The 143,338-nt window shown below is 45.3% G+C and overlaps 5 protein-coding genes across 11 annotated transcripts; 1 reads left to right on the forward strand and 4 right to left on the reverse strand.

The window, feature by feature from the left end:
- Nucleotides 1-1,711: 1,711 nt before the first annotated feature.
- dpysl2b (dihydropyrimidinase like 2b) lies at nt 1,712-32,947 on the reverse strand. Of its 5 annotated transcripts, XM_086186437.1 has the most exons (15): nt 32,824-32,947; nt 32,094-32,522; nt 19,698-19,786; nt 19,388-19,572; nt 17,304-17,468; nt 16,240-16,301; nt 14,564-14,644; nt 12,769-12,837; nt 11,432-11,552; nt 10,688-10,844; nt 10,465-10,606; nt 9,325-9,495; nt 6,349-6,528; nt 6,095-6,260; nt 1,712-5,300 (listed from the first exon to the last, which is right to left on the reverse strand). In XM_086186437.1, the coding sequence occupies exons 2-15, from the start codon at nt 32,358-32,360 to the stop codon at nt 5,209-5,211; spliced, it is 1,947 nt and encodes a 648-aa protein (XP_086042563.1). In that variant the 5' UTR covers nt 32,361-32,522; nt 32,824-32,947; the 3' UTR covers nt 1,712-5,208. The 5 variants fall into 5 exon arrangements, with proteins under 5 accessions (XP_086042563.1, XP_086042564.1, XP_086042566.1 ...); XM_086186438.1 differs by lacking the exons at nt 32,094-32,522; nt 32,824-32,947 and adding an exon at nt 29,953-30,231; XM_086186440.1 differs by lacking the exons at nt 32,094-32,522; nt 32,824-32,947 and adding an exon at nt 29,143-29,255.
- Nucleotides 32,948-39,750: 6,803 nt separating this feature from the next.
- On the reverse strand, nt 39,751-54,901 carry bnip3lb (BCL2 interacting protein 3 like b). The gene is made up of 6 exons (XM_086188515.1): nt 54,610-54,901; nt 49,442-49,673; nt 47,192-47,270; nt 46,746-46,849; nt 45,043-45,192; nt 39,751-42,617 (listed from the first exon to the last, which is right to left on the reverse strand). Exons 1-6 carry the CDS (start codon nt 54,665-54,667, stop codon nt 42,569-42,571), a joined length of 672 nt encoding a protein of 223 aa, XP_086044641.1. The 5' UTR covers nt 54,668-54,901; the 3' UTR covers nt 39,751-42,568.
- Nucleotides 54,902-55,328: 427 nt separating this feature from the next.
- ppp2r2ab (protein phosphatase 2, regulatory subunit B, alpha b) lies at nt 55,329-68,129 on the reverse strand. The gene is made up of 10 exons (XM_086188514.1): nt 67,633-68,129; nt 65,264-65,332; nt 62,911-63,008; nt 62,590-62,755; nt 59,951-60,063; nt 59,234-59,411; nt 58,656-58,820; nt 57,706-57,875; nt 57,149-57,240; nt 55,329-56,796 (listed from the first exon to the last, which is right to left on the reverse strand). Exons 1-10 carry the CDS (start codon nt 67,637-67,639, stop codon nt 56,517-56,519), a joined length of 1,338 nt encoding a protein of 445 aa, XP_086044640.1. The 5' UTR covers nt 67,640-68,129; the 3' UTR covers nt 55,329-56,516.
- Nucleotides 68,130-78,522: 10,393 nt separating this feature from the next.
- Nucleotides 78,523-97,961, forward strand: gsna (gelsolin a). 2 transcript variants are annotated; one of them, XM_086188569.1, is made up of 16 exons: nt 78,523-78,825; nt 86,335-86,535; nt 88,586-88,740; nt 89,059-89,220; nt 90,354-90,503; nt 90,593-90,682; nt 91,054-91,186; nt 91,417-91,721; nt 91,798-91,931; nt 92,050-92,140; nt 94,544-94,714; nt 95,011-95,185; nt 95,722-95,843; nt 96,003-96,080; nt 96,164-96,224; nt 97,156-97,961. In XM_086188569.1, the coding sequence occupies exons 2-16, from the start codon at nt 86,340-86,342 to the stop codon at nt 97,323-97,325; spliced, it is 2,193 nt and encodes a 730-aa protein (XP_086044695.1). In that variant the 5' UTR covers nt 78,523-78,825; nt 86,335-86,339; the 3' UTR covers nt 97,326-97,961. The 2 variants fall into 2 exon arrangements, with proteins under 2 accessions (XP_086044695.1, XP_086044696.1); XM_086188570.1 differs by lacking the exon at nt 78,523-78,825 and adding an exon at nt 82,470-82,587.
- Nucleotides 97,962-98,003: 42 nt separating this feature from the next.
- Nucleotides 98,004-113,221, reverse strand: stom (stomatin). Of its 2 annotated transcripts, none has more exons than XM_086188572.1 (7): nt 112,973-113,221; nt 109,762-109,871; nt 109,319-109,391; nt 103,787-103,869; nt 103,445-103,648; nt 101,411-101,545; nt 98,004-100,757 (listed from the first exon to the last, which is right to left on the reverse strand). In XM_086188572.1, exons 1-7 carry the CDS (start codon nt 113,031-113,033, stop codon nt 100,569-100,571), a joined length of 855 nt encoding a protein of 284 aa, XP_086044698.1. In that variant the 5' UTR covers nt 113,034-113,221; the 3' UTR covers nt 98,004-100,568. The 2 variants fall into 2 exon arrangements, with proteins under 2 accessions (XP_086044698.1, XP_086044699.1); XM_086188573.1 differs by lacking the exon at nt 112,973-113,221 and adding an exon at nt 112,302-112,398.
- Between the last annotated feature and the right edge of the window lie 30,117 nt (nt 113,222-143,338).

The raw sequence follows: 143,338 nt of genomic DNA on the forward strand, positions 1-143,338 counted from the left end.
CACTGATGTCATCGTTTGCTACGCCTCAGTCGTTACATTTCTATTGAATGAGCAATGAGCAGGAAAAAAGCTGTTTGCAGCATGAGGCCACCAGAGGGCGATGCATAACTGAACACAGGAGGAATCCCTGCGCTTACAGGTGAGACAGAATGTTGCCTCACCACTTTCAACACATAACTAAGCTTTTCATTGGATCTCCTTTTGTTGTTGTTGTTTTTTTCTTTTCTTTATGCGGCTTCCTCAGGGCCACTTGTAAAATAATAATACTTTAAAAAAAACAACTTAAGTTCAGGGCATTCATTTCATATCCAAAATTAAATGTTATTCAAGGTGATTAGTGCCCCAACATGTATTTCACCAAGAGAACTGCAGCGAGAGATGTGCCGAGCTTCGACCAACTCACCAAAAACGGAAGAGGAATTCCCACGAGGCCGTTGGCACACAGGAAACCAGGAGTGTGGCTGCACTGCCACCTAGTGTACAAACCTTTATCACACCTTCCTCACAGCGGAGCGGCAGTTCTTGTGATGTTGCCACCTGCTGATGAGCGTCTCCATTTGTTAAGGATTGTGTATTGCATCAGTCCAACTGGGAGGGTGCAGTGAGTATCACAGCATGCACTGGGAAATAAGAGTTCTCTCATCGCCCTGACAGACGCACCACGCCTGAGTGCTTTCCAGCACCTGACATGCAGCGACTGAGGCAGGAAGCATCAAGCAGACATCAGCATGTTTAGTCGTGTTCAACATGAGAAGACGACACCGCAAACATGCAGCTGAATCTACCAGACGCGGCTATGAAGCTGTCTGTCACGCCAGCACTGGAAAAGGTTGGCGTGGTCTCAGGTCAGCGTCACCTCTCATCGACGCCGCCTCTCCATATTTGGCTCGGGCACAAGTTTATAGAGACCTGTAAGTGAACCAGAGCGCGCTGGAGATCCTTCTCCGTCTCTACAGACGTGCAGCGGCTCCACCTCGAGTAGTACGAGAGCACTGCTGCGTCCCAGCTGAAGAGACGCCGGTGTTTTCACTCACCAGTGAGAGGAGCTGCTGCCTCGGTTTGGTTCTCACACCTCCAACCAGGTCTCATGTGACTGAGGCCTAAGGGCTGAGAACCTTTGTCGGATGTAGGACGGGTCCCGCACAGCGAAGGATCTTGTCTTCTTCGTGTGTGACAAATTACAGAGTTACAAAACAAACAAACAAACAAACAAAGAGAGATAGAATTCATTTTTTCGAATTTTTTTTAATTCTTTGAAGTCCTTGTTGTTTTTTTAACATCACCATCCGTGGGATCGGACACTTTTTTTCCATAGTGAGCAAGCATCCCAGAAACCCCACAGCCACCAAGACAAATACCATCACACAGTTTCACTTTCACAAAAGGGGGAGGTGGGGGGGGGGGGGCCTGGGTTGAGGGGCAAGAAGGTGTTAAAGAGCATCAGAACAGAAGCTCCTCTCAGTCTGCAGCACAATGCCTACATACATATCACTCATATATCGTTAGCATAACATGGCATAGATAAGCATTCAAACTGACAGCATTAAAGGAGTATAGTTAGTGTGCCTATCTGTGTAGGTGTGTGTACGTGCGCATGTGTGTGTGTGTGTGTGTGTGTAAGTTGCAGACAGGGCAAGACTACCAGCATTGACAGCTGTTTTTCAATTCTTAGGCATGTTGCTGCTGCATTACAGCAACAGCTTACGGTTTAGTGTGTGTGTGTGTGTGTGTGTGTGTGAGTGTGTGTGTGTGTGTGAGTGTGTGTGTGTGTGTGTGTTACGACTATACAGCCTGTGGTCTACTTTGAACTCCAATCAATTCGTCTTCAAGGATTTTGGATTCCACGCAACGCGGCAAACAGATTATGTGGAAATGTTGCAGCCCCGTCGTGGAATAATTACAAAAATGTGTGCGTGTGCACGCAAAGCTGTTTTAATAGCAGCAGGTCAGGACTGGTTGCCAGTGACAACCACCAACCTGACAAGCATTGCCATGACAAACAAAAAGCAGAAGCCCATGAGAGTGGAGGAGTCTGTCGCCACGGCAACAGGCAGAAACAAGAAAAAATCCAGTGAGCAAGTGAAGAAAAAAGGGAAGGGGAGAAAAAAGTTACACACTCTGCCAAACTGTATTAATGTTCAAGGACTTCACCCTCACTTTGTCGCCCACCTGCCCTCTCGCGTTGTGCAGTTTAAGTGTTGGTGAAAATGAGTGAGTCATTTGATGTCTATCAGACGTGTAAATACAATGTTGGGGTGTAAAAGTTGGGGAGGATACGAGGGAAACGACGAAGGTTGTGAGTGAAAGATGACGAGCCAGACAAACATCTGCTTTGTTTTGTGATGTGCGCGTTGCCGTGGAGATCAAGTTTCCATTTCCCATCTTATCTCATCTTTGAACGCTTCAGCAGAGACATGCAGTCGTTACATTCCCGATACTTAAGTTTCTTTAAATAAATAAACCGTTTGTGACACAATGACTTCTATCCGTCTGATCTGAGGAAGGGAGGGATGAAAGCTGTCACAGACCTACATCATATTTGAATGAGTCAGGGGCCACCTTCAGGGTGATGTATGAGAAATGATACATTTTAACAAATGGATGACACAAATATATATTTGGTGTCAGATTTATCATCATTAGGGGACGATTGGACCTTAGTTCTTACACAGGCCTGCCACACTGGGAACGTGTCGGCCAGTTTAACCAGCAGACGGCCGAACCGGTCGAAGAAAAAGTTGAATCCTAATCTACGTGTGCCTGGCTCCCGGCCACGTCCATGTCAGAGCGAGCATGCTGCATCACGGTGAGTCACAGCCGAGAAAAAAGCTGCAGAGGAGACGGTGAGTGGTGGCCAAGAGCTGGTTGACACAGGAAATCAGTCGCTTAGCTTAATGAAAACCAGATCATGCACAAAAAGGAAGAAGGTGAGAGCTCAGCACGGCTCGGGGCGACGTCTCATCCGCCTCGGTGAAGGAGTGCTATACAGGAGCCTGCTGCACGCGTCCCCATTGCTAACACATCAACACTGCACACTAGTCAGAAGCACATGAACTCGTGTCTACTTTCAAGCGTTAATCAATAGTGCTCAGCCCTCAGGGGCCACCTAGTTACAGAATGACACAAAAAAAGCAGTTCGACAACAAGTTAAAAACTCTAAAACAATAGAACATCTCAAGATATCGAGCATTTGTCGCCTTTACGGGGGCTCTACTGGCACAATAGGCCCAACGAAAGCGCAAAATCTGGCACCTTTGAATCGGTTAATCCTGGCTATTTTACATCTTATCTTACATCCTTCACTACGCTCAATAACTAAACAAAATCAGTACAACTTCTGTGGGTTCAGGCACATAAAGAGTGGAGAGGAAAGAGGGATCTTGATGAGTAGAAAACAGTCACATTTGGAGGAGAAAACATTCTGAATGTAAAAGCACTGCCTGGTGATGGACGGTGAGCAGACGCTTCAGCAGCAGTCTGGCCCTAATCTGGACCCTTCTGATTCAAACGTGTAGCTGCGTAGTGATTGGCCCCCTTCTTCTCCACACTCTTCTCCGCACGGGACAGCGACATTAAGGCAAGGAGAGTGACCGCGAGCGCAACGTCCTCTTTCCTTCGTTTAACCTTTCTCTCGTTAAAAGGTGTTACCCCCCCCCCAAAAAAAGTGTAATTTGCTTTTCAAGTACTCATCATTCGGTGTCACCTTGGCCCAACTCGTATTTTTACTCATGGTTTTGGGGTGGCCCCAGCTCCTACGACTTAGCCCTCAGACCAGTTCTACGAGGGGGAGTCGTTGGAATGATCCTCGGTGAATTGGGCCTAAAGAGCCTGAACATTAGCGTCTAAAATCATCATTTAATGATTAAAATCAGCTGAGAATGTTCAAGGGAGTCGTGATTTCCTGTGTAATTAATCGGGTGAACCCCGCCTCTCGCTCGAAGGCTGCTGGGATAGGCTCCAGCCCCCCCACCCCCCCCCCCCGCGACCCTTAACAGGATGAGCGGAAGAAAATGGATGGATGGATGAATGGATGGATGGAATTAAATCAAACTTGGATGATATGTCATAAAACATTATCATTAACGAGTAAAAGAATTTACATTTATGGGTTCATTTTTTTCCACCATCTTGCCAGGAATTCACAGTCACCCGAAATACATAAACGCTTCGATTTGAGATCAAAAGAAACCGAATAAAACCCATTTGGTTGGGTGCTGCAGTGACCAACCCTTCCACATATGCTCGTTAGCTTCAAGCTAAATATCTGCTGGCGTTTCCTGCATTCTCAGGGAACTAAGAAGTGACGAATGGTGAGTACTTGAAACTCAAATGACGCTGTTTGGTTGAAGTATCTCTGGACCATCGGCCTAACACACAAAGACGAGGCATTAAACTAGTTTCTACCTGCCGAAGCTCCTTCGGGTCCACAGGGCGTTCCTGCCAACTCACAAGCTCGACGGCAGCTGCCAAACACGGAAACTGCAGGTTCTCAAACAGAGACGTGAAAGGTCGCTGTGGTTAATTTCGAAATCTTAAGGCCGCCCTCATGGTAGCAATAATCAATTCAAGACAGGAGCTGCGTGTGACAGATGGAGACACACTGGGACACAAAACGGTTAAAATACAACATAAATCATGAATAATCAACCTGGAAAGTGTTGAATCCTCGTCAGCTGAATTAGCATCCTACAGTTTGGCTGATTTAAATGCAAAAAAGAAGCTAACAACACTGGTTCTGTACCCAAGCTCCATCTGGACTACTCTCATAAGAACAGAAATATCGAAAAATACACGCTGCATTTAAAGTACCCTCATTTCTTCACTGTGTTACATCAGTTTTGTCTCACTTGACCTTCCTATTAAAACAACAAACATCAAAAGGATACATGGAAAAAGAACAGTATAAAAAAAACAAAATAATGCAGTCAAAAGTGCTCAAATAAGGAGTGTTTTCTTTTTTTCATCGTATGAGGCAGACTGTTTTTTTTTTTCTTTTTCTTTTTTTTCTGTGTCCTCTAGGATCTGGTTTTGGGGAAGAGGAGAGTGGGAACGTGAAAAAGCAGCAGAGGAGGAGTGAAAGATTGCGGCCAGGTGGAGGGCCCGGTCAGGAGCCGTGACAGGTTCGGGCTCCCGGTGTTCCTAAACCCCCCCGGCTCCTGTCAGGCGGCCGTCCTCAGATCTTTGTTTCCCCCTCAGCGACAGACGGATCTACCCCAGGCTGGTGATGTTAGCCCTGCCACCTGGTGGCGCCACAATGCGCTGGGTGTTCCTGCGAGGAACGTTGTCATCAATCTGAGCACCTGTGTGGTCAAAAAGACAAGGCTTTGTTCAATGATTTTATTTGTCAAGGACTAATCTTATTATTAGCAAGATGACTTAATCTGGGAGTATCTGTTAGCTCACTGCTAGCACAGCTAAACAACTAAACAACACAATGGGGCACAAGATTCACGTCACTGTTTTTCCACGTATGAACCAGCAGGTAGTTAGCTTAGCATAAATACTGTGGGGCATCTAGTTTTTCCACTTCCTTTCATCCTAAACTTCATTGTGCTAAGCTAATTAGCAGTCAGCAGGTCTGTCAGAGGTGGGAAGGGTATCTAGCTTCTAGGCTGGCTCTGGGGAGGACAGGCAACAAGCATAATGTAAAAAAATGGTGCAGTTCCAAGTTAAGGATTCACACATCTTCACATAACACAAATGAAATAAATTTAGGTATCATCTCATTTGTTTCAACGTCCTGAATGCATAAATTGCAAATTGCAAACCAGCTGTGTATCTTTGGGAAATATAACATTTGTATAAATAATATATTTGGAAAACAATCTATTACCTACTAATTGAATACATCATTTCAAAATCTAAAGTAGCGATCCAAGATGGTGGACATTCACCATGTATGCAGGCTTAGGTGTGCACATCAGTGTTTTAGCTAGAATGCTAACCTGCTCACTGTGACATTGCCGACATGCTAGCAGATAATATATCAGGGTTTTTCAAAGACTGTTAATTGTGCGGTCTGAGGCAGAGGCTTATATCTTTTTAATTGTTTTTTTCATTTTGTTTTACTTCAGTGACGCGTGTCCCAACTAACCGGATAGGCTGAAGCCGGACTGGTGTAGGTTACGGACGGGCTGGTTAGGCTGCTTGGCGGGTGAGGTCTTGGCGGAGGAAGCGGGAGTCATGGTTTTAGGGGTGACAGATACCTCACAAACCGGGCCGTCGTACAGTCCCCGGGGTACACCCCTCAGCTCCGCCAGCTGGACACACACAACAGTCAAGGAAATATGTGATCCCATAAAGACGGTGAATGTGGAACAAGACTGGTGTCAAAGGGACTTGTTGTACCCTGCTGCGGGCTTTTATCCTCTTGTAGACGTAGTCAGGGAACGGTTTGCGGGCCACGTAGCGTCCAGAGCCCTCAGTGGTGTGGAGATTCCCCTCCTCCAAGACGATCTTGCCCTGGCTGATCACCACCAGAGGTCCGCCGCGCACCTCCGTGCCCTCAAAGATGTTATACTCCACAGTCTGAAGAGGAGAGCAACGACGGAGAGTTTAAAATTTTTTTTATGTTTTTTTGTAAACACACAGACATTTAGTCTTCTCATCAGGACTGCAGGATTTTGAGGAAAAAAAAGGAATTCTGATTATTTTGACTTTTAATTATACTGATTTCCATTTAGATGACAATGTGTGATCAACCAAAGAATGAGAATATAGTGTGTGAGGCGAGGACATCTCTGCAGCTCTACGAAATTTAGATATACACAGTATTTGGAGGAACAAGTATACATAAATATATGCTCGTATTTTATATTACTCAACAAATCAAAGTTAGTTTCAGCTCTTATTTTACACTCTTTTGGCTCTTGCACAGACAATTCAGCAACATTATCTCCACAGCCCTGTAGAAAGAAAGCATGACTCACAGTTAGAATTAGTGGTTGCTAGTGTGTGTGGTTGTGTGTGTGTGTGTGTGTGAGAATGTGTGTGTGAGAGAGAAAGTGATGTAAATCCACATCTGAAAGCCCGCAGCTGTGTTTCTGGGATGTTTTATCACAGCTGCATGTCCCTCCTGATTTATGATGTGAATGTCGATGTATTAAATTATCACAAAAATACCTTCAAAGCGGCGACAGAGTGATTCATCTCGTCTACATCACCAGCGTGATGTAAACAGGCTGCAGCTCATAATGTGTTCCCTGATTTATGAAAATCTCACTTAGTGTTGATCTGAGTAACTGCCAGAATATTTATGGAATGAAGTTGTGAAAGCAGCTTAACTGATCAGTTAAAAGTGTTCCCTCCAAAAAGCTCATGATTTTGGGTGGGGGGGGGGGGGGGGCAGAGTCCAGAAGAGGAAGAGGCGGGGTTATTGGAGCAGCTCGGGTGTTTGGGTGTGTACTGGGAGGGTGGGTGGGGGTTATGTTGTGTGACCAATTTGGAAGCTATATGACTGCTCACTCTTGCTACTGCAGCCACGGCTGAGGTCATGGCAATCTGGTTGAACGCCTGAAATGAGCTCACCAGTAGGCTGGAGGGTAATGAATGACACACACACACACACACACACACACACACACACACACACACACACACACACACCAAATGAGCAATTTCTCCCATGAACATTAATCCGTCATCTTCTGACCAAGCGGAATAAATAGAAACCAAAGAACAAGACAAGCTTAAGCAAACAGACTCCACGAACACAGCAACACACACACACACACACACATATAGGCAAACACACACACACATATAGGCACACATGGATCTGCCTGCTAACAATCAAAAACGATGTGTTCCAGTTCTCTGGCAGGTTTAAAGGATGACATCACTCCCTCGACGCTGTGTGAGGCCCACACCCAGCTCAGCAGTCAGACGGCTGTGAAACTTCCTCTCAGATTCAGAATCTAGACCTCGTCGGTGGTTGTATCAGTGAAATAAACACTAGTGATTATTAATAACCATACATCTGACACACTCTAGAGTGCTTTGCATTTTCTGTTAATTTGTATAAATTGATTACACCTGACTGGTGCAGGTTCTTGACAGTCTACACCTTGGTTCTGTCCCCTGAAGTCAAACGCCAAGCACCTTGCTTCTCCCACGCAGAAGCTTGGTGGGCGGAGCCATCAGGGCCGTCAGCGCTCACCTGGGACACCTGGGATGGCAGCGTTTCTTTCTTGTCGCTCCCACCTGACACACACCCGTTTGGTCACCGTTTCTTACTTTTCCCCAAACATTTTCATACCACAACACAACACCGCCACACATCCATCCCTGAAACCTCTGATTATTACACACACACACACACACACACACACACACACACACACACACACTAGCCACATCCTATATTTTAATCCTGATTACTTCATATGATTGACAATAAATCACGGTTTACTTTGACATGTTGTTCTGTGTATGGAGGTATCTGACAGAATGGGGGTTCTTTAGCAAGTGAGCTAATGCTAGCACACAAGGGCTGTTCTGGCCCAGAACACGAGTGTGAAGAGGGCTGCTTGTGTGTATCTGCCTCTCGCAAGGACACTTTCAGGGCTGTGGCTGAAGAGGAAAGTTTGATCAAAGCAGAACCTGTAACTTTTGTCCAGAGACAAGGTAAGAATATGTAAACAGTAAAAACAGAGATAAGTGGTGTACACGGCAAATGAAGAGCACAATAGAAAAACCAGAGTCATTCATTTCATTGGCTCACATGTGGGTGACGCAGTGAGGCAGAGAGAGGAGGAGGGGCAGTGTGAAGTTGTCAGGGTTTGCAAAATAAAGTATTTTTTGGTTCCCACTCCCCATTTGAGCATTTGGAAATGATTCAAAATAAGGTTTGCATATGTCTCAGAACCTGTTTCCAGATCTTTGTCAGGGGGAAAGACGCAACTGTGTGGCTACGTGGGTCAGGGTACTTTTGTGAAAACTGTGGCCTGGGGCAGAGTAGATTCAACAGAATCCTGGAGCCTATCCCAGCTGACATTGGGCCAGAGGCGGGTTCACCCTGGACGGGTCACCAGTCCATCACAGGGCCATCAGGAGCAATTAGGGGTTCAGTATCTTGCTCAAGGACACTTGGACATGGTCACCGGGGGAAGTGAGGATCGAACCAGTGACTCTTCGGTTGCCAGACGGCCACTCTACCTCTGAGACACGCCGCCCCCTAGAATCTTGAAGTCCCTGTTTGCCAAATTATGAAAAGCATCTGTCTAAGCCAAACACAAGAGTTGATACCAAAAAGACTTTGTGGCAGGCTTCACTAGACCAAGGTGTACACAGGATTCATGATGGCGTTCTGGGTGAAGTTTGTACCGAGTTGTGGCTCTTGGCAGAGATGATCTTCGTGACATCTGGATCCCACAGGACCAGATCAGCATCTGAGCCCACAGCAATGCGACCCTTGCGGGGGTACAGGTTGAAGATCTTAGCAGCGTTGGTGCTGGTCACTGCTACAAACTGGTTTTCATCCATCTTGCCCGTCACCTGAAATGAGACAGCGCACACTGAGTGGCCTCCTCTCGCCTGGGTTTGCCTTTTGAAACTCTGACTGGAACAAGAATTGTGAGTCCAGCGTTGCTACGTCATGTTAAATCTGTGAGGTCTGTGCCACAGACACGCTAGCAGCTCTGAGCCTCCATGTAGGGACTTCACTTTATCTGCCGTAACATGCAATGACTTGCTAACTTGCAAAATGCCATGAAAAAATACCAAATGAAATAAAAGAGTAAAAACGGCATCGTGACTCAGAAAGTAGCTATTTAAGCTGGCTGACCTTCACTGGTGCTACTCCACTCATCCAGAGGGCCGAGAAGGATCTTAGCTAAAATGCTATCATGCTACAACATTTCCCAAGATCTGGGTTTAGCCTGTGAACATGTTAGAGTTTGAATCATTCGTTTTTCACTTATTTGGTCAAATTTAACCTTCATTTTTTTTGGTCAAAGGCAGAGGTCGTCAAAGTGATTCATGTTCTGAACCTTCAAATTTACTCTCAATAAGCCACGCGCAAACATTAGGCTCATTGGTTTATGCTTTTATACCAAGATATTTTTGGTTGACGTACAGATGCTTTTCGCGAGACACAGCATGACTGAGCTGACCCTGAACTATTTGTGGAAAATCATCAGAAATTTAGCAAAAAGTTCTCAGAAAATCAGTCATAAAATAATTAAAAAAAAAAAAGAAAACGATACTTCTAATTATTAGAAGAATTATTAGATTTCATGTATTTCAAGCTTGTTGAATGAGGCATAGTTGAACTCATTTTGCAAAGGTGGTCCCCAGATTCTGTTTTGAAAACCTCTCGAAGGACCTCCAGTCTTCATACCCAACATCCAAGCAGTTCATCCAGGATTTGCCAACAGAAAGCGTAAAAATTGCAAATTTATTTAAAAATTACATAACCTCATGCATCGTTAACCACCTAGTTATCACACATCCAAACACACGTACCACACACTTGTCCCAGACAACAGCCATCCTCTCCTCGGTGCCATTGACGCCTTCGGGAATCAAGCTGAAGTCATCTTTGCCCACAGCGCGCTGGGCAGTGTTGAAGGGGCAGTGAGCACTTCCTGTCACCTGCAAGTCACCACTACCAAACACAACAGGAAGGAGCATAAGTGAAGTACTTTTCACCATGTCTCCACTTTGAAGGCTCTGATCGTCCTCTTACCAAGACAGCAGGGAGTTGAGATAGTCTGGTGTGGTGGGGTCAGGACTCAGGGGAGGGGAGGTGACGTAGGCTGCTGCCTTGGCCCAGTTCTTGCTCCAGTAGTGGGAGCCGTCTGTTCCCAGGCTTGCGGTGATTGGCTCTCCGTAAACCACAGTGCCTGCAAGTCCCGTCACAGTTTAGCGGTGAACATTGTCAATGAAATGTGCGTTGGATTGGAGCTGAGCATTCTAAATGATCTGATGTCAGCTGAAGCTCCAGAGTGCTGCAGGGGTGAGTTTTTGGAGGCAGACTCAAAAGCCAGCATCGCCATGGAGACTCCCTCGACCACAAGCTAATGAAAGTCTTACGCTTATTCTTTGGAATAATGCTAAAAAATCAGCCCTGTGGCAAACAAAATTTTTTGGAAGGTTTAAATATTTTGTGTTCATGAGACAATTTTCACTAATAAACACCACGCTTGTGATTTTTTTAAGCTAAAATGCAACCGTTGTAGGTGTGAAGCTGACGTGCTATAAACACACACAGACGCACGACTTCATCATCATCACAACGAGCTCAGTCGGTTCTTCTGGGTTTGCTGTGATGATGTTAACCAAAAATCCACTTTAAGTCCACAACTTTAAGACGCGACACCAGCAATCGTTCACTGATTAACTTAATTGCAGGGTCGAGGACTCAGAACTCAGAACCTTTTTTTTTTCTTTTTAATTACTCTGCTCCGACAAATTCTTTCTCAAGTCTCACCCTTCTTCCTGGCTTGAGCGATGACATCAGCAGCACTCTTGCTCATCACCTTGGTGACGTACAGAGGGCAGTTGGTCTGATTGGCCACGGTCACAGAGCGGTTCACAGCCTCCGCCTCCACCTGGGACAGACAGAAGCTTTATGAGAGAAACCGAAGTGGGACCGGTGAGAGTCTCCTTTGTCCGTGTCAAGAAACTGTGGTGACATGATGACATAAAAGCTAATGGTCTAATTATAATTAACTTTAGTTGATATAAATAAACACTGTAGATACAAGGACTATTTAAAAGATTTATTTGATGATAATTTGCATAACTTTTGCACAACTTTACAACAAGATTTTTAAGGAAAATAGCACACATAAGTTAGTTCAGCTAATAGCTAATAGCATAGCACTGAGCAAAGACTGGGGCTAGCTTGTTGGCGTTCGACGCCAACCAAAAATAATCTACCCGGCCGCTCTCTGAAGCTCATTAACTACCAAAGAGTCCATGTCCTGGTTTGTTAAGTCTAACAATAATTCTGCCAGAAAACCTATTTGAGGGGTTTCTTCAAGTGTTTCATTGTGAGGTTTCATACAAGGACAGGCTAGCTGTTTCCAGTCTCTACGTTTGTATCCATCTTCTCATCTCACACTCACCAGTGGAGGGAAGTGGCTCATTTCCTAAAGTGTCTCACTCTTCCTTTAAGTGTGTCAGAGTTTTATTTGTCTTACTGTTTTCCATCCATGGCAACAAACATATGGTAAAACACTTCGGAGAGCCATGGCAACTTATTTTGACAATTATGGCGGGATTGTGATGTTTCAACAACAAACACTGGCAGGATGTTCCTGGAGAAGAAGACACTGGATTCTTCATCCCAGCCGTCATTTCCTTTGGATCGTATTTACCTTTTTTCACTAGACTTTTGTTTTTTTGGTATTTTATGTGTCCTTTTTGCTGATTTGTAGCCTGCTGTTTTTAATTAAATTCTATTAAATCCTTAAGTAGGGATCGCTGTCTCTCTGGCTGGACAGTCACGCATATTTGACCTTATCTAAGATGATAATAACTGGGAATTTTTTATTTAAGGAGAGAAACAGAAGTTCTGGCAGTGGAACTCAGTATGTTATGGCAGCTGTTCTGAGGCAAAGTCTTTTTAGTTTCCACATCTGGATGTTCACAGGAATCCCCACTGATGATCTATAATAGCCGTCTCTCCTCAGAGGAACATTCGCATTAAACATACTCGAGGTGTGTGAGTGCGTTGGAGTATCTGGCAAACACCAACAGACAGATGTGAAGTCTGGTCAAACATCACGTGGTCTAATAAAGGTGGACGTCTCTGAGACTTGCCTCCTCAGGGCGGCTCAACACGTGTCCTTCAGGTCCGGTGATGCCCTGCTCCAGAATGCGGCGTTGCTCCTGAACACACACACACACACACACACACACACACACACACACACACACACACACACACACACACACACACACAGCACCATGGAAATGTGAGAGTCATGTTCCACAAAGCGTGGATATTCCTCCTCGTGTGTTGACCATTAACAGGAGTGAAAATTTCATTTTGACTGTGGAGAAAACGATGTGTCGCAGTATTCAGGGAAGCCCCGATCCAACCAGTTACTGGTTGGTACTCGTACTTGACAAAATCACTGCATCGGAGATCTGAAATATACTGTATATAAATACCAGTGGTGGTAACATTAAAGTGATACGACCAAAAATAAGTGTACGTCTGATGAAAGAAGATTAAAGTGGACGATGCGCTTGAGAGTTTGTGAACTGACATTTTGGGCAGCATTATTGTTATTAGCCGTCAGTCGCCATGAGCCCCAAGCTAAATACGTGTGGCTGGTTCTTCCTGCATTCTGGAGGGAACAATAAGTGATGCAAAAAAAGTAAAAGAAATATCTTTGTGAGCTGAAGACTATCACCCATTCGTGAGTGCTTGAATGGAAAAAACACACTTTTTAAGGGGAGTACGGCATTAACACCAGCGGCTAATCCAGAGAGCCTAGCATGTAGATTTTAATTTCACACAAATCAAAACTTCCCTCTTCAAGTGGGGATTTTTACCAAAGATGTGAGGAGCAGACATCAGGCCAGAGTGACCCGTGAAGCCACATTACGGTCAATCACACTGTGACTCCGCGGCAGACTGACGGCGCTCCAGGCAAGTGCCATGAGCGGAAAGTTCAGCAAGACTCTCGTGGACAAGCAGAGGAGTCATTGGTCCGGGACAAATCAACACATCCACCCACAAACACACACACACACACACACACACACACACACACTGGCACAAACTCCTTACATGATGTAGTGCTCCCTAAGACTTTTTCACTCCACAAATTAACTGAATCTGATTTAGAGACCATCAAAGGCGGGATATGATTGATAATAATGATCACATGTTTTATCCTCCCTCCAGGAGACAACTAAATACTGGTGTTCCAATACAGTGAATCATCGTCTCAAATCCCAGGATTTCATCATGATTCCCTCAGTTATAATTTTGGTGGCAGCACTCGTATAGAACAAGTCCCTACCAGGGCTGGCTGCCTGTGTCCCAGTAAAACCTACCCCTCCCTCCCTCCCTCCCTCGCTCCTCCTACTCTTCCTCCTCCTCCTTCCCTCCATCCTCTTGGGATCATAACCTCGTAATATAATCACCTGTGGTTGCACCATCCGTAAAGCTGACGAAGAGCTCCAAAGTTACCAAAATGAGCTTCACACTTCTTCTTCTTTGGTTTGGTGTGATGATGTTTCATGTTTGCAACACTTTTTGTCTTGTTTAGCAACTTGTTGGCGAGCGTCACTTCTAATGATATGCACATTCAAGTTCCACAGGTGTGTTACTGACATATCTTGGGCGCAAAACAGAAAAATCCCTTATCAAATCTTGTCTTATCTCTTTTACTGATAAATGACTCAAAGCTGAACTTGCAGCTTGCAGTACTGGATGTGAAAATGTGACAGGACATCTTAAGAATGCAGTGCAGATCATCCTCCTTTCTCGACACGTTCTGAGCGATCAGGGCTTTGAGGAGACTCGGAGGGGCTCGTGTTCTATCGATGACTATTCAAACCAGCAGAAAATCCCCAAGTGTCTTTATCTTAAATGTCGTACCTCAGCCACGATGTCTCCGTTCTCAGCGTGCACCTGAGCGATGGCTCCCAAGTCGCGGATAACACTGAACACCTCGTACACCTGCAGGAAAGACGAAGAGCCTTATTCTATTTTGGTCAGATTGATATTTTTATAGAATATTCTTCCTTTAAATGTCTTTGATCTGGGAGATACTCAACAGAAGTGAAATATCATCGCTAAAACTACGATTTAAGTCTGTCTATTTATTTTTTTTCCAAAGGTTCAGACAAAGATGAGGAGGCAAAGGAAGGAATATGTTTCCCATTTAATGTTGGGAGGTTGAAAAGTCTTGTTGGATTATTGCACATCGACCCAAATGTCAGTCACAAGAGCAGAGTTGAGAATAAAATATTTCATGTAATAATATCATATAAACAAGAGAGAAGAGTTCCCTCACCTCCGAGAGGCCTGAGCCAATAAGGGTTTGGCGTTTCTCCTTTAAAAACTCCTGTCATTCATCCAGTCACTTCATCATTTCAGTATAAATAAACTCTCTCTTCATTGTCAGTCTTGAATAATACACGCAGCAGTCCCAATCAGGCCGACAGTATTTACACTAGTTCTCCAGTTACAACTCTTCCCGCGTAGCAGCGGAGATGTCGAACCCCGAGAAATCACTTTAAATCAACCCGACAACAACAACAACAAAAAAAACCTTAGCGATGGAGCCTGAGTTTCACACTGTTTGATTGTTCAAGAACGGACTTTATGAAGTGGAGGAGGAACGGCGTGCCGAATGAGTCTTCATCCTGCTGCTGCCAAACTTGCAATAATAAACAGCCGTCAGTCTTTGACACGGGAGAGGAAGTGATGAACCCTCGCCGCGCTGCGTTCCTATCACAGGTGCAGGGACCCTCGCAGACCTGCCTCAGACAGCTAACAAGTAGGATGAGCTCCATTTTACTGAGGTAGAGACTCTGGACAGAGATGGAGCTCTCATGATCCTCTGAGCCTCCCAGAGGAAACACACAATCAGTGTGAAACGAGGCCTCGCCAACACAAACACACTCAGGCCGCAGCCCTAGTGTGTGTGAGTCACAGCACTGCGCTTTCGTCTGGTGGATTTGGTTGCTTTGGCAAAACCACATGATACATTTGTGTGTTGTCAATTCTGATCTCAAGCTGATGCGTCAGTATTGTGATTGACGGTTAATTTATCTCACTAAAGCTCTTTATATTGTGATATTAAGTGGATTTATCTCACTTTAACACAATAACAAAGCTCATTATCTTGTGGCAACAAGATATTAGGTCACGATGATAAGGAGTTAACTATGTTGTTGTAGCAGGATGAAGTTTGCCATCTCATGACAACCTGTTCGCTCTCTCTCTCTCTTATCTAACGGTATTTTTTCGTTAGACCGAAAAAGCAAAGTTTATCCAGAGATAAAGAGATAATGACTCATTATAATCAGATATTGTGACAACGAACTTGTTAGCTAACAAGAGGTAACCACAACAAACCTGTCACACTCCCTAGGATGTCTTCGAATCCGAGGTGTTTTATAAATAACCTTAAATAATTTGTGATATTCTTTGGAACCTGCAACAACTAAGAAGAAAAGAAGAAGAAGAAGAAGAAGAAGAACAAGAAGAAGAAGAAGAAGAACAAGAAGAAGAACAAGAACAAGAACAAGAAGAAGAAGAAGTCTCACCTGAGAGTCAGTAAGCTGGAAAACATCCTTATAAGCCAGATAGACCAGGAAAGAGTTGACACCTGAGAGACAAAAGACAGTCAATGGAGGAAAAGACAAGAGGACCCATGAATATTATGAATATATTGGCGATATGATTGAAATGATAAGACTTTAAAGTAGTCATGGTTGTAGTTCTAACCCCAGTTCCTTAACAAGGCTGTTTACTCCACTCACACAATTAACAATTAAAGCAGCGCAAAACTCAGTTATCAACAAAGCCCGAGTGCATCAGTGAGGTATGGAGGACCGAATGGGACAGAATGAAATATACAAATACATCTTTAAATAAATACTTCAATGTGTCATTAATTAATTAAAGTGGGAATTAAATAAATAAAAGTATCATTAAATGCGTCATAATTCATTAAAATACTAGTCCATTTCATGTTAAACAATATATATAATTATTTCACTATTTAATTAATTGTTTCATTGCAGCATTTCATGAATTTATTTTGTCTGTCAAACTCACCCATCAAAGTCAGTGGGCGGGACTAACACCTGATTGGTTACCCGGCACATCAAGCCAAGATGGGTCGACTTCAAATAATCGATTGATGCAGAGCAAGTAAACATATTCTGAAACACTAGGTGGCGCTACTCTGGGTCAGCAGGTCCTGCTTCCACATTCTCTGCAAGGTCTAAAATATCTGAAACCAACTCCCGAGAAAGTTGAAGAATATCCTCCGTAGCGGCCATGTTTTAAAAGACTTCAGACAAAAGCAATCGATTAGACGAGATCAGAGTTAGTCCCGCCCACTGACTTTGAATTTAAAGACACTTCTATTTATTTAATTCCCATTTTAATTAATTAATGACAAATGTAAGTATTTATTTAAAGATGTATTAACATATTTAAAGCTGTCCCATGTGGTCCTCCACAGTGACGATGGTTTACAGAAGCAGTGTAAACTCACGCCACACACCAGCCTCCAGAGGTACTGCAGAGGCATAAACAAGATGAAATGGCGTATACAGCGTCACGAGAGCAGCTGATTGCTGTGGGACCTCTCTAGTCTCACCGTGATCCTTCACCAGGGCCTCCATTTCTTCCTGGATGCCTTTGTGCCACTCAGTCACGTCCACGTGCAGCGAGTAGTCGCAGCACGACTTGCTGTCGGCCCATTCACGCCACTGCTCGAAGGCTGAGATGAGGCTGACGCCCGGCTCAGGGATCACGTGGTCAACTGGAATCACAAACAGAAGAGGTCTTACAGAGGGTCCAGGTCAAGAGAGAGACTGTAACTCACAGGTGGGGGACGAATGTGTTCAGCACCCTGATCTTAATGAGAAGAACCAGCCAGAAGAGGACAAGAGCCATCCATTCATGTTCCCACCAGGCACAGATGTTCACATGGGCTCCACCATGTCAGTATCATGAGCCTCAGCTAAGCCCGCCAGCGTTTAGTACCTGGATCAACAACTGAGAGACCAGATCTGAACCCAGGTTTCGTGCAGCCGTCATCATTGTTAGGAGTACTGAAGGCAACAAATACACCAGGACATTAATTATCTTCATTAATTATTTTCCAAAATATTTTCTTCTCTGGAGGCCCACAAATGTGTGGCCAGGTGATATAATGTGTTACCCCAATTTAGTTATTTTATATTTTTGTTGAATATTGTCACCATGAAGTGTTTCAGCTGAGGGAACGATTCCCTCCAGCGGCCTCCCCCGGACAGTCACTGGTCAACCAGTGTCATTGTCTGATGTGACACAGTCAGCGTGACATCATCATATGCCCCATCATAAAAAAAAAAGATTCAGAGATCCATCAGGTTGCTAAGACTTTCTTTTTCTTTGTTGCCTGAAAGGACAGTGTGCCGCCAACATGGAGGATAGAGAGAAGCCTCTCCGGAGCCAGTGGACACGCAGCGCTCCCTCAGCAGCTCATCACCCCTGATGGAGTCGAGGACGTCCTGTCAGTACCGATCAATCTTCCCTAACACACACGCTACCACATCTTTCCACTTGTTTGCTGCCATACGTGCACGTGTGTGTGTGTGTGTGTGTGTGTGTGTGTGTGTGTGTGAGTGAGTGCAGGAGTCAGCACTAAACCTGAGCACACACAGGGAGTGTGTTTTTCTTTGAAGGAGAGGAGGGTTCGGCTGCTGAGTCAGCAGAGAGGCGGCTGTCTCGTCTTTGTAGTCTTTTATCGATTAGAGCAGCACAGAGAGTTCGAGAGATACTTCACCTAAATATCAGCGACTCACCTTTAGATCTTCTGAATTTACGATTTTTCCCCTGCACGACTTCATTCTGAGTCAAGAATTCAGAAACCACCACCGGCTACTACTGCAGATGGAAGATGAGCAACAGCTTCATACCTCAAACCTTCATTTTATTCATTGAGCACATCTGGCAGTGACCGATGCACGTTTCCAAGCATCACATCAGTTAAATGTTGACATTAACGGTGAAATTTGAAAAAGAAAAATAAGCCTAAGTTTGCCCCCCCCCCCCACCAAAAAAAAGTATTCTCACCTACTTTTTTTCCCGCTGGTCGATGTCTTGACCAGAAACATGGGTGGACCCGGCGGGTCGCAGGGTTCACGACCTCGTCGTCTCCACTGCGTGTTGCGTGTGTAATGTTGCCCATATCAGGATGGAAACAGTTCCTGGTTTATTCACTCAGAACCTCCAGATGGAAACGGCTGCACATCACTTTACACTGTCTTCAGTTTTAAATGGAATCGCTGTTCGTGAGCAACTGATAAACGAATGTTGACAGTGGGGTGAAGCATCTCTTGAAGTTGTTCTCAGAGGAGTGAGAGTGGATCCATAAAGGTCCATAATCAGGACCTGCAGCTATTAAGCCTCACAAGTAACACAGTACAACTTACAACTGAACAATGTAAGTACAGCTGTGTATTACTTTAGACGCCGAGCACGGGGGAGGGGACGGATCTGGCATGAAACCTTTAGGTTGATGTTCTGCCTCGGTTGTGAAAAGACCTTCCTGTTCTTGCTAAGACCTTTTCAATCAAAGCCATCAGTGTGTGAGGAGGAGCCGCTGGAGCAGGCGCGCTGGAGCAGTCAGCTTCAGGTCACAGAACACAAACTGATACTCGACAGTTATTGACAGCAGGACGGTGAGCGACTCACTGATCATCGTGGTGCCTCCTGCCAGCGCCGCCTTGGTGCCCTGGTAGAAGTCATCAGCAGATGTCATGCCTCGATCCGGCATCTGGAAACGCGTGTGCACGTCGATGCCGCCAGGCATCAACATGCGCCCATGAGCGTCGATGGTTTTTACCCCGCCAGGCACGATGAGGTTTTCCCCGATTTGTCTGAGAAGATTAAATATTGATTACTTGATGAGGGTTTTGGCCCTCCAAACAAAGCTAAATTGAAACGTGGTCTCATGATTCAGTTTTAAATAAAGACGATCAACTTGAGTCAGCTTCAAACTCACTTGATGACGCCATCCTCCATATAAATGTCAGCACAGAAGGACTGGTCATCGTTCACAATCTTGGCCCCTTTGATCAGGAGACGGTCACTCTGGAAAACAGAGATGATTAGTCAGATTTCATCAGAACACACCAACCAAATCTGGGCTTTTATAGTTGACTAATAAAAGGCACTCATGAGGGCGAGTATCCGATCCGGCTGGACTGGATTTAAGTGTGTTTGATGAGAGACATTTGGGGAAATGTCACATAAAGGAGCGGATTGGCAGCCACAGGAGTGTATAAATACCCTGCAGCGGCCTCTGCTTTCTGATACGGAACACATGGCTGCTTCTACTGATACTGGCTTTCTTCCTCTGTGTGCGCACACACTCTCACACACACACACACACACACACACACACATGCACACACACAAGCACACACTCTAATAGAAGGATGCAGGGAAGCATGAGCAACAACAGAGAGAACAGAGAGCAGCCTGGGATGTTTCTGTGCCGATCCCTTCACAATGACACTGTTCATCATGCATGTGAAGAGGGGAGGGAGAGAGAGATAGCGAGAGAGAGAGAGAGAGAGAGAGAGAGAGAGAGAGAGAGAGAGTCAGAGACAGAGACAGAGACAGAGAGACAGATGAGAAGGACGAAAGGAGTCAAATAAGAAAAAAGCGACAGTTTGGAACATAAACAAACAAAACTGGAACGTGTATCAGTGCATCCTGGTCTCTCTCTCTCTCTCTCTCTCTCTCTCTCTCACACACACACACACATACACACACAGTCACTACGATCCACCTCATTTTTAAGATACTTCACTTCCTGTTGGAGCCTCTGAGACGAACACTTATCGAGCAACACAGTTGTACACTATAGTCATTAACATGAAGAAAGGAGAGATAGAACCTACCATCAACTCCATGATGTTGACAAAAGAAAATGTGCTTTTATCTTAGAAATTCTGAAGTATGGCAGCCTAGAGTGGCCACGGAGAAAGACAGAGAGGAAATATATACTTTGTGGCCATGAGATATAATTTGCTCTAAATATTTAATTAACTGGTGGTCTTGGGATGAAACTTGTTGCCATATTTGATTCATGAGCGGCCAGCGATGGCACTTGTTTCCACGCTTTGATGATGCAATGTAACTTGTTTCCACATTTGTGACCATAAGATAGAACTTGTTCCCACTGCTTTGATCAAAGTGTGGGACCAAGTTGTATTTACAGCCACACACCGTTTTTCCTCTCTGCAGGGTCCCTCTGGTGCTCCGTACCACCAAAATGTTTCTTTCAGTACACTTCAGCACCATGTAACCACATCGTTTTCGGTTTAGAACGTGACACAGAACTCGTTCCTGCATTCACACCACCAGTTCAGAGAGACGTTTGCCTGAGATGGAATTCATCTTAGACACTAGTGAGCTTGTTCGGAGGGGTGAGCAGACAGCAGCTCTGCCTCAACCACACAGACAGGGTGAGAACCCACTGGTGAAACAATGAGCGCCGCGTCCCGCCTCCACGCACACGTCTCACTCCTTTTCAACTGTGGCTAGAGCAGACATGTGAGATGACCAATCAAAAACCAGAGCGTGTCATCAATCATCCACGCCTATTGCTGGGCCACTTGTCTCCATGCAGCAGAGAGGAGGGGATGGGGGCCAGGGGGTCTGCCAACTCTGCCGCCCACTCCTACCCCCTCCCTCAAGTTGCTCCGGCGGCGGCAGTGGTAGCAGCAGCTCTGGCCCTCTGTCCAAAAAGGGAGTGGCAGTTCTGGTCACAAGGCCTCCAGCATCCACAGCTAACAAAGGCAGCTCTGTTCGAGGCGCCGCTGCTAGCTGCTGGCTCCCCGAGTACAACTGCTGCTCTGCAACGGCTCCCAGTCAGAACCGCACCCAGCACCAGTCCTGTTCAGGCCTGGGACCACTCGCTGCACGGATGTGTCAGGTAAAAGTTCCATCCACAAACAATCTATCTTATAGAGTTCAGGATGTTTGACCTCTATAATGACAGAGGAATCAAAAGAAAACCAAGCTTTAGCCAGATTCCACCAACAACAACAACAACAACAAAAAATCAAGCTGAATTTCACCAACCTTGTTGGAGGGGTGTAACATGAACTCAGGAACAAGCCACGGGAGTTTGGTGCTGATCCATTCAACACTGGCTGCGTTTGGCTGAGGTCACAGTACCAACTACTTTATTAGCCCAAACTGAGATTAATACATGAAAATAACCTGGATGATGTCATTGGAGTTGCACTTGTAAACTTCAGATAGACCCACTCTTTGTTTTCATCCTGTTTTGAAGACAATTAGAAAAAAATCAAAGTGTTATTACTGTCTAAACTGGAAGATTTACTTCCATGGACACGTGCACACTGTAATAGTGGCAACGCATTCTGCCATTCCAGTCGATCATGCGGTGGAGCTCTAATGGATGCGGAGCAGACTGGCCCTTCTCCAGGCCACCACTGCTTTGAAATATGCCATTACATCATGTGCCTCATCACCACCGTCGTTAGAACACTACCAAGTGCAAAGAGACCTCAGGTCAACAGACCCCAACCCAGGCGAGCCGAGACTGAGGTGCAAATTATCTTTTCAGAAATGATTATTGAGTCAGAGGGAGGATAGTGTTTGGTTTGCCACATTCCCACTAAACCTTTATTTTTCTTAAACAATTTGTATAACAATTAGCTGCCATGTATCCAAACTGGTATAATCATGTCATTGATTCGGAGCTCGCAGCGGTTAGAGAGAGCGGTTAGATTGTTCTGGAGCAGAGCCAAACATGACAGTGACCTTTTCTGTCATGGGAACCTCTCCCAAACAGGATGTGGAGCTCAAAGGCTTCACTGTTCTCTGTTTTCATACCAGACGACAACACTTAACCTTGCTTGTGGACAACAAATGTTGCTAAAATGAGAAGCAGGTGACTTTTTTTCCCCCCTCTGTTAGGAAACATGTGCATGCAAGAAAAAATATGGAAATAAAAGAACTTTTGTGTTAGCCGGTACAAACATTAGCATGAGGCAACTGTAGCAGCAACTGTAAGTCACACACAGGTGTAATGAACTGATAGTAAACGTCACTACGGCAGGGTTCCACTTCGGTGGGCCCCTGATGGCGCTGTGCGTGCTAGCTCACTGGAATGCGGTACAGCAACTTTAACGGCCCCCAAAATGGGTGATGTTATACGTTATATAAGTTACACCTGTCAAAATGGCTGCTGGGAAAAGTGTTAAAATGTTAAAAACTTGGTTGATAGAAATGTAATTGGTGGTCAGGGGGCGCCATTTATTCTCCGTTACAAGCTATGAAGGCAACACTGGCATGTTATCACCATAATTATGGTGAACTTGTTAGCACGCGGCACATTTACAGTCCGTTACCCCCACTGACTTTAAATAATTAGGTTTTTCCTCTCTAAGGCGTGTTTCATTTGCTCAACTGACAGCTCAGGAGGGAAAGCTGTGTCTGATATTTGCAGTTTGGTGCTAGGCAGGTATACATGCTATTAGCTGAAACTAGCTGAAACAATACTAACAAAATGCTAAAGTTGCAGGCCATAAAAGCCAAAACAATAAACTTAAGGATGTTTAGGTGTATAAGGCAGATCAAATGAGTCACTGACAACAGTAACTTATTATTTTGAAATATTGCTTCTTTATGACCCTGTAGCATGAAGTCACTCAGCGCTAACAAGTCACTGTGGGAACCACGGCTGCACCAGAGGGCTTTGCCTGCACTTATGGCGTTAGCTTGCTCGTTTTCAGCTACTTCAGCTAGCAAGCTCTTCACCCAGAGCTAGCGGGGACACTAGAATGATACAATGAGTTCCATATTGTACCTCTGTGAGGGAGCAGCGCCTCTGGTGGCTGAAACTAATTCTTTCAGCCTCAAGCTAAATCTTATGACCATTATAGCTGAGCGTTAACTGCTGAACTGCTTCACCTTCAGCTAATGCTAACTTGGCGTTTTCTTATTTCCTACAATCGTGGTGGGCACCTGAGGTTTCTGGTAACATGCTGCCCCCCCTCGATACGAAGTGTGAAATATAAAATGTGAGCTAATAGCCCCAATAAACAAACATTACTTTTGGGTGTAATGCTCAAGCTAACAGCAACTGAAGAGAAAAAAGAACAGACAAATGGTGATTGAGTCTCAACACAGGTTATTTCTGTTACTGCCTACCATTATCAAAACGTATACGTATAGGGATGCTAGGACGTCTGCTAGTACAACTCCAGGGACTGTTTGTGAAGTCATCGTCCTTGTGAACTCAAATACGCATATTTGTGGGTATTCCAAAGGCAAAATACACTTTCTTGGGCAAGAAAATCTGAAAAGTCTGTCTTTGGTGAAAAATTTCGAAAAGAAATTGGACACAAATACACGACTAAATTTTTCTCTATGAAAGCTCCCTTTCACCAAAACAGTCAATCATATTTTCTTGACGTGATCTATTTGTTGACTTTTGACAAAGGCATGCTAACACCCTCTCATCCACTACCATTCATTTTGCTAAGCTAACTACCATGAGCCACGGCTCCCTCACGTAGCATGGAGAAGAGAAGGGTATCTATCCTCTTATCTGGCCCCAGGGAAGATGACAAATAAGTGTATTTCCCAAAAATTTGGGATGTTGTCTTGTATCCTATTCTTTGATCATAATGAATACACTTGTCTCCATCCCTTTGAAAATTTCCCTCAGCAACCCCTCAGCTGTGAGGACATAGTGGCCTACAACCAGAGGCGCCATCATCTTGTTACAAACTCCCCTCAACAACTCTTGCCTTTGTTGAGACTCTGATTCATGTAAAGTTCACTCCCCGTACACACACACACACACACACACACACACACACACACACACACGGTTCCTCCGGCGTCCAACTTTATGAACGGAGGAAATGTGGAAATACTGGGCGGGAAAAAAAAATACGCCTCAGCTGGCGGTTGGGTGACATGGGAGACCAGCATGAATAGACGACAGCGCCGCAGGCTGCTGTGCACCAACAGATAACAGCCATAACCACACACACACACACACACACACACACACACACACACACACACACACACATACACACACACACACAGACACTGAGATGTCACCAGGGATGGGCGCTGTCCTCCAGGTACCCTAGCTAGCAGACTGCCTAATGATCTCACATCCACTGGGGATTGTAGTCAGAGAGACGTTAATCCAGGACAGTCTTATAATAGCCTCGGTCTATTTTTACCCTCCCCTCACATGAGAGGTGCCTTCGCTTGACTTAAGCATCCTTTTGTTCTTGAGCTGCTCTTCTACACACAGCACAGCACAAACGCCACAGGAACGGCTCTATCTTAGTAGATGATGTCATTGCCACCTATTCAGTTCAGTAAAAGAAAAAGTTGTTTCAAAAAATGCACTTCACAAATGTTTCTTTTTGTATTTTTTTTTTTTTTTTGCTGCTATGTTGGCGCAGTTTTGAAAAAAACAAACATCTAAATGTGATTATTTTGACCAATCTTACAATTGAATTATCAATGCTTTTTTACACACCATCACTATCATTTATTTAAAAAAAAAAATCGTGTTTATACTGTGACAACCAAAGATGTTTGTCGAGTTTGTGGAATGTGATGTGCAGGAGGGACCAGGACATTTGATTTAGGCTTTGAACAAATATTGCCATCGACCGCGGGGACATTTCAGTCAAACCTCGATTAATGGCACCGTTCTCATGCTGGCTAAAGTTTGCTATATTCAAAAGAATTAACACTCATTACACCAGCAGATTATTACACTGCAATATTGTGCACATAAATTGCAAGAAGACCTATGACCCCCACTGTCGTGCAGCACTGGATTGTACCTCTTGACAAAAGTGGCAGTTCTTAGTTCAGTTTACTTCAAAACATCAATATATCTCTACCACATTTTTAATTTGCTGTATATTTTATGTACAATGCTCAGATGCAGTCAAACAAGGAACTGCTTGTCACCAGGCCTGATAGTTCTCTAGAACGATCCAGTAGGGGATTCAACTCGTATGAGTAGCCTGGTATCAAAACATTAAAAGTTGCAATTGCAGTATAAATCCAAGCCCCAGCCACAATTGTTTAATAATGCATCAGCAAATCCGCACATTTGAGAGCTGAGAGTGCTGGGCTTTTTTTTCTTCTTTTTTTCTAAGTGGCATCAACAACTCATCAATGATTAAAATGGTTCCTCTATTGATCACTGCTCTTGCGCTTGCTGTGCGAGACAGAAATCACAAACGGGTGAGTCGAGAGGTGCTTCCAGTCCCCGGTGGTCAACATGTGAGGGTTCATTCATGTTTGATGAGAGTGCAGATGACTCGCAGCTGTCGGGACAGCAGGAGCCTCTCTCTGTCCGGATGCTGGTCATTTGGTCGGGTTTAGACATTTTGGTCAGATGAGCAAGACTATGCTTGGGTTTTCTGAATGTATTGAAAATAAAGAGGGAGACTGAAGTAAACCACAGGGATCCCACTCAGTTTCAATATGTTTTAGCTGTGTGTGATGAACCTGAAAATAAAACTTTAAACGGTGAAAAGGGTCAATATGGGAAAAATTGGAGCATCGCACTTAAAAAAGAGAGAGTTGAGTTGAGTTGAGAGTCCCAGTTGATGATTGAGTCGCCCGTGTTCACTGATTTTAACATAGTCATTGATTTAACTCGTGACATATTTGTTTATGCAGGTGTACGTCGCACCAGTAACTAATTAACCGCAACAAACAAGGCCACACCCACTCGGGGATCAGCCTGATGAACACATACGCTGCATGCGTGTCATTAAAAATCCATCCATCCATTTTCTACCTCTTATCCTGTTAAGGATCGCGGGGGTGGAGCCTATCCCAGCAGCCTTCAGGTGAGAGGCAGGGTTCACCCTGGACAGGTCACCAGTCCATCACAGGACCAACACATAGAGACAGACAACCATTCACACTCTCAGTCACACCTACAGTCAATTTAGAGTATCAATCAGCCTCGTCCCCTCTTGATGTCTTTGGACTGTGGGAGGAAGCTGGAGTACCAGAGAGAACCCACACAGGAACAAGGAGAACATGGAGACTCCACACAGAAAGATCCTGTGATGGAGCCGGGGCTTGAACGGGGAACCTTCTTGCTGAGAGGCGACAGTGCGGACCACTGCACCACCGTGCCTCCATCATTAAAAATCTCAGCAGGAACTGAACAGGTTCAAGAAGACTTACCAAAAATTCTGTTTGTAAGTTGTAAGCCTTCTTTCCCACATCCCATCCCCAATTTTAACATTAACTTGATTTAAATATCAGTTCGAATGAGTGGAGGGAGTGAGGCTGACGTCAGGCAGGTTCTTCACCAGTCGGACTGAGATTCTGCCAATGTCGCTGAGAAAATTCCACATTTTAGCCACATCACTTGTGTCTCTGACCCACTTTTTCTTTGATGCACGGTTCAAGAATAGCCGGTCTATCCATTTATGTCAGACCTAATCACTGCTGGGAGTCAAACTCCGACTAATCCCCTGATCTCAGCACTGCCCGCTACATCTTAAGAACTCGCCGGCGTTACGACGGAGAGGAGAACGTCTGTCTTGTCACTAAAAGACTGGGATAGCGGTCAGAAACAGGGCTGCAGCAGGGAAGATATTTACAAAACCAAACCAAAACAATATCCTTACTATTCTTAAACCTCTGCCTTGATTACAACTGATGAACAATTATTAAGTTTCTGTGTTTTTAAGCTCTGGAGTGGCATGAACCATAAAATACGCTGACCTTTCAACACGAATGAACTGTTTATGCTGTCTATTAAACGCTTCCAACAATTGGCATCGAAGCGCACATCGCTTGACATGAAGGTGTTTACACTTTAGTTGCAAAGTAAAAATAAAGCGCTAAAAAGTAGAGAATTATATGTCGCATTTCTTGAGTATATAATGATTATAAATATGAAAAAAATAATTATCAATGAAATTAATTGACATGAGCAAGATCAAGTCGGTGTGACAGTAAAAATTTAAATAAATTACATCATAAATGTCAATGAAGTTTTAATTATTTCCAGGAGCAACGGCGCACCGAACTGTGGGCGCCAGGCACGCTGCTGCGGGCTAGGCTAACGTTCTATAATGTAGCCTGGGCTAGGCTAACGTTATATAACGTAGCAAAGGGAGGCAGACACCTGCAGCAAGTGATGAAATAAACACATGCGGCATTTTTAAATGCATCTGAGGACATTTTGGATTGATGCTGGGAAACATGAGCATGTCAAGACGCAGTGGATGTACAATATACCCCCCCCCCCCCAAGGTCTACAACCTTAAAGCTAACGGTGAGCCCGAGCAGGGCCTGAGGAGAAAAGCTTGACTATGTGAAGAGGGAAGAGGGTCCACCTGCTAATGGCATCAACCAGGGAAGCTAGCCTCGTAGCTTCATACCTTATCAGCACAAAAATATCAGTGGGGTCTGGCAGATGAAACGACAGCAGTCACACATTCATGTTCTGATGTTTTAAAGCCTTTTCTCAAAAAAAAAAAGGAATTTACATTAACCATAACTGCTGGGAAAAGGAGCCGGTAGCAGTATGCCTGAAGGCACCATATACTAGCATCAGAAGCAGAGTAGGGCTGTGGGAGGGTCTTCTGTTGATGGGCACCCAGCAGGACTGTGACCACTTCCACCTAGGTTGAAAACAAATAGATCCTTTAGCACCTAAAACTGCCTAGCCATCTGCTCCACGGCTTCCACAGCTGTGTATGACAGAGCTAGCATCGATGTTAGCCGTGCTAGCTTAGCCACGGGTGGTGCTAGCGCCATCTGTGGAGGTAGACGGGGAAGAGCAGGAGGTTGAACCTGTGGAGTTATCCAGTGACAGGTGAATGTAATTTTTAGGCCAGGGGAGATTTCCATCCGTATTAACTGAAAACTCTGTTCAGCAGTCATGCAAAGTCAAGGAATGTGTCCATGTTTCTTCACACAGAAATAGCATGAACATCAAATTGATACTTCTCCCAAAGAAGTGTTTTGGGGGTTTTTTTTTGGGGGGGGGGATGCATTCCAAGAAAACACACACACACACACACACACACACACACACACACACACGTCTGGAGCTCACTATGATGCTATTCCACTGCTACATCCCTTCTTTGTGACTCTGGAATGCAGAAAGAGTCAGCTATGTATAGTTAGCTCGAAGCTCTTGAGAACTGATGGCTAACAACTGCTAAACCTCCACAAACGCAAGACTACAAACCCCAGACTCCATCATCAATTTCATTCTTAGCCTGGAACACTGAATCCATGAAAGGGCCTTGCAAGAGGATTTTGTAGCTACAATATCAGCATGATGGAGATGAGTGAGTGGATGTGGGGCAGCCTCCTCCCTCATCCTGCTGGTCTGCTGGATTCTGGTCCTTCAGACGTGTTCAGGTTTACTGCCTCACCCTCTTGAGTGTAAAACTGTCCCGGTCCTCGCTGGTTACTCCTCCAGTGTCGGAGCCGATCGATGGTGATCAGCTCTGCCCGCCTGCGTGCATCGTCTTCCCTTCATTACACAGCTGAGAGGGAAACATGGACGGAAATAGGAGCCGCTGTCCCCTCCCTTCCCCCCAGACTCCCCCTCCCCCCTTCCTCTTCCCCTCCCTATTCTCTACTTTCCATTGAGGCACCACCATCCCTGCAGCTCCGCTGATTTCAGGGAAATAATCCGCTCTCTGACACCAGTGTAACACCCCTGAATGCGACTCGATATAATTATTTCTTTTTTTTAATATGGAAGTTAGTTCTTTCCCAGTGAACACGCATCCAGCCATCCGAGGTCCTGAGCTCCACGGCGGATGCAGGGAGGCTTCAGCGCCAGCGGCGGTGCAGTGACACCGGACCACTGTAACAAAGACCCCCGGTGTGAGGGGGAGCTCCGCTGTCAAGCCCACCGCGGACAAAGAACGTTCCGGTGCTTCTGCAGCACAAGTAAATGTCCTCATATCCGGAGCTGAGCACTTGTCGCAAAGATGCGGGGGAAATCTGAATGTTTCGATCAGGATGGTTCTCGGAGTGAAGCAGAAATGACAATAAATCTACCGAACGCATGCGTGAACGCGCGTGCAGCCTCCTGCGGGGTTGGTGAGGAGCGCAGCGGTGGCGGCGGCGCAGGGACCACGCCGCCCCGGTGACATCCTGCACCCACACCCGCAGGCCCTCCCGCCAGCCACCCCGGCCCGGACCCCTCAACATGAAACCGTCCCAACACTCACTGTGATGCGGGGGATGTTCTTCTTGCCCTGGTAGCCAGACATCTTCACCGGTGCTTCGTCGTGAGCTGCGCCGTAGGACCGCTATCTGTGGGTTCGGGTTACTGCTGGTGGACACGAGGGGGGGGGTGAAGGAGAAGAAAGGGGGACGAACAACCGGGAATGTAGATCCTTGGGAGGCCACGAATGTAGAAAAACGATCAGTCAACTCAGGATCGCGTCCTGGCAGCCTCCCGGTCTCCGCCGATGCACCAAACCTTTCCTTCCCAGACGGACTCAGACAAGAAGGGAGGGAGGGAGGGAGGGAGGGACCGCGGCCCAGCCTCTTCCCAATGGAAGAGGCCCACAGAGCATGCGCAGAGCCTCGCCCTGCTCCATTGACAGGAGAGAGTCGCTAATGCCATCAATTGGTGTTCTTGGATTAGGGAGGACGCAGAACCTGCAAACATCTTCCACCCAGCCATGACGCCGCCAGCAGCCATCTTAACTCCTCGAGTCACTTAGTCAACTTCATTTACTCAAGCACTCCACCAAAGTACAAGTTTGATAGGCTTGTGATTACTAGTGTTTCTGCTGGACTTTACAGTTCCTCTTCACTTCATCTCACATGTATAATTATTACATTTGCTGCTTCATGGAATTTATTTGACAGATTAAAGATGGAGGTTTTACACCAGGGCTAATAAAACAAGCTCACAAGATTCCACACATGATTCAAGATTACAGCAGGTCTTCACCCACGGAGTCCTGGGGGGGGGGCCAAGGGGGAACAAGCAGACTTGGTGCAGGAGTGTCCACTATTGGTTTAACAAGTCAAGGCGTGGGAACAAGCGCTTTTGTTATCTTGTGGCCACATATTAGTCAAATTGTGCAAACAAGTTACATCTCATTGCCACTAACTGCTGAAAATAATGCAACAAATACCACGTTGGAGCCTCTTAATATTCTCCTCAGGCTCTTAATGACACAAGACTGTCTATTTTCTTCTTTTTCTCCCATGATGCACCTGTGCAGCAGCTTCACCTGCAGCTCCAGCGACACGCTGCTACACACTGAGGCTTCAATAGTGCTCATCTAACGATCTCATATATATGTGTATATGTATATATATATGTATATATGTATATATGTATGTATACACATATATATATATATGGGACACTGTGCTGCTAAAACCTCATGTACTTCTACTGAATTAACTTTCTTTCAACGTGTAATGGAGGGTGAGTACTTCAGTGCAGGATGTGAGTACTTCTGAGACATGTTCAGAGTATCAGGGATGATCCCATTTATCGTTTGGACCGAGGGAACCTGATCCTTGGAGGACCAGCTGCAGTTATCATTCTTCTCCTCTAACAGGAGGTTAATCAGATAAAGGCTTCAGTGACTATAATTCAATAATCCAACATGCATTTTTTTCACTTGTGGTCTTTCATCTGCTGAACAGCCTCCTTTGTTGATGTGGATCTCTGTAGTCACCTGATGTCATCATTTCATCTGCAGTTTTCTATCATTACTGGTATGTTTTGGCGTCAGAGGACAGACGCGGGTTTAAATGGTGTTGAGCAGAGTGTGTGTGTGTGTGTGTGTGTGTGTGTGTGTGTACCCGAGGCTTCCAGTCAATAAGAAACATGACACGGAAGCTCTCAGCAGCATCCTGGCTGAACTGATGCTGTTGGTGCGACAATAAAACCAGTGAGTGAGTGAAGAGGTCCGGTCCCTGCTTGCTACGAAGCCCGGAGGCTGGGTGGACCTGTGGCACAACAATGCAGCAGTCATGCATCACATCATCCTCTCATCGTTCACACTGGGCTGCTTTGGTTGACACACACTTTAACACACTCTGCTGCAAGGTTACTGTTGTGTTGTGCTGGAAAATCCACACTAGTGTGAGCGGAGGAGCAGGAGCCACTCCCTCTGGCAGCTTTGCACGGTGGCTCCTCCATCTACTCTGTTACATCACAGTGCTCTCTGGGAAATGGAGTCTGGGCAACTTGTCTGGTGAACAAACTCAAAGCGGAAGCTTTAATTAAAAATACTTTTAGATGATTAAAATCGGAAATGCAACTGAATGAGAGAGGAAGCAAAATTAAAACAAAAATATTCGGGTGGGAAATGTCGAACATGCAGATGAGAGAAAGTACCCTTTTATCATCCAGGTTCTGTAGAGCTTCTTTGCCGGTGCTCTCCCGGATCTCCACCCTCTTCGGCTGGGAGATGTCGGTCTGCCGGTCAATGACCCGCCCGTCCCTCCTGCCTCTGCACACCGAGAGCGCGTCAAAGTCCAGGGTCTTGCTGTCCGAGGAGCCCTCCACCGGGCAGAACATGCCACAGAACTGCTGCCTGGGCCTGGCGGGGCTGTCGGAGCCCATGCTCTTGAAGAAGGCTGGTACTTCCCCGGTGGTAGACATGCCTGACAGGCGGGGGGGTCGGTAGGTAGGTAGGTAGGTAGGTAGGTAGGTAGGTGGGTGGGGGGGCTGTGTAGCTGCAGAGATGCTCGGAGTATCCGCTCCTTCTGTGTGCTCAGCTCTGCAGCCACCGCCTTTACCAGTATCCAAACGCAGGAGGTCGCGCTATGACAAACAATAACGACGATAATGATAATTATTATTATTCCAATGATAATACAAGTAATAATAACACAGCCTTCTGTAGAGAAAGCAGCTTGAATCTGCAGCCTTTTGTCTGAGGAGCGAATATGAACGCCTTCCTCCCTGTCACGGCTTGATTTGCTTACTCATGAGTCGAAACGAGCTTCTAGCCTGCAGCAAACCTCCAACAGCAAGTCAGCAAAGAAAGTCCAGCTGTGTCAAGATCAAGATTCAATACCAGAGGAGGAGGAGGAGGAGGAGGAGGAGGAGGATGAAGGATTACCTGCAGTCCGTGTGAACCGGTCCGGAGAGTGGCGGTGTGTCAGGAGGAGCGCATCAGATCTGACTGATGTCCGGAAATGATCGGAGGGAAGAGGAATGAGGAGCTCCACTCCAGACCCGCCGCCTGTCACTGCGTCCTGGAGCTGGTCCGGTGACCTCATGAGTAAAACATGTGCTGTGTTATATATATATACGTGTGTGTGTGTGTGTGTGTGTGTGTGTATGTGTGTGTGTGTGTGTGTGTGTGTGTGTGCGCGCGCGCACTAACCCAAACATAAGTTTGAGGTCAAGAGGGGATCAGTACCATGGAGAGTTCCCCGAAGTCACACCCAGTCCGACTATGAAGGAAGGGCGCTGTCCCTTCAGCACCTTACATATAAACACACACACCTACACACACACCTGCACGCACACACACGCACACGCACACTCACACACACACACACATACACACATCTGTTTCGTTTAAGTTTACACGGCAGCTTATACGGATACCTGGAGGGGACATTGCGATAATACAGGGTGGATAGAGGGGGCTATTTCGAGGCCACGAGATAGAACATGTTCCCTCAGTTCTCTCAATAAAATATATAAGCTGTCACCTAAATGACGGAGGGGTCTACAAACCTCATCTTGTGTTCTTGAAATAAATACCAACAAGTTATACAACCCAGCATCTTCCCACTGAGCCCCGGGGGAGCGGGGAGAGAGAGAAAAATGGAGTGAGGGGAGATTTTATATCTCGTGGCCTCAAAGTAACAACATTTAGGGCCCAAAATGAAATTTGGAGGGGGGGTGGGGTGGGGGGGCTCCACCAGACTAGGAAGTAGAATCTGATGTGGGGGGTTTATATGTAGTGGGAAAAGACAGCATGAATGAATTGAACAGCTTGATGATAAATTATTTATATGCAAAAATCGATACTGTTTATAATTCATATGGGCATATATAAATATCTATTCATTTATTGATTGGATCAGGTGTTTTTTATCCTTCCCTCTTCAGGTGGGCCCACATCTGCAATGGTAATGATTTTCACCAAGTGACGGTTTTATGGTATTCATGTTTTCTACATACTGAAAAACACAGGGAGACGATGTGAATTTTTTAAAAAAGACATTTTTATTTATTTCCTAAACGCTGACACCATCCACTTACTGTGTCGTTTCCTCACCTCCTGCCGTTTATAGCAGAGACTTGAACCAACGTTTGCTCAGCAGACTGATACCAAAACATTCAATGAATTACCAATAGAATCCAGTGTCAGTACAGTGCCGAAGGTGTCCTGCATCCTTGGAGCTACCGGACGAACTCAGAAATTCATGTTTTCTTAAGTCCTGCTCAGTACATTGTAAAGATTCAAGTTTCTTTTCATAAATAGACCTGTACTGACATATTACATTGAACCCAAATGTCTCAGGAGTCATGTGACACGCAGAGGACGGATGTAGAAAATGCTGAATCATGCAGACACACGAACACACGGCTGAGTGTTAACAGGAGCCAGTGAGAGGGTCCGAGGTCTAGCGAGGTCTGGGGTCTAAGATGACAGGCAAGATGACAGGCAAGATGACAGAGATCAAAGTCAGAGAATGTAAGGTGGGTTTTGTTAAGTGACATTATACCTGTGGCCCCGCCCCTCACGCAGGGTTACTGCGGGGCATGTGGTAATACAGAGAAGTGATGATGGGGGGGGGGTGCAGCCATGAAGGTGCTTCTGGAGGCGTCATTTGTTCCTCCTGTTTATAACAAAAGGACTGAGTTTCCTGAACTTCTCATAGCTCAGAGTAAAGTTGAGCAACAGGAGTCTACGTGCGTTATGGGGGGTAAAGGGCAGGTTGCAGCAGTGGAGCTGCACGCTGATCAATAACAATAGCAGCTAACACATTGTTCATGCTTGACTCACGCATAAGAGACGAAACCTCTCCAGAACAAGTGGCCATGGAAAACATTTTAGCATGTCGGCTCTGTTTCCATAACAACGTGCTGGGCAGCAAATGGGTTTGCTGCTAGTATTTCCTTTCCCAGAGGGGCTGCGAGGGCGGCTCTGTGTGGGTGGTCGTCAAGAATCTGCAGGAGTGGACAACAAAGTCTGATGTCTGAATGTCACAGGAGGACTCAGAGAAGGGAGAATGTGGGCGCAGCCACACCCAAAAATCAGAGGCAGTACCCCGACACCCTCCTTCTTGCTGAAGCCTCGTTCCACCAAACAAGACAAAGGTCCCTGCTGAGGGCCGGGGTGGGGGGTAGGGATAGGGATGGGGGTGTTAGATAATTAGAGGGGAAAGTTGGCAATGTGCCCAATAAACAGTTGGGAGAGCTGAGCTGAAGGGAGAGTCTGGTCTCTGGACAGGAAGGGCACGGTCCTGGCATCCAGGAACAAATGTAGGACAATCAGTGAGATCAGCGGAATGAGTGGATGCTCCCTCAGCTGCTCCTCCACACAACATTTACTTTATCAACTTTGCTCATTCAACTTTCACTTCGGTTAGGAGGTAAAAAGATCCAAAGATGTAAAAACAGTATGATTTATCCAACAGAACTTCCCTTTGCTTCCAGTCGTCTCTCTTGCAGCCACTTTAAGTACAAACTAGCTTTTGGGTCCTGGAGACAAGTTTTTCTTTTCGTTCTTAACTGGAATTTTATTCATTACCTGATTTTGATTCATCGGCTGCAGTCAGTGCTGAGATCTTGATGGCTCTCCGTGCTGAAACGGTGACCATTCCAACCACAATCCAGCTCATGCGCTGAGAAGCTAACTGAAGCTAAACAGCACGGTTTTATTACTGCTGAACGTCGCATGAGAGAAACCTAACCAGCTGTTGGCCGGATTGAAATTTCTAACATATTTCTGTTACGTGATTGCAGCCACACTCGCCCACACCCACTCACTCACCCACACCCACTCACTCACCCATACACACACACACTTGTGGTTGCAAGAGCCCGAGTCTTTGTGATTTAGAGAAATAGCTCAAGATTCCTAAAAATATCCTACATTTATGTTCCTTTACCTCGTTTTCATCACATTATCTGTTGAAGTTTTATTTGTATCATTTTGCACATAACGCTGTATCGTTCCCATCCAACTAGTTAATTATCCAATGTTAGCATGCTTGTTAGCATGCTACTCTGTACAATGCTGGTGTTTAACACTGCCTGCTAGAGCGCTAACATTTAACATACTAGCCTTGTCATTGTGAATATGTTAGCATGCCAAAACACTGGCATCCCTGAGGCCATGCTAACATTAGCCTGCAGGCTAATAAACCAGTCAGAGGTAGCATGACAGAAAAGGTCTCTTTAAATGCTACAACGATGTCATTGGTGGCAAGACGTTGCTTTTTCTTGACCAGCATCTTTCTTCAAATTTAGGTGTTTGTTTGGTTTTTTTAAGTGATGTTTGTCTTTTTGGTAGCAAGGATAACACACAAAAAATCCCAGACTGACTGTCACAAATCATAGCAGAGGTGCGAAACACAAGTCAAGAGAGAGCCCATTAAATTTAACTGTGGAACTTAATCACATTATGGGCTTTCATTTGCGTGGCGAGAGGACATTTGAAGGAGAGTTTAGTAGCTGAAGTGACGAGACAGAGAAGGTGCTGCACGGTTCTCAAAAATTTCTACCTCAGCTCGTCCTCAAAAGCCCGGACTTTGTGTTCACGCATTGTTCTACTTCACACAGCGTAACTTTCAAAGCAAACAGACACATTTTGCCCCACACAAGAGACGCAATAACCTCCCACTTCCCCCGGAGACTTCATGTTGGTGAGACCTGCATCTTCAGGGGGAAAAAACTTAAAGGCTTTTTTGGAACTTGCTGAGTTTCCCAGATTTTCCCTCTCCCTCTCTCTCAACATGTAAATCTGAGTTCATAGTCAGAGATTAGGAGGTGTCTGTCAGCTGAATCCTTAGCCGTGTCCAAAATTATACATCAACATGCCATTTAGTGAGCTGAAATAGCATGTGAAATGTTTTAATGCATCTATAATACTAGTATGCAGCCGTGGAGTTTGGCCTTGTAGGGCTCTTGTAGATTAGCTCAGGGGGAGAGGGGACTTTGTGTGCCCGGGGCTAAAAAGGACAGATGTTTCTCTAAGAAATGAATTCTGTTTATTACAGAGTTACAAACTCCAGGTGAGCGTATGTTGAATCAAAGCATTGACCCGCGAGATGTTAGACGTACGACTTCAGAGGAAATGTATGCAACCACCAGACACGACGCCCGTCGACGTATCCCACAACGCACTCAGCGAACAGCAGCAAAAGCGCCGACAGTCTGAATAAAGTTAGCCCAGGTTACCATGGCAACGTACCTCCAGCTGGCAAGAGGAAGCTAGGTGAGAGTCTGCTGTGTGGCGCATCTGAAAAGATCTGGTTTCGTACACAAAAGTATGCAGAATGACTGTTAGCATCACCGTGGCAACCTCTTTGTGCAGCTGGAGCATCTGGACTGATTCCAATCAGCTGATTTTGATTGATTCTAACTGACAATGTGAGCAGTCATCATCAACACATTTGCAACATGTTGTAATCGAATGCAGGTATGCCAGCATAGGTCAATTCTCATTAAAATATGATCTGAATTATACAAACTCAGTTGTTTTGCCGGATCAAAGGAGCTTTTCTGATCGATTTCCCACAAAGTATTTGTCCCTCTTTTGATGATAAATGCATTAACATGTCAGCTGGAAATCCCTGTCGAGCACCTCCACTGTGTGGAGGGAGAGAAGTTGACTGTGGGAGTTCGGTGAGCAGAGGAAAGTGGCAAACCCACCTGCTGACAGGAACAGACATTCATGTCAAGCACTTTGCATTATTGGGTCTGTTCTCTCTTGATGGACAGAAACAAAGCAGCTGATCGTCTACATTTTCCTACGCACACAACGTCTTTACATCGGCTCCCTCCACCGGATCCTGAGGAGATGAGGTAGGGAAGTCTGCTCACTAGAGGGATGGAGACGGAACTAGCCACCACCCTGTAACCCATGGTAACACCATCAGCTGCAGTGGGAGGAGCTATGTGTCTCACTGCGTCTGGATTGGTCAGAAACAGGTGTGCCGAGGTTCCATGAAGGGAGGTTGGAGGAGCGCTGGGGGAGGAGGAGGGGGAGGAGGAGGAGGAGTGGAGCTTCACATTGCTTACTTTCACCCTCCTGATTCAGAGCTTTTTACTCACACTCACACACACACAAACACACACACACACACAGACGATGTTTCCACATCGACAAGACTTCTTTATATACTTAAATCTCATGGTTCAAACCATGAAAGCAACACTTCAACCAAAAACGTGTATTTTGCCACAAATTGTCTCTTTCTGTGTTCACTAGGAAGCAGAGCAGCCGTGAAAATACATCTCATCACCTGTTTGTATTTGAAAGAAATGTAACACTGTTTGGGTGAAGCATCACTTTGAGACACAGACCATGAGTCAGGCTCTGACCAGCTCATGGTGATTAGATCAGGTGACCGAGTGGAACTGATCACATGTCAGTAAAAGTACCCGGGAAAGCAAAGTAAACCCAAAAAAGTTTTTTTTCTTAAAAAAACAAAACAGTAACATTTTGGCAACTTATTTGACAAAAAATGTAAGTGTGAGGCTATGCAAGCACGTCTGTCATAAAAAAAAAAATCAGCTTCGATTGAACCCCGTCAAAAAAATTCTCATCCTAAGTCTTAATCGTGAGACAGAAGAAACTTTTTGATAAAAATTCTAGTTTTAAGAGATAAAAAGTGCATCGCTTTGGAACAAAAGTTCGAATTTTGAGATGAAAAGGTTATGGTTTGGATCAAAAGTCATTATAACTAGCGAGATTTAAAAGCCAAAAAAAAAGACTTGAAAAAGAAATTTAAAAAGAGAAACAAAAAATTATGAGATAAAGTCATTTGTTGAATACCAAAGAGCCAAATTGGGAGATGAAAGATATGAAATTCAAAATGAGATACAGATACAATGACAAAAAAAAAGTAAGTCGTCAAAAAAAATTATCTGAGATTAAAAGAAAAAAGTTACTTCTTAGATTACAAAAGTCTAAATATGCCAGTTTCTTACTGTAATCTCATGATATAGAATTTTTGAGGCATGTTTATGACGGCTTACCGTGGGGATATTTTCTGTTCCAGGAGGCCACTCAAGACCCTCCTTATGTCGGAGGTGACCGCTTCATTTGGACATCACGGGCCAGAGAGGGAAACGTGACTAAAGGCCAGCCCTCAGTGAGAGGACAGCATCCACCACTGGAGTGCAGTACCTCTCCAGTCAACTCGGAGTGTTTTCCAGTCGTGAGGGAGAGACGGGGGCCTGACTGACAGTTTCTTCCTGCTCTGGTTTCCTCCAGGACACCCAGGGTCGGAAGGTCTGAGGGTTCTGCGGAGAACAGCTTCTAGAAATGTTATATTCAGCATGGAGGACTGTCAACAGGCCACTGAGGTTTACAAGCTCCGGCCCTTTTACAGGCCCCCCGTTAACGTGACGTAGTCCTCAGACATGTAAGCAACAAGGAGCCCTGCAGCTCCCTCTCCGTGACCCGAGTTATCTTCCCACTTCAACTGTCGGCCTAAGCTCACAGGAATTTTCAGCATTTTCGGAAACATCTGGGATTTCCTGGTAGGTCTGGTGCCTCGGGTCTCAGCTATGCTGCTCCGAGTCTGCAGGCATGCACACACAGCTTCTGTTGCTGTGGACTTGAATCACGTCCAAGACGACAGTTGCCGACTGTGTGTCAGCTGCCAAGGGTGACAGGGCGTGGAGCGGAGTGGGCCGCCTAAACAAAACACTTCTAGTCCAAACAATCCGCACTACATCTGGTAGTAGCTGTTTAGGTGCTTTCCGTCTTATCCGACTTGTACGTGCACAACCTTTACTTTTATGACCCACTTTCAGAATAAACACGAACAATTAGAGACAAACTCAGAGAGGCTTCATTCAGGTTATTTTTAATGACAAAATGGTTCTCATTTTTCCAATGGAGTGGGAAAAAAGAAAAAAATTTAAAGCAAATGCATCAATACAATACGACTGTTAGACCATCGCAGTCCGAGGGAATTTTCTCAACACCTCCCATTTCCTTTCCTTTCTCATTATTAGGGCATTTAGTTTCACACCTTTAACTCAGCTGAAGTGAAAACATGACCAAACGCCTGCTCTGTGCTTCACAAGCTTTCTCCAACGTCACAAAAGAGCAAAACGACTAACAACAAAAAACAGAAAAGAACAACCAAAGAGTCTGCTTTTAAAAGCTGCACGTACAAAGATAGACAGAAACAAGGATGCCTCACAAAATAACAGTGCAGTGTCTCTGTGGCTGACATGGAGACGACAAAACCGAAAATCAACACTCGAGTCTGGTTACTGGTGGTAGTTCATGGGGTTTTTACAGAGGTACTGGATCCAGAAAGTGTCTTTGTCTTTCATTTATTCACAAATATGTGTTTTGCACTCACACAGACATTCTTCCCTCCTGCCTCACCTTCTTTGTGTTTCCAGAATATGGAGAGAACTAGCCGTGCGTATTTAGCTCAATGCTCATGGCGGTTCATGGCTAACACGATGCCACCGTGAGTAAGCACCAAACAGGAAGAACTGGGGTTTGTTTTTTAGCTCGTATCAACGTGTTCAGTGGAATTACCGAGCACATGGAACATACCGCTGGATGTGCTTGAGAACGTGTAAACAGACATTTTTGGGCAGTTTTACTGTTGTTTCATTGCTGGAACTGTTAGCCATCAGACGCCATTAGCATCAAGTTAAATATATTTGGCTGGTACTTTTGACATGCTGGAGCTAAAGAAGTGATGCAGGAGGAAAATAAACTATTCCTGAGACACATATTTATGAGTACTTGAGAGGCAAAACACACTTTTTAGGTGAAGTATCACTTCACCATATAAAAAAGGTGACAGCGTGCCTGGAGGGGACCTGCAGGGTCAAACATGCTAATTGCACTCATTAGGTAAGAGCTTCAGGTAGCTGCGCATCACTGGATTTTTTTTGATACGTTCACCAGCTGCGTCTTTGAGGAAATGAAGTATTCAAATTCTAATTGTGATGTTCACTTAAGGCTTGGCGAAAACACTGGTCATTCTGTGTTCACCTTTACTTGTTCCAAACAAGTAGCAAGGAACTGCCATTGACCAGAAGTGAATTGATCGCTTCGTTGCCTCATAAGCCTGCAGGACTGAGAAACCTCCTGGAGTGATGGGCAACACGGTAGTTTGTCAAGGAACTTTTTAGACCACAAACATTGTTGGTAAAGGGCTGTCCTCCTGTTCTTAGTGAACAGAGCGCTGGTGACGTGCTGGAAACGCTCAGCTCTCACTGCTGCCACTAGATGTGGCATTTCTCTAGTTGCACGTGCTCTCGCGCAAGATGCAGAGATGCTGAAGTTCTGAACTATGAATGAGATGGGTCCAAATGGCAAACGGACCCCAGTCTGGCCTCAGAGACACACATCAGTTTGAGCTTGGCTGGTCAAGCCTCAGTAGGAGACAACACCCCTCCCTTTAGTCAATTAGAGGCTGCTGGCATCGTCGAAGCAACCCAGGAGTTAACATCCTTCATCTGCAGCTGGATCGAGGTTTTCTGCTCGTCTGTGGAGATTTTGGCAAATGGAGTGTGAGGATGCAGAGCAGAATACTGGAGCAACCTTGACAGAAAAACTCACGTATTTGTCGCTGTCAATAAAAGCAAACTCTCTTCATCTAAAATCCCTGTTCTTAAAGGTTCATTGTGAGTAGATAAATGTGAACTGATGAGTCCAGCCCCCATCAAAGGAGGCAGGAAGTGAGCTGTCAGGACCAAATTAGCTGCATGATATGTTGTAGACAAGCTAGGAGGCTCAACTTACACTGGAAATACAACTTTGACACTGGAACCTCTGTGGACCCCACAACACTGTAACCCTCAATCCAACCACCAGATACTGCTAGTGCACACACTGCGAGGGACACACCTCTCTGTCACCACGCACATCGACACCCTGCTTTCCAGTTTTGCCTCTTTGCAAAATCTTGTAGATTCACAACTGAATATTCCTTCTTTCTGTCAAAGAAAAAAGGTCAAATAAGGTCAGAGGCAGACACTCCCGCAGTGCGGCGCATGAGTGCTTGTGATAAGGGATGGCCATCATCGGTTCTTTATGACAACTTCTCAGTAAATCACTGCTTTAAAATAAATTAGAAAAAGAGACATCATTACCGAAAGAAATAAAAGGAGCGAAACAGCTACTTTCAAAAAAAGGCATGATCACATTTTTCAGTTTCAGTAGCAGACTCTGAATTTGGTCAAACACTTTCGAGTTGAGCTACTCATGTAGGTGGCACAATCTGTGGTCAGTTCAAGAACTGGACAGTCTTCGTTTGTTGATCACATGATCAAAAGGGCACTGGGACAAGGTGGGGAGAACAAGAGTTTGGTTTGATGCTGGGACCCTCCCTAAAAACCCACCCATTCTAAACATCTAAACCAAACCAGGGAACTATGACCTTATTCATACTCTGAAAAGCTTATACAAATGAGTGAAGGATATATAGGGGAGGGGGAGGGGGAGGGGGGTGTCTAAAGTCAAGGGAAGGGAGGTGGGATGGGGTGGGGGTTTACTCCTGAGAACATGTCATATCTCAGGGACAAGGGGAAGCAGGCGGGACAGGGGAGGGAGAGATGGGCGTTCTTCTCATGACAGCAAAACATTCTCCGACAACTCGTGGCCACTTCTCAGGCACTTTTCTTCAGTTTGGGGCTCAGAAGGAGCTGGCGGGGGGGGTGGTCAACCTCTTCCCGATGTAGACTCTGGTGAGGAGAGGGGACGCAGGGCAGGACATCAGTTACACATCTGCATCACCATAAAACGATGCATACAACTGCTGGTTTCTGAGCAACACAAAACTACAGTATCTTTAGAAGGAACACACCGACTTTTTTAGTAAATATGCTTATTGTTCACTCTGACAGCCAGACCACAGCCTCCGGGAGAGCTAGCAGTTCCCATCCACTACCGTTCACTGCGCTAAGCTAACTAGCAGTCAGCTGGTCTCTGTGGGTCTCAGCTCCCTACTGCAGCACAGAGGAAGGTATCCATCTTCTTGCCTGACTCTGGGAGGATGGATAAAAAGTGTATTTCTTAAAAAAGTTGGTGTGTGTTCTGTTAAGCCTTGGCTCCATTTCTATGCTGATGGTTGAAAATAATGAGTAGGGAGAGAAATGACGGATGTGGCCAACCCTGTGCAAGAGTGAGTGTTTGCACCACCCTGTCTGTAGCAGGTCTCCCTGCAACAGTGGAAAAGTGCAGTTCTCAATGTGCGGTTTCTTCCTGTTTGTGGGGCAGTGGTCCTCCTGGTCAGAGGGCCGGCGCTGACTGCAGCCTGCCCTGGTCCCTGAGTGCAGCACACAGTGTGGCGTGTTCTTTCAGAAACATTGTTCACTCTTTTGAATCTTTTAAACACTAATCTAAGTGCGGCCTCTCTCCCCTGGGTGTTCCTTCCTGTGAGATTCCAGAGTGAGACTTCTCCCTGAGCAACACTTCCGTGACATGTTTGACACACGTCCCTCTCTGGTGGGATCCTCTCCAGACACCTGAGAACAATCTTCCAGTGGCTAAAACGAGCTCTTGCTGCTTTGACAGGTTTGCTGTTGCATCACAGGGTTCTCACTCAGTGTTGGGCTGACTCCAATCATTTTTGTCCCAGTGAAACAGATAAATAAATGAAATAAATATGATCCGGGTTTATAAACACGGATAACATGAGGGTGGACAAACTCTTGACACACAAGAAGAGAGCTGGTGATGGTAATAAAGCAAACGCACCAGTCCAACCATGAATGGGGGGCAGGACGTTATCCTGTGACTATCAAGAACACATTTATGAGGAGATGTATACTCAGCTTTGAGAGTGTCACACGCTGAGTGCATCCCTTTGATACTACCTCGTACTGAAAGATGTCTGCCTGTTCTTTTCTCATGTTCAGTGCCTGGGGAGCAAATCTCCAAATGTGACTTACATGCGGTGGAACTGCTAAACCTGCCACCTACTGCTTTCACATCAGAGGCTCAGTGCATGCACAGTCTGATTAGTAGATGGTGGTGGCCACCTCATTAAGCTACAATTTACCAATACACACAAAGAAGACAGAGCACTTAGTTTATACTGTGATCCAGAGTAGAGAAGAGCTGTTCCAATGCACATAGACAAAGGAGTCCATCTTTTTATGGCTATTTTGATTATTTTGGGGTCCGTCATTCGTCATGGTACAGTAGCTTTGACATCTGCCGACCGTACGCCGGTACACATTAACGGTGCAGAGACCACCTTTTAAGCGGATCCTACAGGATACACTTGTTTTCACACTCACCACATTCCAGTATTGAAGCTACAGTACCATTCACGACCGAAACAGATCTATAAACACTTTGCATCTCGACATACAATCAGTAACTTGACCACAACCATCATTAAAATCAAATAAATGTAAAGCAAAAGAAGAAATAACACTGGCATCTGACGAGAATTACGTGCGATTCTCCAGTAATCAAACATTCGGCCCATCTGAGTTAACGGCTTAGTTGTGAATGACTGTGCTGGAGTTCAGAGGTCAGAGCATCAGGACTTTTAATCTTATTCCTCCAAAAAGACGTGTGCTGGGATTATCTGTGTTAGTGAATGACACCACATGATGCTGCTGTCCCGGGCGTCACTGCAGTGACCTTATCTGATCATCTTATCACTCAGACACTGAGATCCCCCGGCTGTGACACAGCATGCAGCCTCTCAGTCAGCAGCGGCTTTGCTAGCATTAGAGGACCCTGCTGGCACACAGCTCCCCCTGCTGGGGAGTCCAAATGATCACATTAAGAAGACTAATGAAATAACACTTCAAGATTATAAACCGTTAAAAAGTCTGAAAATATAAGAATGTGAAGAGCCTGTCACAAGGGCTTATAAACCTGAGTTTAAATGGCTCACGCTAAAACAAAACATACGGGAGACGAAATTATCAGCACTTCAGTTTTGGTTGCAGTGAACACTTGACTTTCAATGCTGGCTGGAATGTCATTTTGTGGTGAAACAAACGGTACTTGTAATTTGTTTGGAATGCAGATGTAGATTAACCACAGACCTCAAAAGTGACACAGCAAGACTGGCTGTTAACTGATGGAGGGGGAACAAAACTAACAGGGTTCTTTGTGTCATGAAACCTCTCTTTTCACGTGTCTTACCCCAGGCCCAGAGCCAGGATGTGTGATAGTAGCAGCGATGGGATGAAGACTTTGAGGAACTCAGCAGAGAAGATGCCTCCTTTCTTCATGGCGCCGGTCTTCCTCATGCTGAGTGTCACTGAGCGTCGAGGGTGACAGAAATGAAACTCCCTGCAAAAGAAACCACAGATCTTCAGGTGTGGCATGCTGTGCTGGATCAGGATTGATCATCACGCACAGAACTCACACTGACAGAAGGGGTTTCATAGATTGCCTGCGAGATGCATAGCTTGTTCTGACAAGATGAAGTCAGGCTCACAGCGAAAGGTAACCTCTCTAAAAATGGAAACATTCTCTTGTTTAAATGTAGATGAATCTGCTTTTCAAGAGCAGAGTTTCTAGCTCCCATACCCGGACATCCTTCCATATCAGACAGGCTAAGAACTTTGGGTGGAATTTGATTTGAACCTTGAAAAGTAGGGGTGCAATAACAAACATGAAGCATTAAACTGATCTACTAAACTCTTATCTCTTTTGATTTATAGTTGTTCGATCAAGATTGATTCTCATTTCATTTGGCCACACAACATTTGTGTGACACAGTGAACAAACCCACTGCTTCATTAGGGTCAGAAAGAATCTTTGCTATGCTGCTAAAAGCTGAAGACTGTCACACACACACACACACACACACACACACACACACACACACAGACAATTTAATATCAGATTCTGATTGAAAGTTACAAAGACATACAAACAAACCCTAAAGGTTTTTGGGGCATAAATTAGCAAACAGGCAAAGAGGATCAAGAAAAGTTGGTTTCATCTGATTTCGCAGCATCTCAGAATGGAATTATAACGGATTAAAATGAGTCTTTTCTTTGTGTTGTGTTCACATATTGAATTTCATGTCATATTATTAAAACGGAAAACGCCAGTCCAGACTGGCGTACCAAGATGAACCACTAGGTGCCACAGTTCACATGGCAGCAGAGATGCTCCCTCAGAGGAGACAGATGGTGAAACCGACTGCTGCACCTGAAGTAATTCACAATTGTCCTGAGACCACCTCTGCCAGGCCTCATCTCCTTCTATGTAGCACACAAACACAGCCATCTGCCCCTCCCTCTGCTGAAACAGATCTCCTTCATGCTGCTCTGGCAAGAAGCAGCTCAAGTCTATCAGACAGACTCGGGGTGTCTGCTCATAAACAAACCAAATATCTATGTGTTGTTATACTGTTTATTGGTAATTCAATTCCAGGTGGATTTAACACCACAACTTTGTTGCCCCGGATTAATGATGGGGGGGCGACTTTCCAATTTGCAAGAACAGATCATGATGGCAAAAGCTGGCAACATGAAATGAACCTGGTTTAAAGACCGGCCCGAGACTGACCTGGAAAACAGGGAAATAGACCCAACTTTGTCATGAATAATTGGGAAAAATAATTACAACGAGCAAACATACTCGGGTCTTCGCCCCGGAGTACCTCCAGGCTCAGGCCCGAACAACATCTACATTTCAATCAAGTCCACAGTTAACATGAGACTCTGGGTTCAAGGCTGATGAAGCACATCATTCATCATTAAGTCTTCATCAGGGGCATCAGGTTTATGGGTCGGAGCAGCAACCCTAACGATTAACCACTTCATCAGGACCCGCAAGCAGCTGTGTGGGGCCTGTCGCCATGGAGACACTGTACTGATGTTTACACTTACTTAGGGGGAATGTTTTCTGGTCGACTAGACCAGTCAGCAACCCAATCTGCGTCCTTCATCAGGATGTCCATGTCCCTCTCCTTGTCCAAGACGTCCTCTTCAGACTGAAGACAGAACGACAAAGACACCATTGAACAAACTCGGCTTTGAGGAAACTCCTGGGAAGATCGGGATTATTCTTTCAGGATTTAGGTCTGCAGCATCGACACGGACGTATCTGTTAGCATACATAAAGACCTGTCTCCTGAGACTTGGCTGTCTGATCAAAGCTGAATGTCACTGGTGGCAACACTGGGATCTACACTAGGTGTGGCAGCCAGCTGGCTGAAAACACATGGCGGGCAGCAGTTGCGGCTTTCATGTGGATGCGCCGCTTCAGGGCTGAGGCCTGAGGTTGCCGTAGCAACACACTGACGAAGCTGTGAACGCAGCCTTGGAATTCTTACTTGACTGTCTCTTCTGCCAGTCACGTCCACATCGAAGATGATCTGTCCGTCGTCCTGGGGACTGTGGGGCCGCGGAGGGCTGTGGGCGAAAACCAACGAATCAGAAAACTCGTTAGGAGTGAGGCCATTAATTCAAGATTATTCATGAACTATGACACTGGCAAAATCTCATCTGAGAGTTACTAGGTATTACATCATGGAGAATACTTATTTCCTATTGGCTGGCATAGGCCTGGGCGCTAAGAGGACAGGAAGAGCTCCTGTCAGGGTTCATTCACATTCGTACAACTACATCTCCACACCTTTGAGGAAAATGTTCATGACCACAGAACAAACAGAAACCCATATCAAAATCTACCAACCATCCATTGTCTATACCCCGTATCCATTAAGGGTGGGAGGGGCTGGAGCCTATCATCCCAGCTGACACTGGGTGAGAGGCGGGGTTCATCCTGGTCAGGTCACCACTATTCAAAGGGGACTGTTCTCAAATCGATCCGAACTCCAAATATTCAAATATTCAAGTAGTTGCGAAGCACTGATTTTACCAAATTTTGCTGGCTTTATTTTTCAAAGGCTTTCCAAAGACTTGAATTACCAAATATTCAAATTCCATGGTTCTTCTGGGCTCATCATGACCGTATGAACGCTGTCCAGTCCATCAAGCACACACCTGTCAGCCAGCAGGCCGTGACATGAACGTTCTCATACTAAGAAAATGTCTCCGGATTTTGGAGTTGAGTTCTCCGGAAATGTTACAAGGACCTTGGAGGGGTTATGAAAGCACCTCTTGTTTGTGTAAAAGTGTTTGTGTATTTTCAATATTGTTGAAATATTGCCTTGATAAAGCTGCTTTTTTGTCCTACTGTTATTATGACATTATACAATTAAAGAAGATCAATAATTGATTGAAAGGAAGCCTTTGACCATCAGATATCCCTCAGGCATCAGCTCACCCAGCCTTGATACATCAACTGGGCATTTGATCCTGTTTTGGGAAATATTACAGACTTAAAAAAAAAAAAAAAGTTTTATGTGAGTTTACACAACTTATACGGAGTGGAATATATTGGAAGGACAAGATTCTCATAGTTATGTACGTAAATGGACAACAGGCTTGTTCTAAACAAGTTAACAGGAGTGTTTGTGCTCCGGCTTCTTTCGGAGGAGCCTGAGGATGAATTGGTCTTGGCTCAAATACTCCCAAACATCCTCAGGTGACTCACTGACAGCTGATAAACTCTGCCTTACACGGGCCTCAGGGATTACACACGAGCACATGACGCGGCTGTGAGAGTTTTCTAGCTTGGTTAATAACACAGAGGGCACAGTGTGAAAGAGCACGTCGTTTTATTTGTGAAAGCCAACTAAGTTCCAGAGCAGATGTCAAGTCAGCGTCTTGAGAGTTGACTCAAGAGAACACAAGTAAGAAACCAACACTCAATAATAATTTTCAGGGGTTGTAAACAAAACACAACATCTGTTGAAGCCCTCTTCTGATGAGGTTTTAGGTCACACATGGGAGCTTTAATTGATTGATTTCCTGATGTTCTCTCTCTGTCAGCGAGGGCAAACAACAACCATGTGACCGTGTGTCTCTAGTGAGAATTCTTCACTGTAGGACTGCAACTTATAAAGGCAAGGCAAGGCAATTTTATTTGTAGAGCCCGTTTTCACAAACAGTTTGTCTCAAAGGGCTTTACATGGCGTCATAACAACATCCTCTGCCCTTAGACCCTCACATCGACTGAGGAAAAACTCCATAAAGAAGTTTAAAAAAAACATATTCTATTGTTGGTAGCCATTATCAAGGGTCAGCTCGGCGTAGGTGTTAGCAGCTCCAGTGGACACCACGGGCGTGCAGTACGGCCCAGGCTGAGACTTCCCACGAGAGCTTTAGTCTGAATCAAATTGAAATCAAAAGATGTGGCTTGTTTTCTATTTATCTTGGTTTAGTTCTTACAGTTCTTTGTACTTGGCAAAAAATGTAGCACTGGAGACAGCAAAGTCTTTGGCCAGGAGCGATGGCTCACATCAGATTTTTGCAGTCCAAGTCAGCCTTCCCTTGTTTTCATCTAAAGAAATGCCACACACAGACAGCTCATAATCGTATGTTTTGCTTTGCTTCTTGCAGCCGGGCCAGATCAGGGTCAGATTGTGCTCTTGGTGCAATCGAACCTCAATAGGAAACAAGCAGGTCAAAGGCCAGGTTCGGATGCAGAGGAGGACTTTAGGACTCGTGACCACTACCTGTCACAGGACGAGTTGCTGCGGCTCGACTCATGCTGGGCATCCAACAAGATCTTCTCCATGTCACCGTTATGGATTGAGGATGAGGACGGGACGTGTTCCAGACCCCCCACCATGGCCTCTTCTTCCTCCACCTGGGGGAGTGGCAGCAGGCCCGGCGCTGGTCCAGATATGGAGGATGACTGGGCCGACCCGGCTGCACCTCTGTTCATCTCCAACTCCACCCAGGACCCTGGGGTAGAAGAGAGAAATCCCATATACTTCCTTATTCAACTCACCGATGTGATTTTAACCTGATTAATTAATAAGAGCTTGATTCTTTTTATGCCTCCATACCAGTGAATGCTGTGGAATTGTGCTTTGTCCATCCAAACCACCTCATTTTGGCTAACATGATACCCCTGGAACGGTTTGCGGGACATTCTTCAATTTTGGCTCACACTCAAGAATGAAATGAAAAGATTTTGATGGTCAAAGGTCACTAGTCAGGTTTCTAATGAATTTGCGAATTTTAACCAAATTTTCAGCAATTCTGAAAAAAAAAAGCAATTTGTAGTTTAAAGAAAGTTGAAGGTAAATTCATGGAGGATGCATGGTTACGGAAGAACTCGGAAAAACTTTGGGCTTCTGTGTTTTGTGGATTTCCGACAGCTCACTTGACACAGAGTGTGAGGTGGTAAGAATGTTTCTACCCTCGTGGTTCTCTCCCCAGATCGGCCACTCACTTGTGCCTCAACAACAAGTGAAACAGCCACATTACGGCACTAATATGAGCGTCTTTTTATCATATGAGCGGAGGGTTTGGTTGAAGCAACACTGGAGAAGCCTGAGCAACAGAAATGTTTTCACGCGGGAGCCAAAGTAAAAGGAGGGGATGAGAGGGAAAGTAGAGCTGACAAAATAATATTTTGACCCCGAGCTGAGAAGGACACCTCGATGGACAGCCTGAGACTGCCAGTCAAACAAGCTCAGTAGTAAAGCTCTATTTACTGCTGTGTGATGAAAGGGCAGTAAATGCCTGTCTGTGGTTTCTTGTGGACCTTGGATGTGATATATGATGCTCCCTCTGCTTGTACGTGAGCTCTGGCACGGACTGACAGCTGAGGAGGCGCAGCATACATGAGCTGCTCTACAAATATAGAGGAGGGGCAAGCCAGTGCAAGGGTTTGGAGGATGGCGAAAACACTCCCTCATGTCCATCTTCTTGCAGCTCTGGAACACGTCCTCCTTCTGTCTTCACCGACATAAAAGAAGAAGACTCCTACACAGGTCACGTGACCCTGTTACAGTAAGTAAACACCGTGTTCACTTTCAGGCGACCGAATTTCACATTTTAGGCACAAAGCCAGTTATACAAACTAACTGAACCTCCCTCCCCCCTAAGATGGCCTCGACTCAGCAACGACTGTCATCCTGCGGATTATACAGAGGACTACGAGCCAAGCTGCTGTCGACGGCCTATTGTGTCTGCTCGGTGCTTTAAACCATGTTGCCATGGTGCTGACGCTTACGAACATTCTGGTCACTCACCCATTATCAGCTGTTGGGTCGGTTGAGAGAAAGCACACATGATGTGGGCTTTTTGATGTACTGATGCTGAGGCTTAGACAGGAGGCCAGGAGGGCTGAGGCTGCCTCTCGCCTGAAGATCCCAAGTATTAGATAAAAATGTTTATGACACCAGAGTCGGAGCTCCAGGAAGTGACAGGAATAACAGAACATCTCAGATAACACAGCACACAGCCGGGCCAGCCTCTCTGCCTGATAACAGCTTGGTCTTATTGTCCGTCCTGCTGCTGTCACAGCGTGAACACCACAACTGACCAGTCCCAACCTCAGATGAGAATAGAGCAACTTCAGGACAGCATTAAGGAAGTCAAGCCATTCAAATACAAAAGGATATATATATATATATATATATATATATATATATATATATATATATATATATATATATATATATACACACACACACATACACACACACACACACACACAAAACATAAATCTTGAAAGGGATTCCATGAAATGATGTGTTTGACTAAGTCACTTATCCTGCCAGCTTGGGATCCTCTGATGACCCGGTCGCCTGAGGTCTTGAGTGACTCGAATATCCAGCGCAGCTCTAACAGAGAATCTGAGATTGTGTCCCGGTTTGAAAGTAATACTTCATCCACAAAGCGATTTTTTGTTGTTTGTTGTTGTCTTTCAAATGCTCACAAATAGGTGCCTTGTGCTCACACAGGTGTTCTTTTGCTGCTGAGTTGCGGTTTTGTGAATCCAGAACGTAAAAATCCAGCCAAATAACCGTTTCTGTGCTAACGAGAATGAGTGGCAAACTGCAAGGGTTATGGTTTCTTTCTGGCTCACACGTAAGTGTTTATAGGTAAGTGAGCATGTAGCTGGATAAAGGAGATGTGGCTGATAGTGGACAACTCACACAGTTGTAAACAGACATTCAGGCAGTTCTGTTGTTGGAGTTGGCGGCCTGGAGCACCATAAGCCACAAGTTAAATATACAGGGCTGACTTTCTTCTAGCATCATAAAGAAGTGATAAAGTAGTGAAAATAGCTTTTTGTAAGCTAAAGACACATATTTGTGAATACCTGAAAGGCAAAATACACTTCTTGAGTGAAGCAGGGCTTTAGAAGACGTGCTGTACCTCTGAGGTAAATCGGTAAAATCTTAAAATAATTTCTAAAATTAACCGGTGACCAGAAGTTTGAAAGTTTGGAAAAGGAGGAGGGTTGAGCCTGGCACTTGGCCCTTTTCTATCAAAAATAACCATTAAAAAAAATTCCATTGCTGCAGAAGTGTGGTCAAGGGAGAGGCACATGACCAAGAGCTCCATCCAGCCTGTAGCTCAGGAGCAGTGTCAGGTATTAATCTGACTCGCTACGTCTCAGTGCACCAATAAAATCTGCTGTGCACAATCATGCAAAAACAAATTAAAGAGGCGCCTGCTTTGTTTCAGCTGGGATTCACACCAGAAGGTTCTGATCTAACCCCCGCACAATATATACTCTTATAATGAAACTGTTGTGGCTGGCGAGATGGTGTATTTCGTTCCAGAGGAATAAAAGACAACCCCACCAACAGTAACAGAGCACAGAGAATTATACAAAAACTGTAAAAAGTTGCCATTTGCAAGGGGAACAGCTTATTTTTCATAAACCAGTCAACCGGTTTGAACACATTTACCATTTGAAATGTCACAACGTACCACAGAGGGGAGACTAACTTTCACGGTGAACCACATCTCATGTAAACTGGAGCGAACCGGCTTTTTGTGAATTTGTTTCCTCCTACAACCTCTCGAACTGTGACCTGATGTCTTCATGCTAGACGGCTGCTGATCTCTGGCTGTGGCGGCAGGATCATGCATGTATGTTGGTGGTACTGTTGCATGGATGTCAAGATGCTTTTACAGTCTAAATAAACGAAAAAAGATCAGCAGATTAATCAGTTCCTGGGCTGCGCAATCAATTGAGAGTGCAAAATGGCTTACTGCAATTTTTAAGTGGCAGGAAGGTCCAATATTTGTTAAAAGCTGTGAATGTTTGTCAGAACATCGTTTCAATTTCATTTTAAATTCATCACCACAGAGATCAGTCTGTAAATCATATTCTGTAGATTTCCCAAGTCCTCTTTGTGTGACAGATCGACACAAATGACACATTATAATCAATTCAGTGGGGCGTTCGATGACAATAATACAAACATGTAAAATTAGCATTCCCTCCAATACAAAAAAATCCCATTGCACTATCACTCAAAATAATCTCAATTAGACATTTAAAAAAAACAAACAAACTCGCAGCCCAAGTTAATGAGTATAATTTTTAGTTGGAGCCCAACTTTTAACAAAATAAAAGCATGTAATCCTCCTGAAATGTTTGCAGCCTTTCTCAGTCTCCTAAATATTAAAAATAAAGAACTACAAAGTCAAATTTCTAAAATAATCAAGACATCTGCATCAGGCTTGGACATGACAACTGACACCCGCGATAAAACTAATGCTGCCATACAGCCCAACACTGCTGACAACTGAATACACATGGCAGCCATAAACCAGGGTGGAAATTTATCACCAACCACCAGTGAAAAGCTAGCAACTGGCATGCTCCAGTGGCCGTTTCTAAAGAGGAAAATAATCATTCACTGGGTATCCTCTCCTGCTCAAAAAAAAGGGACTGGAAAGTTGGAGCCCAGATTAGGACTTTTGCTCAACCTCAATGTTCCTGAAACACTCCCACCTTCCTCACGTCCCAACCGTCTGCCCCCTCTCACCTACGCCATTAATAGCATGCCAAGTCATGGCTCTCCGCGGCGTGGCAAAACTAAACCACCGAAGTTCTTCTGCTGCTTAGTCAGTGGAGCACTTTATTAAACACTCCTCTGTTGACGTCACGTCCAGATACTTCAACAACCTAAATTGTGCTCTGTGCTCCTCTTCGTCATATCTTTTTTTTTTTTTAACCTACTACTTTTTATCTTGGGGATTCATTTTTCAGCTGTATCTGTTAAAGCATTTAGTAAAACAAAACTGTAGTATAAATAGTGCATTACTATCATTAGCAAATTCAATACAACAGGATCCAATAAATAAAAGGAGAACACAAACAGCAGGATGCGGTGAATATTCCGTGAAAACATTCTATTTCCCAAGGGCGAACTGGGATGGATTTCTTCTTGTTGTTAATGACCCGCATGGCAATGGCGGGGGTGATTATAACCAGTAAATGTAATCATTTATTCTCGTTGAAAATGACTGGTGAGAACCGAGATGGATGAAGGTTTTCGTTTCAGCGAGTCTTCGGCCCTTGTCCCCGTTTTAGCGATCTGACTATTGTACCTTGCCCTGTTGACAAAGCTTGAGCCCGCCCCGCCCCGCCGCTGATTGGCCAATTCCGCTGTCACTCGAGGTTGTCGAAACGCCACTGGCTAAAAAAATGTCAATAGGCACGCGGAACATAGCGTTCTCAACTCCTCCCCACACAATGTAGCTTCGCAGCGCGGAAAAAAAAAAGATAAATTGACGGAATAAACTACCTCCGGTGAGGAAAACAATGAAACGAACAAGTTATTAATACACAAACGCGTCCCAGCAGCGAGCTAAACCAGCGGCCGGTTCTAACGGCTGGGCAGGTCTGTGGCATCTCGCTTACCGTTCAGCCCGGAGTCTCCGTTGTTCTCTGTGGAGGCAGCGTTAGCAGCGTCGGACATCGTCGTGGCGAGTGAGCAGGGTGGGTTGCATAAAAGGTTTATATCAAAACGCGCGCTGCTCTTTTTCTATACATTCAGACGTACGAGGGTGAGACCGAGCACTGTCGCCTTGTGGCTGGCCACGCTAAAGCACCGCCGCCGTTTGTTTTTGTCCGTCAGCTGGTCTGGAAGCAGCAGCAGCAGCAGCAGCCGCGAGCCGTTCAGACCTTCCTGGAGCTGGGTGATGACGTCAGACCCCACTGTCAATAACAAAACAAGAGCGAGGGAGTGGAATTACGTAACGAGCTACTTTAAAAAAAACACACATTTACATCGGTTTTTTAAAATAAAAATTAAAAAAAATAAAAAGTTGAACGGTGTTGTAAAAAAGGTGTTGGCTCAGGGAGGCTGAAGCCCATGAAGTAGGAGGCGTGCATGGACTCACGTACACGGCCCACGCCTGTCTAGCCTGGACCAAATAAACACCAGCTGATTTCTATAACTCAGTCCACCACAGGCTCCTCTGCATCAGCGACATCTACTGCCTATTCATAGAGGATATAGGTGGTCTGACAGCCCATGAAGCAACCACACCACCACCACGAGCGCTGTGAATATCAATGAGCGCTCATGAGATCCCACCAACCACCAGGCAATCACAAGGATGCAAAAAGTAATTCCTTTATTATCTTCACCGTCATAGATTAAAATCATAGTCTGAACATCAATATAGTCTGAACAGTCCACATCTGAGGAAGATGTGGGGACGACTGCTGCCAACCCTTTTGCAGCCTCGTGAACCATCATATACAGTAGCAGTAATACCTGCAATAGTTTAAACACCTTAAGAAACTTAATGCCTCAAATAATTCCTAATTTGTTTCTTTTTTTTCTCTTTTAAACTGCAGTCTTACAACACAGACATCCAAGTACTTTAGTTTGTGCAAAGAATCCAGTGTTAAATCAAAAGTGTTCCCCTGTTGTCAAGTCATTCTTCAGAGGTGTGGTGCACTATGGGAAGACAATAACATCCAAAAGAAGAGGGGAGGAAAAAAAGAAAGAAACTGAGGTCCAGCTTCATTATGTAAAATGGGACGGAAAATCTCATTTTAACTGTTTTTTTTATATAAATAGGACAATCAGAATTAGGATGTCTATCATAACTTACTGTTGTTTAACACAAAACAAAAACCAAAATACAAAGAAGACGAATCGGTTGAGAGCCTGAGGTTCAATGAGCACGGACCTGGAACCGGTACACACTACCTCACAACTCTCGAGACGGTGTGTAAGGACAAATGTGAGTATGCGAGGGTGACTGTTGAGTATGCATGGTTTAATGAAAGATGGAAGGTGTGTGCTCAAAGAATACTATGACAGTATAACAGATGACTTAATAAAAGGGTGTATATACACAAACGCACACAACAAAAAGATGATTCTCTCAGAGAAAAATAAACTACCATGGCACGGGACAACGATGGGGTTCACTGAATAACCTGCTCCTGTTACAGAACCACTGGGAGGGGTATAAAATAAATGCGGCTGTACTGAGAATTTTGAGGAAATTAAACTACTTGCCCATGTTACCAGGGAAAGACGGTCGGCTGGCAAAAAAAACAAAACAAAACAAAAAAAATGGCACGTCACTTAAACAACAAGGCAGATGTCACTCTGCCACAGATGATGGACAAGAGTGAAGTTTCCTCTTTCCACATCTGGAACTAAGTGGCAAAGTCTGGTCACCCAGTAGCGACGGACAGGGGTGCTGGTTGTCGGCGTTGCAGCGCATCACCCTGGGTGAGGCTGCAAGTCAGCAGATACATCATGACATCACCCACGCCAGGTCTCCCACAAGCTGATCCTACAGTTACATGACTTTGTCCTGGAATATGTAGAGGTTGTTGGTCGTTGCCACGGCGATGATGTTGTCCTGGGGATGCCAGGCAGTGTGAAGGATCTTCTTGTTGAAGTCTAAACTGTCCACGCTGATTTCGTCCTTCTTGCGCTTGCCACCTGCGCACACCTTGCGGGGCTTTAGGACCTGCATGGGCTTGCTGTTTTCACGGGACGCCTCCAAAGTCACGTCCCGTCTCTGGCCACGATCGAACATCCGGAAGAAATTGTTGTAGGAGCCAGTCATCACCACACTGACGGGACACAGAAGAGTGTGTGAGCCTTTCCCGCTACAGGACTCGCGCACATTTGTATAAAAGTTGCTATTTTCAAACCCAACGCCTTTTTAAATTTCTTCGTGACCATGTGAACTCTGCTACAAGTTTGTGCATTTACAGTCAAATTCTGTAGATTTAAACATAAATGGAACAATGTTCTGGAGGTTAAAAGTCATTTAAGGTCGTAATCTAATGCCAAAATTCAGAACAACAAAGCAGGTTCTGTGTCCAGCGCTTTGAATTTGGTGGACCACAAGACTTTGAAGATGAACCATCTTTACTCTGACACGCAGTCAGGAAAGGTGGTGCGTTACTTTGTCAGAATCACCTGTCATTGCCATTCCAGCAGCATTCAAACTTGTCAAAGATGCAGTCATTCTCGTAGAGCGAGCACAGCTTGCTCCTCAGGTGCTCGTGAACCTGTAATGATCAGAATCAGGTGAGGGGGGGGGGGCTTCTACAACAGCACTTCCTAACATCGACAGAGGCGTAAAGCTCCTACACATGTAAAAAAAAAAGAAAAAGAAAAAGAAAAAAGAGAACTTATCAAATCTGATTTTGATCCAAACCCTGTACTTATTACGCTGCTTCTCTAGTCAGACCCAGATTTGACGTAAAGCCAGGTTAAAGGCGCCTCCTTGTGGTCAAGATTTGAAACAGCAACGAGTGATCAAGATGGAGACCCTCAGACCAAGTTGAGATCAAGAAGACTTAAAGTGGTGGGATGCATAAAGGTGTTGTTCAAACCGACATCCTGATCAATTGGACGTTAATCAGCTTTGGGTAATAAGCACTTTGAAAGGTCCGCAGTGCCATCAACAGGTCGTAAAGCACATGATAAATCACTAGCAATCCAATGAGAGTTGAGACTGCCCTCAGGCTCACCTGGTAGGTCTCCACTGGCCTGTTCTCCATGTTCAAGTCCCAAATCTTTATGGACAAGTAGTCTCTGGTCATCATGTAGCGTCCGTTGTGGCTAAACTTCACATCTGAGATCGAGGATATGATCTCAGAGAAGAAGGAGCGATTACTGGGATCTTCAGGCTCCTCAAATACTGGACAAGAAAAAGAGGGTAAGTCCATGAAATCAAGTGTCGCCCAGTGACCATCAGGGCAGAACATTACCCCTGATGAATGCAGGGAGACTTAACATTTGGTGTGTAAATCTCAGGGAGATAATCGACCAACACCAAGGAAGTCAAACATCCGTCACTGTCACATCCAAACAAAACAGCTCAAGATGGTCTGAATGCTTCCGGGGTCCAGCTGTGTTCTGTTTTCGGAGCTGTGTACCACTCTCCCTCGGTAGCTGCCTTTCCATTCACCCTAGAATTGCGCAAAACCTAAATATCGCAATTAAAAAAAAAAAAAAAGGGAATGGAAACACCTAAATTTCGAAAAACCTCTCAAATATTGTCTCAAACGCAAAATTCCATTCTGAAGGTCAGGAGGGTCTTCTAAAAACAACAAGAGTTTTTTTTTTTTTCCAAATCGCACCATTTTTAACAATCACGTAGCAAAGTAAAATATTGACGTAAATCTTCAAAAATTTGATGAAAGTAATCCAACTGTGGTCAGCAGTTACGAGGTTTTGTTGAACTTTTCTACACTCGTCATTGTAGATACAAGACACACAGTATTTCCTTCCGCTGCTGCTATTACTCACCGTTACAGTGTCTCCTCATGCATTTATGACCCACGACACAAAAAGGCTTCATACATGGTTTTGTTTGGGATTTCTTGGGCTGCAGGTATAATTTTGGCTGGTGAGCTAAAAATCTATTCTGGACACCTTTCAAGGTAGAGACCTCAGAGTGAGGAGAGAAGGTACTCACATTTGGAGTGCTTGTCACACAGCGCTGAAACCCTCATGTCACACAGGCGGATGGTTCCTTTGCTGCTGCTGTACACAAACGTGTTACACTGATGAGGATGAAACTCGGCTGCTGTGATCACCTCTGTTAGCTCCTCCATGTTGGCCGGTTTAATGTCAACAATATCTGGAAAGCGCGCCTGTTAAGGGGAAAACACGATTCTTGCGTCATCACTTTAGCTGGCTGATGAGGCTCATGTGTGAGCAGGTCAGCCGCGGTCCGTGTAGTCTCATCTACTTCCCCTTTGGGGTGTGACACACTAGCTTGGTCAGATCAACTAGGACATGCAGTTTCAAGAGTGCATCCTCAAGCTTGTGCGTCACTCTTACGGAAGCGGTTTGCCAGGACACGCTTGGCTCAGAACAAGCTGGGATGCCACAAATCAGGCGGTCACAACTGAAACTGAATGAATCTTCCCTCCCTTCTGCAGCTGAATGTGAGGACAGTCCTCATCGCACTCAAGAGCACATATCCTCCCAACATCCAGGTGAAGTACAAATCTGCAAAATAGGCTGGAGTGGAGGGGCCCTGAAGGATACTGAAGCTGCGATCGGTGATCTCCAGGTGCCAGAGGTTTATGCGGAGGTCGTCTGCAGACAGGTACGTCTCGTTGTCGCTGTTAACTGAGATTGAGTTGATATGGTAGGTGTGAGCGTTGGCGAACACTCTTCGTGGACTGGCCTCCACCATGAGGTCCATGGGTATCAAAACTGGTACCTGAGACACGACAGGAAATCAAATTAAAATCCGAGTACGAAGAAGGTAGGAATTCATTCTGAGGCTCTGAAAGCTCAAGCTGAGCACCACCAAGGTAGGAACATCAGTCGACTCTTATCTATTTCAGCTGACAACGATGCTCCATTTTAAAATTCCATGATGTTCCAGGATGCACCGCTCCCATATTACTGGATATCAGTCCCATACAGACACACACACCTGGATGCTGCACCAAACTTTTTTTTCTGTGATTAACACAAGAGCAGTTGTGTATTTTTGAATAATAATGATTCCATTCATGTGTATTTGTGCATCTATTTGATTAAAAAGTAAGGACATTAATGTTCAAGTTGAGCTTGACGTTGCCAGGCTGTTCCACACACACACACACACACGCACACACGCAACTTCAGTATTTGGCACTTTATCAATACAGGGAGCATCTGAAAAATGTGAGTCATGTTTTGGCTGTGTGTAAGAATCCTCGTCTGGTTGAGTAATCCCGCCCCTCCCGGGTGGTGCATGGCTGAAGGACAGACCCGCAGTGACGTGATCGTGTTGGGATCTCTGTAGCGTCCATCCTCCTCTTTGAGGTTGTAGCCTTCTGGTCTCCTGTCTCGTTCACTGATTTTCCACAACTTAATTGTCTTGTCTGGAATAGATAAAGAAACAAAACGTTGCAAATGTTTGTACCAACTCTTTTCAAAAGGAAAAACGCTTCCTCTTGGCCCAGCTGTAAGGTTCAAAACTACCTGGACATGTTGCTAAGAGTTTAGTTCAGTCTGTTCCCATAGCACAGGGTCTGAGCTAGTTGAACGCGCTAGTTTAGCAGTCCTGTAGCGTGCCACGCTAGAAGAGGTGATGAGAGATTAATGAAAGAAAAAAAGTTAGGGGTACATTCACGTTTACGACAGAATATTTCTGAATGAACTTTACAAACAGACAAGATGACAATAATACAGCCATGCCGCTTCATTTTTAAAGGCAGAATCAAAAGATGCGACGCTCAAAAAAATGTCCTCTGCTCTATGTTTTCATCCAAGTCTTTTGTATGTTTGTACCACTGCATATCAGCGGGTGTGTAACTAGTGGAGTAAACAGAGGGAGCGTAAATCTTCAGTGGCCTCAAGATCTGATGGTGATGATGATGATGATGATGATGCAACAATCTCTGACGGGACTCTGATTATTCTGCATCTTAATGTATCACATCCTCAGTTGTCTGTATTGCCACACATGGCTCATTGTTCCATCATTTCACACTGACAGCTTCACACTGATGTGCTTTATTTCATATCATGACTGACAACTGAGCTGCACCGTGCATCGCTTTGCACTGGGGCCCGGGACAGAACCCCCTACTGTTCCCGGTACGGGTTTCAGTCCCCATTTGTCTCTGCCTTCCAACAAACACAGCAGGAAAGAGAAGAGCTTGACTGAGATGCACTATATAACTGAGCTCCAGAACAGACCAGCGCTGTCGTCTCCGGGACAATAAATTATTGATTGGGGACAAATATAAATCCTCCTCAGCACGCATGTTCGGCTGAGGAGGATTTTCTACTAGAAAAGTGTAAAATGAGCCAACCCTCCGTGTAGCTGCTGAAGTGCCAAAACCACTGCAAGAGACCTGTGACAGCGTCAGAATGTTTGATGGAAACCTTCATCTCAGTCACACCCTCAATTTGCACAACTTGATGAGGATCCTTACACGCCGTAACGTTGCAGCTCCCCAGTCCAGGATTAAGACATAAACCTCAAGGATGGAGGTGAACATAGCACTCAGCCAGCATCAACACCTTCTTGTTGTAGTAGGTAACACTGAGAAATGTTCAGAAACACTAACAGCTGAGGACAGTTGTCAGCGACTGCCTCCTACTTGTTCCCTGCCTTGTTTTCTATGTTTGATTTGAAATGTGTGAACGCCTTGGGAAGTTCTATGGCTATGACTGGTTAACGCTAACTCACTAGCTAACATCACCGTGTGGCAGTCAGCTGCTCTGAGCAGACGTGTTGAAAAACAACCTCAACTAATCACAGCTCCTTCTCTGGAGATTAATCGCCCTGCTGCACAAATCCAACTATGAAAAGCCTGATTAGCAACTGTCCAAATGCACGTAAGACAGGAGGTCCGCCGATGCCATCAATTAGCATGACGACGACGTGCTTTGAGCTCCGTTTCTCTGTACCGAGTGCTGACTGACACTGGACAAATGTTCAATTTACCATTACTTTTGACTGCTGTGGTGATGTGATTCACAAGATTAATGGGAATTCTTACTTACTTACTTATTATCATGTTTATAGAAAAAAACAACATTGAAATGGGGGGGGGGGGATCTGTGCTGCTGCGCCACAGTACTTCATTTAAATGGTATTTGGACACAGATTTGGCCTCAGGTTTACCATCACATCCCACTGAATTGGACATTATTGAGATCTTGAGAACATTCTGATATATATTCACTGTCATCAAGCTGACAATTACATCGCAAAGGCTTTTAATAACGCCATTGTTTTGGTTGGGATTTGTCCCCTACTGGTCTAATTAGCTGACTCTTGAAAGAAATCATTTAAATGATGTCTTCACGTAATACTGACAATAGCTGACAAACCAAAACAACATTTAGATGTTTGGGACAGTTTATAGTCACTTTGGGATCGTTAACATTTTAATCAGGGGCGTCTGTTTAAAATAAGAGCCCTGACACACACTTGAGCGGAAAGGAGGACAGACGCGACCAGCTTCTTTTGTCTGGAGCTCCTTTTGCGCCATGATTTCCAGGCAGGAATATTACGCTGCTTTTATGCACTACGCACAGGTGGGAAGAGGGGAACAGATCATTGCACCTCCTGGAGGTAAAAACAGCGCTAAATCAACGGCTGTGTGAAAAGGAAAGCTGGAGCGGCGGAACTGCTCATTCAAAAGACGTTGCTGTGGTTTCATAACTTCGCTGTTCTGCGGCCGCCCATGCAATTCATCACCCACAGCCTGTCAGAGACAGCTCCATAGCAGTTCATAGTCTTCACCTGTCTGAAACAGAGTATGCTTAAATACATATAGTCTGGTACGGGCAGCTACGAGAGGGCAGCGTTGCTCTCGTCCCACGTGGCATCAAACCTGTGACAGAGGAAGCTGCAGCAATGGTTTCAATCTAGTGTGCAGGGACCAACTCACCATTAGTTGACAAAAGGAACTGAGCAGCGTTCTTCTGAGGAAGCCAGCGAATCTTATTGATCTTTTCTTCTATTTCCAAACTCTTCAAGTAGTCAAACTCTGGCTCATGGCTCTGGAAAGTGCTGTAAACATTGTATTCGCTCCGGAACTGAGGCTGATTTTTATTCTTCCAGAAGCCAAGGGAGACAAAGATAATGAGAACTGGCGTTAAAGACTGACATGAGTTACGACAATACTATTAAGACTTAGGATTTTTTGTGGTCAACTAATTCGTGAACAGTTGTGGTGGGTCTGACGGCTGACCTAAACACGCAGCCATACCTCTATTTCCTGCTGGAAAATGACGACTCGCCCACCCTTGTCTCCTGTAGCCAGCAGCTCCCCTGTGTGGTTAAACTCAACAGTGGAAATGATGTCCGCTGCCAAAAAAGAAGGAAGAAAGAAACAGAATTACAGTTTTGTGGTGGTACGCCGCCACCAGCAGTGGGCATCCCTCAACCCTTGACAGAGCCTCTAACCAGAGCTGCACACTTGAATATGCTGGGTTGTAGATACTGCTCATTTCATGAAGGCTACAGCAGTTTCCTGTCTTTTCACTTTTTGGATGAAAACATCATTGATGAGGTATTTCGTATTCATACGCTGTGTTGTTGCCTCTCTGGTCTTTTTCAGAAAACGTCTTCACTGTTACTTTTGTCTGAGCCAAGGAACTCCCACCATGGTGACTTCAGGTGGGTTCAGCTCAGTTACAGCCCAGCTCTGACAGGATTCCTAATTAGGCCCCTCAAGGGAACACAACTGTGGGATAGACATCACATCCATCTTGGATCATCATCATTTTGTTAAAAGTCGGGTATCGGCTCTCCCTAGTGGCTCCGTGCAAAAACTGACAAAAATCCAAATCTTTATTACGGCTTTGCACAGCACAGGAACCTGCACGCGATTCATCTCCCCTCCGTGGAGGCTGCCTGGCCGCATGTAGCCAAAGGTCAGAGGTCGCACAGGCCCCAGCCATGCATGAAAACGCTCGACTTCAAAGAGGATGTAGAGATTCCCTCAGAGATCACAGCGAGCCTTCATGTTCATTCAAGTTGGTTATATAATGCAAGTAACTGGAGGAATAACGCTGGCTCACATAAACTAACAGCTTGTTGATTATATCACATTTGAAGTTTTAGAGGACTTTAAAAGCTGGTGTGATCTAAAAAAGAAATTACCGATGAGGAAATCAGTTGGGTGAAGTTGGGGCTGAGGGGAGGGGTCCCTCAGCTGCCTGGAGCACATGGGCACGAACCCACATGTGAGTGGCGCAAGCAGGCAAGAGAGATTTCAGCTGACCTAGGAAATTTCATGGTACTTTTTTGTGGTAACCACATAAGTGATGTGAAAATAGCTGTGGACACAAGCATTCATTTGAAAAAATAAATAAATAAATAAATAAATAAAAATATCGTCAAATAATGAACAGCATCTAGGCTCAGATGATGCAGCTGCATAATCACAATAAAAGGTTTCATTTTAGTCAGTATTAATAATCACTCATCACTTTATGGTGAGGCCAAGCTGGGCACCTGCTAAAAGATTCGCTGTCTGTGTGGCTCTCCTCACAACACGTTACATTTGTAACCACGTGACTGACGGTTCATAACCAGGCAACAGTGAGGTACCTTCACGCGTGCTTGTTTGGATTTATTCAATTGAAGAGAAATGTTTGACGAGCCCTGGAACAAGTCTGACAGGAGTGTCGTTACAGCTGGCTGCTGTTTTATGGCCCTAGACAAGGAACAGCAGTGAAGTTGACTACAAAACTGTCAGGTTCAGAGTTGGATTCACAAATCAAAATTCCAGTGAAAATGCAAACCATACTCACAGATTTTATACTTTTTTTTTTTTTGCAAAAGTGAAATAATACACTTTTAGTTATACAAACGCACGTGAGAGTTGACCGTGTGAAAGCATCTCATCCTGGGGCAGATTTGTAGTTATATAGATTTTGGATGCTGTGGTGTTGGTATGTGGGCAGGTGCCAATCGCTTCTTTGTTCATTTCCATTTATTCGTTTATATTCACCTCAAAATTGTTATAATTTACATATGAGAGGTCTGCAGATGTAGGCAGACTTCCCCTGCGTCACACAAGAAGAAACCTTCTGATGGTGCGTCTTTGTGAGTGCGTACACAAAGCCCCCCCCGGCTACATCACCATGATCCCAGACAGCATTACGTATTTACCCCAAAAACAGTATGTTGCCTTATAGGCTTAGACGCATACATTCACTTACTGAACCCATTCTTGCTCACTGAACCAGAGGGGCAACGGCGCATGAGGTTATAGTGGTTTTTTGTGGACGTCGTGTTGCCTCAGGCCCAAGGTCGGGTCAAACCTCAGACTGGGAGTATGTTAGCTCGCTAGGCTACTTGAGATTAAACCGAATCGCTCATCTTTAGGGAATTAAACAACTTTTTTTTTTTTTTATCTGGTGACATTATTCAAAAATAATAAAAACATCACCTCAATCGCCTTTCAGCGTTACATAGGCACCTGTTTCAGCACACTTCTTCCAGGTGTCAACCAGTTAAGACCCAGTTTATTACTGGCCTGCTGCGGGGGGTCACATCAATCGTGATTATCTAGCCAGTGAAAATGGGACCAACGCAGAGAGATGATCAGATACCTTCAGCGACGTCATCATCAATGGCTCCTTTCACCTGAGAGAAGCACCACTGCATGTCACCTCCAGGACCTACAGAGACAACAAGCACACATGTAGCTACATTACCAGCTGAAAACGAACGACAGTCTTGATCACGATTGCACTTTTCTCAATCATTATGACATTAATTACTCATTAATTCAAATAAATCTGGGTCATTTTCAAAATACACCAGTCGGACATTTCTGCTGGAGTCTCCTCGGCTTCACTCATCATCTGTTTGTGATAAAGAAACAAGGCAGCGAATATCAGACTCGTGAGCGATTCCAAATGTTGCACGTGGAAATGTCACTTTTCATCTGACTACGCTCACACGTGTTTTTCATCTGTCCTGTCAGATTGTTTGTGATAATCTGACTTGTAAACGCGTTTTATATCTGTTTGTGTGCAAAAAAAAAAGACCATTTGAAGCTGAATGTCAAGTTCTTATACCCAAAGGAGCATGAGAATTTTCATAAAAATTCCGTGGTTTCTTCTGTATCACCATAACTAATAGGGCATTACACAAGTACTCCATGAAAACTGAGGACTGAACAAATCTGCCTCTTGACAAGTGAAACTTGAAGCCTTTTTTTTTTTAATGGAATTACGCGTAAAATGTCTCAGCCTCTCCAGCTGGTCCTCCCCATCTCTTAGATAAGCGAGTGTAGTCAGTACCACAACCATCCCTCCTCGTACTACAGCCTGTAGTGGAAAAGGTGAGCTGGTGCAACTCTACCCACAGTCTTCAAACATCATTTCTGTTGAGCCAGGGAAACTGCTACACCTACGGGTGGAGATTCACCGCTGCAGAATTTTCTTCAGTCCCGATTTGATACCAATATTTATCCGATGCCAGAGCTCTTATTTCTTGAAAAACATGATAACACCTCCTATCAGAAGGGCAAGAAAATGTACACAAATGCATTAAATACAAATGGATTCTGTGAACAGTATATATGGATGAGAGACATGTTCTCATGTTGCATTTCAACGATTTCCAGTCAGTGAATTATGCCAGTTTGAATCAGAACCTGCTTCTGATATCCCATCTCTACTGACGTGAGACTCCTTAAAGTCAGACTTCTAAACCTCGCCGCTCTCCTCAATCAGACCTCCATCACGCCACTCAACAGGTTTTGCATCCTCACAGCTCACAGCGCTATAAATATAACACATGTAAAAATGCAGTGCTGTTACCTTCTACTAATCACTTAAATAATAAAAAAAAACCAGTCCGGTGAATCTGTGGAAGTCCAACCTGTGATGGAACAATGAACAAGTCTGCAGAGTAATCAAGGACGTTTATGAGTCACCGTGGTTTCATCACACACGCATTCTGAGATGAATCATGATTTAAACAGACACAAGCACAGGGTTGGCAATGGGTTCTCACAAAACCTACCTGGGATCAGACTTCCCCTGGTAGAAATTTTCAGAAAGCAAAAGAAGCATTTTAACTTGCAGTTTTTTGACTGTCAAGAAGATAACCTGGAGTATAGAGACATTTCACTCAATCCCCACCCAAATGGACGTGTACTAAATATACTAGTGACCCATTTTTGATAAATTACTACGTGGCCATCAGTCTATTCTGGGTAAAACGGTTGATGCTTCATATCATGTTTAGTAATTCTATGTTTGCTGCCCAAATAGGAAGTAAAATCACATGTGAAATGTTACATCAAGCAACTGAACCTTCTCCATCAATGGAGGGGCAACTGAATGTGTGTACCCGACGTGATGAATCAATCGCTTCTTTAGTTTTCAAATGAGAAAATGCAAACAATATTCAACAGCGAGCTGAGCAGCCGGCCTGGCGGACTGCCTGCATGTCGGTAATGTCACAGTCCGAGCTAACGTTAGCTCACTGGCTGCCCTGTCAAGCCAGTCAAGGCATGCTAAACAAAAATGTGTGCAAAGGAGCGGGAGCCGCAAGTTACGTTCTTCTCCTCCAACATTAACAGCAGAACAAATGCATGGCATTAGTCGTTTGCAGGTCTCTTGCAAAACAGCCAGCCTTGTTAACAATGTCAGGTGTAACTATATGTAGCTAACATGCTATGAATGTTTAGCTTGCCAAACTGGTCCCGAGCTAGCCACGGCTAATGTTTGCTAGCACATACTGGCTAACTAGCTTTAGCATGTAAAGGCGGTCGAGATGGGTGATGACAGGGACGTTTGTTTGCTAGCTAACGTTAGCATTAGCACTAGCTAAGTTTGGTTAGCCAACTGCTGCTAGCTAAGCTGGCTGTTAGCGGAATCTTGCGAGTGCGGTGCTCCAATAAACCGGGTGCTGTTGTAAAAAACCCTCTCGTTGCGTTTATGAAAAGTGTGTAATGGTGAGTTACCTGCCATGACGAGACAGACAGTGGAGCTTGTCTCAGTCAGTCACGATCCTGCTTCCCACTCCCACGCGATGGTTCGTGGGTTCTTAACTTTTTTCTTCCGCTGAATCTCCGCTGTCCGGCGGCGCAACCCTGAACGTCGGGCGCTGAATTCACCGTAACACCACTTATTTTAAAACACCCCGGATCTCTCCCGCTCCTCACTCTGCTTCCCTCTGTGTGTCAGCCTCTCTTGCCGCCGGCTACTTCGCATCCCACGAGTCACTTCTCCCCCCACCCCTCTCCTCGCCGCCGTCTCTTCCTGCAAGTGCACCGAAATGGGTTTCTTTTCTTTTTTTTTTCTTTTCTTCTTTTTTTTTTTTAAACCACGGGCGCGCACAGCACGTCAGATGCGCAGGCACGCTCGGGCGCATGGACCAGGAGACGCCTACAATTATCAACCCCGAACACCAGAGTGGAAAGATGGACGGAATGCAGGTGTTCCAGTCCAGTTACGGGACAGGAGGCGAGGTGGTGGTGCGGTGGGAATGAGCCGCCTCCGTGTCCCGGGCACCAAGGCAAGGAACGTTCTCGGGAAGGTGGGTTCCATCCTCCTGGTGGACTTAAAAGACTTGAACGATATTTTAAACGAGCTTGATGAAGGGCTGTACCACGCAGGCATGAACCAACCAACCAGTCGACATTTCTTAATTATTTAACATTATATCACCTGTGTGATATTAACGTTTGTTCTCACTGTAAAACAAACACAAAACAAGTTTTTTTTTCTTCATTTCCAAAACATTTGGGAAGTCAAACGGCGACGAGCTGTCGGGTTTTCATCATCCGTCACCGGCAAAGTCATGAGAATGAGCTCCACGAGCACTTAGACGAGTTGCTCCACTAGTCGAAAAAAATAATGATAAAACAACAGCAGACATGCTAATGTAACATTAATTTAAAATGATGTTTTTTTTTTTTTTCATTTTGTGGGGGAGAAAAAAAACCCGCTTTGAAAACTGCTCATTTTCCTCACAATCTGATGAGGCAGCGGAGAGGTCAGTCTGCGGTGAGCGGAGTCGGAACCTCCGCCGTGCGAGGCAGGCTGCAGGGACGAGTGCTAAATGAGCTGAGCAGGTCTGATGGGCTCAAGGTTTCTGAGAAGAAGAAAAAAAAAACACCCTTTATGTTTGGGTTCAGGAATAAAACATTGATTACACATCACAAAAACAAAAAAATAACGAAAGCGACCTAGTTTATAAATTCCATTCACATTCAAGTGTTGCTTCAAAATTCTTCCTTTGAACCGTTTGAATGGTGAGATCTGCAGTTGTGGATGAGTCTTGATTGGAGACTGCATGACACGTTGTGAGGGAAGACGGATTAGAACCTGGATCCTCATGGATGCTGAACTGGACTCAGATCTGATAATAAAGCATAAAACACAGCTGCGATGTCTAAAATCCATGTTTTATTTTTATGATCTGTGTGACCCAAAATACAGCTCTGTAATTGCCTGTCAGGATTTGGGAACAGGATACGCCTCCATCGATCTCATCACTGTCGGTGAGTCATGCACTACAAAGGACCCCTGTCTGTTGGTGGGCGCCAGAGGGGACTGAAGAGCGTCCTCAGCACCACACACCCGGACGTCCTCAGGTGAGTGAGTGAGAGTGTCGTCACCCACGGAGACACGTCCCACTCCTGATCCTCTTCAGAGGGAAGTTTGATCTATGGAGGAGGAGGCCGCAGCTGGTTCCAGGAGGATCGCTAATTTGGGGATGGATTCATCCGGAAAGAAAGTGAGATCAATATTTCTCTGCTGGAGGGCTGCTGTCTGACCCACCTCACTTGTCAAAGCTTTCAAACTCTTTAATTGACATTTCCAAAGACAAGGTCCCTCTCAGACCTGCCAGCACCTGTCCCTGATCAGGAAGTCACGCCTGACTTTCACATGACTTAAGCAATGATCGACTGCGGAGTCCCAGCAGGAGGGTTGAGTCTGACGGCCAGCTGGGGCCCCTCTGTGTGTGTCAGTGTGGGTCCTGGCTTCCTCCCTTACACCAAATACATGCCACCCAGGTTAACTGGAGACGAGCCTGTAGGTCTGGCCCTGTATGAGAGCTCAGTTATGGACCTGCGGCCACAGGCTCTGGCCCCCAGGTGACAGGAAAGGTGGTTTAGGCGCTGAGCAACCCTCAGCTTCTGTAAATGTCACTGGAGATGTTCGCTAGTAGCATTCCGCTCACAACCAGAGGATCAACATCAGAGCAGCGCCCGCAGCCCAAACCTTTTCCCAGAGACGGCCAGAACTGAAGCCTAAATGACCAAAACCAAACACAACACATAGTCAGAAATCCATTCATCGTCCATCGATTCATCTTCCGCTTATTCCTTACTCGTAAGGGTCGCAGGGGGGTGGAGCCTATCCCAGCATCTACGGGCAAGAGGCGGGGTTCACCCTGGACAGGTCACCAGTCCATCGCAGGGCCAACACATAGAGACAGACAACCATTCACACTCACAGTCACACCTACAGTCAATTTAGAGTATCAATCAGCCTCGTCCCCTCTTGATGTCTTTGGACTGTGGGAGGAAGCTGGAGTACCAGAGAGAACCCACACAGGAACAGCGAGAACATGGAGACTCCACACAGAAAGATCCTGTGCCCGAGCCGGGACTCGAACCCGGAACCTTCTTGCTGTGAGGCGACAGTGCTGACCACTGCACCACCGTGCAGCCCCTATAGTCAGAAATGGTAGATGAATTATTTTTTTGCTAACATGACATGGGGCTGCTATTTACACTTGAAACCAGGTCAGTACATTGGTGTTCATTAAAGGAACACGGAATAAAGCGTGCAAAGGCTCAGGTTCTGCCAGTGAGGTCTTGCCGTGTGCATCAGTGTATGCAAATGAGTTTCCACACGTTCTTTGCCCCATAATAATATCAACAATAATGATAATAATCGGCGAACTGAATTTAATCTTGATATTTTACGATAATTTTATAGAGTTTCTGGGGGTTTGCTGCTTTCACCTGCTTCGCTGTACCCGCTGCCACATTGTAATAGTTGGAATGCATCTGTGTCCTCCTGACGCAGCAGCCGTGTTTTCAGCCTGAACCGCCATGAGGACCACGACTGAAGGTCGGGCTAAGAGTTTAATCTTGGCTACTTCAGCACCTTTTCACACACACACACACACACACACACACACACTAGACGAGGGTCAACCTGAGCCCGGGACTAAACGTTTCCCTTTGTTTCACCTTGCTAGCTGTGAGCTAACATTAGCTAGCATAGCATTTGCATTGTCTATCCTGTTGGTCTCTGCAAAAATTAGGCTTCCCCGTCTTCACCCTGCCCCCCCCCCCCCCCGCTCCTCAGAGGCTGTGGTCATGGAATCTTTGCAAGCTGAGTCAAATCCCCCTAAAGCCTCGACACTTGGCCTGTCTCTCATGACATACTGTCCTCACTGCCCCGGAGGACGCATGATTATCGTCAGCCTGACCGCTTGTTATTTGTTTTCAATAGGTTTCGTTGTTCAGGCGCCATGGTGTCTGTTGTTAGCCGTCGCTTGCCAGTCACTTAGCGCTTCATGGTGGCTGGTTCTTCCTACATTCTGGAGCGTTCCAAAACGGAATGATCCTTTTGGAGTGATTTAAGTATAACCTCCGCCTCTGAGTCTTTTTCCTTCTTCCCTCCAACTCAGAGATTTCCCGTTGCAGCTTTTTGATCAAGTCGTCAGCCTGTTTCTGTCTCGTTCTCTGCTTCTCCTCCTTGATGAGCTCCTTCAAGTTCCTCTCAGGAGACTGTTTCAGAGGGTTTCGAGGTGAGTTGCAGGGCAGAGGTGAAGCATCACACAGGCAGGCAGGGATGCAAGTTGAATTATTTATTTTTTAAAATTTTATTACGTCTTTTTTTTTTCTTTGGCTCAAAGGAGCTACCATAAATGGCGAGCTCTCAGACTGCTCGTCTCCTGCTGTCCATTGCTCTGTAAATTGGTCCATCCTGTCTCTCATACTACTCACTTGAGAACCGCATTAAAATCTGCACCCAGTGGATCAAGCTGGGGCTCAAAATGGACAGAAAACATACAACAACATAATTTGTGACAAAAGAAATACTTTCCTTAATCATTTTTTTTGTACAAACGATATCTCATCCCAGAATTAAGAAAATCCAAAAGCAACTACAAACGACTGTTTTTCCCCCAAAATTTGCAGTACTTACCTGTAATTAGCAATCAATTTATTCCACATCGCTGAATTCCAATCAAATTTAGAATGTTTCCTTCTCCAGCATTTTGATGAACATTCACAACTTTATATGTACAATTAACCTGCTTTGAATACAAATGAATTTTATAACGCAACACAACTCGGTCTTATTTTCCCTGTGTTTTGATGATTTTTAAAGTTAAACGTGATTGACACGGACGGCCGGCTCGTTCTGAGTGGAAGGGGCTCAGAATAAAGTGGGGGAGAGGTTACATCCTTCGAACCCTGCGTCTCGCTCACTGAGGTCTGGTGTGCATTTGGACCTTTGTAAGTTCCTTTTGTCCCTCCGGGACCGTCTGCTGAACTTCACCCGCTCATTCATTCGCAGGAACAACATCATGTGTCATGTGATCTGAACAGGAGCCGGCAGGTTCTGTTGGAACTCATCAACCACCTCAAGCCAGCAAGGAGTTGACCTACAGCTCAGGTTTGGTTGGGAAGGTCTCACTCCCGATGGAACGTGAATACGAGCCCTGAGCATCCCAGCATGCAGTGACACAATTTTTGCTGAAATTGTGTCCACGTGGCTCAGTGACCGGGTCATTGAAGACCTCAAGACTGATGGAGCCCAGAAGCTGAAGGCCGGCAACGTCTCCACACCCCGAGAACACAAGTTACAAGACACAGTTTATAACTTAACAATAACAACGTAACAAAGTGGAGTTTGTTAAACAGTGTTCGCACAAAGCAAAGAATTTTCTTCCTTCGTCTTGTTTGCAAGAGTTTGGATCATTTGTGTTTCTTTGTCCCTGGGGGACGAGGACATTTGCTTGCCCTCCTTGTCCTTGTCACGCTGTCTGCTTCTGATTTCTGTTCAACTACGTTGGTGCCACCAGGCTGTCGTTCACAATACTTTTCACAAGTCCACTTAACAGAAGATGGAAGTGCTAATTGAGGAAAAACTCACTTAAAATGTCTCCACAGTTTTCGTTTCCGTCGTTACAACGCGTCCACAGTCAAGCAGAATAAAGACAAACGCCGACGTGTAGATTTTTCACTGGACAGCACATTTTCCTTTGATTGTCAGAATAACACAATAAAGAAACTTAACCTTTCTTCTCCTTCTCCTTCCAGGCCGTCCATCGTCCACCACGAGTTGTCCTTCTTCTTCTGCCTGCCTCGACTTCCAGGGACGCTCCTGCAGCTGAAGCCGGCCACCAGTCGCCTCTGCCGCCTCCGCCTTTAAAAAAACAACAACAACAACAAAGTACTTGTGAAAACTCCAGCAAAGATTGAGACATGTCAGTGCTATAAGATTGTGCGTATCACTTGGTAATCAAATAAGCTGGTAAATATTGCCTTTATAAGATTTGTCATCATAAAACATAACTTTAGAATTCTTAATGCTTTCTGTGCTTTTCTCAGATGCTGGTAAACAGAAAAGACTACTGCAGTTTTGAAGTGATCTGCTCCTGTACTTATATTAATTATTTAGGACAGGAAACAATTTTTACAACTTTATTTTATGTCTGTCCTGAGTTTATCTTTTTTTTGGGGGGGGGGGGTAAATATGAACTGCATTCGAAGACACGGTTCCATATCTCATCAACTGAAACACGTTAACAGCGACGGTCACATTGTCTTTGTGCAGCCAACTGTTGTTGATCCAGCTGATCATCATTTGGCTGTGAATGATGGGGTTGATTTGTGGATTAAATGGGACAAATATCTTAGCGCTAATCTGTTAATGTAACAGCGTGGATGAAAGGTGTCGACCTCCTCAGAAGGACAGTTTCTGACAGCTTCAACGACGGGACCAACAGCACCATCGCTGCGTCGTAGCTCGTACAGATTCCAACGCGCTGATCCTGGTGTGGTCGACGACGAATAGTGCAACGATGGGTGGTGCTAACGCGGGTCGTCTCTGTAATGGTTCTCCTGGGTTACTGGTTTGCTTCCCTGCTGTGGAAACTGGTGATTTTTTTTTTGTATGTTTACCTCCAATTATTTTCACTCAACAAAACAACCGTCTTGAACCCTCTCGTTCATCAACGATGCCCAGCAGGCTGAGTCGCCTTCGGATGGAGCAACGAATTCCTGGACACCGAAGTTTAAAAGCCACCTCGGTTGTTGTTATTTTTCACTTGTGTCACGTCACAGTGATCCAACAAGATAATAAACCACAAGAGACAGCTTCAAAAAAACTGTTTGGATTAAAGCCCCAGAATAACTGATCCTCCATGACCTGTAAATCTCACACCAACACGTATGGAAACAGAGATAACACACAATAACATGTAGAATAACCTCTGTTACTGATACAGACAGTACTTGATGTTATATCACCTTTGTGAATCTATACATGGTTTATTAGCAGGGTAGCAGTTCGATATTTACAATTTTTACTCTCAAATCATGGCAGCACAATGGCGCAGTGGTCAGCACTGTGGCCTCACAGCCAGAAGGTTCTGGGTTCAAGCCCCGGCTCCATCACAGGATCTTTCTGTGTGAGTCTCCATGTTCTCCCTGTTCCTGTGTGGGTTCTCTCTGGTACTCCAGCTTCCTCCCACAGTCCAAAGACATCAAGAGAGGACGAGGCTGATTGATACTCTAAATTGACTGTAGGTGTGACTGTGAGTGTGAATGGTTGTCTGTCTTTATGTGTTGGCCCTGTGATGGACTGGTGACCTGTCCAGGGTGAACCCCGCCTCTCACCTGAAGGCTGCTGGGATAGACTCCACCCCCCCATGACCCTTAACAGGATAAGCAGTAGAAAATGGATGGATGGATGGATTTGGCATGAAGGAGTTCAAGGAGAGAAGGGGAGGTGGGTCAAGTCTGTAAGGAGACAGTTGATTGATATTCCAGTCCGATCAGGTCCAACGCCACCCAAGAGCAACCCTGTAATTCCCTTTCCTGTTCAAGCAATTGTCTCATATTTGCTGTACCAAGCTGGCCTGGTGAGGGTGGATTCTACTGCTGGATGCTCTTTTGACCACTAGAGGGCCAGCTAGACTTGAACATTTATGACAGGGGTGTCTTTACTCATTTCATTTGTTTTCCATTCTTTTTTTATTTCAAATTGACATGTATCTTGTATGTATGAGGAGACCTTCATCTGAAAGCTTCTACAAACTGTAAAAATTCTGGTCTGTATGTTATGAAGCTGATTTTCAACACCACAGTTGTGATTGACCTTGCTTGTGTTTGGTTTTCCTTCCATCCATCCATCGTCTACCTCTTATCCTGTTAAGGGTCATGGGGGCTGGAGCCTATCCCAGCAGCCTTCAGGCGAGAGGTGGGGTTCACCCTGGACAGGTCGCCAGTCCATCTCAGGACCAACACATAGAGACAGACAACCATTCACACTCACAGTCACACCTACGGTCAATTTAGAGTATCAATCAGCCTCGTCCCCTCTTGATGTCTTTGGACTGTGGGAGGAAGCTGGAGTACCAGAGAGAACCCACGCAGGAACAGGGAGAACATGGAGACTCAACCAGAAAGATCCTGTGATGGAGCCGGGACTGGAACCTGGAAACTTCTTGCTGTGAGGCCACAGTGCTAACCACTGCACCACCTGTGTTTGGTTTGTAACAGGTTATTTTGCCATTGTGTTTGTCAAAGGACCTGGAATCAGTTTAACCTGAAGCCCTCAAAATAGCTTTCATTATCAAATATTTTATTATATCCACCAATACTGCATTAACTCTTTATCCCGAAAGCAGTTATAAATGGTAACTTCAGCAGACATCTAAAATGCGGCGGCTACGCAGTTCAGTGAGGGCAGAGAACCACATGGGTTCTCTCAGTTGTCATGTATGTATATGTAAAAATATATTTGTTATTTCTGTTATTTTTATATCATCACATATATAAATGTTATTCATGTTCCTAAAACATGCTAAAAATAATGTTCCTTTAAGTTTATAGGTCCTTTGCCCCCTTTTCGCTGTTATTAAACAGAAATTATTCTAGGAAACACTAATGTACTTCAGCCTCGGTGTGTGTGTGTGTGTGTGTGTGTGTGTGTGTGTGTGTGTGTGTGTATGTGTGTGTGTGTGTGTAACATTCCTGTGGGGACACAGGCTCAAAGACTCAGGGACAGTCGTTGAACTGGACCTGATCAAAGGAGTCATTGCGCAGACACACTTTAAATTTGAGTTGTAAATTGCCTCAGTGTGTGACAGCCGTCATGTTTCCATGGTGATTTCTGCCACTGCAGCCCAGTCACTCAGGAGCCATCATGGCGAAGCAGTTGTCATATCACACAGAGACCCAATAGGGTTGCTGCCATGAACCGGCACGAATGAGAGCGAGCGAGCGGGTTCAGCTGAATGCATCGGTTGTCTGGAAGGAGCCCAGCCTGCTTGTTTGACTGCGTCTGCGTTCAGGTGAATGTCGAATCTGAGCAGGGACGGACCAGCGGACTCCTGTTGAACAGGCCTCCAGCTGTACAGCCTAGCAGGCTGACTTTCAAATAGTGACTTGAATCTCAATCGCGGACAGAAAATCGCTTTGATCAGAGGACACATTGAAGAATCAGAATGATGAAAAACCTTTGAATTTCTGCTCTCAAAATTAGTTTAGAATAAAAAATACCAAAAATACTTGAAGGGGTGTTGTGAAACTTTACCCACTGTACCCACCATCGATGCTGAGAGTGAGAGTTTGTTCCCGGTGGGGACTGAGGCAGTAGCTGGATGATGTGCACATCTACACATTGCACCGGTCGCCGGTAGTTCGGGTGTGAGATACAAATAAGTTATTTTAGGAAGAAAGAAAAAAAACTCGCATCCTGCCAGGAGTATACAGGAATACACTTTTAATTCACATACACTTCCCCTATGAAGTTTTCAAAATAAAATCTCAGTTTTGAAGTCAGAGTTCATCCGTGTTTTAAAACCACACAGTCACAAGAAGCCTGTCCAGCGTCAGCAGGCCAGACTGAGGCTGTAATTGGACGAGTTAGACCTGCTAACGTTCATGTGTCAGTACTACAGTTTAATAAACTAAGAGGTCAAATTTGTGATAAGTTCTCACAAGATGTGGAGACATGTTTTCCTTGTTGTGCTCAGGGTTTCTTACCGCAGAATGCAAATGATTACAAATGTTTTCCTTTCAGTTATTACACACAGTTACAGTTACTGTGCATTCTACAAATTATTTCTAAGGGAAAAAAGGGAACAAATTATTCTTGTCAGATGGGATTGCGATAGTTCTTGGCCTTCATTTAGGATTCTCCTGGTCTTGTCTTGCCCCAAAGGAGTTTCCAAGATGGTTGCTGAGTCTTGTGACTTTCATTGAAGGACTCTGTTATATTTAGTGCTGCTGTTCGTGTGAAAATCATAAATCCCGCCTACTTGACGCATCAATTTATTGTGTTTACCAGATGTTTTACTCTGGTCTTATGTTCTCTTGTCTATAGGGTCAACATTTTAATTTTTATATTATTAACTATAGCAACATCTACGATGTTACGGGTCAGTTTGTACCCGTATATGTTTACTTCAAGAAAAAAAGCAAAAAAACAAAAACAAAAACAAACTAAGTCTTGTTTCGGAAATAGAACTTTAATACAATTACAAAGAGTAAAGCAGAACGAGTGATAATACAAAATATACATTTGCAAGGTAAAACAAGCAAGAGCATGCATGTGAATTTGTGTGTTTTTAGATGCACGTGAGGCAAAAAGGGACACTTTTACTGTTTGCAGGTGAAGCACAGCGCGTTGATTGCTAGGGACCTGACTCCTCTTTCTTTTAGAATCAGGTGGTTGATGTTGAGGCAGGGCTTGCTGAGGAGGCTGCTGGCGCCGATGCCCTTCGGCAACCGAGGCTGCGGCGGCTGGGTCTCGTGGCACCTGCTCCCTTTGCTCCATGTGCACCTTGACAAGGGAACATCCAAGCTCCTTAAGAAACATCTTCTTCTTGTTGTTGTTTTTTCGTTGAGTTCCTCCCTCGGTGAATGTGGACCTAGAACACATGGAGAATGTTGTAAAGCACAGCTGAACTGGAGACGTGTCCTCTGCAAGACACCAACTCCAACTTTCTGTCTTTGTTTGTTTGGTCAAACAGGCAGAGAGAGACAGGCCCCTGACAGAAGCTCAGGTGGTTGGAGGAGGAGGAGCTGGCTGTGTTTATGATTTCAGGTTCGACCCACTGTTTCGTACTCTTATATTAGAACCGGGTCAAAACTGAGCCTAACAATATAAAAGTCATAATCTTCACCAGAGCGTTTTATACTTTAGTTCAACTTATTTTTTAATAATTTCATTTTTTTCTAAATAGAACTTCCTGACAAAGTCAAGAAGTCTTGATGCAATAAACAAAGTTATGCAGTATTCTTATTCTTCTAAAACCTAAAAACGAGTGGTGCCGACTCCGGTACTCCGGTACCAAACCGATCAGCTGCTTGAGGACATCCTTGTGACTGCTCAGATTTCTACTTTATAGACTCTTTGAGGAAGCCAAGAGACTTTCCATCCTGTGACCAGGCTGTCCAGCGTAGACGCACGCAGGGTCATAGGGCAGGGGCCTCAAAGAATACTGGTTCTGCTGCATCTCTAGTGAATCAGTGCGTGTTCAGGTGTCACACCAGGACCAGACAGGGGCAGTAGAGTTTAATTTGCACAAGCCGTCGCACACCGGAAGTGACCTGTTTCATCCCCTGCTATAGAATAAACCACCGATCCAGTACATTAAGACTGGCTGGGTAAAACATAAGTGTTTTCCCATAATTTTACTGTCGAAAGCAAAATCACCACCCTGGTGTGCTTGTGCGCGCCCACACCACCTTCTGCTGGCGGGCGGTGGTGCAGGCCGGACAGGGGAGTGTCGTAACGGGGAGTGTCCCGGGCCAGACGGTTTAACAGTGGCACTGTTCTCCGCTTCCTCGCCGAACTAAAACCTCTCTACCCCCGCTGCGTCCAGAAAGCGCTCACCGCAGCTCACCCCGGGCCCCCAGCCGTCACAGACCACACGCTTCAGCCTTCAGGTACGACACACACACCCACACACACACTCAAACACAGACTTTCCTCCTGACGCCTGCAACACGGATTTATGCAGGTCTTTCATTCCACGTCTTAATTAACGTCACAGTCTTCTGGACCGTTACTTTTCACCCAGACTGGAGAGACGATGCGTCGCGCTGAGCCTGGTAGAATGAAAGAGTTGCGTTGTGTCTGCGGGCTCACGATGGGTTCACTTTTACTGCTTTTATGGGTCTTAAAAAGCTGCAAAGAGAGCTTTTACCGTCGAGGTGTGACGCCGCTGCCATATATGGGCAAACCGGTAGCAGAAACCCTGCATGATGGCCGGAACGCTGCGAGCTTATTGTCTCATTCTTACATGCTGTGAAAAATGTGCTCGGGTGTCTCATTGTAACACAGTGGTACATCAGTGTAAAGTAATAAATGTGTTTAACATATTTTTTAACTTTATTTGAATTCTCTTTGCAACCTACGCATTTTTTAATAATTTTTTTTTTTAGTACATGGAATATGTAACCACAATCGTGCTTGTAAATCTATTGTTTCCAAGACCAACCAAAAAATCAACAACAACAAAAACAAAACAATAAACAAACAGAGAAGTACTGACTTGGTTGCCATAGAAACGCTTAACCAAATAGCGAGACTGAGGACGTTAGTCTCAACATCCTGCAGACTGTTTCATCAGCCTGAGGTGAGTGCGTCAGACAGCCTGGTGTGTGTTTGACTGTGCTGAGCAGACACCAGATCCTTGCTGGCCAGTCAGATAGTGCCGTGTCAGACCCTCACTCAGCTGTCAGACGGTCAAAGATTATGGGATGCCTGCATCCACGGACAGTAATAATCCCTTTCCGTGTAGATAGAGACCTCCAACAACTGCATGTGCCTGTTCTCGGGGCAGGCGTGTGCCAAAGGGCAGGGCTGACCAACTGGTCTGAATGTTTGCGTGTCCATGTCCATCATGTCTGATTCAGCACAGCATCTGTGAGGTCACCGGGAGGTGACCTCTAAAGCCCCCCCCCCCTTTTTTTAATAACCAAAAAAATCCTGTGACATCAGGCTTTTGTCTGCAGTGGGAAGTGATTTAATCTGCATGAAATCCTGAGTCCAGTGACCCTGCAGGAGACCCTGGGATGAGCACAACACCTGTGGGAGCGCAGTCTTTGCAGCTCACGTCTGTTATGACCCTGTTATATACCCATATATATACATATATACACCCCACCTCTTGCCTAAGACTACTGGGATAGGCTGCTGCCCCCCATGACCTGTAACAGGATAAGTGGTAGAAAATGGATGGATGGATTGATGGATGGATGGATGTTCTATAACGGCAAATTCTACCAGAGATCCTGTGGCCAGTTTGATTGGAAGTGCATTAGTTAGCATGCTAGCTGGCCAGTGTGCATGCTAACTAGCTCAGAAGGCTAACGTTAGCCCACGATCTCCCTTCAGCTTGGGTTCTTGAACTAGACTCTTAGTCACAGTTGTAGCATTGCTGTTGCATTGACTCAACATTCTCTGTTGGAACGTCCATCTATTTTAGTCCTTAATATTCCAACTTTCAAACCTACTTCTGTCTTCTGCTGTATAACTGTGGAATAGCAGGATTATTACTCATATTTAAGGGGGGGGGGGGGGGGGGTTTGAGGTTTAGGAGTTGCTTGAGTTCCACCAAAAGATCCTACTGCAAGAATGTCTCCTGACTGTGAGAGAAGGGAACAGGAGGCTCAACTGTGCTAACTTATTTCTTGGCTCAGGGCTCATTCCTGCACTGCTCTCATGAGCACGTCGCCACTGATGCTAAAGTGGACCTAGATTCTCTCATATGTACTGCTGCAGTGTTGGATGTTCACATTAAAAAAAAAAAAGCCCAAATTCCACAACATCGAAGTAAACTTGTAAAAGGAATCATTTTAAACCAAAAGCTCAAGAGCTTTCAGACTAAACTAAACTCTTGGTTTCCAGTGTTTTCTTCTTTTTTCCGCCATCATGGATGTGTTTACACGGGCAGCTACTTCAGGCACAGCACGCCCACCCAGTACAGGATTACTGCCCCAGAGATGCTCTACAAGGGAAGATTACAAACTCGGAGTGTAAAGGTGTAACAGCCTGAGCATAATGGAATCCAGTGGGAGACCCTGATGCTCAGAGTGACACACACCACCCAAGCTAAAGCTAGCTAGAGGTGCTATCTTCTCTTGTAGAGGATCTCCGCTACCCCTTGGCAGAGAGGCGCCGCTATAAGAGGGGCCTGCGTAAGCGTACGGCCAGTAAAAGATAAATAAGAACTTTGTTTTCGACTGAAAATCATGCAAAGCTGCATTGGTGGAGTCCTAGAATAAAAACACGAGAGTGGAACAAGCGTTTTAATGCTCAATTATGTCATTAAATGAATTCCTACAGTAACAGAACACACATTGCTACCTTAACACAAGAAGTGAGGTTAACAACCATGAAATGTTGGAGAAAATATTTCCAGTTTTCCCAACTGAGACAACATGACAACCTGCTGCTACGTATTCAGGCATCAGTTCTCACTGCTGGCTGTCTCCTAGCAGCGTTCGAGTGTTGCTCCTGAAATAACCCCTTTCATATCCTTCAATAAGCATCCGCATATCAGTATTGGCCAGGTCATAAAGGACCATATTGGTCCATGTTGTTTTACTGAATAAACACACAGAGGTGAGGCAGAATGGCTGTTTAAACATCATCGGATCTGTGTTATCTGATGTGTCCTGGACGAGCCGGAGTCCAGCTGAACTGTCCCTGAGGGGCCAGCAGTGGCATGCACGGAGAAAATGAGTCATCGAGAAGGCCGGCCCACCCCTCCTCTGAAGGGGGAACCTTTTTTTTTGTTTTTTTTGGGGGGGGGGTGGGGGTGAGAGACTCAGCACAAACGTATTTTTGGAGCACACAAATCCAGCTTTCACAGATAAAACCCTTGTTTTTGAAGTGGGACACCAGACAACAAATCACAAGGGCTGTATTTGGAAAACATCTTGTCATATGAGTCCACTGTTGCCATCTGCGCCGCAGTTTTGGTTTTCAACTCAGGCCTGAAGCAGAGGCCGGCACAAAGGAGGGGCTGGTGACATATGGGGGAGGGGACCAAATAATTGAGGCAATGTTCGCTTGGAGGCGAGGTGTGTGTGTGTGTGTGTGTCTGTCTGTCTGTCTGTCTGCAGATAGACACTCGACGAATACCTCCAGCTGTGCAGGGTGGCATGCAGACACCATCTGCTTCCCCCAGCATGCCTGGAAAAACTCACGTACCGTCAGTTGTGTCCAGTAAACCCACAAAACACTCAGTTCGGGAGTTCTCGCTCTCGCTTTTACTCTTCATTCATCAAAACATTGCACAAAAATATTGTAAAAAAACAACAACAACAACAACAAAAAAACAAGAAGAAACCCCCCTTTGTGTGTAAATGACATTTTCTAACCTTTTCCCAAGTCTTTTCAGACTTTTCTGTCATCATGCGGCCTTTTTCTGAGTTGCTAGTACAGGTTTTAATGCTGGCTTTGATGTATTCAAAGGGGGATTTTATTCAGATGCTACGTCTCCCCTCTGATGTTTGCTTTATTAGCACACAGACGGTACGAGTGTCTTACTCAGGGATAAAACAGCTTTGATGCACAGAGACGATAACTCCATCAGGGGTTAGATCACCGTCAAAGCCAGTCATATTTATTTAGTGCCACAGATCTTCAAAATACAAAGTCCCACGAAAGTGATATTTTTCACGAGTTTCGGAGTAAAGGTATGTTGGATTGATCTTACGAATAAAGTGAGGTCTCTGGATTTTCTATTCATTTCCTTTCTTTTAAAAGGAGTTCTATTTTCAGAGAGTTATCGTGGAGATTGAATGGGTGCTTTTATAACGAAACTCGCTCCACAGAAGCAAAAAGTAAAACTTCACATCAGATAGAGAAATGAAAACTTAAGCGACAAATTGTGTGTTTGCATCGTAACCACAGGTTTTGTCATTGGTTTAAATGCCTGGTATCATCTTGAGGGATTCAAGTTAAAGGTTGTTTCTCCTCTGTTCGTCTGCATCTGTGCTAATGAGGATCCTGTAGTTCTGCCCCAGCTGAATGTCACTGAGAGTCTTTTTTATTTATTATTATTAACTCAAGCAGAAGATACAGATTTATTACCGTTGTTTGGGAGCTTGAAATGATTGTGTTCTCTCATTCTCTCTCAGATTGTTCCCTTGATATTGTGGAAGTAGGAGTTTGAAGCGTGCGGTAGCTGCTTCTCTTCGTAGCGTTTTTGCATTTATGTTACGGAACACGTGTCACTTTATAGTTCAAAAGTTTGTGAAATACACTAAAAAGGCTTTTTAAGGTCTGTATCTTTCAATGTTGGAAGTCCTTTAGTGCACGGATTGAATTACTACAGGCACGAGTTAGCCTCGCTAATGAGCTAATTTTAATTGTCCATGGGTTAAAGGACAATAAATAACCTTTAGTCATCAGTGCGATGTGTCAACAATTACTGCAGTATAATCCAATGAATTACAACACAATAGGAGACAGTACATAAATCAACATGGAGCCTAGCTTGCTGTAAAGACTGGGAGGAAGAAGAAAAGTTTATTTGCCGCCACCCAAAGTTTAAAAAGAAGAAGGCTGATTGTGTGAGGATCACATAAACACATCGTATTTGAATGGTTTTATTTGTGCACAAGCAGAAGAGGGACAACGTTTGGTTTTAGAGGCAGTTTTAGCTGCACAGAATACTGCCTTGTTACAAACTGGGTCTCATATCTGTTACCCGTGTATGTGTGTGCACAGGTGAAACAAAATCCCACCAAATAAACAAAAACTTGTTACCGAGTGAGTCTATGAGGTCCTGGGATGTGACATTTTGATATTTGGGACGAGTAGTTTCTCTTCTCTCCTCTGTGTTTGCCCCTCCAGACCCCGCTGGATGGCTATTTAGCTAGTTAGCTCAGCTTTGCTAAGCTTAGTAGCAGTGGGGCAGTAGAGAAAGTCATCAGGTACTCTTTTTTTCCGAAAATTGCCTTTGCTTGGAGTAATTTCATGATTTTCAACATATTTTTTAACACAGTTTTACTTTTATTACAAGCAAAGACTGTTGACAAAAGTGCTTTTGTAGACTTTTGAGACCGCCTCCTCTCATGCTAGCATTTATTGCAGCTAGCTAAACAGCAGTCAGCCATATCTATGGGTTTGTCTGCCACTGATAAGCATATCCCCTCATAAAGTTAGCATGTTCCTTTAAATTCCTCATCTCTGAATGAGGAACCACTAACGCTCAGTGGTAGTAAATCTTGTGCGGTGATTTTCACGGCCTCTTTTCTCCGACTCCACCGGGGAAACATCCGTCTCTCCACACAAGTGGAGGCCGGTCATGTGAGGACGTGATGAGTTGACCCACCAACGCCTTTTCCGTGTTGAAACATTCCATGGCTACAAAATATTGTGCCATGAATTTGGCTGTTATATAAGAGAGAGCTGAATCTGTGGAAAAAGGAACCCCACATCTGTTGGCTTGGTTTCATGGTTTGTCGGTTGGCGCCCCCCCCCCCCCCAACCCCACCCCCATCCAAGGTCAAGAAGATTCCTGCCGTGTTTGTGGGCAGACGGCCGCCGGGAAGAATGAGCCATTCTTGCTGCAATTGAGAGGCTGCAGGTCCAAGTTACATTCCTGTGGAGAGCTGGATTTTGATTTTGAACTGACTGACCCCCCGGTTAAGAAACATCCCGACTATATAAAGAGTTAACAGGAGCTGAGAAGCACTGGGGAGTGGAGGCCATTATTGACATAAATCAATAAAGTGATGCATTTTTGAGAAATTCTCCAGACGAAACAGCCAAAGTACACTGCTTCACCTCAGAGAGACGCTGTTTAGACTGTACACGGGGGGGCGTAGTCTACCTGCACGAGGGGTCAGACCAGAGGCTGAAGACGTATCCAGAGGTTTTAGTATCTAGTTAGAGGCACCCAGGTCGCTTCTGTCCTCCGCCTCTTTTTGTTTGTTTATTTTCAGGAAAGTTGGTTGTACTTCAGCCTCGATGGAGGTGTGTGTGTGTGTGTGTGTGTGTGTGTGTGTGTGTGTGTGTGTCAGTACCACTTAATTATCAGTTTGGAACTCTATTCGCTGAGATGAAGGAGCGAGAGAAAGAGAGAGATACATTTTGTGTGTGTGGCTAAGACGCCCGAAAAAAGAAAAAAAAAACGTGAAGGGAAACTTACTTAGAAAAACCTTGGTTTCAATTTCCACATGCAAATTCTAAGCAAATTTTAGGTTTATCTTTAAGAAACATCAAGAATAGTTTACAGGCCGTTGTAAACTTTAGTAAACTTTGCTCTGACCTCCTCCTCAGTAAATTGACATGGAATTTACACGTGTTAATTGTTACCAAGGTTTTACCAGTTAAATTTAACGCCAGTTTTTTGTTTTTTTTTCTTCAGTGAAGATTCAGCAGATTAACTTGTGGCCACGAGATAATTGTTCCCAGGCTTTCATGTGCGGTCAACTTATTGCAGGCAGTGACTGGACATCTCAGGACCAAAAACTATTAATTCTATTCATTTCCGTCACCAGTCCGGATCTCTGTACTGAAGTTAACATCTGGCATGCTCCAATAAACAGGAAGACATGTTAATTAACAATCAGAGAGCCAAAACAAAGGTTTCCACAGGAAGCCGGGCCCCCATCCGAGAAATGTACAACATCCCCAAGCAGCAGGGACTTGAAACCCTTGACTCGGCACCATGTGTCTGTTACGCTGTCAGAAGGTAGCGCTGACATGAAGGATGTGTGTGTGTGTGTGTGTGTGTGTGTGTGTGTGTGTGTGTGATGATTACTGGACATGTCTGCTGCGTAGAGTGCACGAGCATGCCTCAGCTCCTGCAGGTCCTCTGGTTGTCTGAGCTCAAGGTTCAACAGTTTTGCTGTTGTCAGCCGTCAGCCTCTGTTAGCTCCAAGCTAAGTATACATGGTTGGCTCTTTCAGCATTTTGGAGTCACCAAAAAGTGATGCGGGAGGAAAAGCATGTATTTGTGAGCTCAGTTGCGAGTACATTTTTAATGAAGTATTGCTTGAGATACAGGAAGAATAAGAACCGGCGTGCTGTAAAGTCAGAGACATTCTACTTTGGTGTTTCCTTGCCACCGTCTATAGCAGTTATGACCGCGCCTGAGTCATAATATCCACGACTTCCTTCCTGCCTGCTGGTAGAAACACCCTGAGCACAGGGCACCAGTGACTCACCCCAGTGTGCACTAATATCTAACTATGGACCAAAACTTTATCTTGGTATCCACGGCAACGACCCAGCCTTCAGGGGGTGGCTTCATGTTTCCTAGAGAAAAGCCTCACAAGTAGGAAGACACTGTGTCACTTTAAAAAAAAAAGATACCGAGTAGCAACTCTTAGCGCTGCCATATTTGACCTCAGAATCATAAAACCCGACTGTGTTGCTACAAGCAGGGAGGACAGAGAGCAGGAAGTCTGAGGTGTGGGATCTCTCCGCAGGCAGCATGGCAGCGCAGCACCCAGAGTTTGAGCGGGCTGGGAAGAAACCAGGCCTCCAGGTGTGGAGGGTGGAGAATTTTGACCTGGTTCCCGTCCCTGAGAACCTGTACGGGGGGTTCTACACCGGAGATGCCTACCTCATCCTCAACACCATCAAGCAGCGCTCTGGAAACCTGCAGTATGACCTCCACTTCTGGTTGGGTGAGTGCAACCTGAAATATACAGAGATACTCAGAATGAAAGGAACGAAACATACTGATGGTTTAAAGCTCGAGTTCATTGTGAGTTTTTAAGTGGAAAATTACTACGTTGCCACAAAAGCAGCCCAGCGAAGCATTTTGAGAGGATTTGCTTTTGGGAGGTCAAAGAAAAACTTACATGACGTCTGAAAAGTTCTGTTTCAAAATAAACAGTGTGTGTGTGTGAGTCAACAAAGCATGACACACATACACACGTCAGTATTTTAGACGTAACACAGAAACAAGAGTGTAGTCTGCGGGACGGCCTGGTAAATCAGGATATTTCTGGGGTCAGAGGGTGAACAGTGCTGCGTGTCCAAGCCCATGAAAAGAGAAACAAAATAATATTCCTGTCATTGCAGCGGCCACATGGTTGGCAGATCTGCTTTTCTAATCTGCTGGAGCGTTTTGTACTGCTTCCTCTGACATGAGGCTGAACATGGACGAGCTGATTTCAGTTTTCCAGAGACGACGGGGACGTGTGTGTCCGTCTCCCTGCAAAGTTGTGTCGCTGAGACCAGAGAGACGTCTCAGGGACGCGCGGTAGCCTCAGAATAACACGCGCCGATGCTGTCGGTGTAATTATGTCTCCTAAAACACGACTGTTATTGTTTATTAAATATCTTTATTGTTGGAACGGGAAAGCAAACAGAAATAGCAGATAATGGCAGTTCGTGCCCCCCCCCCCCCCCCCCAGATCGAACCTCGTTTATTTGATTTTATTTGACACATGAATTAAAGAGGAACTTAAAATTAACTTCCCTCCTAGGCTTCAGCACCAGTTTGACTTTTAAGTGCACTTTAACCGCACACACTGGCGATAATTTGATTTGTAGTTCAATTTGAAAGGGACACTGCTTTTTTTGTTGACCAGTAAGGACATGATCTAGTTTAAGTGGGTTTTTTTGGCAAACTGAGAAATTAAAATTGTCCTCAGTGGGTTGAGACAAACAGGGATTCCCAACCGGGGGCTGTGGCCCCCTGGTGGCGTAATGTAGTACGTCTCAGGCTGATTTGCATTATTTTTTTAATAAAATTTTTGTTATAGATTATAAAATATTAAATAAAATAACATGGTAAAATTTGGGTGGATATTCTAAAATTTTATATATCATGAGCACGCTATCCAGAGAGCAGATTCATCAATTTACTATCATTACTTAATAATGTTTATAGCTTTATATTGTTAAATATATGTGGTGCAGTGGTCAGCACTGTCCCCTCACAGCAAGAAGGTTCCAGGTTCCAGTCCCGGCTCCATCACAGGATCTTTCTGTGTGAGTCTCCATGTTCTCCCTGTTCCTGTGTAGGTTCTCTCTGGTACTCCAGCTTCCTCCCACAGTCCAAAGACATCAAGAGAGGACGAGGCTGATTGATACTCTAAATTGACTGTAGGTGTGACTGTGAGTGTGAATGGTTGTTTGTCTCTATGTGTTGGTCCTGTGATGGACTGGTGACCTGTCCAGGGTGAACCCCGCCTCTCACCTGAAGGCTGCTGGGATAGGCTCCACCCCCTGTGACCCTTAACAGGATAAGAGGTAGAAAATGGATAAGAAATGGAAGTATATGTGGAGGAATTTATGTGGACAGTTGTACTAAAGTAGTTATTTTTGGATTCAGATGAAAACATCAGCTTATATAATCACTATTTAATATTTAGATTTGATAACAGATGCTAACTCTGTATGTTATAATTATAATTCAGTTACAATCCAGGAAGAGAGATGCTGGATTTGATCAATTCTCTAAATTGATTTCTCATGCTTTTAGTCAGCTTCATTGATCCGGGGTGCAGCATTTATCTCTAAACAGGATGTGATGTAACCCTCAGCGTCACCGTGTGACCAGAGACAGAGTAAAGTTGCCTGCATTAACGCGTGCGCTGCTCGCATACATCGACTGTGCCTCCCACGCATTTTTCTCCTGACTCAAATCCGCCATGTGGCTGTGGGTAGACAGCTGAGGCAGAACACACACCAGGAGTGTTATGGCGTCTGTCGTCTCTGGTGCAGGTGATTTCTGCTCCCAGGATGAGAGCGGCTCGGCGGCCATCTTCACAGTTCAAATGGATGACTTTCTGGGGGGGAAACCCATCCAGTACCGTGAGGTCCAGGGACACGAGTCCAAAACTTTCCTTGGATACTTCAAATCTGGCATCAAATACATGGTAAGATTTTGACTGATGCTTGATTTATACACGCAAACTTGAACTGAGACTTTTTTGGTGTGTTTGTGATTTTTTTTTAATGTTAGAGGCTTGTATGGTTACATTTTGGTTTATTTGAAAACCTAAGCTACATTTTCTCGTTCATTGTCCGTGAAATTAGATGATGCAGTTCATTAGTAAACCAAACAGAAAATATTTGAATAAAAGATCATGCATTATCTGAATTTTACTATTTTTATGGTAGTATATCTCTTCAGTTGCAACCTCACCAAGCCTCATAAAACAGGAGTTTTGTTTTTAAAAACTCTTGTCTTGCAGAAAGGAGGCGTGGCTTCAGGGTTCAAGCATGTCGTCACCAACGAGGTGTCTGTGCAGCGCGTGCTGCAGGTCAAAGGTCGTCGTGTCATCCGGGCGACGGAGGTGCCGGTCAGCTGGGACAGCTTCAACCAGGGAGACTGCTTCATCCTGGACCTGGGTGATGTGAGTCACGCCAGGGCCTGTTCAGCACATCAGTATGACACTGGCGTGATATCAGTGTGGTGTTGCCAAAGCAGTGCTGTGTAGTTTTACTGTTGCAAAGACCAGGAATCTGGCACATTCAACAAGGAAAACAATGACAACACTGTGACAGCGTTGATCAAAACTTGTTTTTACGGCATCTTTCACACTCATGGTTGATTTCAGTAGAGACAGAGTGCAATGCGTCATATTCTGAAAGCCACGCCCACCAGGGGACAGAGCTGAAGCCTGAGACGCTGAATTCTGCAAGTTCAAAATGCCCGTAGAGCTGAAAATTGATCTGATTCCTCTGTGCAGCCTCATAATCATGGTTATTAGCTGATAGAGAGCTAAAAGAACTCCAGTGATATGGTGGGGGTTTTTTTATCTTAGAAGCAAAGAACGCCCATGTCATCACTCTCTCACGCTCACACACAACGACGAGAGAGCTGCCAGTCAAAGGCGATCGTTCAGGCAAAGTTAGCTGTATGTTAGCCAGCAAAAGTAGCCTGACATGTGATATTTGCCCTGCTAGTGACTGCTGCTTGTTTCCGCTGTCAGTACACTGAGGGTCAGACTCACTGTTTTCACGTTAACATAAGTTAGTCCTGCTGATGCCTCTAATAAACTCCTGGATCTGGCTTTTCTCCCTAAAAGCTTATAAAGACACTTTTTTTCTGTTCTGCAGGCAGAATTAACAAAGAGGCACTGTCACACAAAACAAAGTCTCTAAAGAGAGAGCCATTGTTTTCCTTCTGCTGTGGTCGGGAGTTAATTGCCCTCTGTTTATGCCGTGGTTGTTAATTTAGAGCCACAGCAGCATTGTACATGCTAAAATACTGTTGCTATTAGCTAGCATAACACTGACTGAGTGTCCAGCCGCAGGAAGGGTCTCACTTTTCTCCTCCATCAACCTCCTCCTCCTCCTCTTCACTTTGTCCCATCATGATTTGATTTCTGAGAATCAGGAGCTAGCATCTAGCACCTGCTACACAGCCAGAAATGAGCCTGAAACTTTAGGTTTGGCTAAAAATGCTTTAACTTGCACCGTTTTAGCAACAGGAACTCTTGACTATTCATGTCCTTCATAACCCTCTGTTCTTGGTTTTGTACAGGAGATTTATCAGTGGTGTGGATCCCAGAGCAACCGCTTCGAGAAGCTGAAGGCCACACAGGTCGCCAAGGGTATCCGTGACAACGAGCGCAGTGGGAGGGCCCGAGTGTACGTGTGTGATGAGGGAAGGGAGAGAGAGAAGATGATTGAGGTGAGACAACAAAGCAGATGACGAATAATATCATATTGTAGGACAGAAGTCGTCTATTTAATGATGCGTATACAACTTCCTGGTCTCAGGTTTTAGGTGAGAAACCAGATCTGCCTGCCGGAGCCTCTGATGACATCACGGCGGACGCCTCCAACAGGAAGAGGGCCAAACTCTACAAGGTGAGATCAACACCACACATACTCATGTCGCCTGGGAGGTTATTTCTTTAAATACAAGTTAATTATTAATGAGGAAGAGAAGTGCAGTAAACAACGGTGGTTACAGGTACAAGTACAGAGAAGTTGCAGTGATTTTGAAACATCGGTCCGCTCGTCTGATTCTGGTGACGATGGATAATGTAAAATATGTGTGCTCTCCCAGAAGCTGGCGTGTTCCTGGAAGTTTACAGCTTGTCAATCATTCTAAGTGAGGTCCTGGAAATATTTAGCAGGTGTAAATGTGCAGCAGCAGCTCTCACACACTGAACCTCCCACCTGCAGCTGCACTGACACTGATGGATTCTTTCTTCAACAATGTCAAACCTTGGCAGGTGTCGAATGCCAGTGGGGGAATGACCATCGCGCTGGTGGCAGCAGAGAACCCGTTCGCCCAGAGCGCCCTGGAGTCCGGTGACTGCTTCATCCTGGATCATGGCTCTGACGGCAAGATCTTTGTCTGGAAAGGTCAGTGGAGGCTGCTGATTCCCCCCTCGACATTTACGTCTCTGCTCAATAAATGCTTGGTGGTGGATTCTGGACCGTCAGCCCCTGATTACAGCTGCTAGTGGCGGAAGCCAGAATCAACCATGTTTTAGTGTGAAATTCTCTGAGCCTACGCTGGCATGTGCTGATACATACAGACTGCCTGTCCGTCCCTGACACCACAGTTCCATAGTTTTCAATTCTACTCTCAGGCAAAGACGCCAACATGGACGAGCGAAAGGCTGCGATGAATGCTGCAGATGAGTTCATCAAGAAGATGGGTTACCCCAAACACACGCAGGTCCAGATCCTGCCCGAGATGGGCGAGACACCCCTCTTCAAGCAGTTCTTCAAGAACTGGCGGGACAAAGATCAGACGGTGGGTCTGGGCGTGGCCTACATCGCTAACAGCATCGCCAAGATTGAGAAGGTGCCGTTCGATGCCGCCAGCCTGCACGACTCCCCTGCCATGGCCGCCCAGCACGGCATGGTGGATGACGGCAGCGGAGAGAAACAGGTGAGAAAACGGAGGCTGGAGGGTTCACCGTCGCTCAGACTGGAACAACTTTGTAAACGTGTTTGTGTCCCCTCAGATCTGGCGTATTGAGGGATCCGACAAGGTGGCGGTGGATCCGTCCACGTATGGCCAGTTCTACGGAGGAGACAGCTACATCATCCTGTACAACTACCATCACGGAGGACGGCAGGGACACATCATCTACATGTGGTGAGAACATGACACTGACTGTCCCTACCCAGGAAGAAAGCAGGAACCAGAGAACCAGAGGTTCTCACTTCTAGTTTGACTTGGATGATGGTGGTCATGCGTTGGAACTCTTCCTCAGGCAGGGCATGGACTCCAGCCAGGATGAAATCGGGGCATGTGCCATCCTCGGCGCCCAGCTGGACGAGGAGCTCGGCGGTGGTCCTGTGCAGGTAAAGAACGTCGCTCCTCCATCTGCTCTCTCTCCTCACGAGCTTCCCATCGTTTTATCATGAGTGTGTCTGCTGGCTCCCTGATCTCAGGCTCCTCCTCTGACCTGGACTTCCTCTCACATTCTGCTCTTCCTCCTGCTTTCCCTCTCGCTGTGTCCTTCCTCCTGCCACTTCCTCCTCCTCAGGTTGTTGGTGCGCGTATAACCACTCAGGTATTTTCCCTCTTCCTCCTCCTCCTCCTCCCCCTCCCAGAGTGACTCATGGTTTTGTCTTGAGCCAGGGACAAACAGAAGAGAAGCTGGTTTCTCTTCCTACTTACAAAAACAAAACTTCCTTTTTTTCTGGCTATCTTAAGGCGATCATAAATTAAATCAGATTCACAGTAAAGGCTACACACACACACGCGCACACACACACGCGCGCGCGCGCGCACACACACACACACATTCACACTCTTCCTTGTCTGCTTCAGCAGAGGGGTGTGGGTAGACATTCCACTGTGGATGACTGCCCCTCTGTCGCCAAAGTTAGTAACATTACAATGACAAGTAGGTGTCATGTGATGCGTAAGTCCCTCACTGAGGGTCGCCGGGCTCGTTTGCAACAGTCATCAAATCCGGATCATCAGCAGGTCCAGGGTCATGAGTCCAGCAGCCTCGTCACACACACGGACTCAGTGTGTTCGGATCCACATAAACGTGCTTATAACTGTAGAGACCACAAACACAGATCTGGTCTGATGGGTCCTGGTTCTGCTTGGCTGCATCCACGCTTGACTCTGTGTGTGTGAGGGTTATGTGCACTTACAAGCATCATCATCATCATCATCATCATCATCATCATCATCATCATCATCATGTGGCATGACCCTGCATGTGTGTGTGTTGCCATTTGTTGGATGTTCTCACCTTTAAAAAGCAAAGAACAGGTGTTTCCTTCAAATGTCTCTTTTGCATTCAATAAAAAAATCTCGCCAAATGAAATTTCCATTCAGTGCTGAAAGGCTCGCCAGCCCAAATAAAATAAATGAAATCAACTTAAATTTACAGGCTTAGCGATGATTTAAAAATTAACTCATGCATTAAACAAAAACAAAAAAATAAACAGCATAAATAGGAAAACACAGGAAAATGGCATTTTAATCATTAACTGTGTTGGTGTTTTTTTTTTTAAGAAAACACCAAACCTTTTCGTTATTTTGTCGTTATCGTACGCGTGAACACTGGCTGCTTTTGTCATTCATTCATGCTGTTGAAAGTACAGTTGAATTTTAGAACGTTGGTTGAACGAGACGAGAAGCCGGAAATGTCAGCTAAATCAAATAATCAAGTTTTTACGCGCAGTAATGGTCAAGTTGTCCACGCCATCCCTGAGAAGCTTCCTGAGTGCAGACGGCAGCAGAATATTCACCCAAATCTTCCCTTTTAGGGCACAGATGTCGTTCTTGGCTCTGTCGTAGAGTTTCTAGCATATAGAAACAGGAAGTTAGAAGTCGACAAACGCAACCAGGAGCAATTGGAGCGGAACGGACAATCTCTCAACTTTAACTGTGACCAACAGTAAAAATATTTCACTTCAGTCAGTAAATCCTCACCTCCCCCGGTGACCATGTCCAAGTATCCTTGAGCAAGATACCGAACCCCTAATTGCTCCTGGCGACCCGTCCAGGGTGAACCCCGCCTCTCACCCAGTGTCAGCTGGGATAGGCTCCACCCCCCAACGACCCTTAACAGATAAGCGGTGTCGAAAATGGATGAATGGATGGACAGACACTGAAAATATATTCTGAAACTAATAACTTCATAAAAAACAACAAAAGAAAACCCCAGCATGAAGTCTTTGTATGCGTGTAGCCGCCAGCGGTGACTGGAACCGGCTCAGAGTTGATGAATCTGCTCCAAACTCACAAGAGTCATCAGCTCTGTGCTTCCTTTGGCCAGTGTGGAGGCAAACCCGGGGCCTGGAGGCCATCCAGAAACACAATCGTCATGATTGATGAAAGATGCAAATCACTTTGAAATCAATTTGTGCCTTCATTCTGTACGTTCTTTTTTTCATATGTTGGGTAATCAAAATTAATGGCTTTTTTTGCCAACCTAAGAAACAAATGTCCTAGCCTGTAGACTCCTCTGACATGTTTATTATATTGTGGTTTTTGCTATCAAAGACCAAAGAGACTCCCACACACACACACACACCACCTCCTGCTTCACTTCCACCCACCCTGTGGATCACAAGGTTCGGCTCCATGCTACCATCTACTGGTGGTAATGGAGAACGCAGCCTGCTGGGATTGTGTTGCGCAGCCTTCATCACTTCTGCATGAGATAGTTTACAGTTTAGTTTTCCCTATCAAGCTTTGAATGAACTTTGATGATGTCATCGTGGTTGTGTGTGTGTCAGGTGAGGGTGGTGCAGGGCAAGGAGCCGGCCCACCTGATGAGTCTGTTTGGAGGCCAGCCCATGGTGGTGTACAAGGGAGGAACGTCCAGGGACGGAGGTCAGTCGGCTCCTGCTGAGACTCGACTCTTCCAGGTGCGCTCCAACTCTGCAGGGCACACCAGAACCGTGGAGGTAAGAGATCACCTGAAGGTGGCGCTCATTCTACCACGTCCAAACATTACACCCACTGCACCTTCTACCTGCTACCGTGACTAGTCCTGATAGCAGTCCGGATTTTGCTGTTGGTCCTGCCAGAGAGGCCATGTAATACAAGAAAATCCTCATGATAAATAATTCAGCTATTTTGAGGTTAACTGGTCAACACTGGCCACCCCTCCAGCAGGGTGAGAAGGCGCTCAGTGGAGCGAGAGTGGCGGACGTGTGCAGTAGTTCGTCTCACCACTCGTGTCTCTGCGCCTGTCCTCCAGGTCGATGCTGTGGCCTCCAACCTGAACTCTAATGATGCTTTTATTCTGGTGACCCCCGGAGGCTCCTTCCTGTGGGTGGGGGTGGGAGCCAGTGGCCTGGAGAAGCAGGGAGCTCAGCAGCTGTGTGACATCCTGGGGGTGTCAGCGTCTGAGCTGGCCGAGGGAGGCGAGACAGGTGAGGAGGAGGAGGAGGGTCTCGCAGAGGGGGACTCACTGAGGGGAAGCTCAGTCAAGGTCTCCCACTGCAGGGTCATCAGGCCCGTTTGCAGTAGTTGGCGGATCCGGCTCATCAGCAGATTCAGGACCATGAGTCTCGCAGCCTTGTTTTCTACCCATTCAGGCAGGCCTGGTCAGCGTGAGGCTAGCTAGCTCCCTCTAGGGGTCCCAGACCTGCTGGTACCTGAAACTGCTGCACACAGACTCTCCCTGTTTTTTAAACAAGTGCACCATCATCAGTGTCCCAGTCTGTTTAACACACTAAATGATCCTCGCTCAGACTGGGTGGGGCTTGATTGGGAAGTGGGTGGGGTTTCATCCAAAATTGGTAATTGAAGCCTGGGATTTGACTTGATTCACTATTTAGAGAATCATGAATGAGAACTCAGTAATGCCAAGTAAAATACATGAAAACAGTCTTTTGACTCAACTCATGACTTTTGCACCATCAAACTCAACGTGTGTGTGTGTGTGTGTGTGTGTCTCCTCTCCCAGGTGAGTTCTGGGACGCTCTGGGAGGGAAGACAGAATACCGCACATCCACCAGACTTAAGGACAAGATGGACGCTCACCCACCCCGACTCTTTGCCTGCTCTAACAAGACTGGAAACTTCATCGTAAGTCACCGTGTTTGGGAGACGACCTTGTAGACTCATTATCAAGGTCAACAGAGGTTCCTCTCCCTGGTCCGTGTCTCTTGATTGTTACAGAACTGTCAGGTGAATGTAGAAACCTGACAAACTGTAAAACACAAATGTGGGTTTTCCTCCTGTCAGATCGAGGAGGTACCTGGGGAGATGACCCAAGATGACCTCGCCACTGATGATGTCATGATCCTCGACACCTGGGAGCAGGTGAGGACACCTGGGCTAAGCTTCATTTTTCGGGTTCCTCCTTGAAAGCAACCAACATCCACGTGACTCTTTCCCATTGACAGGTGTTTGTCTGGATCGGCAACGAGGCCCAGGAGGAGGAGAAGACTGAAGCCATGGCCTCCGGTGAGGACCAGCTGGAGTCACTGAGACCTCCCTGGAACCAAAACCTCCTTAGAACTCCTGCCTTTGGCCTCCTTCGTTTTGAGAAAGTCAAACGCAATTGTTTATCAAAGAATCTGGCAAATCACAAAACCACACACAGAAAGAAAAAAACCCCGCTGCGCTTTTGTGTTTGTGTTGCTGGTCGATGGCACCATTTTCACCGAAAAAACTAATGACATGTACCTCCATGCCAAAGGCACAGAGGTGGAAAAATACACACATTCTTTAAAGTAGAAGCAGGAGGTCATTTGAAGGACGTTTTACTGGCTGTTGGTGAACTGAACCAACTGGATTTAATCTAATGTTGTCTTGTACAATCAAAAAATGAATAAAGCCATAATTCAGCCAATTATATTTAGCGTGAAGCTAACGGCTAACAAACCGCTGCAGCAACAAAACAACTACAGAACTGTACAAACTCGAGCGCATCATCTGGTGTAATCCACGTCTTCCTCATCCAGCCGTTTGCCGTGTGATCCACAAACACGGAGCTAAATATAAACCGTGATACCTCCAGTGCTGCGCCGCTTCATGGTGGCCCCTCCTACATTCCGAGTCACAATTAAGAGTCACAGAGGAGAAAAACATCACACGTCTTGATGAGCTCCAAACACAGATTTGAGAGTAGTGGGAAGTCAAAAAACACTTTTTGGTTGAAGCATCAGTTTGGCTCGCTGCAGAAAAACATATTTACAAGATGAAGATGACAATACAATCAAGTCATTGCGATGTAACCTGGAATAGTAGAATAATGAAGATGAGTAGAAATAGAATGAATATAAATGAAAGACATCGACTAAAAAGCCACATGGTGCGGTGCATTCGCCAGTCAGAACTGTGGTCTGGATCTCCTGCCTTCAGCTGCAGTCTGAACCCATCTTGTCCTCCTCAGCGCTCCGCTACATCGAGACGGATCCGGCCAGCAGAGACCGCAGGACGCCCATCGTGAAGATCAAGCAGGGCTTCGAGCCGCCCACCTTCACTGGCTGGTTCCTGGGCTGGGACCACGACTACTGGACCAGCGACCCCCTGGAGCGGGCCATGGCTGAACTGGCCCTGTGAGCTCTCACCTGGTTCCTCTGCCTCCCCTCCCCACCCCTGACCTTTGACCCCGCCGCTCTGCTGCCAGCACTGAGCTCCAATCACAAGACTTTTTTTTTTTTTTTTTAGCTGCCAGAATGCCTTGAAACAAGTTTTTTTACAGGTTGTTTTTAAAGTTAGAAGGTCTGAGGCAGTTTTACGCCACAGCCCTGCCTTTTATACCGGTTCAAGACCAACCAGTAGCAGTAGAGCTTGAACTCACTGGTGCACTGGCTTCCTGTAGGGTTTTACACCAATTGTGTGAAGCCAACGTTTCCTCCCCATTCATTTTGTATTTAGTCACTTCTCAAACGCAATAACAGCAAAGGTGGCAACATTGGAAGAGTCAGTGCCAAGAAACCAAATCAGGTAAAGAGCAACACGAACCCTGCACCTTGAGTTTACAGCAAACCTGCTCTTTAGTCAAAGGTACTGTGCCAGCTACAGGTGAAGACGCCCCGGCAGATGTTCAGAGCTTCACGCCACGCACACCGTTTCTATTTATTTGACTGTTAAAATGCCACGGATTGTCAGACAGGAAGTGTAACCTTTCCTGGGAATCTGGATGCTTCGCTGCTTTAGAAACCTGTTCAAGTCAATAAAGTGTGATTGAATGTTCAGGTGCTGTGCGTCCGTTTGTACGAAGCGTGAGGCGAAATCAATGAGACCACGGCGATTCCTGATAGTGTCCCTTTATTCAGAGTTGTAGATATTTCACATGTGACGCGTCAGCATAAAACCATATTGGCGAACAGGACAATGGAACGATGAGAAGCTGAAATCAGGAAAAACAGGGTTTATAAAGTACAGACACACGGATCAACACAAGGTCTCGCATGTCCGCTTCCTCTTTGGGATCAGAACAGTCAGATGTTCATATTCATATTTGCTCCATCTTTTTCATTGTTTAAAAAAAAAAAGTAGCAGCTTTTTTTTTTTTCTAAAATGATAACAAAGTGTTCTTGAAAAACATCTCATTAATACGCGTTAAAATGGTTCAGTCACTTACTAACCTCAGCAAATACGACTGGAAGTCACTTTCATTTGTTCCTCAGCTTACTGGTAACTTGTCATTGAATTTCTTGACAACAATGATAATCTTTTTTTTTTGAAATCCCTAAGCTAAACATTTGAATGCTACACATAAATGCTTCCTGCTCGGTGCAGGTGTGTTAGCACGCTACTGCCTCTGTAACAGACAAAATGGGTTTGTGTTGGTTTTTTGTTGTTTTTTTGTTTTTTTAAATGAAATGCAAAAGTATTCATGCAAAACCAAAACTTGGCAGGTTAAACAAATCGAAATGAACATAAAAGCTAAATAGTAAAATCCTTCTCCACAGTAGCAGCAGCTTAAATATCCTCAAGTAGCCCAACCTCCCCTGAACCACCAGTGAACTACACAGCGCTGTGGTTAGACACATGTATATGTGTGTGTATGTATACTGTATATTTATGTATATAAACATGCAGGAGCACTACTAAAGCAGACACGCTAGATAGTGTAACAGCTGATGCTCACATCACATTTAGCAAGGCTCTTGTCCTTTATACACTTCGACCATAAAAAAAAAACGAGTGGTAGACACAAAGATGCTCAACCCTTTGGCGTGTTCTCCACCCCGAGAGTGGACGTGAGGAAATATTCCCTCTATCTGAGGTTCTAGATTTGGAAATGCATAGAAATGTTGTTGGACTGTAAAATGAATCCATGGCAGTCAGTTAAGGCTTTGGGCTGATAGATTTGCTGTAAGTTCTAACAGTCGCTGCTTCTCCCACGCAGAGACTCCAGACATCCTGGTGGCAAGAGTCCTGCAAACCAACACTCAGCGTGGCTCAGCGTGGCCACCGCACCGAGCCAGTTCACTTTGATCTACTTCAGTGTTTCTGTGTGTGGGCCACCCTTCTGTTACTACCTACACTGTGTCGGAATAGAAAGAATACTGGAAACGTACATAATTCAGTGAAGGAAACGTATGTGTAGTTCCTTTTCAACTCCAGGAACTTGTCACAGCGACTAAGTAGAACCGCTCTGGTTTTGACCCAAGGAACCAGGGTCTAAACGCTCTGGGGACGTTATTTTACTCCCCAAAAAGGCCAACCTCAGGAGGTAGTACTTCCTGAAGTGCCACACGAAGGGGAGGTGCATCTTCTTTCACTGAAGGGTTCTGAGTGGTTCAGTACTCCGTGCATTGTATTTCAACAGCATGTTCAGACTGTCACAGGCGATATGCAGCGGCAGTCTGAACGGGTGGAGCTGTTTTTCTACGTCTGTGGCATAACTTGGCTCACCTTCAGGAGTTTTTGACCACAGACAAACCACAGATCGTAATGGGCTGAAGGAACCGCAATAAAATAGTTCCTGGGAATAAAGCTTCCTGGATGAAAAGGGTTTGTTTGTTTGTGTGTGTGTGTGTGTGTGTATGCGCGCACGCGTACGTCCTGGTCTGAACCAAACCTGGACAGCACCAACACGGTCACATCCTCCTCCTGCTACGTCACTGCAGCTTCTGTGACTCTCCCGATGTAAACAATACGGCCACGTTTCATACACACGTACACGTTGGACGTACTCGTAGCTAACAAAGGGTCGAAGGAGGAGGTTTGAAGCTGCCTGTCGGAGCAGAGACGGTCAAGCACACAGGAAACGTGCAGCAGCACAGCTAGCATGGAGCTATTCAGGTCACAACTGTGACAGATGATAGTAAAATAACTGAGGGTAGAAAATGAATGCAGTACTGGAATATTGCCAGCAGTGCAACAACATGGAAGGATAGTACGTTTATAGTCGAGTAGCACGTGTGTGTGTGTGTGTGTGTGTTTTGTGAGATAAGGCCACATAACCAGCAGGCACTTTTCTGTGAGATGCTGAGACCCTCAGGTGAGGGGGGCCGGTAGCAGGGCTACACGTCTGAAGCATCCAAGAATCGCTGAGAAGTCAAAAGGTTGATCAGCATCAATTTTTCAAAGACACAAACACAAGAACGACCAGTCTGAACAGGCAGAGAAAACACATGCATGTCACCTGATGTGTGTGTTCTAGTGCGACTAATCTAAGGACAAACTGCTGGATGTGTGTGTCAGTGTGTTAAACGGCCACATGTGGACGCATCCACTTATGTTGTGTTCTTTTTACAATGCATGATTTGAATGAGTGGCCCCTACTGTTGAGCTTAAATAGGTTAAAAGCTTAAATGGTAGTAGTGACGTGTGTGTGTGTGTGTGCGCTCAGTGTTTGATGAAGCTATGCATCATCTCCAGTGGCAGCGGGAAGATGATGGTGGAGTTCTTCTCGGCCGCGATGGTGTTGAGGGTCTGCAGGTAGCGCAGCTGCAGGGCGGAGGGAGACTCTGCGATGACCAGTGAGGCCTCCTTCAGCGCCCGGGATGCGTTCATCTCACCCTCCGCGGCGATCACCTGGGCGAGGAGGAGAACTCTGAGCTGTTGTGTTCATTCATGAGCAGAGGCTGTGTCCTAGGCAGACCTGGTTTCCTCTTCAGGTCTGACTCGACCCACCGGGTGGGGGGGTCCTAAATCTTTACTTTTGTTTTTTTTAAAGGTGGAAGTCCCAGTCGTTACTGAGGATCCACTTCACCCAAATGACGTTTTTTTTCTTTCCACAGCTCATTAAAATGTGTCCAGCACACAAATGTATTTTTCCCTCCTGCATGACTTCTTTGTGACTCCACAATGCAGAAAGGAGCTGCCATGCATATTTAGCTCGAAGCTAACAGTCACCACAACAACCCGTCCACAATGTCCGTTTAAGAACTCCTAAACTCTTCATCCAGTATAATCCACATCCTCCTCCTCCATCTGTATTCTCACTAATCCACAAACACTTTGACTGGAGCTGAAAACAAAGGTGTAACAGGGTTGTAGTTGGTGGCTGAGGAGCACCAGCAGCCTCAGTCCAAACATGCACAAGGCCGGCTCTTTCTCCCCTCAGGAGTCAGATTAGTGATGTGGCACTGAAAAAAACATCTGAGCTCCAAAAGGCAAAACACTTCCTGGGCGTAGCAACACTAACAGACTTAATAAAGGCAACCTACGGAGGGCGGACACCTCACCTTGGCTCTGGCCTCCCGACTGGCCTCCGCCTCAGCCGCCATCGCTCTCTGGAGCTGCAGAGGCAGCTTGACGTCTTTGATCTCCACCCGCTCCACCTTGATCCCCCAGTCGTCGGTGGCATCATCCAGAGTGGACTGGAGGGACAGAAGCACACGTGTTCAACCAGCGTCAGCTGCATCAGAGAAGCAGCTCCTCCCCCTGTGATCAGTGGGTGAAGACGCCGGCGCTGCCAGCTGATTCACAGTCAGGCCGGGGGTGTGTGTGTGTGTCTCTCAGTGGGTCATGACATCAAAACATTTCTCAACTTGATCAGTTGGATCGTCTGCGTTGACTGAACACCAGCACATGCAACTGGCGGCGAAAGTTGATGCTGCTAGTTTGTCGTTCCCGTCCTGCAGCAGCAGCTCTGATGTACGCTGGGGGTCGGAGCGCCGCTGTGCTGAGATTTACATTCCAACATTGTGGTCCCCTCAACTTATCACAATTCAGTGTGAAAACACACACACACACACACACACACACACAGGTGAATGGGCCCATAATTTTGTGGGTGAAGTTTTTACTTTTTTTACAATTTTCTACCCTAATTGTCCTGCTGAGTACTGCACGTTACTCTACACAACAGACATTCTGCTCCAAACCCCTCACTCCCTTCTCTCAACAAACCAACTAACACCTTATCAAAACTGTCCAGCAGGTGGCACTAAGCCAGGCAGCAAGTTTCTCTCCTAGGGGAGGCGATCACGGCTGGAGCAGCATGTTAACCTGCATCAGTGCTGTGGCCATTTTCGTGTCCCTGCCGCTCACCCATCAGCCAGACAGGCAGCCTGAGAGCGTCAGACGGTGACTCTTTACATCTTTCTTTCTGTCCGTCCTGGGAGCGTCAAAGCTCACGTCTTGACAGCGCTGCCATCCAAGCAATCAAGCCACTGCTGCATTTCTGCAGCAGCTCCAGCGTGACCACCAACTCAACCTACCAGAGGATGGCGGCAAAGCACAACGGTAACGCCGGCAGCGCCTCAGTGGGCCACATACAGGAAGGAAGGATTCCAGATGTATATGACGTGATTAATGAGAGTGAGATTAACTGAATGTTTCACATGAATGAACTGCCTACTCATCACGCACAAACCCTCAAACACCCAGCGAGTTTACAGTCCATCAGCACCGACTGGAAGTAACTGCTTAATGGATAAATGAAGGATTGACATCAAAGACGCCAACAGCTGCACGCACACTCAGGTTGTCCAGCAGGTTTTTAGTTCCCAGCTGACGGACTCAACTGCAGTGGGAGTTTAGGATCTCCCACTCTGGTCCCTGCAGACGCTTTGTAATCCGGGATGCACCGTATTGCATTTTTTTTTTCCTGAGCTCTTTATAAATGAGTGCATGCACGTGTATAAACATAAACAAGTAGGTAAAAAAAATGTCTTTTTACGTTTTGTTTGTACAGAAAATAGAAATGTGAATTTAAAAAAAAAAAAAGTTGGATCTTCATCAGATATTTACCAGCGGTTCATGAACACATCTCAGCCTTTCCTCATAACCTGAGGGTCCACTGACATCATGGCCAACAAGTGCGTGACCTGCTTGTTCTTTTGTAGGAAGACGGATCATTTTGCTCTCCGTGGATTGTAAAATTTCTTCAATTTAAAAGGGCATTCACTGATGTTGACCACTTCGGGGGCAGCAGAGGAAACAGGACACACAAGATAACTACCACACCGTATGTGATGTCATGAATCTGAACCTGACAGGAAGAATCTCAGTTGACTCAGGTTCCTGACTGATGACGTCAACTCTTGAGGGTAAGGCTGCGGCCCTACGGCCGTACTTGTACTGACATGGTTTGGCCACCATGTAGAACGGACTCTAGAGGCTGGTGCTGGTCCTGAATCCAGGTCTCCTTGTACATCCATGGTTTATATCAAGTCTCAGACAAACTATCAACGCCCATAGAAGCTATGTAGAGGTCGACACACGCACCGAGTTCAGGAGCAGTCAGAGAAAGTCGCTCAACTCATGTACTCTACCTGCATGCTGTGAGCAATTTCTTCACGGTCAGACAGGATCTCAGCCAGGTTCTTGGTACCCAGAACGTTCCTCAAGGTGGTCTGGGCTAGCAGTCGAGTGGCAGCGTCTGCATTGGTGATGTTGGCCACAGCCAGGGTAGCATTCTGGACCCGGTAGTACACCACGCCATCCACACTCACCGTCACAGAGTCTTTGGTCAAAACCTGAGAGCGGGCAAACGACGGGGGATATCACGGCAGAGGTCGTTTCAGGGGAACAGGAAAGTGATGTAGTGATTTACTACGATGTCCTTTGAATATCTGGGAATTTGTTTAATGTCATGGCAGTTGTGCGTGTCATACCTCTTGTGGTGGGATGTCGAAGGAGATGGTGCGCATGTCCACATTAATAAAGCTGTCTGTGCACGGCAAGATGAAGAACAACCCTGTGGAATTACAAGAACGCAAATAGTTTTAACAAAGACGAAAGCCACTGTAAACACAATAATGAGAAAGCTTCTTCGCAAATGTTTGAAAGCGCCAGGATGAATGAAATTCTGGCAGGAGGCCAAGTCCAGCTCTCTTTATAAGACTGCAGCTGTGCCGACAGCGAGGCAAAGCTGCGGATATTTGCAGCTTTCACGAGCCTGTTTCAAGTCACGGCGATGGAATCAGAACAATACTTGGCATGTGCCTGAGCGAAATAGACGAGCGCTAGGTGCGCGATCGTTTAGCAAACATTAATGCCGCTCCAGTTATCGACTGGTGGGCCGCATTAGTTTTCTGTTAGGAAATTGTGTGTTCAAGTGTTGGGATCACAACCATCTGTTCAGGGGCGGGAAGAGAAGACAACAGTTGTGTCCCGGTGCCTCCGCAGCATTACCAGCAGTTTAAAGTTTACAGGGGTCAACATGTCAACCTACAGACTGCAAACCACCTCGTGATGCAGAGACGAAGGCCACTGATGAGCACAATCCCCCACCCAAAAAAACTAACCACAAAAACACACGCAACATAAATGTCTGTTCACGGGAGAAGAAAGCGCATATGTGGGAGCGTTGTTAAACACTGCTGCTGAGGGCAAGGGACCATTATGGGAACCATAATGCTGGATTCAGCTTGCCACTGGCCCCTCAAGGTTCTCAGGAATGTGAGGTTTGCTGGCAGAGAGCTATTATTACACCATGCTGTCATAAACCAGCTCCCCTGGCACTCTGAGGAGTCGAACATCAGCATTTTAAGAGGACACTTCCTGTTATTTTAGATCCAGTAAAAAAGAAATCAAAGATAAAGAGACGAGTTATGAGATGTATGCAAATGATTCCTCGTGGGAGCCTGCGTTTCTTCTTCCTTTTTAAAAAAAAAAAAACCAAACAAAACCTTGCCTTTCCAAACAGAAGACACTTCCCTGGTAATAGGATGAATGATTTCAGACATGGAACAGACACGACAGCATGAGCAGACGTAACGCTGGAGCTCGCTGGAGCACTTTGAGCAGGGTCATCTTGATCAGGCCTGCATCTGGTTCCATTTTTATAAGGATTTGTCATCCTGCTGACCCCTAGGGACAGGAATGAGTAGGACAGTCCAAACCAGGACTGATTCCTGGTTCCATGAGACTGGTTTTGTTTTGTTTGTTTTTTTAAACAGCTGCATCTGCACACCGAGGTCTGAGCCAAATTTCTTGCGCATGTCACGCCACACAGGTTTGATCTGGCAAGTTATGGTAATTATACGAGCAGATCTTCACATGACATGCTTGCATCACGTTGTCATCATCCTCAGGAGCTGCGAGCGTCTCCCTATACTTGAAGGCAACAGCAATAATGTCACTCTCTCGTCAGCAGCATCAGCTTCACGTTACGTCTCCCTCCTCTCTGGGTCGGCTCCTGATCGTGACGTGCAGATCAGCCCTGATACCATCCTCATCTACATGTAGGCTATACACAGGAAGGCCCCCCCCCCCGCCCTGTTTTCTCAAATATAAAAACCACCTGCTCAACATTTCACTCCACCTGTTGCCTTTTGAATTTCAGTCCGGGCGATGGGGGGAAGCAGAGGGCTGAGCGGTGAGAGCAACCTACTGAAATCGAACCGGTTTCACATTTCTCAACAGCTTCATTGTCTACAGATGTCAGATGTGAAGAAAAAAAAAAAAAAAAAAAAAAGCCGTACTCGTCACCGAACATCAGGCGAGGAGCTACGTTCTCTGTGCTCTTCTCTCTCTGAACAATGGAGGGTAAACTGAACACGCGACTGTTGTCTGGTTACACTTAAGAGCTGCAGTTTAGAGCAAAGTCAAAACGAAACGCTGTTACTGGCGACTGTAATCAGACCTAAAAACTGAAAAAAGACAGAGCTGCAGCAGACACTGTGTGTGTGTGTGTGTGTGTGTGTGTGGCCGCACTAGAGACGCAACACAATGGCTCTCAACTGACCGCACATATCTGCTACTTAGCTCTGCTCTTTCAATCCCATCAAGACTGTACCCTAAGTGAGATTTTATCCATTAATGGTATTTACTGCACTACTCACAGCCCATCCTCCATTTCTTAGAATCTCTATGAAATGACCCACCCACCCACCGAGCAGCTGGAGTTTTGACTGCGATCTGTGCACCGCTCGTTCCCAGTGTGGCTTCCTGGAGGAACAAGTCCCTGAAGAGCTGTACTGTGGTCAACTGGACCGTTTCAGCTTTCTTGAATATGTTTCAGCTCCCATACAAGAGGCTTCTTCAGTTCCCAGTCACTGGTTGGGATTTGCAGGCTTTTTTAACTCTGCATGCATTTGACCTTCTACAGAGTCGCTGAGGTCAACCGATGATCTCTGGCCCCACTGGTATCCCTGCCGGTTTGTTAGGGGGTCACTGACCCAAGTTGAGGGCAGGGGGTCCAAGTGTCAATGTGTGGGGGGTTGCTCAGGACTGTATTGTCGGTGGGTTCCACAACAGCACTCAGGAGAGACCCTGACCTGGGTGACTCGAGAAAAATGTGAACATTCTCACACTAATGAAGAACCGAACCATGATCTGGACTGAGACCACCACTTTTGGACCAAATCTCAGTTGTGTGGTCCAGACTGTGGTTCCAGGAAGGTCTCCCACCAGTCTTTTTAGTTCGGCTCCGCCTGGGAAGTCCGAATCCAGTGGTGCAGATGTGAAATCGCCCCTCAGGAGAGTGGGGGGCCGGTACCAGGTAGGTACAAGGGAGATGGTGGCTGACTAACATGTTGATCAAAATGTTGTCTTGATTCAAATGTTTTTTTTCCAAATATTTCTAAAAGATTCAGTTTTAATGCTATAAAAATAACAGAAAATAAAAATAAAGTCCAAATAATGTTAGAGAGTCTTTAACCCCCCCCCCTATCCTCATGTCACATGACCTCAGGAAACCAGATCAGTGCCAGACATTCGTACAAGATTAGAAATGGAGCTCACACCTTTTCCATTTCTTTCTATTTCCTAGGATATTTTATGATCATCTAGTCCCAGAGACAGAGCCGTCACCGGGGCAGCCAGAGATGTCCGCCACTCTCAGCCTGTGTCAGGAAATCGTGCCACACGGCCGCTCTGTAAGAGAGCCACCAGCTAGGAAACAGTAGCATGACAATGTCCTTCATGAATGCCACTCAACTGATAATGATTGAATCGTCGGAGAGATTACAATTTTCACTTGTCAGTTTGAACCCGCATACAAATGAAGAGCGCACTGGCACACTGTGTCCTCGGTGTTGGGACCCAAAAACATCCGTCTCCTCTGTTCCGCCGTCGCCACTCGCATCAGCGTCCTACGTCCAACATTTGAGGCTTGACGAGCGTTCATTTCCTGATAACATCAAAACAAAAATGTGGGTCCACTTGAGACCATCTGATCAGGCTGTAAATACACCAAGTTGTTGCTGTTACTCGAGTTTGGCTGGTGAGCTACAGGTTTCGGGCCCAGCTGAGCTCCAACAGTGGTTCCTGAGGAACAAAAGGCTGTGGGTGGTTGTTGGCTGAGCAGCCTGACTACGCCCATGAACGCAGAGCAGAACAGTCATGTGACCACCAGACAGCCATGCCCGTTTGTTTACTTGCCCAGGGTCGTGAGGAGGAAGCAGATGAACACCCTTGTAGTGACAGAGGAGTGGCACCCATTCACTGAGTGTAAAGGCCACCATGTCAAATAAGCTGTGTATGGTCTGTTGCTGTTTATAGCCCAACAGTGCCAGACCCCGGCACAAATGTGGAGTCAGGCGAACGTTTGTCAGGACTGAAGGGGGGGCGGGGGGGGCAGATATCTGCTGGACTGAGAATCGAGGTCACTAAAAGCTGCTCTGTTTACCGACCTTGACTGATTCTATTTTCCTACTTGAGAAATACCTACGAAGTTCAGGAAGCTCATCCATGTGTTTCCTCTTTCTTAACTGATGAGTCAAGCGAGCGTACTGGCAGGGCAGGGCAGGCTTGCTCCGACTGTCTCACTCCAGACCAGTGGAGGGGTCTCGTCTGGAATACTGATTTGTAATTTGTCCTCCTGTACTCATACATGTTACAAACTCCTCTTCTTCTCCAGAGCCTTTGTGCTTCCCACTTCCCAGATCCCGGACCGCTGCTGCTGCTGCTGAAGGAGGCTAGTATTCAGGCTAGTATTCTCAGGACTGTACCAACATGAGTATTGCTATTGTGTCCATCCGATCAGTACCAATACTTTCATGCTCATGTAACGCTGTTGACTGCTTCGCTAACTTTTAGATGTTATTACTGGTAGATTGTTCATTATTGTTGCTGCTGCTGTTGTTGTTTGTGTCCTCACTCTGCCGTCCCTCTGTCTTTCTTTGCTCGTCTTTCTCTTTCCGTCTTGTTCACAGTGCCGTCTGCCTGTTTTTCACTCTCTGTCTCTGTCCCTCTCGTCTTTTCTGTCTGTTTCCCTTGTCTGCTAAACCTGTCCATCCATCCATCCATTTTCTACACCACTTATCTGTTAAGGGTTTGGGGGGGGGGGGGGGGGTGGGGGGTGGAGCCTATCCCAGCTGACAGTGGGTGAGAGGCGGGGTTCACCCTGGACGGGTCACCAGTCCATCTCAGGGCCATCAGGAGCAATTAGGGGTTCGGTATCTTGCTCAAGGACACTTGGAAAATGGTCACCGGGGGAAGTGAGGATGGAACCAGGGACCCTTCAGTTGCTTGACGGCCACTCCACCTCTGAGCCACGCCGCCCCTCCTGCTACACCTACTCTACTTTTAAAGGGTCATGATAACTACTCGTGATCTGGCGCTATGCCAATGTAACTGACTTGACTTGTCTAAGGATGAGTCTGGATTTTAAAAGCTATTCATTAATAGAATAGCTATCGATTTATGTGACAAACTTCTTTTGAAAAGGATATGCTGACCAACACCTTGTAGTAATGTACGTTGGTAATGTGAATCAAAGCTCTGATGGCCTCAAGGAGTAACTTTTGTCATTTTTTTGGAAGCAACTTTGAAAACATAACTGGGTTCAGTCTGCGGTTTCCAGACTCAGGGCAGGAATGAGCAGCTGACTTTGACGTTGTTTACTGCAGACATGCACATAAAATCATTTAAAAAAAAAAAAGGTTACAAGACGCTCAACATAGACAGCACTGTGCTGGGTCCAAAAAGTGAAAAAATACCATCCCCAAAACAAACGGCTGTCTTGATTCTGCCTGCCACTCACACAACCCCAGGCAGTTGGCGAGCAGCTCGCGTGCCTGCAAAAAAAAAAAGCATTTCCTTCCACTGCGGATTCTCTGTTTTGTATCGGTCGACTCAATTTAGTCCAAATCTTTGGGAGTCCTGAATCAGAAGGTTAAGTGCTCATACCTGCAATTGTGTGAAGAATGAAGGGGGGAAAAAATCATATATATAAAATAAAGAACAGGATAGTTCCTAACCTGGTCCTTTGGCTCCTCCTCGTAGAATGCGCCCCAGGCGAAAAATAATGGCTCTCTCATACTCCTTCACGATCTGTGTTCCGGGACAAACCACATAAAGAGACTTTGTATCTGCCTTTTCTAGGTCTATGGCATATCAAATAAATGGCTTGCCTACTGGCCTTTTCTATTTCTCTGTCAACATCCTGCAGATATCCTGTAATTCAATGAAAGCACTGAGCAAAGGATCTGCTCCGAGATGAATCTTATGAGGAAAACTGGGAGCAAATGCAGACTACAAGGCCTGTTACATGAGCACGATTAAAAGGAGAGAGTCCCGTGCTACAATTAGCAGAACACTGATCAAGAGAGTTCTAAGAAGGTTAGCGGCGCCAGTCCGCTTTGCTAGCTGCATGCAGTAAATACGTGTGGTGGGAGAACCACCAAGTTGAAGAGCAGCTGACCTTAATGCACATCCATATGGAGAGGGGCAGAGTGAGCAGCATCAGAAGGATGGAGAACCCGACCAACAGCCATCCACAGAGGCCGATGTCAGAGTCTTCCGTCTCCAAGGCTGGAAAACAAAGACAAACACTTCAATCTCTCCCACTTCTAAGCAAAGTCACACAAATATGTAGAAATACATGTTCGCACGTCATGACTTTAGGACCACCGGCACACAACTGCTCCGAAGTCTCACTGTTCAAATTCACGGACCTGCAGTTCATGGTTGCTCAGGTTCAACGCCGCCTCCACGTGAAGCTCACACCCTCTGACCCACTATTTCACACATTCGTTAGGCTCAACACTGCCAGGGGCATCAGTCGCCCTTCCATGCAGCTTTTAATTCAGTGTGAAGTTGATAGCGACATGCAACCGCCTAACAAGCGAGAGCCGTACCTTCCTCATCATGTAACGCGTACCTGCTTGAACCTACAGACAAGTTACAGGTCAAAACACAGATTAACAGCATACAACAACACTGCAATATCAGGTATGAAATTAATAGTAATTACAACCAGTCAGGACTAATTAATGTTTGCCAGCCACATGCTATGATGTCATTAGCTTGGAATAGTGAGCTAAATGTTAGAGTGACATCCTTAAAGCCACTGCCATGGCGCCACTGCCATGGCGCCAGAGCGGTCGGCTTCCTGGACACATTAAATCATTACTTCTGTCAAACAGAAAGGAAAGGCAGCAAGCAACAGTTTTCATCAAGTGCACGAGGTCTGTCGACAAAACACACACCATAAAAATATGCCTTCTTTTGTGTCGTCTTATTAGCTCATAACAAGGCAGGAACCAAAGCCATCCAAAGGCCAGGTTCATTGGCCTGGTTAACAGGTTCAGATGTATTTAAGTTAGCAATGTTCAACCCACTCAAACGCATGGAGGGAAAAAAAATGGTTGTGAATGTCACATGGATGTTGATGGCAAAGGCTGCTCGAGGAGCACAGCAGGCTTCACAAACTCTTACAATAGGAACTCAAATATCTGCACGACGACACATGAAATCCTGAGGCAAACAGGTTAAGGCAGCAGCAAACCACGGCGGCGCCCCTCTGTCAGGCTACATCGGGCACAGGAGCGCCAACACGTGCCAATCAAAGACCGCGAAAAGCCTGCCGGTCTGATTTAAGTCTTCATTTCAGCTGTAAAATGGCAGGGTCAGAATTTGCATCATCAACTCGTCAGTATTGGTTTAGACAGATTTTCTTGGCACAAACAACCAACCAAGCATCTCAGTCCCTCCATCCCCAACGACTAAATGCTTCTCAGAGAAATAAAGCGCCATGAATCAAAGCACGAGGTTGTTCCGACTTCAACGGGGATCGCCATCATTCGCTCCAAAGACGAGGGCGATTGAAGCTCGCCACACCACGAGCCATCTTGCTGAGCTGCTGACGGTTTGTGGAAGTCTAAGTTGCCCTTCTGTTTTGAATGACGGTCATATATTTAAATAACAAGTGCATGATGTTGTATAACTATTGTTTAATGGTCAGTTCTCAATGTAAATGCAGTATTAATATTTAATGATGCAGCAGGTTAGAGGGTTACTTTTGCGATTGAATTTACAGCATTAGTCCTTTGAGAATCTCTTCCATTACCAAAGCAAAATTGGTATTGTAACTAAAATGTCGTATTGTATCGACTTGGGACCTTGTGTATTGAAATCGTATCGTATCAGGAGGTCAGCGGTGATACCCAGCTCTAATTGTTGATGATGGTGGTCCCGGCAACCCCGGACCGGCTTCTCTGTCCGCCATCGCCCAACCCTACGCAGCGCTGCGGTCTGGTTTGTAGAACCTGATCTACATCCGAATGTGCAATGTTGGGCTGATAGCAGCCGTTCTCAGACAGAGCAGTATTGGCGAGGGACGGCTGATGATCTTAATCAGCCAGTACCAATTTCAGGGATTCATCAATTTATCACAGGTGATGTGAATGCTTTTCTTTGGGACCAGCAAAGCAGCTTTGAATAATCTAGAAATCCTGTCCCTGCATGACTTCTCCAGTGCTCCTCAATACCAGCCCCCAAAGCCCCACATCAGCCAGGCAGAAACACAAACCACAATATAATCCACATATAACAGCGGGCCTCACCCTCTAATCATGGCCGCTGGCTTACATCAAATAAATAAGTCAAATTGTTTTTGTAGTAGCTCCTTTCCAGTGTTAAATTCTTTAGATGGTACAATAATTTCAAACCTATTAATTCAGTAACATAATTAGAATATGACGATTAACTTCATCTTTATTTAACAGGGCCAGACAGAGAAGACACAAAACAGGTATCCCTACCACACCTGTTGCTTTTATATGAAAACAAGACACCGAATCAAAAAGAGCAACTGATACCAAGACAGCAGCGACGTTGAATACGACGAAATATCTAAAAAAAACTAAATCAAACCTGGGATGCAGTAGAAAACCAAGTAATCATTTCACAACATCGATAGAAGATACACACGTGAGTGTGGTTACATCAGTTCAGACTTACTCGCTCCCTTAAAAGTGTTGAAATCCTGCACATATTTAAAGACGCAACGTCCAAAAGCTCAGCATGAACACGTTTGTTGTTCGACCGACGTGGATTTCACGTTCTCTTCATGGTGTGCAACCGATTTCAAGTAACCAGGCTGATCTGATTACAGGACCCCGCTGCTTTACCGCCGTGTCGTGTCCAATAAGAATCTCAGCTGCAACCAGTTACCTTCAGGTATCTGCTAACGAAGGGAGCTGAACCCTCCACCGCCGTGCGGTGATAACCTCATGGACCCCGCAGCCGTCCGACACACCTCCGCCAACAGCGCCTCTAACCACGGGAGTTCGATATGTGGTCAATGTCCACTGAATTAGGCGGATGGTCTTACAACTTTTTGAGGTTTACTCTGGCGTATTCAACCCCAACCATAACTTTCGTTAGCGGTCGCTCCGTAACGTCAACGCGGCTAACGTTAGCTTGTTGATCGCGCCTGCTAATTATTGTTAGCGTTAAGTCGGCTAGCTTAAGTTTACCGCTACAACGTCTCACCAGAATCGCGCCGATGCGCCGCAGCTCAAAACGAGCACGGCTTGTTGTCGTTGTTGTTGGAGTTGTGTTAAGTTATAAAGTCCCGTGTGGTCGTGCAGCCAGAAATAGGAGGGGGCGGCAGAAAGCGTTCGTGTTACCTGATTGACGTTCTCGTCTTTTAGCTTCTTTCATTGCAAGTTCGTCGTTGTGTGCATACATGGTTGTCAGCTCGGTAAATATCTAGGCTGCTGGCGGGAACAAACGACCCCCACCTTGGATTAACCAGCACTGACTAAACCCTCTTCACCAAGTGACGCAGCGCCCTGCAGGCAGTAGTTTTCCTGGTTGATGGTAGTGGGCGCGGTGCTCAGGCGCTGCTGCTGCCGCTGCTTTTTCTTCTTCCCTTGGTTTAAAAGGCGGATTCCAACCCTTGTCCCTTTACGATCCATAGCGCCACCTACTGACTCGGATGATACAGCGTGCTGGACGTGACTCGATGGAGTGAGACAAACTGATAATAGTCTTGATTTCGAAACGTGTAAAAAAAACAAAAAAAAGGACAACTATGAAAAAAATGTAACACGATGAAGTCGCAATAGTCAATGATCAAACAGGGAATTCACATGTCGAAAATTGAGTTATCAAATCCTTCCTGTTCATTGATTGTTCACGAATTACAATTTATGCATTAACTTCTTTTTTTTTTGAAATAGTCAAACAAGTTAATGTCCATACCAGGCCACACCAACTCCTAATATTTACTTTTTTTTAAATGCACATATTTACTGATCAATAAATAATTACTCATCAGGGAAAGAAAAAATAATCCTGTCTTGCCTGTTTTTCCTACAGCGCATTGGTTTATATTCGTCACTCTTCTACCACATGCAGCCCTTGCATTAACTGCTTTTCAGGGTGTGGACTGTCTTTTGCGTTTCCTTCTTCTTTTAGCAGCACATGGCAAACCATGTATTATACACACCACCTTCACCCTCTGCTTCGGGTGGTGAACCAGAGAGTGACATCAGACCCTTTAATCCAGTGTGTCTAATCAAACCAAACTACATCCTGATACAGAAAGAGGCCATCTTTTTGAAAAAGTCCCATTTTGGTGCTTGTGCATGAATGGGTGCCCTCTAAAAGATAAACTGAAACAGGAAGATGCATGATGTATAGTCTTGTGATTCAATGGGCTGCTCAGATTAGAAGATGTGCTGGAACCCACGTAAACACAATCCTCACGAGTATGGCTCGTGTTTGGAATGGACAAACCACAGCAGGTTAAGATTTAGTTCCTCTCTGCAGCAACTTTACTCAACAATATTCCTTTCCCTTTTCCTAATGCACCATCTTTTGGAAAAAGAGATCTTCTAATATCTAGTTGGACTCTAGAAGGAAAACAATTATCGATCATTATGAAGTAACGGCCATGTGGGATCCCGTTTTCAATCCTCCGTTGATTCACTACTTCATTTAATTTTTTCCTGTCCTTATTTGAATAATTCCCCAACGCTCTCCCTGCCACACAATGCCATCCATCCATTTTCTTCAGCTTATCCTGTTAAGGGTGGCGGGGGGTGGAGCCTTCAGGTGAGATGTGGGGTTCACCCTGGACAGGTCACCAGTCCATCACAGGACCAACACAAAGAGACAGACAACCATTCACACCCACAGTCACACCTACGGTCAATTTAGAGTATCAATCAGCCTCGTCCCCTCTTGATGTCTTTGGACTGTGGAGGAAGCTGGAGTACCAGAGAGAACCCACGCAGGAACAGGGAGAACATGGAGACTCACACAGAAAGATCCTGTGATGGAGCTGGGACTGGAACCTGGAACCTTCTTGCTGTGCTGACCACTGCACCACCGTGCTCGCCCCTACACAATGCCAATTTTGTCATAAGTCCCTTTTCCATGTTTTCTAAACAGCAAATGCTTTAATCCAGAGTTTCCTCTACATTTCCTGTACCAACTTTTTCTCTCTCCCAGCAGATTTGTGAGGAAAGAACTGCAACTGAAGGCCATTTTGGAGAGAAGTGTATTTGATGGCTTCTGACAGAAATATGCTAACATTTCTGGGTTAATTACATCCAACTGAAATTGAAGAAAAACTTCATTCTTGGGTTATGACAACTGAGCCGAGGCTGTACTCTGGAGTGTGAGATGCAGCTGAGCTCAGTGGTGCGAGGGGCGGATGGCGTTTTAGCATACATGAAAAAGTTGAGATATTTTTCCATATGTGGGTTGCTTGTGCCAACTGTTGTGTCTATACGTTACATCCAGGGCCTCACGGGTTTATTTTTGCAGTCGTAACTGCAGAGGGAATAAGGCAGTCTTTAGTGCGGCAGCTGGAAGCTAAATTAGCTCATCTGGCCTGGCTATTCATAGGACACAGATTAGCCGACAGCTGAAAGCAGCTTCCCCTCCTCCCCACTAAACTAATTCATTATTGTAATTCTGTCCACACACACACACACACACGTTCATTTTCTCAAATCAGTGACATACGTGATGATGGAACCGGACAGTTTCAATATTGCTGTGACTACAATCTCACTATTGTTGTAAAAACAACTTGGAGAGTTTTAGACATGTCTTCAAAAGTAGAAAAGTTATGTAAATAATTCGGTGATGTCAGCTTCCTGAGACGGGTTACGTTTGCGCAGGGACGCAACGGCCACACGTCTTTCTTCTGTCTTGCCCTGCTTTGATTTGATTCATCTTTAGTTAGCAAATTCAGCACCAGTTCAAAACACGCCTTTTCACAATGGAACCAGCAGTTGATTGGCACTGCATCGCTCCTTCCGCAGAAAACCACAGGGGCATTCCCCCGCCAAGCAAACCTTCCGCTCTTTGAACCTTTAGTGCTCCACCCCTGATAAAACCTGTAGACTGAGAGGAAGGTGAGAGCTGATATTTGGAAAGAAGGAGCAGACCATTGCCTCACTGTGCTGTAAATATCACTTCCTGCAGGCACTAGGTGGAGCTAGAGAACCCACACTACCGATTGTACTCTTTCCATCAATGAAGTTGTTTTATATTTTTACAGTTACATTTTGTGGCATCTAAAAAGCTTAACTAACAGAGTAAGTTCCATCTCTTGGTCTCAGTCAGTGCCTTTCCCCCTCTAAAAAAAAAAAAAAATGACCAAAACAATCTCTCTGTGGACATTCAAGGCTCAACAGCATTGGCGGAGTGCTTCTCTTTTTAAGTGGCGTTTTCTCAGTCACGTCCCACCTCTGCACTCTTCCTGCATGCTGAAGACAGTTGCCAGAGCTCCGAAGCCCTGAGGGGTTCACTGAGCCCGACTCACTCAAAGTATATTAATATTAAACATATCCCTTTTCCAAAATCACACCAAATTTAACATGTAACATATTTGGGTCCCCAGCAATGCACAAGCCAAGTTAAGTCAGATCAGCGGCTGTTGGCGTAACGGAGGCACATTCAGACGCTGCTCTGAGGCTTCAGCATGTGCCTCAAGGTTCTTTTGCACTGATTTCGGAGTGGAGTGTCTCTGAAAACGAGAAACTTCTCAAAAATTAATGGCAAAAAACGAACAAAGCCAGGCAAAGTTGGTATTTTTAAGAAATGAAAAAAGGCCATATGAATGTGATTTAAATCATTTGTATGCACAAATAGAAATCTGTTGAGGATCACCACAGTGCCTTTTTGGACAAACCCGTTGGCCCAGTTCAGGTGGTCTGCACCGAAAATCCCGACAATCCCAGTAAGTGACTACCCTGGGAAAGGGATGGTGGCTATGCATGTTTGAGTGGTCCAGAGCACAGCTCCATCCGGTCTAATCCTCTTTTAATTAGGTTGAGGGGAAAATGTGAGACCTCTCCTGGATTATTCACAGCACATTAACAAAGCACCAAGCTGGGACCAGTGCACAGGACTGGTGACCAGTGTGGCCAGTTAGACACTGGGAGAAACCTCTCAAGCGTGGACCCCTCTCATCTCCTCGCTACCTGGAGTTTGGCTTCGCTGCCTCTGAAACCAAAGCGTCTGGTGAAGTGGGAGGATAAGTTACAGCATATGACTCGCTCATTTCCAGTCCTTGTGACATTTTTCACTCAGCTGATTGTCGAGTGTATCGGTGGCAAACTTGCTCCCTATTATCCACTCTTTTTGCTAATCCTGCAGGGTACTTTTCCCTCCTCGTTATCTCCCTCCGTCTCTAACTATATCTCTACACGCTCTATTTATCCATCTCCTCATCCCTCCTTCTTTCTTTGGCCAATAATGGAGGCTCAGGCTCACGCTGATGGGGACTGAAGTGAACAAAAGAATCAATTAGGAGCCAAATAGTCTGATCTGGCCCCTCCGATCTCAGACAAAGTTCAGATGGAATTAGCATTAGCTCGTTTCTATCCTAGTACAAAGAAGCACAGTCAGACCTCGATTGTGATATCACAGTTCTTCATGCCTACAAACAGAAACTCACTAAAAGGAAGCATTAAATCAATAACGCTCTAAGATTACGAGTCTATCCTGCTATCAAAGCAGACTCCAACAGAGGGCGCTGTAGAGATTTAGATGGGACTCAAGGCCTGGAGTCAACTCTCACTCTGAAGTGACAAGCCAGTAATGTCCGCAGCTGTAGGGAGTCAGGGATGCTGTCAGGAATGCTCTGGAGGACAAGTTGCTTCTGAATGTCACGCTTGAACAAAAACAATGGACATAAAAATATTTTTGTTGCACGCGTTTGCTCAAAGGAAGCATTTGGCCAAAATATGCAGGGACATTTATCGACCAAGTGTAATAACTTCATGCCACAAACCTGTTATCGTGGGAAAGAGAAGAAAAAGCCCTGAAGTTGTCTTACAACCTATTTTCCAGGCGCAATATTTTTTGTCAAAGCAGTCGACCATCCCAGGATCGGCGAAACGATTGGACTAGAAGGTGTCACAGCTGCTCCCCAGAGCAAACCTTGCAGAGCAGTTGTCCAACGCGTGGCTCTTTGTTTGCATTTTCTGCATGTGGCAGTTTTGAGACTTTTTTTTCCTGCCCTAAAGGAAATGGCTACATATCAAACTGCTGTTTAAAACACTGACGCCACTGAGCTGAGCTCTCTGACCGCAGGGTCCAGTGTCTTAAAGTGCAGACTACAGCGATGCACAGTCAGCAGATGTTGTAAGAACAATGATGATATTCGGAAATAAAGCTTTGTTTCATCCACATTCCAACAAAGACACAGTTTTTAAACTGAATCATTTGGTTTGATTTTACAGCTGAACAACTTGTGGAGTCAGCCAATGAGCTCGTCAGTAGCAATCAAAATGCAAGTGTCCGACCGCTTCCAGACCCTCAGTTGCAATTTTGAATGGAGCAGTGTTGACATGTTATTAATCGATGGTGTAAACGACTCTCAGGAGCTGAGTTCCTGCTAAAATCATAATCTTGACTCTCTAGCGAACTTCAAATCCCAACCAGGGTAAAAAAAAGAAGAAGAAAAAGTCTCATGACCTGAGATGATGTCCCGGTACTGAACGCGGAGTTCTAACTCTCATTGTTGTTGCCAAGATTGTTCCTGTTTCCACTTGTTCTTTGTTTCAGTCTGTGTCTTGTTCATTTTCCTTATTTTACTTTCCTTCATTTCACATTATTCCAGTTCCTTAATAGTGAATATGCGCTGTATAGATTTTCATCTCTTGTGTCATTCTAGACCAGAAACACCGGTGTACAAAAGTTGAATAAAAACAAAAAGGATTTCAATTTCTTTTGGGTTTTGATGTCCACTTTATGGACAAACTCGTGTCATCTTAGGTTCAGTCTGATCAAATAAAACGACCTTTTTCAGAGAAAACTTTACATTGGTCTTGATAAATCTGTATAAATTAAGTCACGGTCTTCATTCTCTTTAAATGGTTTGTCCACATGGCAGCAGAGGACGTCTCTGGGCTTCCTTCCTTGCTGAATTTATTGTTTTTGCTTCATGGTGCAAATAAATAAATTAAACTAACTTAACTTTCAGTCCACAGAGCCCCTGTTGCCTACTTGCAAACGTCATGAAACAATCCTGCAGCGGAGAAGCTCTTGATTTCCTTTCTCAAAACCAGTCCCTGTACGACAAACAATCCCAATAACACCTGGATGATGATTTCAAGGATCAGTTATGGTTCCAGTGCAGCCAGCAGCGTAGCAAACTGGACCACTGACATCCTGGAAGTGATGGGGATCATTCCACAGCTCCTTTATGAGCAGGGGAAACTCTCCTCGCTCTCAGCTTGTTTTTAGGACCGAATGAAACCGGTAACTGAAACTTATTTTGGGTTTGGGATTTATTAGCTCCTGTTAATGGGAGGAGTGGACTCATTTAGACCAACACACTCACCACCACCAGCCAGGTTTCAGTGAGACAGAGCAGGTCAGTACAATTGTCAGATATCAGTTCATTCAGTTTTTGGCATCAGCGCTGATAGTCCACTTCTAAGTTTTACGTTGTTCTGAAATAATTGGGTGGTGTTAATTTTGATGTGGTTGTTTCTGATGGAGTCCGCTTCTTTCCTGATTGTGTAAATTCGTAAGTTTATCTATTTATTTTACCACTCAGTGCACTGTCTGTGCCTCCCACATCCAAAGCTCTTAAACTTGATGCACCAGATTTAAACATTCAGGTCTGACTGTCCCATAATAAAGGATGAGTGGAAACACTTCAGTTTTTTTGCCCAAATCAAAGTAAAAATACCAATGTTATAAATACCACTAGACTGTCAATTCTCTCTCTTTTTTCCCCAAAGTGTTGTCTTCATTAGATGTAATATGCCTCCAGCAGTTTGCATCAATAACGTATTCCCTCAGCTGAGAACCTGTCGCATTCATACGGAATGACGTCAGGGAAAGATATTTTTGATTTTCAAAAGAGGCGGTTGGTGAAATGGCAATGCTTTTTTTTCTTCTTTTTTTTTTTAGCAGATTTAGCCCAAAACCTGCACCGGTAAGATTGCTAAGATTGTCCCTGTCATGACTTTTTGTAAGTACCTGACCTGAGGAGGTGAGGCATTTTAAGGAGTTGATTTACAATGAACTGAGTGGATGATTGTGCTGGGTCCAGGTTGTGTCTGGAGTCTCAGAAACTTGTGGAGACAGAGTGAGACGTCTATTTATGGACTTTGAGATAAAAGATCTTACTGTGGTTAGGGTCCAGGAGAATGAGTCCATGTGGATGCAGCTCAGGAGTGTTGAGTAAATGGAGACAGCCGAATCCTGAACTCAAGGAGAGTTGGAGCATGCAGTTTGTTGGAGGGTGGACATGTTGTGCTGTGGCTGAGGAAGGTAGAGGAACCTTGTGAAGCCAGTCGTGGGTAGAGGAACCTTGTGAAGCCAGTCGTGGGTAGAGGAACCTTGTGAAGCCAGTCGTGGGTAGAGGAACCTTGTGAAGCCAGTCGTGGGTAGAGGAACCTTGTGAAGCCAGTCGTGGGTAGAGGAACCTTGTGAAGCCAGTCGTGGGTAGAGGAACCTTGTGAAGCCAGTCGTGGGTAGAGGAACCTTGTGAAGCCAGTCGTGGGTAGAGGAACCTTGTGAAGCCAGTCGTGGGTAGAGGAACCTTGTGAAGCCAGTCGTGGGTAGAGGAACCTTGTGAAGCCAGTCGTAGGTAGAGGAACCTTGTGAAGCCAGTCGTGGGTAGAGGAACCTTGTGAAGCCAGTCGTGGGTAGAGGAACCCCACAATCCTCACAGAGAGTTTGCAGTGGATTACTAGATGACGGGAGGGCGCAAGATTAGATCCAGAACGCTGGTAGAGGAAACCACCGTAGGTTAACACCCTGGCACTGAAGGTCTGGCAACAGGCTCCTCTTAACCTCAGTCTGATGAGGCTGGATGATCTACAGGTGTGCTAGCACACCTGCTGAAGTCCACCCTCCTGCAGGGCTGCTGCTCTATGAGGCCCTCTGGTGGAGAGCTGCAAGAACTGAGAGGTGAAAGGAACTACACACAGACTCACAACACCAGATCCTAATGGCACCATCAGTTACCATGGTGAATAACTGAAAAAAATTAATTGAAAAAAAAGTACAAGTGGAAACATAAACAGTGACAATCTTGGCAACAATAATGAGAGTTAGAGCTCTGCGTTCAGTACTGCACAGAGCGCACAGATTGGAGCTTCCTTCCGTTTTACTCTTTCCATGCCCAGGGTTTATCTGAACTCCTCTTGCAAGTAAGGCTGAGGCTAAATATCAGATGCCTTTTTTTTAAATCACTGAATATGACTCAAACTACCACCATCCACATCTATTAAATGCAACACTCCATGACCTAAATACTTCCACTGGCACTCCCTGAAGCTTCCTCTCATGTCCTTCTGGGGCTTCTTGTCGGGTCCCTCCTGAGTCTTGATATCATGGCCCCGATGAAGCCGCTTCCTACCACCCTGATGAGGAACCTCCTTCTCAGAAGCTCTCTCAGGTTCCACATGAAGCTTCTTCTTGTGGAGAACTGGTGACAAGACCTGGGAAGCAGGACCCAAACTCATCAGCTGCTGCACTCCTAGTCATCATTAGAATGTGTGTGTGTGTGTGTGTGTGTGTGTGTGTGTGTGTGTGTGTGTATGTGTGTGTGTGTGTGTGTGGACACCAGGCAGACAGGCAAGGGATAACACGAGGCCAGCAGGTAGGGAGGAGGAGGAGGAAGAGGAGGAAGACAGGCAGGGCGGGGCGGGCGAGCACGATTATGGACCACAGGTTTCTGGAGTAAAAGAAGTATGAAATGACTTGACAATCTGGTGGAGAACAGGGTGAAGGGCTGTGGTATAAGTTTGCCTCCAGCGAGATCTGGTGCAGGAGTGCCCATTAGGGGAATGGTAAACAGGTGGGTGGAGGCGCGGCTGGCAGGGAGCTGTGACATCTGGAGTTTCTCCTCTGGTCTCTTCTGAGGCTCGATTTCATGGCTATGATGAATCACCTTCTTATGGCCCTGATAAAGGACTTGCTTTTCCTGAACCTCCTTCTCACAGTCCCTCTGATGTTCCACATGAAGGTTCTCTTTTTTTTTGAGGTTCCTTCGCTCTGTTTGCATGTCAGCGGCCTTGAGCTTAACCCAGGTGACCAGGATTCTTGTCTTAAAGGCAAGGCCGGATTAACCATTAGGGCAACTGGGCAGTTGCCCAGGGGCCCTAGATCCTTAGAGGGCCCGCGGCCCCGCGGCAATCAGTGCAAAAGCAAAAAAAATATTAGTCTCACTATGCTTTAAGCCTGACAGCTGCCGCTGTAGCTTTTGTCAGCGCAAGTCCAAGTTGAGGGGCAGAGCCCCCTCATTGGTCGTCAGCCCGCCATGGAGCGGGTCAAAGCAATGGTGATGCCAATCAAGGCAAGGGAGATTTCGATTAAAAAAAAAAAAAAACGAAAATGGAGAAACCTGGTGGTCAGCTTAGTGGGAGCGCTAAATGAAAACTAAAAAAGGACAGGGATTTTAAAAAGGCGGAAAGTTTAAAGAATATACCGAAAATAGGTAATTTTTTTCCTTCGGTCCCCACCTGCTCTGCGGAGAGCAGCTCATCAATTGACGGCGTCTGCATTTCTCCACCTGCTGATGCAATCGCTAATGTTAGCACGGCTAACGTTAGCAACCCAGACGGAGAAAATCCCACAGCAGAATCTTCCAGCGTCGAGCAGGTGCCTGAGCCTCTGTCATGTTCAAGTGAGACCGCTGTGGCGGGCGATGAGCCACTCTGGCCCGAGACCGTGAGCAGCGGCCTCCACACCGCCTTGCCTACGCTTTCCGGCGATCCTGCGCTCTGGGGCGCCATAACGGCCTCTTTCTGAAAGAGGCCAGTGTAAAATATGCTTACCAAAGGAATAGCATATGCTATAGATATGCTTACAAAAGGAAAAGCCATAAGCAGATAAGATAAGAGTGACTATTATATAATCTTTGTTTTTGTTCTAAAGAAAGTCCAAGTTAAATGTTCTGTCATTTAATTTGTACTTGGAGACTGTTTGATATTAAAGCACTGACTGGACAATATTATAATCTTCTGTGGTTAATTGTTGATACCGCGGTGTTGGTTGGGTTTGGGGGGTTGGGGGGGGCACTAACAGGTTGTTGCCCAGGGGCACTGTGGAGTGTAAATCCGGCCCTGCTTAAAGGACTCTCCTGCCTGCTGCTGTCTTTCCTCAAAGATTTTCAGCTCCTTGATCAGGAGGTCGAGCTCATACACCAGGTCATGGTAACTGGCCATCTTCTTCACTCCACCAGTGGCCTCTGACTCCATCTTGAGGTTTCTGGTTTTAGAATGTATCTCAACACTGAGAGATTGCAGTACGGACTTCCCCCTCTTCCACGGTACAGAGGCTTATTGTGTTTTTTGCTGCACAGTATTTTGTACAGTGTTTCTTTGACCCCTTATCCTTTCCTTCTGACCAGCAGTAATCAGCCCCAACTCCATGTACATTGTTGTTAAGTTCTAAAAATAACATGGTTTTGTGTGTGTGTGTTGTTGTTTTTTAAGTTACTGTGATAAAATTGTGCTTATTTTTGGGAAGTCGGTCTCTCACAGTGTGCGTTTCAAACCAACTGAAGAACCTGGGGTGCAGTTCTCCAGGTGGTGTTGTCCCTCACCGCTGCTCAGCCACAGCCTCAATTTAGAATTTCTGTGGACTTTTATGACATAAGCGTGACCGGTATTTATTAAGTCTGCAACAGAAACTATTTTGGAGCTGCCCAGCACTCAAGATGCTCCATTTTGCGAAGGTAAAATTTTGGAGTTTAATTTACACTGTCGATATTTTTGTAAACAGTTCCCAGAATATTGTGTGTTTACCAGCAAAAAAAAAAAAAAAAAAAAAAAAGCTAAATGTCCATCTTGGCCAACTTCATTGCAGCCTCTAGTTCACCACAATGGAAAGAGGAGCTGTTAAGCTGTTCGCCAATGTAATGTCAGGTGCTAAATTAAACAATTTCACAGGCATTTGTGTTCAAAATTGTTAGTTACACATATATTGCAATAGGTAAAGGTCACAGAGAAGACAGACCTGTCACGCTTCAGGTCCAGCCGCATTCTGCATTTGCTGACACGTAGAAGTCAAGTCAAGTGATAGTTTCCTTATTCTAGATTTTAAATAACACCTGGAAGAAAAAAAAGGGTCAGGATTTTCAGTTAAATGAGAATAAGATTCAACCGAAAGGGATTGGAGATCCCAGCATAGATAAACAAAAGAAGGGGGGAGTAAGTGAGCCAGCTCTCAAGGGCCGTGGGAACCGTTGCATCCCCCCACCTACCTTCCAAAAAAGTAAAGTGGAGCTAATTTGTTGTGATGGGCTCCAAGACCACAACAGAAATAGGGAGAGGAGTACACGGTCTGGAAGGATGCAAACATATATTGAAACAAAAAAAAACAGCTGAAGTTCAGGCGTGTGCAGAGTCAGCAGTTTTGGAAGTGCGTTTGGGAGTTCTCAATACGTGGCTCTGGGGGAGCCGGGGGAAGTGAACAAAGCTTGGACTGGGATGGACATAAAGGCCCTCTGGACACCGGGAATTAAGATCTTTCCTAACGTCACAAGTGGTCAGGTCTGCTGAGTGTGTTCATGCTGTGAAATGTGTTACGATTCGAGCAAGGAGAGGTCTGGACCCAGATGCAAGAGTAACAATGCTCTTTGAGGCAGGAAACAACGACAAGTCACCGTAAAGGGAATCACGGGATGAATAACGAAAAATCACCGCAAGGGTAAAGTAAAAAATAAAAAGCCAAAAGTTTAAGGAGAGGAAAACCAAAAGTGTCCATGAGTGAACTCAAACTGGCAACAAAGTACCAACAGAAAACACTCGAGAGGAATACTCAGCATACGAACGACGGAAGGCAGGGAATCGGCTCAAGAGCACGATTCATCCATGCAGCAAACGTAAGACTCTGGCAGGGAGGAAAAGTTTGGAGGAGGCTTAAGTAGCCAGACTAATCAGACTATCGGGAACAGGTGAGTGTGGTTGAGCCCTGCCGTTGAGGGGATCGCCCCGGCTCCAAGCACTCCGACTAGGCAGAGAGAGAGAGAGAGAGAGAGAGAGAGAGAGAGGATCAAACAACTGCACGCCAGAGTGCCACCATGAAAAAATGCGTCTCCACATGAGGCTCCTGTGATTGGATCTCACCTCCCTGCACAGTACGCAGATAAACACATACAATTCTGCCATTTGCAACTTTTTAATTAGGGTATTTACCCAACTTAGTAGTAGTAGTAGTAGTTGCGGTAGTCATAGTAGTATATTATATTACCATGCCATACATAAGTGAAGCTCAAACTCATCCCTGTCTTATAAACTGAATAAAGCTTGATATGCCAGAATGAAGAACAAACTGACTCACCTTGTTAGTTCTATTTATTATTTTCTGTTTTACTACATTCTACCTGTTGTTTTTTGTTTTTACTTTCTTCGGACAGAAAGTGTTCATCACTTCACTAGGTCTTCATCTTAAATTCTCATCCTTACATTAGAATGATGAGATAATCCTTCGATGGTATCATGTGGTAATGCTCCGTCACATGTTTCAAGACTATGACACAGTCATTTTGTGACAACTGAAGTTACGTGTGGAGGAACAAAAAAAAAAAAAGAAGATGATCACAAGCCAAATTCACAAACGATTTGTTCCCAAATCATTCAGCCGTATCTATTCATCGCTCAGAAGCTCAGGAGATGAAATACAGTTAATTAAATAGTTCATTTGTCTCTTTGGATCGTTTCTATCAACACATCCTCTCATTTCATCAATAAAAATGGCGGCGGATAGTGGTGGTGAGAGTCGGTAGACTGACGTGTCAGCCTTGTACAAATGTAAGTAATAAGTTGTCTATTTCAAATGTTCTCTCCACCAAGCACCGACAATGCTTGTCGTTTTGAGTATATTTGTGGTGGAACCTGTTTTTGTCTTTGTCTTTTACCACGAACGGTATGGCGAATGCTAACACTAGTTAGCTAATAGCTGCCGGGTTCTGAAAGGTTACCCGTGGCAAATAAAAATAACCAGCTAGCCAGCAGAGCCTGCTCAGGAACTATACGACCAGAAGCGCCTCCTCCGACATTTTAAGTCATCGGTGTATTTTAACTGCGCTGGCGCACTGCGGTGCTTTCTTGGTTGCATCGGCCTGCTGCTCCGATATCAGCAAAGCCTTCACTTCATCGTAAATACTCACAAAATACGGCAGCTATTGTTGGCTAGCTAGGCTAGATAGCCTGTGAATAAAGGCAGTATCAGCCATGGAGGTTTGTCTGCAGCACATCATGTCATCATTTGTGTGTTTACTTTTTGTTCGTCTGTAACCTTCTATGTTTTGCTCTTTCTAGGGACAGACGAGGAAACCTTGACCCTCATTGCCTGGCGGATTCAGAAGTGTGGCGTTACGCCTCCCGGTGAACAGGGAGGCGTAACGCCACACTAAATGGTTGTGAGTAAGTGAATGCTCAAGTCATAATATTAAACTATTGTTACAAATTGTATGAAATGTTTTGGCCTGGAGGGAAGGGTCACCCCAGTCTTTATGGGAAAAAAAAAGGGAGAACCTAAAACAAAAATATAAGGTTGGTTCAATGTAATGTGGAAATAAGTTGATTCTTCATGGTGTGCACTCTTGGTACCAAGTCATTATTACATAATTTAAGTGTTTTTCTGCAATTTGCTGTCCTTCCTACACAGCCATACTTTTCTCAAAGGTATGGATGAATGGAATTGAAGCTGAGTATTTAGTTGTTTTTCCGCAGAACTGTCTTTTATCTGACCATCAGCCAATCACTGTTGAATTTGTACTGATCGACTACACACCAGGAAAACTGTAGTTTCCAGATGTTTTACTGATCGGGCCGTAGCTGGATTGAAGGAAGTGATTTCACTGTCCAATGGGAAGACCTTCTTGTTTTGGTGGATGTGAGGCGTTTGAGAAGAGAGAGAGAGGTCGTCTGGTGGCGAGGAGACTTTCACTCTTTAACAAGAGAGTGAGTTTGATGGCAAAAAAGCCATCAATTGTTGAGATGGAGTTTGGCGTCAGAGTGGAGGGATAGGTCATCAGGCCAGAGATTGAGTTGTTGTGATTTGACGAAGATCAGACAGATGAGCCCACTTTCGGCCTTGTACTGGATCGCCTTCTGTTTGATGCCACAAGCTTCCTTTTCGGTGTGGTAGATGTCTTGAATCTGTTCCTCTTGATAGATTCAAAAAAAGGACCTCTTTTTTTTTAAGGTTAATCACGGATGAACTCCTCGTTTTGAGTTTTGCCATTTTTCAGGGCATTCGGCACATTTATATGTGTCATATATAAACCATACTCATATGTGTTACTAACTCGTCTTCTTCTCCGGAGCCTTCAGGCTCCTTGCATCCCAGATCCCGGGTGCTGCTGGAGGAGGCTACAGACCTGAAGAGGCTCCAGCAGCCGCCCATAGCACCACCTGCTCACACCCCTGTCTGTCCATCAGTGTCTTCCCTTTCTCTCCTTCGGTGTATCTGTCTTCCTCCATTACCTGTCCCTTTCTCTGTCCTGCTCTCCTGCTCTCTTTCCCCCCAACCGGTCAAAGCAGGAGGCCGTCCCCATCGAGCCTGGATCTACTCGACGGTCCTGCCTGTCAAGAGGAAAGTTTTTGTCACCGCTGTTGCAGGATGTGCTTGCTGATGGAGAATTGTTGGGTGGAGGTTCATTGAAGGAGTGGTGCTGGACCTGCTCTACTTAGTTTAGTTTAGTTTATTAGCTTATTTGACAGGGGCCATGTACAAGACAGTTCTCGTACCAGAGTTAGTTATAAAGCTCATTTACATCTGTGGCCCCTGGGCAGGGAGCTATAAAACAAACACACATTAAAAACAAGGACAATGCATGCCCTACTGTTACCACGACAAGGTACACACGAGAAGCAGCAACATCATACTAAAACATAAAACCATGTGCAAATCACATCATCACATAAAAAGCAATACACATACAATGATACACATTCCATATGGCAACGCTTACTGTAGCACAGCACATTGATTAGTGGTCACATCTTTGATTAGCCTTTAGCCATGTCTTTGATGATAATTTAAACTGGTTAAAGCTTGTGCTGCTTCTGATGTGAACTGGAATGGCATTCCATTTTTCAACCGCACACACAGAAAAAGCTGATTGACCAAAAGGTCTTCCTGTAATCTGCATAACAATCGCCTCTCACAGAGGACCTTGAGACGCTTAGTTTATCTCTGCAGAGTGATATACACTGCTCAAGTGGTGGTGGTGCAAGATCATGAATAAGTTTATACATTAAACACATATCAGCAAAACAGATAAAACTATCAAAGGACAGTAAGTTGCATTTTGAAATGATGGTACAGTGATGGTAATGTCTTGGCTTTTTGTCCAGAACCTTAAGAGCCATTTTGTAAAGAGTGGCTAATGGTTGGTCACACCAGCCTGCCACCAACTTGTAGAACAGTATGACAGATGTGAAAAAATCATTGAAGGTAAGAACAGTTTAGCAGCAGGAAGTGGCAACTGGGGTCTAATATGCCTAAAGTTGACTAAACCAGCTCGAACACATTTAGATGTCTTCTTAATGTGTTTTTTTTTTAAAGATAAATTAGAATCAAAGATGACACCCAGATACTTAAAATTGTCAACAGTTTTTATGCCCTCCCCCTGAACAAGGATGTCAGGTTGCTGACCTACATCACACCTCTTGATGGAGAAATACATGGCAACTGTCTTGCTCACATTAGGAGTAAGACAGTTGTATGTCAGCCAATCGGAAACTCTGTTAAAGGCTGAGGTAAGTTTTAATGAAGCTTGTTCTCCAGTTTTGGCATGGACATAAATAACTGTATCGTCTACATACATTTGCATGTGAACATCTGGGCAAATCAAGGGTAGATCATTAATATATAGACTAAATAAAATTGGTCCTAAAATCGATCCCTGGGGCACTCCAGTGGTGCTATTAGACAGGGTGGAGCATGTGTGAATAATTCTTGTACACTGCTTTCTTGAAACTAAATAGGATTCCATTCATGACAAAGCATTGGCAGAGAAATCAAGCTGTGAGAGTTTGGACAGCAACAACTACACCACCTCCGTCAAGCTTAGATTTAATTTGCTCTATAAAGTAACAAAGGGCCGTTTCCGTTGAATGATTTTCCCGAAATCCAAACTGCATAGGGTGCAGTAGGGAGTGGCCTTCCAAGTAGGCTATCAGCTGGTCACATCCAACCCTTTCAGTTATTTTAGAGATGGTAGGGAGGATGCTGATTGGCCTGTAATCTGCAACATTGGTTGCATCCCCAGATTTAAAGATGGAGGTTATTACTGCTGTCTTCCCGGCAGTAGGAAAGTACCTTTGTGCAGTGGATAAATTGACCAAGTGAGTAATAGGAGAACAAAGAATAATTGCAAACTTTTTAACAAATGCACAGTCACAGTCAAAAATATCTTTTGCCTTGGAATTTTTGAGCTGCTTTAGGATTTTAGCTACAGACACTTCTGCCACTTCTAAGATGTCCAAGGATGGAATATTGTCTTTCACTAATGTAAGGATTTTTTTCTCTTGTGCCAAAACTGCACTTGCTATTCATCCATCCATCGTCATCTTCCGCTTATTCCTTACAAGTAAGGGTCGTGGGGGGGGGGGGGGGGGGTGGAGCCTATCCCAGCATCTATGGGCGAGAAGCGGGGTTCACCCTGGACAGGTCACCAGTCCATCACAGGACCAACATACAGAGACGAACAACCATTCACACTCACATTCATACAGTCAATTTAGAGTATCAATCAGCCTCGTCCCCAAATTGCATGTCTTTGGACTGTGGGAGGAGAGAACCCACGCAGGGGAGAACATGCAAACTCCACACAGAAAGATCCGGGACTCGAACCCGGAACCTTCTTGCTGTGAGGCGACAGTGCTGACCACTGCACCACCGTGCAACCCCTTGCTATTCATACCCAGTACATTTTTTTTGCTGTCTTTCTTAAGAGCTCTACGAATATTTTGCCATGTTTTCCTGGAGTTCCCTTTTGAGTCATTTATAATGTTAATAAAAAAAAAGAAATCTGCTCTGGCCTTTCTCAATTCATTAACAACTTTGTTACGTAGCTACTGAAAGGTTCTCCTATCACATGCTAACCCAGATTTAAGTGAAATTTTCAATGCGCGGTCCCTTTGACGCATTAAGTCCCAAACTTGATCCCTAAGCCAAGGTAGATTTTGTTTTTTTCTTGAGAATGTAACGTTTTTGCTAAAATCGTCTTTAATCCTGTTAATGATAGTCGTTAGGTTCTCAGAGGCATTTTCACACTACCTAGTAGACAGGATCTCATTCCAGTTCTGTTGCTTAAACTGACTTTCAAATTCACTAATAAGTCTCTTCGGTATAATACTTGAGGTTCTTCTGTTTTCCTGTCGATACATAAACCTTTGTTTTGTTAATTTCCTTGATGTCGATGTGAAATTATGATCTGATGATCCAGTTAAGAAATCAAACGTTTTTGTTTTTCTCTCTGGCTTTTTACTAAATATTAAATCAATTTGTGTTTGAGATGATGGTGTGATTCTGGTGGGGCCTGGGATTAGTTGAGTGAGGTTAAAGTGATTTGTTAGCTCTTTAAGTTTTTTTTCTGATTGACTCATGAGTCCAGTTTATGTTAAAATCTCCGGGTAAAATTATTTCTTTATTTGTGTCCATTTCCTTCAAAATAACCACCTTCTCACAGGCCCTCTGAGGTTCCACATGAAGCTTCTCATTTTTTTTGAGGTTCCTTGTCAGGTTCCTTTGAAAGCCTCTTCTCACGGCCCTCCACCTGACGTGGCCTGAAGTCTTAAGGCTTCTGAGCCTCCAGACCTGCCATGAGGGTTCTGTTTTCTTTTTCTAAGAGGTGCGTCAACTCCTCTTTCTTCTTCAGCTCATGGTGAAGACGGTCCATCTGGCCCTTCAGGTTGAACAGCCTGTCCTGCGTCTTTGACGCCTCGTCCTTCAGGAGTTGCACTTCTCCTCTCAGGAGGTTGTTCTCTTCAACCTCGGACTCAAAGTTGAGGAGAAGTTGTCTATTCTCCCTCTCTAATATGAAAACATCGGTTTGTATGTCAGCGGCCATGAGCTTAACCCGAGTGACCAGGTTTCTTGTCTTTAAGGACTCTCCTTCCTGCCGCTGTCCTTTTTGGCCTTCCTCAAAGATTTTCAGCTCCTTGATCAGGAGGTCGAGCTCATACACCAGGTCATGGTAACTGGCCATCTTCTTCACTCCACCAGTGGCCTCTGACTCCATCTTGAGGTTTCTGGTTTTAGAATGTATCTCAGTTCTGAGAGTTTACAGATACGGACTTCCTCCTCTCACACTTTCCATGTCAGTCCCTGATCTCGACAGCTGTGTCATCTCAGTCCTTGATCTCGACAGCTGTGTCATCTCAGTCCTTGATCTCGACAGCTGTGTCATCTCAGTCCCTGATCTCGACAGCTCTGTCATCTCAGTCCTTGATCTCGACAGCTGTGTCATCTCAGTCCCTGATCTCGACAGCTCTGTCATCTCAGTCCTTGATGCCGACAGCTCTGTCATCTCAGTCCTTGATCTCGACAGCTCTGTCATCCCAGTCCTTGATCTCGACAGCTCTGTCATCCCAGTCCTTGATTTCGACAGCTCTGTCATCTCAGTCCCTGATCTCGACAGCTCTGTCATCTCAGTCCTTGATCTCAACAGCTCTGTCATCTCAGACTAAAATTCTGCTCTGCTCTCCTTCAGGGCGCCAACAGTGTTCAGGTGTTTGATGTCAGATGGATGAACCATTGTTAAGGTTTTAAGGCTGCACTGTATTTGTAGGGGGGCAGAATGGATTGTTCTGGACTGTACCAAGGCCAAACAAGCCAACCCAGCAAAACATTCATCTTGAGAGCTACCTTCACTTTAATTAAAAACACCCCACTTGGCTGTCACTTTGAAACTCTGTCTCTCCGAGTCGTCGTTATTTGATACTTCAGTCAATTCTCCAACATGTTTTCTACAGTATTTCTTTGACCTCCTTTCCTCCTTACCAGTCTGACCAGCCGTAATCAGTCCCAACTTTGTGCACGTTGTTGTTGCACAGTAGTGAGAACCAGAATTTCCAAATAACATCTTTGTTAAAAAAAAGTTACAGCGCTAAAATTGTGCTTATTGTTGTCCCGACGGCCCTCATTTATCAAACAAGCGTGGGACCGACAACAAGCATTAAACATTCATTTTACACAAGTTTTGAGTACGCAAATTTTGATTTGACGTGAAGTGACTTGTGGTTCATGGACAGGAGTGGGAGAGTTGTTTGAACAGCAGATGTCATGTCATTGATGAAGAAGATGTGGGGTCACGACAAATCGTTCTGGTAAATATGTAGCCTATTAATTAAAAAATAATATTTAAAACATATAGTTGTGTACCTGATTACCCTTTCAATTTGAATTGGTGCGCAAAACGCTGCTACAATAGTCTAACACAAGCAGCCATGTTCCCTTCTCCTCCCAGAGAACATAGAGGAACCCTGTGTGTGAAGGACTGATGTTGAGAGCTGATTAAACCACTGATGGAGTGTCCAAACTAGAGTGAAAGACTCAAATAAAAAGAGTAAAAACACCCTCCTCTCTTGGACACCCTAGCAACATCACATTTGGATGAAACTAGCAGTCGTGTCAGTAACCTCCTCTGGAGCGACTCCCTTCCTCTACGTCACAGCCTCAGCGACAAGATTCCAAAACAAAAGCACAACAACAACAACAAAAACAAAAACACCTCAGAGGTCACAGTAGTAGATAATTGAAGTAATTTGCATAATTTTTTGGGGGGGTTTATTCAAGTTTTGTACACTCATCGAGCGTTAGCGTTAGTTCTGTCAGGCCGTGATAGTCAAGCACTATTGGCTTCCCGTCCATCAATCAAACTGATCAATCAGCTGATCTACAGCTGCTCCGCATCAGCTGATCAAATCCCTTGCTTCTGATTGGCCCCTCTCAACTTAAATGTCACCCGGCCTCAACTCCCGCTCTGCTAGCTTCTGGCTGCTGCTCTGCCTGCTGTCATCGCTTCTATCTGCTGTCATCTGCTGCTATCTGCTATCTGCTGCTGTCATCTGCTGCTATCTGCTGCTGTCATCTGCTGCTATCTGCTATCTGCTGCTATCTGCTGCTGTCATCTGCTGCTATCTGCTATCTGCTGTTGCTGCTATTTGCTGCTGTCATCTGCTTCTATCTGCTATCTGCTGCTATCTGCTGCTGTCATCTGCTGCTATCTGCTATCTGCTATCTGCTGCTGTCATCTGCTGCTATCTGCTATCTGCTGCTGTCATCTGCTGCTATCTGCTATCTGCTGCTATCTGCTATCTGCTGCTATCTGCTGCTATCTGCTGCTATCTGCTGTTGCTGCTATTTGCTGTACAGTTGCTCCTGCTCGCAACGTGCTACCCTCCACCTCCCCAGCTCCACCTTGTCGTGTATACATGGAATAGTTTGTTCCATGTCATGTTGTTGCTCTGTTCACAGGGGTATGTTTGCTCTTCCAGTCTTAAACTGGGAGAACCTTCCCTCACGCTGCTGGTCCCCTGTTTCATGGTGCTCATGAAAAATTCGCAGGGGACTCCTCTGAACAGAGCCATACCGCCAATTTGTACTATAATAAACAAATCAAGCTCGTTATCATCTCTTGTGTTTCTTGACGTGAATGGACCTGACAGAAATTGTGTTTCTGGTGTACAATGACAGAAGAAATGAATGGGGAGACTACAGTTAGTGTAAAAAAACTGAGCTTAAGTATATCCTCATTTGTCAGATGGACACACACACACACACACACACACTTTTGGTTCCTTGGCAACCACTGCCCTACTTGCTCAGTAGGGTCTCTTGCCGACAGGACCAACACCTGTTGGCAGATCTCACACACAGTTGCAACATAGTTTCAGTAATGTTAAACTTTTCTAGTAGCTTTGGTATACATTGCTTTTTTAAGGCCTTGCTGACAATTCAGTCAGCAGCAACATGGAAAATCAAGAACCTGCAAGTGGGGCTCTTAATTATATATTTGATCACCCCACTGGTGAAGAGGGGACAGGCCAGGAAACCGACAGTGAGGATAGATTAGAGGAGGAAGTGTTACAAACTGAGGAAGACATGGAATATAATCCAGACCAAGAAATAACTGATGAGGAGGAATCCAGAGATAAAGAGGATGGCCATGCTGAGGCTGCTCTCACATTCAAGTCAAAGAATGGGAGCTTATCCTGGTCTTCACCTCCACCTGGGAATCAAGGTAGGATTTCAGCTGAAAATGTCATCAGGGTGACCCCAGGACCTGCAAAATATGCAGTATCCTGGATTGGTGACATCATTTCCTGCTTTGAGCTGTTCCTGATTGAGCCCATTGAAACCATAGTGGGAAACATGACCAACTTGGAGGGGAAAGGGATTTACAAAGACAATTGAAAGGAGGTAACCCAGACAGACATCAGAGCATGCATGGGTCTTCTGATTTTGACCAGATCCAAAAATTAATCTACCAGCAGTTTATGGCATGCTGTCAGGTCAGACAATTTTCGGGCCACCAGGTACCTCCAGAAATTGCACATGTTGTCACGGGTAACTTGCTTTGATAAAAGACCAGGCTGTCATCAACAAGAGAAACTGGCAGTAATCAGAGAAGTTTGGGACATGTTGGTGGAGCGGGTTCACTCATCTAGAACCCAAGTCCAGACGTCACAGTGGATGAGCGTCTAGTCACTTTAAGATGACGCTGCCTTTTCAAATTGTATATATCAAGCAAGCCGTATCAATACGGCATAAAGATACAGGCAACATGTGGTGCCAGGACAAGTTACGCGAGGAACATGCAGGTTAATACCAGGAAACCTTCTCAACCTTCTCCTTTTCCTTCTTCCTAATGTTGGCATCAGCTGGTATCACCACATCTATCACCACTGCCCTCTTCTGCTGTTTGTCCACTACTACTATGTCTGGTTGGTTCACCAGCAGCTGTTTGCCAGTCTGGAAGCTCCCACAGCACCTTAGCCCTGTTGTTGGGCTAAGGTGCTGGTCCATACTGGACCTGGTCCACACTGGGTACAGATGTTTCTGTACACTATAGACCTTTTGCACACTTCCTTGGTTTGTGACTGGAAATATGTAACTGTTGGGGAACACTACTTCTGACAACAATGGCGCAAAGCAAGAAGCAAGAGTTACTGCAGTGTACCTGGCTGTTTTACTTATGCCCTGATGCAGCCTTATCTCTACTTTTATTCTTTTCAAACCTCTGTGGACATATGACAAAAGTGGAGAGAAGAGGGGCCCAATTTTTGTCATAAAAAACGGCCGTACTTCTGTCTGCAGCAGACACTTCGCGCCTCAGGATTAGGTTTTGGGGCTAACTGTTAGCTGAATTAAATCAGATGTGGTACCACATTTATTTTCCTGGAATAACTTCAATCAGGTACGAATAAGGAGATAGTATATGTCCGGTGCCACGAATGGCAGTTTGTGCAGCTGTCTCAACAAGAATTGGTAAGCCAGAAGCTTGAGAGGGCAAAGAAAGCAGCAAGGCTGGCCCATGATTATGCGACGCCATCCTGTGCAGATAAGATGTCTAAATCTACCTCCTCTGAAATGCATGCTATGTAGTATGCGTTGATGACAAGTCCATGGTGCTGACCTCAGAACTCATACACTGAAAATGTATTTCTTACCTCATATTGCTGTGTCTTCCCTGGCTATGATCTTGTCTTTGTAGTCTTATAACAAACTTTGGGGTATACTGCTAGGGGTGCATTTGCGTTGTACTGCCATTTTTTTCCAATTTCATGTAACCTGTTTGCGTCAACGATGGCCGAACAAAGGGTGCACACTACATGGTTTAAAAAAACAAAAACAAAGAAAGTCAGCAACAAAAACAAGATTTCCTCTTGGTCAAGGATGCTGCGTGCCATGTTTGGTGCCACACAGTTCACTCAGATAAATGCCTGCATATATTTACACATAATTGTGTATTCCATTATATTTTGAGGTGCACTTCATCTGCGCTATGGAATGGAAGTGAGGCTGATGGGTTTCAGTTCTTGTCTGTGTGTGCTTCCACTGGCTGTGGCTGCATTGGTTTCGTACTCCAGCACTCAGCTCTCATCTCTGGTTTCCGTTTCTCCCTGAATGCATCACCTCTCACTCACTCAGCCAACCTCCTCTGCCAATCAAGCCCAATCACCTGCACCTGTTCCCACATTATATAGGTCTCCCTCTTCCTTTGTTCCCTGCCAGATTGTGACGCATTCATGCCCAACTCTCCAGCGTCGTCTCTCGGCTAGACTCCCCAGCTTCGACCCTACCTGATTGCACTGACTCCCCTCTTGCCTCCGCCCCCAGTAACCACGTCTGCTTTGTCTTCCCCAGGACCGATTCAGCCTTTGCCCTGTTTTTGCCCACCTGCCTGAAGCGAGGAGAGTTTCAGTTTGTTCGCTATGTTTTTGCCCGCCTGCCAGCAGTGAGGTCTGTTGCCCCGTTGTTGCTTGCCTGCCAAGAGTGCAGAGTGTTTTGGTTTTTCCCCTGTTTGTTGCCCTGGAGCCTTCTCCATACCCCTGCGGCCAGGATAAAGGTCATTTCCAATTCACGCCTGTTTCTAGTGTGTTGCATTTGGGTCCATATACCCCCCCCCCCCCCCCCCCCCCGTTTCACACTCTCGCAGTTTGGAGCCCTCCAGAGCAGAAACGTGGGGCTTCTATTTTTTTCTGGATGGCTGAACACAACTCGGTAAACTGGCAAAGAGTAATAAAATAAAGCAACCAGTAATTTTGATAAAAAAATATTGGCGTATCAGTTTCCAAATACATCAGAAAGATTAAACAAAACAAAATAAACATTTAATTAAGTATAAAGTGGGTAATGCTCTTACCCTTGGTAGAAGCACTAAAGGCTCAATAGTCAGAATAAAGACAGATCAACTGGTCAGTCCTTCTTCTGCTATTTTGTTGTTCTGCTTACACATTACTAATTTAAACCTTATGTTGTATTTGTGACTTCCGTAAATTACTGTTAGCCCCCCTGGGTCTCACCTCTCCAGCTGTTCGGAAGAGCTCCACCTTGTTGTGCACCAAAATCCCAGCCGGTGGGTTTTGATGAACAGCTGTGCATGGAGCAGTGCAGCCGTGGAATCCCAAGGTCAGTGTCACATCTTAGAGGGTCTCCTTGGCGGGTTCCTCAACCTAAAGACGAGCTCACAGAACCGTGATCAACAAAGTGAGAGGGAGGACTGAGAGAACATCTCCATCTCATCAATTTTTTAAAAAATGCCCCTTGGTTGACCATTTACTAAAGTTTTGACCTCAAAGGTTCCTCAACCCAATAATAATTTATTATTCAAATAAAATTTGCCTGGCTGTGACAGCTGACAAAGTACTGACAAGTCTGCTGTGAGGGGAACAGTTGTAAACCATCCTTGGGGAACAGTTCAAATACAGATTCACGTTGACCAAGCAGCAAACTCAGTTCAACCTACTCTAATGACGCATCTTGATTGATTGGTGGCCACAAAACAGTTTGTTATGCCGGCTAAATGCTGGTACAGCCCAAACATTTAAGGTCTGACACTGTAGACACTGTGATTGCTGTGATTATTTTTTTTTTAAACGAAAATGTGGCCACGATTGATAAAGTAGAGGAGCTGATGAGAATGTTGGTCATACATGATGACATATTCATCTCAGCCAAAGGGGGAATGCAGACTGTGGGGGTCGAAAGCAACAAGGAGGCTTTGGAGGATTTGCCCAATGGTGTGAGAGGTCAGTGAGACGAAGATGGATGCTGCTGGGTCAAGTCATTTTTACTTGTATAGCGCCAAATCACAACAAAAGTTAGAGAAGAAGATGGCCAGTCACCTTAACCTGGTCTGAGGCCAGCCACCCGATAAAAGATCCTGAAAAAGGACAGAGGCAGACGGGGGAGTCCTTTTAAGAAAGAAAATCTGATCACCTCGCTTAAGACCTGCGTTGGGCTTGTAAAACCACTGAGACACAGGTTCTAATATTAGAGAGAAGGAGAATAAACATCTTCTGCTCAACTTGGAGTCTGAGGTTGCAGCAAATAACCTTTTGAAAAGAGAAGAGCATCTTCTGAAGGACAAGGATTCAAAGCTGCTGGACCTGAGTAGGCCGGAGTTCTCTGTGCCCTGAAGAATGCAGAGGAGTCACCGCATCTTCTAAAGAGGAATACAGGCTGAGGGAACGTTTGTGTGTGTGTGTGTTGTGTAATGCCATTTTGTTGATCATTGATGATTTTTTTCTTTCCTCATCGGGTTCCTCAACCCAGAAGAAGCTTTTTGAGGAACTTAACAAGGAACCTCAAAGAGAAGGTGAGAAGATGCTTCAGGAGGAACCTGACGTGTTGGTCCAAAAGGAAGATGAGAAGCTTTGTGAGTAACCTGACAACAGACCTCGAAAGGAACATGAAAACCCTCATCAGGAAGAACATGATGACAAGGTCCAGAAGCAATATGAGAATAATCTCTGAGAGGAAGTGAAACATGCATCAAAAAGGAACATGAGAGCATTTTAGGAGGAACTTAAAGATTCAGAACAAACATGAGAAGAAGCTTTGTAGGAACCCGACAACACACCTTAAGGGGAACATGAAAAGACACTTCAGGAGGAATCTGACGTGGAAGTTCAGAAAAAAAATTAAAGAAGAGGCTTTGAGGGGGAACTTACAACAAATCTTAAAAAGAATGTGAGAAGATGCTTCAGGAGGACCCTGACATGATGGTCCTGAGGGAATGAGAAGAAGCTTTGTAGGAACCTGACGACACACCTGGAGAGGAACATGAAAAGACGCGTCAGGAGGAGTCGTAATATGAGAGCTTTGTGTGGAACCCTTGCAACAAACCTCAAAAGGATCATGAGAAGATGCTTCAGAAGGAACCTGATTCAAATTTCCAGAAGGAATATGAGAAGAAGCTTTGAAAGGAACCTAACAACACACCTCAAAAGGAACATGAGCTCCCCACATTCCTCCTCCGGTCCCTCACCCTAACACGGAAATTTTTACCCGATGGACAAAGTGTAATGCTATAAGAAAGTTAGCTTCACTCTCCAGCTCATCAACCATAGTGAAGCACCAACCAGCTGTTGTAGTATTTATTACCAAGGAGGCATAGAATTTTTTTTTAACCCAAATGGGTAGCTGTGAAAGGTTTTTGCTTCATGGCTGGCATTACGTTAGCTAACGTTAGCTTCTGCAAATATTGCGACGAACTGGATGGCGAGCTGATTTCACTGTAGCTGGCCAAGATGGAAGTTTGGCGTTGTTGCAGGTATAAATATGATTTGTGACTGTTATGAGGATATTTGCAAAAATATCTTCAGCTCCATCAAACCCCGACATTTAACCTGTGCTAATGTCACATCTTGATCATTTGTCAGCTACAAATTTATTTCTGCTGCTACTTAAATATCGGTCCCACCAAGACTACAATTTCTGAGAATTTCTAAATTACCCCGCATACATTTTTAATATGGCGCTATAAAAATTTGTTTGCTGTAATTTTTTTCCAACATATGACCCTGATACACACGGTGAATACCTCTTTGGTGCAGCCCTAATGTTTTTATTTTTAATATATCATTAAATTAATTTGTGAAGAGAAACCTGAATTTCATTCTTCATATTTGGTGCTTTGACTTTTCTGCAGTATTTACTGGAAAGAGTTTCTTCCACCCCTTTCTGAAACCTTCTACATTACATTGTAAGTAGTATTATTTTCCCAACAGACTGACAGTCACAGCTTGGGATTTATCAACTTTGCATGAAGACCAAGTAGGGTCAATTATAAAATCACACTATATATTTTTTGGCCTATAGGCACAGTTCCACAAAATCAAATACAACGTATAAGAAAATAATCTATTTGCATTATTATATATAATACCAGATTATCCTGACAACTGTGAATAAGCCTGCGACGTATCATTTTACTCCAGAAGTTCACAGTGAAGATAGAGGTCACAGGGGTCACATGTGAAGATAAGCTGACAACTTGTAAATCCTGTCAATCTGTTTTCAAATTACTGCAGTAACAGCATGCGAGGTGTTGTTGCCGTGTATTATGGTAATGTAATAGCTGAGGCAGGCCTTGGTCTGCAGCTCCTGTTTGTTCGCAGGTACCGCGCTCGCTCGCTGCGTTTGGCATTCTGCTCCACTTCTCCTGCTGAAATGAGTTCTCTCTCTCTCTCTCTCTAAACTTACAGAGGATGCGGCGCCCACACAGCTGTTCTCCCCTGAGCTGGCGTACATAAAACATAAAAGGTAAGCCTATATGAAAAATGCACAGAGCGCTGGAATATAATGTGCTTGATACCCTGCTGCTGTCGGTCGGGCAGGAGAGAGATAAAGAGAGAGGCCTGCCCTGGATAGATTCCTTTTCTCCAGAATTCGTTTGACTGCCGGCTTGGATGGCTGCCTGTGCAAACATTTACTCACCGTGCTCAATCCGTGGATCACATTACAAAGATTGATTGTTCACTTGCCTCTCACCCTCCACTGTTTCATTGGCCAATATGAAATCAAATGTGATTCTTGAAAGAGGGAGAATCTGAGGGGTAGACTTGTTATGCACAGAATAAGTGACTATGCTTCTCAGGCAGACATGAACAAGCAGGCTGAGTGTGTGTGTGTGTGCGCGCGCGCGCGTGCGTGCGTGCGTGTGTGTGTGTGTGTGTGTGTGTTTGGAGCAAATTCCTCCCATTGTTCTTGTGTATTCCAGATGAATTGAAATGCCAGGCAGTGGAGGAAGACAAAAAAAAAAAAATCAAAATGATTGTTACAGTTGAAAGAGCGCCACATTGCGCCGTGTTTCTCCCCCTCACATCGCCTTGTAAATTAGCCCAGCTCCCGAGTGAACTTGCAAGGCAATTAATTTGTGACAAGCCTCGCCACCTATTTCACCACGTAATTGCAAAGTTCACAAAGGCGAAATGAAACAGGGGGAATTTGCTGATTGCCTGTGCTGTCTTTGGAGAAGTTGAATTAAAGCGCATATCATGGTGGCGCATATCTCATGGTTGTGCCAAACTTTGGCTCATCATTTCATCGCCAAATATTTACTCGGGTGTTTTCAGGGCCTCTGGGTGCTGCCGACAGGAGCCTATGGGTGAAAATAATTTTTCAGGAGGCAGAGTGAACAGTCGTAGCACACAAGAAAACGATGTGTGCCCGGCTGGGTGGAAACAAAAGTGACCCACAGCTTTTACCCCGGTCTTTTCCGACCAACTACTCCAGTCAAAACGAATCAAATTTATAACTGCTAATTCTGTGCAGCAGGCGGACGCGCTCCGCTCATGTTTTAATCAATAGAGAAGTGAAAGCAGGTACGACTGAGCGTAGACCAGATGAGCGGTGTCGCCGTTGGGATGTCAGAACTGCTCGAGTGGAAGTAAAGAGCCCAGATCAGGTGCTTTGACCCTGGGGATGAAGGGTCAGCACGCACGGCGCTGGGCTTCTCCTCGGCAAACGAGCTTTCAAAATAACCAAACTGCTCCTGGAGACCCAGAGCAACAGCAGATTAGCCCCCTGCCTCTCCTGCCAACACGCCCGCCATTCCATTTCCCGTCAGTGTCTTCCTCCCATCATCATTTTCCTGCCCTCCTCCCTTCGCTCACCCCCTCACATCGTTAGCATTTAGATAGTTGAGAGCAGAGGAGCTTGGGTAATAGGCTTTTCCCTTCCCACCGTCCCTCTTTCCCCTCATGCTCAAATCAGCTGAAGTAAGAGGGATTAAATCAAAAGAACAACAATGATGATGAGAGCGACTGTGAGGGAAAGAAAGGGGGGAATCGGGGGGTGGCGGGGGTGCCGGTGCATAACGCTTGATCGGCTGTGAGCTCATTAACCCAGGCCTCAACAGAATTGATGTTAGAGGTGATTGGAGATTATCACATTTAGGAGATACTTCATCCCCTTATCTCTCTCCTCTCTCCACCCCCCCACCCTGCATGCTTCTCTTTCTCTTGATTTCATCCAGGTCAGCTGTCCCCGGTTCGATTCCTCTGGTGCGAGGAGGGGGGAGGCCTGGCGGATACCATCAACAGCAGTGCCTGTGTTTGCTTGATCTCCTAATTCTGCTTCATTTAAACTTCATCAACTGTTCCACTGGACCGGAAGCAGAGAAGAATGAGAACAGCTTGTGTTGAAACAGCTTTTTTTCCCTCGCTCCTCTTTTGTTGTGCAATCTGATATGATATCCCGAAACCTGCTGGAGTCCCCCACCACCACCACCACCACCCAGCACATACTCCACCCCCCTCTCTGAAACCTACACTCAACTGCACTGCAAGAAATTAAGATGTTTTTTTTAAAATGAGAAACTAAGCAAAGCAGGTTTTTGTGCTTCAAGAGGCTGAAGCCAGGCTGAACACCACGACTCGTGATCAGGTCATCCGTTTAAGACAGAGCCGCCCAAAGTGGGGCCTGGGGGGCCAAAATCGGACCACCACGCAGTTCGAGTTTGCCCTCCAGAAGTTTGAATGATTACAAATAATAACAGGCTTTCTAATAACAATGTTTACAAGATGATTGCGCTGATGCCCTTTTCTTGTCATGAGAGAAAATCCTCTAGGATCCCTAATTATTGATTATTATTTCATAACTTGTTGGCGGTGACACTTGGCCCAGTCTGACTTTACCGTTGCTCAGCACTAACGATGTTCTCAGTCTTCTGATCGGCTCAAACACAGAAGCCTGCACATGAAAAACCGACCTGCAATGTGACAGAAGAACCTCACAAGAATATGTGTTATTGTCACTGACACTCGTGGTGTCAGGTTCTTGTTCAACAATGTAAAAGCTGCATAATATTTAGTTACGGGGACCGGGGACCTTTGTACCATTTTCTGTTTAACAGCACACTGTGCTTGCTTTTGGCCGAGGGCCCACCGTTATGGTTTCATTTCTGGCCCTCCAAGAGAAAATGTTTGGGCCCCCGGATTAAAATCATTTGGCACCATCAAAAATAATGCTAAATATTTTCCTTATTTGTTATTCTCAGCTTCCCTCTTCCATCTCCTCAGCCTCACGGGAGACGGATTGTTCCTCTGGTTTCTGACACTCTGAATATGCATTTTAATATGCTTTTCGTATTAAATTTAAAAATATTAAAAGAATTACCAATTGGGGAAAAAAACAACAGTTTAGCAATTTGTCTTTTTAAAAAAAAAGAGTTCATGAACTCAAGGGATGGAAGAATGCTTTCCCAATCAGTTTGGATGTCGGGGGTAAGAAGGAACATCCTTATCATTCCGGGCTGAGACGGCCTCGACGCTCAGAACTGAACACGAGAGCAGAACCAGTGAAGGAAATAATAAATAGTGGTTCAGTTCCAGTCACTGAGTTCAAACGGCATTTATTTCACGAAATCTCTTCCATTTATTTTGGAAATGAATCTAAATTTGGGCGTTGTGTTGCAGAGCTGCGCTGACGTTCGTTAGCATGATCTCCTGCATCTCCGCAGATGTAGAAGTGCTAGGTTCGGAGATATCACGCCGTAACAGGTGTCTCCACTGTGTGATGATGCAGGGGTGTGCATG

Source organism: Aulostomus chinensis, chromosome 19 (assembly GCF_037954235.1).
Source record: "Aulostomus chinensis isolate RoL2024-O1b breed Wild chromosome 19, RoL_Achi_v1.0, whole genome shotgun sequence".
Taxonomy (NCBI): Eukaryota; Metazoa; Chordata; class Actinopteri; order Syngnathiformes; family Aulostomidae; genus Aulostomus; species Aulostomus chinensis.

What these genes read in the sequence shown, in the direction of transcription:
- dpysl2b (XM_086186437.1), bottom strand. Translation starts at nt 32,360, where the DNA reads ATGTCTACCACCGGGGAAGTACCAGCCTTCTTCAAGAGCATGGGCTCC. An exon ending in TCCAGCTTACTGACTCTCAG is followed by an intron (nt 14,645 to 16,239) that starts GTGAGACTTCTT and finishes TCTTTCCTGCAG; the next exon opens with GTGTACGAGGTGTTCAGTGT. An exon ending in TTGTCTGGGACAAGTGTGTG is followed by an intron (nt 9,496 to 10,464) that starts GTACGTGTGTTT and finishes GTCTCATTTCAG; the next exon opens with GTGACGGGCAAGATGGATGA.
- bnip3lb (XM_086188515.1), bottom strand. Translation starts at nt 54,667, where the DNA reads ATGTCCGACGCTGCTAACGCTGCCTCCACAGAGAACAACGGAGACTCC. An exon ending in CGGAGACTCCGGGCTGAACG is followed by an intron (nt 49,674 to 54,609) that starts GTAAGCGAGATG and finishes CTTCTACCCCAG; the next exon opens with GGTCCTGGGTGGAGTTGGAG. An exon ending in CTGGCAGAAGAGACAGTCAA is followed by an intron (nt 46,850 to 47,191) that starts GTAAGAATTCCA and finishes TTCTGTCTTCAG; the next exon opens with TCTGAAGAGGACGTCTTGGA.
- ppp2r2ab (XM_086188514.1), bottom strand. An exon ending in TTTTCCAGCAGGAAATAGAG is followed by an intron (nt 62,756 to 62,910) that starts GTATGGCTGCGT and finishes GGCTTCTGGAAG; the next exon opens with AATAAAAATCAGCCTCAGTT. An exon ending in TGCTGGAATGGCAATGACAG is followed by an intron (nt 56,797 to 57,148) that starts GTGATTCTGACA and finishes GTGTCCCGTCAG; the next exon opens with TGTGGTGATGACTGGCTCCT.
- gsna (XM_086188569.1), top strand. Translation starts at nt 86,340, where the DNA reads ATGGCAGCGCAGCACCCAGAGTTTGAGCGGGCTGGGAAGAAACCAGGC. An exon ending in AATCTGGCATCAAATACATG is followed by an intron (nt 88,741 to 89,058) that starts GTAAGATTTTGA and finishes CTTGTCTTGCAG; the next exon opens with AAAGGAGGCGTGGCTTCAGG. An exon ending in GGCCGAGGGAGGCGAGACAG is followed by an intron (nt 95,186 to 95,721) that starts GTGAGGAGGAGG and finishes CTCCTCTCCCAG; the next exon opens with GTGAGTTCTGGGACGCTCTG.
- stom (XM_086188572.1), bottom strand. Translation starts at nt 113,033, where the DNA reads ATGTATGCACACAACGACGAACTTGCAATGAAAGAAGCTAAAAGACGA. An exon ending in CCATATGGATGTGCATTAAG is followed by an intron (nt 109,392 to 109,761) that starts GTCAGCTGCTCT and finishes CCCGGAACACAG; the next exon opens with ATCGTGAAGGAGTATGAGAG. An exon ending in GTCGGGAGGCCAGAGCCAAG is followed by an intron (nt 100,758 to 101,410) that starts GTGAGGTGTCCG and finishes CTCCTCGCCCAG; the next exon opens with GTGATCGCCGCGGAGGGTGA.